At 47.0% G+C, this 144,179-nt stretch overlaps 2 protein-coding genes across 4 annotated transcripts in view; both read right to left on the minus strand.

The window, feature by feature from the left end:
- Positions 1–25,043: 25,043 nt before the first annotated feature.
- Positions 25,044–102,106, minus strand: SCRT1 (scratch family transcriptional repressor 1). Its single transcript, XM_075352792.1, has 2 exons — positions 100,587–102,106; positions 25,044–26,635 (listed from the first exon to the last, which is right to left on the minus strand). The coding sequence occupies exons 1-2, from the start codon at positions 100,696–100,698 to the stop codon at positions 25,911–25,913; spliced, it is 837 nt and encodes a 278-aa protein (XP_075208907.1). The 5' UTR covers positions 100,699–102,106; the 3' UTR covers positions 25,044–25,910.
- Positions 102,107–127,578: 25,472 nt separating this feature from the next.
- LOC142316963 (F-box/LRR-repeat protein 6-like) overlaps positions 127,579–144,179 on the minus strand; it is a 122,045-nt gene continuing 105,444 nt past the window's right edge. For all 3 annotated transcript variants that reach the window (XM_075352794.1, XM_075352795.1, XM_075352793.1), the window contains exons 9-10: positions 127,936–128,176; positions 127,579–127,865 (exon numbers count right to left, since the gene is read on the minus strand). In XM_075352794.1, the coding sequence (XP_075208909.1) occupies positions 127,709–127,865; positions 127,936–128,176 (398 nt within the window). In that variant the 3' untranslated portion in view covers positions 127,579–127,708. The remainder of the gene's footprint in view (positions 127,866–127,935; positions 128,177–144,179) is intronic.

Genomic DNA, 144,179 nt, shown 5'->3' on the forward strand with positions numbered 1-144,179 from the left:
AGATATCACTGTGTTATCTGTGGTGTTACATAGGACTGCAAGTGACATCTACTACATTATCTGTACTCAGAGATATCACTGTGTTATCTGTGGTGTTACATAGGACTGCAGGTGACATCTACTGCACTATCTGTACTCAGAGATATCACTGTGCTATCTGTGGTGTTACATAGGACTGCAGGTGACATCTACTACATTATCTGTAATCAGAGATATATCACTGTGTTATCTGTGGTGTTACATAGGACTGCAGGTGACATCTACTACATTATCTGTACTCAGAGAGATATCACTGTGTTATCTGTGGTGTTACATAGGACTGCAGGTAACATCTACTACATTATCTGTACTCAGAGAGATATAACTGTGTTATCTGTGGTGTTACATAGGACTGCAGGTGACATCTACTAGATTATCTGTATTTAGGGAGATATCACTGTGTTATCTGTGGTGTTACATAGGACTGCAGGTGACATCTACTACATTATCTGTACTCAGAGAGATATCACTGTGTTATCTGTGGTGTTACATAGGACTGCAGGTGACATCTACTACATTATCTGTACTCAGAGAGATATCACTGTGTTATCTGTGGTGTTACATAGGACTGCAGGTGACATCTACTACATTATCTGTATTTAGGGAGATATCACTGTGTTATCTGTGGTGTTACATGGGACTGCAGGTGACATCTACTACATTATCTGTACTCAGAGATATCACTGTGTTATCTGTGGTGTTACATAGGACTGCAGGTGACATCTACTACATTATCTGTACTCAGAGATATCACTGTGTTATCTGTGGTGTTACATAGGACTGCAGGTGACATCTACTACATTATCTGTACTCAAAGATATCACTGTTATCTGTGGTGTTACATAGGACTGCAGGTGACATCTACTACATTATCTGTACTCCGAGATATCACTGTGTTATCTGTGGTGTTACATAGGACTGCAGGTGACATCTACTACATTATCTGTACTCAGAGAGATATCACTGTGTTATCTGTGGTGTTACATAGGACTGCAGGTGACATCTACTACATTATCTGTACTCAGAGATATCACTGTGTTATCTGTGGTGTTACATAGGACTGCAGGTAACATCTACTACATTATCTGTACTCAGAGATATCACTGTGTTATCTGTGGTGTTACATAGGACTGCAGGTGACATCTACTCCATTATCTGTACTCAGAGAGATATCACTGTGTTATCTGTGGTGTTACATAGGACTGCAGGTGGCATCTACTACATTATCTGTACTCAGAGATATCACTGTTATCTGTGGTGTTACATAGGACTGCAGGTGGCATCTACTACATTATCTGTACTCAGAGATATCACTGTTATCTGTGGTGTTACATAGGACTGCAGGTGACCTCTACTACATTATCTGTACTCAGAGATATCACTGTGTTATCTGTGGTGTTACATAGGACTGCAGGTGACATCTACTACATTATCTGTACTCAGAGAGATATCACTGTGTTATCTGTGGTGTTACATAGGACTGCAGGTAACATCTACTACATTATCTGTACTCAGAGATATCACTGTGTTATCTGTGGTGTTACATAGGACTGCAGGTGACATCTACTACATTATCTGTACTCAGAGATATCACTGTGTTATCTGTGGTGTTACATAGGACTGCAGGTGACATCTACTACATTATCTGTACTCAAAGATATCACTGTTATCTGTGGTGTTACATAGGACTGCAGGTAACATCTACTACATTATCTGTACTCAGAGATATCACTGTGTTATCTGTGGTGTTACATAGGACTGCAGGTGACATCTACTACATTATCTGTACTCAGAGATATCACTGTGTTATCTGTGGTGTTACATAGGACTGCAGGTGGCATCTACTACATTATCTGTACTCAGAGATATCACTGTTATCTGTGGTGTTACATAGGACTGCAGGTGACATCTACTACATTATCTGTACTCAGAGATATCACTGTGTTATCTGCGGTGTTACATAGGACTGCAGGTGACATCTACTACATTATCTGTACTCAGCGAGATATCACTGTGTTATCTGTGGTGTTACATAGGACTGCAGGTGACATCTACTACATTATCTGTACTCAGAGATATCACTGTGCTATCTGTGGTGTTACATAGGACTGCAGGTGACCTCTACTACATTATCTGTACTCAGAGATATCACTGTGTTATCTGTGGTGTTACATAGGACTGCAGGTAACATCTACTACATTATCTGCACTCAGAGATATCACTGTGTTATCTGTGGTGTTACATAGGACTGCAGGTGACATCTACTACATTATCTGTACTCAGAGATATCACTGTGTTATCTGTGGTGTTACATAGGACTGCAGGTGACATCTACTACATTATCTGTACTCAGATATATCACTGTGTTATCTGTGGTGTTACATAGGACTGCAGGTGACATCTACTGCATTATCTGTACTCAGAGATATCACTGTGTTATCTGTGGTGTTACATAGGACTGCAGGTGACATCTACTACATTATCTGTACTCAGAGAGATATCACTGTGTTATCTGTGGTGTTACATAGGACTGCAGGTGACATCTACTACATTATCTGTACTCAGAGAGATATCACTGTGTTATCTGTGGTGTTACATAGGACTGCAGGTGACATCTACTACATTATCTGTACTCAGAGAGATATCACTGTGTTATCTGTGGTGTTACATAGGACTGCAGGTGACATCTACTACATTATCTGTACTCAGAGATATCACTGAGTTATCTGTGGTGTTACATAGGACTGCAGGTGGCATCTACTACATTATCTGTACTCAGAGATATCACTGTTATCTGTGGTGTTACATAGGACTGCAGGTGACCTCTACTACATTATCTGTACTCAGAGATATCACTGTGTTATCTGTGGTGTTACATAGGACTGCAGGTGGCATCTACTACATTATCTGTACTCAGAGATATCACTGTTATCTGTGGTGTTACATAGGACTGCAGGTGACATCTACTACATTATCTGTACTCAGAGAGATATCACTGTGTTATCTGTGGTGTTACATAGGACTGCAGGTGACATCTACTACATTATCTGTACTCAGAGAGATATCACTGTGTTATCTGTGGTGTTACATAGGACTGCAGGTGACATCTACCACATTATCTGTACTCAGAGATATCACTGTGTTATCTGTGGTGTTACATAGGACTGCAGGGGACATCTACTACATTATCTGTACTCAGAGATATCACTGTTATCTGTGGTGTTACATAGGACTGCAGGGGACATCTACTACATTATCTGTACTCAGCGAGATATCACTGTGTTATCTGTGGTGTTACATAGGACTGCAGGTGACATCTACTACATTATCTGTACTCAGAGATATCACTGTGTTATGTGTGGTGTTACATAGGACTGCAGGTGACATCTACTACATTATCTGTACTCAGAGAGATATCACTGTTATCTGTGGTGTTACATAGGACTGCAGGTAACATCTACTACATTATCTGTACTCCGAGATATCACTGTGTTATCTGTGGTGTTACATAGGACTGCAGGTGACATCTACTACATTATCTGTACTCAGAGAGATATCACTGTGTTATCTGTGGTGTTACATAGGACTGCAGGTAACATCTACTACATTATCTGTACTCAGAGGTATCACTGTGTTATGTGTGGTGTTACATGGGACTGCTGGTGACATATACTACATTATCTGTATTTAGGATAATCTATGGTGTTACATAGGACTGCAGGTGACCTCTACTACATTATCTGTACGCAGAGATCTTCATGTGTTATCTGTGTTGTTACATAGGACTGCAGGTAACATCTACTACATTATCTGTACTCAGAGATATCACTGTGTTATCGGTGGTGTTACATAGGACTGCAGGTGGCATCTACTACATTATCTGTACTCAGAGATATCACTGTGTTATCTGTGGTGTTACATAGGACTGCAGGTGACATCTACTACATTATCTGTACTCAGAGATATCACTGTGTTATCTGTGGTGTTACATAGGACTGCAGGTGGCATCTACTACATTATCTGTACTCAGAGATATCACTGTTATCTGTGGTGTTACATAGGACTGCAGGTGACCTCTACTACATTATCTGTACTCAGAGATATCACTGTGTTATCTGTGGTGTTACATAGGACTGCAGGTAACATCTACTACATTATCTGTACTCAGAGATATCACTGTGTTATCTGTGGTGTTACATAGGACTGCAGGTGACATCTACTACATTATCTGTACTCAGAGATATCACTGTGTTATCTGTGGTGTTACATAGGACTGCAGGTGACATCTACTACATTATCTGTACTCAAAGATATCACTGTTATCTGTGGTGTTACATAGGACTGCAGGTAACATCTACTACATTATCTGTACTCAGAGATATCACTGTGTTATCTGTGGTGTTACATAGGACTGCAGGTGACATCTACTACATTATCTGTACTCAGAGATATCACTGTGTTATCTGTGGTGTTACATAGGACTGCAGGTGGCATCTACTACATTATCTGTACTCAGAGATATCACTGTGTTATCTGCGGTGTTACATAGGACTGCAGGTGACATCTACTACATTATCTGTACTCAGCGAGATATCACTGTGTTATCTGTGGTGTTACATAGGACTGCAGGTGACCTCTACTACATTATCTGTACTCAGAGATATCACTGTGTTATCTGTGGTGTTACATAGGACTGCAGGTAACATCTACTACATTATCTGCACTCAGAGATATCACTGTGTTATCTGTGGTGTTACATAGGACTGCAGGTGACATCTACTACATTATCTGTACTCAGAGATATCACTGTGTTATCTGTGGTGTTACATAGGACTGCAGGTGACATCTACTACATTATCTGTACTCAGATATATCACTGTGTTATCTGTGGTGTTACATAGGACTGCAGGTGACATCTACTACATTATCTGTACTCAGAGATATCACTGTGTTATCTGTGGTGTTACATAGGACTGCAGGTCACATCTACTACATTATCTGTACTCAGAGATATCACTGTGTTATCTGTGGTGTTACATAGGACTGCAGGTAACATCTACTACATTATCTGTACTCAGAGATATCACTGTGTTATCTGTGGTGTTACATAGGACTGCAGGTGACATCTACTACATTATCTGTACTCAGAGATATCACTGTGTTATCTGTGGTGTTACATAGGACTGCAGGTGACATCTACTACATTATCTGTACTCAAAGATATCACTGTTATCTGTGGTGTTACATAGGACTGCAGGTAACATCTACTACATTATCTGTACTCAGAGATATCACTGTGTTATCTGTGGTGTTACATAGGACTGCAGGTGACATCTACTACATTATCTGTACTCAGAGATATCACTGTGTTATCTGTGGTGTTACATAGGACTGCAGGTGACATCTACTACATTATCTGTACTCAGAGATATCACTGTGTTATCTGCGGTGTTACATAGGACTGCAGGTGACATCTACTACATTATCTGTACTCAGAGATATCACTGTGTTATCTGTGGTGTTACATAGGACTGCAGGTGACATCTGCTACATTATCTGTACTCAGAGAGATATCACTGTGTTATCTGTGGTGTTACATAGAACTGCAGGTGACATCTACTACATTATCTGTACTCAGAGATATCACTGTGTTATCTGTGGTGTTACATAGGACTGCAGGTAACATCTACTACATTATCTGCACTCAGAGATATCACTGTGTTATCTGTGGTGTTACATAGGACTGCCGGTGACATCTACTACATTATCTGTACTCAGCGAGATATCACTGTGTTATCTGTGGTGTTACATAGGACTGCAGGTAACATCTACTACATTATCTGCACTCAGAGATATCACTGTGTTATCTGTGGTGTTACATAGGACTGCCGGTGACATCTACTACATTATCTGTACTCAGAGATATCACTGTGTTATCTGTGGTGTTACATAGGACTGCAGGTGACATCTACTACATTATCTGTACTCAGAGATATCACTGTTATCTGTGGTGTTACATAGGACTGCAGGTGACATCTACTACATTATCTGTACTCAGAGATATCACTGTGTTATCTGTGGTGTTACATAGGACTGCAGGTGACATCTACTACATTATCTGTACTCAGATATATCACTGTGTTATCTGTGGTGTTACATAGGACTGCAGGTGACATCTACTACATTATCTGTACTCAGAGATATCACTGTGTTATCTGTGGTGATACATAGGACTGCAGGTGACATCTACTACATTATCTGTACTCAGATATATCACTGTGTTATCTGTGGTGTTACATAGGACTGCAGGTGACATCTACTACATTATCTGTACTCAGAGATATCACTGTGTTATCTGTGGTGTTACATAGGACTGCAGGTCACATCTACTACATTATCTGTACTCAGAGATATCACTGTGTTATCTGTGGTGTTACATAGGACTGCAGGTGACATCTACTACATTATCTGTACTCAGAGAGATATCACTGTGTTATCTGTGGTGTTACATAGGACTGCAGGGGACATCTACTACATTATCTGTACTCAGAGAGATATCACTGTGTTATCTGTGGTGTTACATAGGACTGCAGGTGACATCTACTACATTATCTGTACTCAGAGATATCACTGTGTTATCTGTGGTGTTACATAGGACTGCAGGTGACATCTACTACATTATCTGTACTCAGAGAGATATCACTGTGTTATCTGTGGTGTTACATAGGACTGCAGGTGACATCTACTACATTATCTGCACTCCGAGATATCACTGTGCTATCTGTGGTGTTACATAGGACTGCAGGTGATATCTACTACATTATCTGTACTCAGAGAGATATCACTGTGTTATCTGTGGTGTTACATAGGACTGCAGGTGACATCTACTACATTATCTGTACTCAGAGATATCACTGAGTTATCTGTGGTGTTACATAGGACTGCAGGTGGCATCTACTACATTATCTGTACTCAGAGATATCACTGTTATCTGTGGTGTTACATAGGACTGCAGGTGACATCTACTACATTATCTGTACTCAGAGATATCACTGTGTTATCTGTGGTGTTACATAGGACTGCAGGTGACCTCTACTACATTATCTGTACTCAGAGATATCACTGTGTTATCTGTGGTGTTACATAGGACTGCAGGTGGCATCTACTACATTATCTGTACTCAGAGATATCACTGTGTTATCTGTGGTGTTACATAGGACTGCAGGTGGCATCTACTACATTATCTGTACTCAGAGATATCACTGTTATCTGTGGTGTTACATAGGACTGCAGGTGACATCTACTACATTATCTGTACTCAGAGAGATATCACTGTGTTATCTGTGGTGTTACATAGGACTGCAGGTGACATCTACTACATTATCTGTACTCAGAGAGATATCACTGTGTTATCTGTGGTGTTACATAGGACTGCAGGTGACATCTACTACATTATCTGTACTCAGAGAGATATCACTGTTATCTGTGGTGTTACATAGGACTGCAGGTGACATCTACTACATTATCTGTACTCAGAGATATCACTGTGTTATCTGTGGTGTTACATAGGACTGCAGGTGACATCTACTACATTATCTGTACTCAGAGAGATATCACTGTGTTATCTGTGGTGTTACATAGGACTGCAGGTAACATCTACTACATTATCTGTACTCAGAGGTATCACTGTGTTATGTGTGGTGTTACATGGGACTGCTGGTGACATCTACATTATCTGTACTCAGAGAGATATCACTGTTCTCTGTGGTGTTACATAGGACTGCAGGTGACATCTACTACATTATCTGTACTCAGAGAGATATCACTGTGTTATCTGTGGTGTTACATAGGACTGCAGGTGACATCTACTACATTATCTGTACTCAGAGAGATATCACTGTGTTATCTGTGGTGTTACATGGGACTGCAGGTGACATCTACTACATTATCTGTACTCAGAGAGATATCACTGTGTTATCTGTGGTGTTACATAGGACTGCAGGTGACATCTACTACATTATCTGCACTCCGAGATATCACTGTGTTATCTGTGGTGTTACATAGGACTGCAGGTGACATCTACTACATTATCTGTACTCAGAGATATCACTGTGTTCTCTGTGGTGTTACATAGGACTGCAGGTGACATCTACTACATTATCTGTACTCAGAGAGATATCACTGTTCTCTGTGGTGTTACATAGGACTGCAGGTGACATCTACTACATTATCTGTACTCAGAGAGATATCACTGTGTTATTTGTGGTGTTACATGGGACTGCAGGTGACATCTACCACATTATCTGTACTCAGCGAGATATCACTGTGTTATCTGTGGTGTTACATAGGACTGCAGGTGACATCTACTACATTATCTGTACTCAGAGAGATATCACTGTTATCTGTGGTGTTACATAGGACTGCAGGTGACATCTACTGCATTATCTGTACTCAGAGAGATATCACTGTGTTATCTGTGGTGTTACATAGGACTGCAGGTGACATCTACTACATTATCTGTACTCAGAGAGATATCACTGTGTTATCTGTGGTGTTACATAGGACTGCAGGTGACATCTACTACATTATCTGTATTTAGGGAGATATCACTGTTATCTGTGGTGTTACATAGGACTGCAGGTGACATCTACTGCATTATCTGTACTCAGAGAGATATCACTGTGTTATCTGTGGTGTTACATAGGACTGCAGGTGACATCTATATCATTATCTGTACTCAGAGAGATATCACTGTTATCTGTGGTGTTACATAGGACTGCAGGTGACATCTACTACATTATCTGTACTCAGAGATATCACTGTGTTATCTGTGGTGTTACATAGGACTGCAGGTGACATCTACTTCATTATCTGTAATCAGAGAGATATCACTGTGTTATCTGTGGTGTTACATAGGACTGCAGGTGACATCTACTACATTATCTGTATTCAGAGATATCACTGTGTTATCTGTGGTGTTACATAGGACTGCAGGTGACATCTACTACATTATCTGTATTCAGAGCGATATCACTGTTATCTCTGGTGTTACATAGGACTGCAGGTGACATCTATATCATTATCTGTACTCAGAGAGATATCACTGTTATCTGTGGTGTTACATAGGACTGCAGGTGATATCTACTGCATTATCTGTACTCAGAGAGATATCACTGTGTTATCTGTGGTGTTACATAGGACTGCAGGTGACATCTACTACATTATCTGTACTCAGAGAGATATCACTGTGTTATCTGTGGTGTTACATAGGACTGCAGGTGACATCTACTACATTATCTGTACTCAGAGATATCACTGTGTTATCTGTGGTGTTACATGGGACTGCAGGTGACATCTACTACATTATCTGTACTCAGAGAGATATCACTGTGTTATCTGTGGTGTTACATAGGACTGCAGGTGACATCTACTACATTATCTGCACTCAGAGATATCACTGTGTTATCTGTGGTGTTACATAGGACTGCAGGTGACATCTACCACATTATCTGTACTCAGAGATATCACTGTGTTATCTGTGGTGTTACATAGGACTGCAGGTGACATCTACTACATTATCTGTACTCAGAGAGATATCACTGTTATCTGTGGTGTTACATAGGACTGCAGGTGACATCTACTGCATTATCTGTACTCAGAGAGATATCACTGTGTTATCTGTGGTGTTACATAGGACTGCAGGTGACATCTACTACATTATCTGTACTCAGAGAGATATCACTGTGTTATCTGTGGTGTTACATAGGACTGCAGGTGACATCTACTACATTATCTGTATTTAGGGAGATATCACTGTTATCTGTGGTGTTACATAGGACTGCAGGTGACATCTACTGCATTATCTGTACTCAGAGAGATATCACTGTGTTATCTGTGGTGTTACATAGGACTGCAGGTGACATCTATATCATTATCTGTACTCAGAGAGATATCACTGTTATCTGTGGTGTTACATAGGACTGCAGGTGACATCTACTACATTATCTGTACTCAGAGATATCACTGTGTTATCTGTGGTGTTACATAGGACTGCAGGTGACATCTACTTCATTATCTGTAATCAGAGAGATATCACTGTGTTATCTGTGGTGTTACATAGGACTGCAGGTGACATCTACTACATTATCTGTATTCAGAGATATCACTGTGTTATCTGTGGTGTTACATAGGACTGCAGGTGACATCTACTACATTATCTGTATTCAGAGCGATATCACTGTTATCTCTGGTGTTACATAGGACTGCAGGTGACATCTATATCATTATCTGTACTCAGAGAGATATCACTGTTATCTGTGGTGTTACATAGGACTGCAGGTGATATCTACTGCATTATCTGTACTCAGAGAGATATCACTGTGTTATCTGTGGTGTTACATAGGACTGCAGGTGACATCTACTACATTATCTGTACTCAGAGAGATATCACTGTGTTATCTGTGGTGTTACATAGGACTGCAGGTGACATCTACTACATTATCTGTACTCAGAGATATCACTGTGTTATCTGTGGTGTTACATGGGACTGCAGGTGACATCTACTACATTATCTGTACTCAGAGAGATATCACTGTGTTATCTGTGGTGTTACATAGGACTGCAGGTGACATCTACTACATTATCTGCACTCAGAGATATCACTGTGTTATCTGTGGTGTTACATAGGACTGCAGGTGACATCTACCACATTATCTGTACTCAGAGATATCACTGTGTTATCTGTGGTGTTACATAGGACTGCAGGTGACATCTACTACATTATCTGTACTCAGAGAGATATCACTGTGTTATCTGTGGTGTTACATAGGACTGCAGGTGACATCTACTACATTATCTGTACTCAGAGATATCACTGTGTTATCTGCGGTGTTACATAGGACTGCAGGTGACATCTACTACATTATCTGTACTCAGAGAGATATCACTGTGCTATCTGTGGTGTTACATAGGACTGCAGGTGACATCTACTACATTATCTGTACTCCGAGATATCACTGTGTTATCTGTGGTGTTACATAGGACTGCAGGTGACATCTACTACATTATCTGTACTCAGAGAGATATCACTGTGTTATCTGTGGTGTTACATAGGACTGCAGGTGACATCTACTACATTATCTGTACTCAGAGATATCACTGTGTTATCTGTGGTGTTACATAGGACTGCAGGTGACATCTACTACATTATCTGTACTCAGAGAGATATCACTGTGTTATCTGTGGTGTTACATAGGACTGCAGGTGACATCTACTACATTATCTGTACTCAGAGATATCACTGTTATCTGTGGTGTTACATAGGACTGCAGGTGACATCTACTACATTATCTGTACTCAGAGAGATATCACTGTGTTACATTTGGTGTTACATAGGACTGCAGGGGACATCTACTACATTATCTGTACTCAGAGAGATCACTGTGTTATCTGTGGTGTTACATAGGACTGCAGGTGACATCTACTACATTATCTGTACTCCGAGATATCACTGTGCTATCTGTGGTGTTACATAGGACTGCAGGTGACATCTACTACATTATCTGTACTCAGAGATATCACTGTGTTATCTGTGGTGTTACATAGGACTGCAGGTGACATCTACTACATTATCTGTACTCAGAGATATCACTGTGTTATCTGTGGTGTTACATAGGACTGCAGGTGACAGCCACTACATTATCTGTACTCCGAGATATCACTGTGTTATCTGTGGTGTTACATAGGACTGCAGGTGACATCTACTACATTATCTGTACTCAGAGATATCACTGTGTTATCTGTGGTGTTACATAGGACTGCAGGTGACATCTACATTATCTGTACTCAGAGATATCACTGTGTTATCTGTGGTGTTACATAGGACTGCAGGTGACATCTACTACATGATCTGTACTCAGAGATATCACTGTGTTATCTGTGGTGTTACATAGGACTGCAGGTGACATCTACTACATTATCTGTACTCCGAGATATCACTGTGTTATCTGTGGTGTTACATAGGACTGCAGGTGACATCTACATTATCTGTACTCAGAGATATCACTGTGTTATCTGTGGTGTTACATAGGACTGCAGGTGACATCTACTACATTATCTGTACTCCGAGATATCACTGTGCTATCTGTGGTGTTACATAGGACTGCAGGTGACATCTACTACATTATCTGTATTTAGGATAATCTGTGGTGTTACATAGGACTGCAGGTGACATCTACTACATTATCTGTACTCAGAGAGATATCACTGTGTTATCTGTGGTGTTACATAGGACTGCAGGGGACATCTACTACATTATCTGTACTCAGCGAGATATCACTGTTATCTGTGGTGTTACATAGGACTGCACGGGACATCTACTACATTATCTGTATTCCGAGATATCACTGTTATCTGTGGTGTTACATAGGACTGCAGGTGACATCTACTACATTATCTGTATTCCGAGATATCACTGTTATCTGTGGTGTTACATAGGACTGCAGGTGACATCTACTACATTATCTGTACTCAGAGATATCACTGTGTTATCTGTGGTGTTACATAGGACTGCAGGTGACATCTACTACATTATATGTACTCAGAGAGATATCACTGTGTTATCTGTGGTGTTACATAGGACTGCAGGTGACATCTACTACATTATCTGTACTCAGAGATATCACTGTGTTATCTGTGGTGTTACATAGGACTGCAGGTGACATCTACTACATGATCTGTACTCAGAGATATCACTGTGTTATCTGTGGTGTTACATAGGACTGCAGGTGACATCTACTACATTATCTGTATTTAGGATAATCTGTGGTGTTACATAGGACTGCAGGTGACATCTACTACATTATCTGTACTCCGAGATATCACTGTGTTATCTGTGGTGTTACATAGGACTGCAGGTGACATCTACATTATCTGTACTCAGAGATATCACTGTGTTATCTGTGGTGTTACATAGGACTGCAGGTGACATCTACTACATTATCTGTACTCCGAGATATCACTGTGCTATCTGTGGTGTTACATAGGACTGCAGGTGACATCTACTACATTATCTGTATTTAGGATAATCTATGGCGTTACATAGGACTGCAGGTGACATCTACTACATTATCTGTATTTAGGATAATCTATGGCGTTACATAGGACTGCAGGTGATATCTATTACATTATCTGTACTCATAGAGATATCACTGTGTTAACTGTGGTGTTACATAGGACTGCAGGTGACATCTACTACATTATCTGTGCTCAGAGATATCACTGTGTTATCTGTGGTGTTACATAGGACTGCAGGTGACATCTACTACATTATCTGTACTGAGAGAGATATCACTGTGCTATCTGTGGTGTTACATAGGACTGCAGGTGACATCTACGACATTATCTGTACTCAGAGATATCACTGTGTTATCTGCGGTGTTACATAGGACTGCAGGTGACATCTACTACATTATCTGTACTCCGAGATATCACTGTGTTATCTGTGGTGTTACATAGGACTGCAGGTGACATCTACTACATTATCTGTACTCAGAGAGATATCACTGTTATCTGTGGTGTTACATAGGACTGCAGGTGACATCTACTACATTATCTGTACTCAGAGATATCACTGTGCTATCTGTGGTGTTACATAGGACTGCAGGTGACATCTACTACATTATCTGTACTCCGAGATATCACTGTGTTATCTGTGGTGTTACATGGGACTGCAGGTGACATCTACTACATTATCTGTACTCAGAGAGATATCACTGTGTTATCTGTGGTGTTACATAGGACTGCAGGTGACATCTACTACATTATCTGTACTCAGAGAGATATCACTGTGTTATCTGTGGTGTTACATAGGACTGCAGGTGACATCTACATTATCTGTATTCAGAGATATCACTGTGCTATCTGTGGTGTTACATAGGACTGCAGGTGACATCTACTACATTATCTGTATTTAGGATAATCTGTGGTGTTACATAGGACTGCAGGTGACATCTACTACATTATCTGTACTCAGAGAGATATCACTGTGTTATCTGTGGTGTTACATAGGACTGCAGGTGACATCTACTACATTATCTGTACTCCGAGAGATATCACTGTGTTATCTGTGGTGTTACATAGGACTGCAGGTGACATGTACTACATTATCTGTACTCAGAGATATCACTGTGTTATCTGTGGTGTTACATAGGACTGCAGGTGACATCAACTACATTATCTGTATTTAGGATAATCTATGGCGTTACATAGGACTGCAGGTGATATCTATTACATTATCTGTACTCATAGAGATATCACTGTGTTAACTGTGGTGTTACATAGGACTGCAGGTGACATCTACTACATTATCTGTGCTCAGAGAGATATCACTGTGTTATCTGTGGTGTTACATAGGACTGCAGGTGACATCTACTACATTATCTGTACTCAGAGATATCACTGTGTTATCTGTGGTGTTACATAGGACTGCAGGTGACATCTACTACATTATCTGTAGTCAGAGAGATATCACTGTGTTATCTGTGGTGTTACATAGGACTGCAGGTGACATCTACTACATTATCTGTACTCAGAGAGAGATCACTGTGTTATCTGTGGTGTTACATAGGACTGCAGGAGACATCTACTACATTATCTGTACTCAGAGAAAGATCACTGTGTTATCTGTGGTGTTACATAGGACTGCAGGTGACATCTACTACATTATCTGTACTCAGAGATATCACTGTGTTATCTGTGGTGTTACATAGGACTGCAGGTGACATCTACTACATTATCTGTACTCAGAGAGATATCACTGTGTTATCTGTGGTGTTACATAGGACTGCAGGAGACATCTACTACATTATCTGTACTCAGAGAGATATCACTGTTATCTGTGGTGTTACATAGGACTGCAGGTGAAATCTACTACATTATCTGTACTGAGAGAGATATCACTGTGTTATCTGTGGTGTTACATAGGACTGCAGGTGACATCTACTACATTATCTGTACTCAGAGAGATCACTGTTATCTGTGATGTTACATAGGACTGCAGGTGACATCTACTACATTATCTGTATACAGAGATATCACTGTGATATCTGTGGTGTTACATAGGACTGCAGGTGACATCTACTACATTATATGTACTCAGAGAGATATCACTGTGTTATCTGTGGTGTTACATAGGACTGCAGGTGACATCTACTACATTATATGTACTCAGAGAGATATCACTGTGTTATCTGTGGTGTTACATAGGACTGCAGGTGACATCTACTACATTATCTGTACTGAGAGAGATATCACTGTGCTATCTGTGGTGTTACATAGGACTGCAGGTGACATCTACTACATTATCTGTACTCAGAGATATCACTGTGTTATCTGTGGTATTACATAGGACTGCAGGTGACATCTGCTACATTATCTGTACTCAGAGAGATATCACTGTGTTATCTGTGGTGTTACATGGGACTGCAGGTGACATCTACTACATTATCTGCACTCCGAGATATCACTGTGTTATCTGTGGTGTTACATAGGACTGCAGGTGACATCTACTACATTATCTGTACTCAGAGATATCACTGTGATATCTGTGGTGTTACATAGGACTGCAGGTAACATCTACTACATTATCTGCACTCCGAGATATCACTGTGTTATCTGTGGTGTTACATAGGACTGCCGGTGACATCTACTACATTATCTGTGCTCAGAGAGATATCACTGTGTTATCTGTGGTGTTACATAGGACTGCAGGTGACATCTACTACATTATCTGTACTCAGAGAGATATCACTGTGTTATCTGTGGTGTTACATGGGACTGCAGGTGACATCTACTACATTATCTGTACTCCGAGATATCACTGTGTTATCTGTGGTGTTACATAGGACTGCAGGTGGCATCTACTACATTATCTGTACTCCGAGATATCACTGTGTTATCTGTGGTGTTACATAGGACTGCAGGTGATATCTACTACATTATCTGTACTCAGAGAGATCTCACTGTGTTATCTGTGGTGTTACATAGGACTGCAGGTGACATCTATTACATTATCTGTACTCAGAGATATCACTGTGCTATCTGTGGTGTTACATAGGACTGCAGGTGACATCTACTACATTATCTGTACTCAGAGAGATATCACTGTGTTATCTGTGGTGTTACATAGGACTGCAGGTGACATCTACTACATTATCTGTACTCATAGAGATATCACTGTGTTATCTGTGGTGTTACATAGGACTGCAGGTGACATCTACTACATTATCTGTACTCAGAGAGATATCACTGTGTTATCTGTGGTGTAACATAGGACTGCAGGTGACATCTACTACATTATCTGTATTTAGGATAATCTATGGCGTTACATAGGACTGCAGGTGATATCTATTACATTATCTGTACTCATAGAGATATCACTGTGTTAACTGTGGTGTTACATAGGACTGCAGGTGACATCTTATACATTATCTGTACTCAGCTATATCACTTTATCTGTGCTGTTACATGGGACTGCAGGTGACATCTACTACATTATCAGTACACAAAGACATATCACTGTGTTATCTGTGGTGTTACATAGGACTGCAGGTGACATCTACTACATTATCTGTATTTAGGATAATCTGTGGTGTTACATAGGACTGCAGGTGACATCTACTACATTATCTGTACTCAGAGAGACATCACTGTGTTATCTGTGGTGTTACATAGGACTGCAGGGGACATCTACTACATTTTCTGTACTCAGCGAGATATCACTGTTATCTGTGGTGTTACATAGGACTGCAGGTGACATCTACTACATTATATGTACTCAGAGAGATATCACTGTGTTATCTGTGGTGTTACATAGGACTGCAGGTGACCTCTACTACATTATCTGTGCTCAGAGATATCACTGTGTTATCTGTGGTGTTACATAGGACTGCAGGTGACATTACTACATTATCTGTACTCAGAGAGATCTCACTGTGTTATCTGTGGTGTTACATGGGACTGCAGGTGACATCTACTACATTATCTGTACTCCGAGATATCACTGTGTTATCTGTGGTGTTACATAGGACTGCAGGTGGCATCTACTACATTATCTGTACTCCGAGATATCACTGTGTTATCTGTGGTGTTACATAGGACTGCAGGTGATATCTACTACATTATCTGTACTCAGAGAGATCTCACTGTGTTATCTGTGGTGTTACATAGGACTGCAGGTGACATCTATTACATTATCTGTACTCAGAGATATCACTGTGTTATCTGTGGTGTTACATAGGACTGCAGGTGACATCTACTACATTATCTGTACTCCGAGATATCACTGTGTTATCTGTGGTGTTACATAGGACTGCAGGTGATATCTACTACATTATCTGTACTCAGAGAGATCTCACTGTGTTATCTGTGGTGTTACATAGGACTGCAGGTGACATCTATTACATTATCTGTACTCAGAGATATCACTGTGCTATCTGTGCTGTTACATAGGACTGCAGGTGACATCTACTACATTATCTGTACTCAGAGAGATCTCACTGTGTTATCTGTGGTGTTACATAGGACTGCAGGTGACATCTATTACATTATCTGTACTCAGAGATATCACTGTGCTATCTGTGGTGTTACATAGGACTGCAGGTGACATCTACTACATTACCTGTACTCAGAGAGATATCACTGTGTTATCTGTGGTGTTACATAGGACTGCAGGTGACATCTACTACATTATCTGTACTCATAGAGATATCACTGTGTTATCTGTGGTGTTACATAGGACTGCAGGTGACATCTACTACATTATCTGTACTCAGAGATATCACTGTGTTATCTGTGGTGTTACATAGGACTGCAGGTGACATCTACTACATTATCTGTACTCAGAGAGATATCACTGTGTTATCTGTGGTGTTACATAGGACTGCAGGTGACATCTACTACATTATCTGTATTTAGGATAATCTATGGCGTTACATAGGACTGCAGGTGATATCTATTACATTATCTGTACTCATAGAGATATCACTGTGTTAACTGTGGTGTTACATAGGACTGCAGGTGACATCTTATACATTATCTGTACTCAGCTATATCACTTTATCTGTGCTGTTACATGGGACTGCAGGTGACATCTACTACATTATCAGTACACAAAGACATATCACTGTGTTATCTGTGGTGTTACATAGGACTGCAGGTGACATTTACTATATTATTTGTACTCAGAGAGATATCACTATGTTATCTATGGGGTTACATAGGACTGCTGGCGAGATATACTACATTATCTGTATTTAGGGTAATCTGTGGTATAACATAGGACTGCAGGTGACATCTGCTACATTATCTGTATTTAGGGAGATATCACTGTGTTTTCTGTGATGTTACATAGGACTGCAGGTGACATCTACTACATTATCTGTATTCAGAGAGATATCACTGTGTTATCTGTGGTGTTACATAGGACTGCAGGTGACATCTACTACATTATCTGTACTCATAGATATCACTGTGTTATCTGTGGTGTTACATAGGACTGCAGGTGACATCTACATTATCTGTACTCAGAGATATCACTGTGTTATCTGTGGTGTTACATAGGACTGCAGGTGACATCTACTACATTATCTGTACTCAGAGATATCACTGTGTTATCTGTGGTGTTACATGGGACTGCAGGTTACATCTACTACATTATCTGTACTCAGAGATATCACTGTTATCTGTGGTGTTACATAGGACTGCAGGTGACATCTACTACATTATCTGTACTCAGAGATATCACTGTTATCTGTGGTGTTACATAGGACTGCAGGTGACATCTACTACATTATCTGTACTCAGAGATATCACTGTGTTATCTGTGGTGTTACATAGGACTGCAGGTGACATCTACTACATTATCTGTACTCAGAGATATCACTGTGTTATCTGTGGTGTTACATAGGACTGCAGGTGACATCTACATTATCTGTACTCAGAGATATCACTGTGTTATCTGTGGTGTTACATAGGACTGCAGGTGACATCTACTACATTATCTGTACTCAGAGAGATATCACTGTGTTATCTGTGGTGTTACATAGGACTGCAGGTGACATCTACTACATTATCTGTACTCAGAGATATCACTGTGTTATCTGTGGTGTTACATAGGACTGCAGGTGACATCTACATTATCTGTACTCAGAGATATCACTGTGTCATCTGTGGTGTTACATGGGACTGCAGGTGACATCTACTACATTATCTGTACTCAGAGAGATATCACTGTGTTATCTGTGGTGTTACATAGGACTGCAGGTGACATCTACTACATTATCTGTACTCAGATATCACTGTGTTATCTGTGGTGTTACATAGGACTGCAGGTGACATCTACTACATTATCTGTACTCAGAGATATCACTGTGTTATCTGTGGTGTTACATAGGACTGCAGGTGACATCTACTACATTATCTGTACTCAGAGATATCACTGTGTTATCTGTGGTGTTACATAGGACTGCAGGTGACATCTACATTATCTGTACTCAGAGATATCACTGTGTCATCTGTGGTGTTACATGGGACTGCAGGTGACATCTACTACATTATCTGTACTCAGAGAGATATCACTGTGTTATCTGTGGTGTTACATAGGACTGCAGGTGACATCTACTACATTATCTGTACTCAGATATCACTGTGTTATCTGTGGTGTTACATAGGACTGCAGGTGACATCTACTACATTATCTGTACTCAGAGATATCACTGTGTTATCTGTGGTGTTACATAGGACTGCAGGTGACATCTACTACATTATCTGTACTCAGAGATATCACTGTGTTATCTGTGGTGTTACATAGGACTGCAGGTGACATCTACATTATCTGTACTCAGAGATATCACTGTGTTATCTGTGGTGTTACATAGGACTGCAGGTGACATCTACTACATTATCTGTACTCAGAGAGATATCACTGTGTTATCTGTGGTGTTACATAGGACTGCAGGTGACATCACTACATTATCTGTACTCAGAGAGATATCACTGTTATCTGTGGTGTTACATAGGACTGCAGGTGACATCTACTACATTATCTGTACTCAGAGATATCACTGTGTTATCTGTGGTGTTACATAGGACTGCAGGTGACATCTACTACATTATCTGTACTCAGAGATATCACTGTGTTATCTGTGGTGTTACATAGGACTGCAGGTGACATCTACATTATCTGTACTCAGAGATATCACTGTGTTATCTGTGGTGTTACATGGGACTGCAGGTGACATCTACTACATTATCTGTACTCAGAGAGATATCACTGTGTTATCTGTGGTGTTACATAGGACTGCAGGTGACATCTACTACATTATCTGTACTCAGAGATATCACTGTGTTATCTGTGGTGTTACATAGGACTGCAGGAGACATCTACTACATTATCTGTACTCAGAGAGATATCACTGTTTTATCTGTGGTGTTACATAGGACTGCAGGTGACATCTACTACATTATCTGTACTCAGAGATATCACTGTGTTATCTGTGGTGTTACATAGGACTGCAGGTGACATCTACTACATTATCTGTACTCAGAGATATCACTGTGTTATCTGTGGTGTTACATAGGACTGCAGGTGACATCTACATTATCTGTACTCAGAGATATCACTGTGTTATCTGTGGTGTTACATAGGACTGCAGGTGACATCTACTACATTATCTGTACTCAGAGAGATATCACTGTGTTATCTGTGGTGTTACATAGGACTGCAGGTGACATCTACTACATTATCTGTACTCCGAGATATCACTGTGTTATCTGTGGTGTTACATAGGACTGCAGGTGATATCGACTACATTATCTGTACTCATTTATTTACATAGGACTGCAGGTGACATGCTCAGCTCTGCTATACCTGATATTAGGCTTTTATTTGTTTATTTGGTGTCTAGTCATGTCCAGCTGTGGCTGTGATGTGTAGGGGAGTTTCCCGGTGCCGGTGGTCCTCCGATGGTCCTCCCGTGTCCGGTGGTCCTCAGATGGTCCTCCCGTGGCCGGTGGTCCTCAGATGGTCCTCCCGTGTCCGGTGGTCCTCAGATGGTCCTCCGGTGGCCGGTGGTCCTCCAATGGTCCTCCTGTGGCCGGTGGTCCTCCGGTGGTCCTCCCGTGGCCGGTGGTCCTCCGATGGTCCTCGCGTGGCCGGTGGTCCTCTGGTGGTCCTCCGATGGTCCTCCCGTGGCCCCGTGCCTCCTGTGAGCCCTCTTCCCTGCAGCTTGAGTCTATATCTCTCGTGGCTGCGCTGCTCCTGTGTACAGTCACTGTAGTAAGCAGGTTATGCTGGGGGTTGTAGTTCTCCTGCACGTGCTCCATGCAGCGCTGATCTAATGCAGAATCCCCCAAACACAAGTGTATTTAATAAATCCCTGATAGTAGAGTAATTGAGGCAGATCCCGGCAGATCCCCGCATGCAGTAACTGTGATTATTGCTTCATCTTCACTGTAGATTCCTCATGGGAATATATTGCAACTAAGCGCTACCCCTCCCCCAACAACCCCTACAAAATTGGCATAGATTCCAAACTCGGGCATGCAAAACCCCAGAAAATAAGGTGACGTGGACCCGTCCGCAGCCCACGCCGGAAGAGCGCGCAACGGCCAGAACATCGCCAAATCCGACCACGTCAAAACCGAAAAGTGACGTATGCTTTGGCATAGCTCTATAAATGGTGATCAACTGCTCCTGATATGACTGACCGCAGCGCTGACCATCAATACCAACCCCCCTACAACTGACCGCAGCGCTGACCATCAATACCAACCCCCCTACAACTGACCGCAGCGCTGACCATCAATACCAACCCCCCTACAACTGACCGCAGCGCTGACTATCAATACCAACCCCCCTACAACTGACCGCAGCGCTGACCATCAATACCAACCCCCCTACAACTGACCGCAGCGCTGACCATCAATACCAACCCCCCTACAACTGACCGCAGAGCTGACCATCAATACCAACCCCCCTACAACTGACCGCAGCACTGACCATCAATACCAACCCCCCTACAACTGACCGCAACGCTGACCATCAACACCAACCCCCCTACAACTGACCGCAGCGCTGACCATCAACACCAACCCCCTACAACTGACCGCAGCGCTGACCATCAATACCAACCCCCCTACAACTGACCGCAACGCTGACTATCAACACCAACTGCCCTACAACTGACCGCAGCGCTGACCATCAATACCAACTCCCTACAACTGACCGCAGCGCTGACCATCAATACCAACTCCCTACAACTGACCGCAGCGCTGACCATCAATACCAACCCCCCTACAACTGACCGCAACGCTATCAACACCAACCCCCCTACAACTGACCGCAGCGCTGACCATCAATACCAACCCCCCTACAACTGACCGCAGCGCTGACCATCAATACCAACCCCCCTACAACTGACCGCAGCGCTGACCATCAATACCAACCCCCCTACAACTGACCGCAGCGCTGACCATCAATAGCAACCCCCCCCACAACTGACCGCAGCGCTGACCATCAATACCAACCCCCCTACAACTGACTGCAGCGCTGACCATCAATACCAACCCCCCCTACAACTGACCGCAGCACTGACTATCAATACCAACCTCCCCACAACTGACCGCAGCGCTGACCATCAATAATAACCCCCCTACAACTGACCGCAGCGCTGACCATCAATACCAACCCCCCTACAACTGACCGCAGCGCTGACCAGCAATACCAACCTCCCTACAACTGACCGCAGCGCTGACCATCAATACCAACCCCTCTACAACTGACCGCAGCACTGACTATCAATACCAACCCCCCCACAACTGACCGCAGCGCTGACCATCAATACCAACCCCTCTACAACTGACCGTAGCGCTGACCATCAATACCAACACCTGGTAAAGACTCATCAGCTTCTCAGGAAGCCACTAATCTATAATATTGGTCAACCTGCACCATAGCCAAAGCTGGTCAGACCTCCAGAGCAGGCGGCCCATGTAGATATAACGGGGGTCTGACCATCTCCAGCGCTTATTGCTATCTGCGTGACGTACAGCCACATGAGGCTCCATGCTGCCGTCTTCAATATGAGTGGCTGTATAATGGGCCATGAAGAAAGCAATGAACTGACCACAACGCACTGACCCACGACCCTTTCTCTGCTGCCATCCCATAATTGCAGGTTGTGTAAATCCCATGGACTCTTGAATGAAGATGGAACATTGTCAGATTAGAGAGTTGTCAGTGTTGTGGGCTCTCACCGAAATAAGTTCTCAGATTTGAGGATTGTTATCATGGCGGAGGATCGTCAGGGTGGAGGGTTGTTGGGTTGTTGCGGTGCAGTGTTGTCAGCGTGGAGGATTGTCATCATTGTCCATGTTGGCGGTATTTTTTAGAGGACTATTAGTGTGAGGAGTTGACAAGAATAATGTTTCTCAAGATCAGTTCTCAAGGAGCAGGGTTGTGTCATGGTGTGATGGTATGGTAAAGGGTTTATACTGTACTTTGTTGTCAGGGTAAGAGAAAGACCAAGAGGTCCCAAGACATGAAGAAGTGATTGAACCTCAAAGCTCCACACTTCTCACAAGCCAACATGGAGCCAGCCTCTACATCTGGGTCATGATGGGACAGGAAAGTCCTACAGAAAGTGGAGAAGAAATGAAAAGGAGCCAAGACGCCGGATGAGGAGATGATGACGCCATGACGATGAGCTATGGAAAGAACAACCTGTCCAGCTCACAACGGAGGACAACACAAATACATTATAACGAGGAGAAAGGTGATGGAGAGGTGAAAAGAACAGTTCACTTTGATAATGAAGGGTGAGCAGCGTAACTGGATGAGATTGAGCAAGATGTTACTGTGAGAAGACCAGAAGGCTGAAGTCTAAGATCTCTGACCTCCCATGATGAGAAGAGCAGATGTGACACAACATTGAGCACCAAGTGCCTGTTGTGTCTGAGTCTCCATCAGTCTAAGAACCAGCGAAGGTCCAAGATCGGAGACATCACCTCTGACAACTTCTTACATAAAGCATGGCGTAATCATGAGACTGGTGTCACTTGACATCCCATTGTCCTTAATATTCCCTCTAAACTCTCAGAAGATATGGACCTCTGTAACGAGATCGAGTGCTTACAACCTTCCCCGAGTGATGATACATTGTGTCCACCCATATCCTGTCCACCGCCGTTAACTTGAGAACGGCAGCAGCTATAGGCATAGAAGTGGTGTCTAGGTATAGTAAAGTAGCCATGCGCTACGCAATGAAACCACCTATAGCGCCACCTGGTGGAAAACAACGGAGTTAGCATTTTTGTCTCGAAAACGGAACAAGATAGAGAAAAAAAGTGAATGACAAAGTTGTAGGGCATCATGAATTCAATACGAATCAATACCTTGCATACAGAAATGCTATGATTAGAACGTGTAAAACTCACAAGGCTGCGGACGTGAAGCGACACCCCATGGAGACCTTCCTACAAGTCATTGGGTATGGTGGCTGCGTGGAGTGGCCACCACGCTCACCTGACTTGACCCCATTGGACTTCTTTCTGTGAGGTCACATCAAACAGCAGGTGTATGCGACCCCTCCACCAACAACAGGACCTATGACGATGTATCACAGATGCTGACGGGGGCCACTGTGAGCATCAAAGTTACATGAGCGCCATATGCGTTACCAGCATTCAGTGTTTTGGGGGGGTCATGGGTTTCATATCATAGCATTTCTGTATGCAAGGTATGGATTCGTATTGAATTGATGATTCCCTACAACTTTGTAATTCACTTCTTTTCTCTATCTCGTTCCGTTTTCGAGATAAAAATGCTAACTCCGTTGTTTTCCACCAGGTGGCGCTATAGGTGGTTTCATTGCGTAGCACATGGCTACTTTACTATACCTAGACACCACTTCTATGCTTATAGCTGCCGCCGTTCTCAAGTTAATGGCAGTGGACAGGATATGGGTGGACACACTGTATATAAAATCTCCAGTAAGTAATGACAATTGATGATGGAAACGGGAAGTGGCAGCAGTGAAAGGGTCCTTCTCTGTGCTCAATGTCCACTCATAACTGCAGATATCAGTGGAAAAATCTCTAATGAAATATTCTAAAAGGTTTTATAAAACCCTGGAGAATATTGTGGAGTCATAAATTCCAAGGAAAAGTGATGAAGGCAACCATACGATGGAAGCTTGTGGAGAGGACATCCCACTATGCCTCCTACATTGGTGGACACCTGGTGAGCTGCGGACATGTTACAGAACCGCGCAGGATGAGCCCTCTAGTCCCCCACCCCAGCTCTCCTTTTATTGCTTCTCTTAGTAAATTGCTTCTAGTCCAAACAAGTTTCCTTCTTTCAAACTACAGTAATGGAGGATAACTGATCGGAGACTGATCATGGCTGGACTTGACGGAAAACTCATCCTGCACTGCTCTTCTCAAAGTGGCGGATCCAAGAGCGATGGGATAAATATAAATTAGGAATGTAAAGTTCTTCAAAAGTAGAATCAAGTGTCCCTCAATCTTCACATTATGGCTTCGAGCTCAGACTTGCTCCCTTCCCAGGTCCCATGACTATGTCCATAACTAAAAGTCTAAAGTAAATGCTTTGAATGCAAATATCCGAGTTTATCTAACACTGTAATAAGAGGTCAACTCCTTCCAGGCGGCAAGACTTCCTTGGAAGAGCAAGGAAATACATTGAAAAGAAGAACTATCATATGCATCTGATACTCAGAAGAGCAGCACCGGACTGGCCGGAGAAGATCAAGCAGGTGGTAGAAGGGTGACATGAAGGTGGTGATGTGCTCTGCTCAGTCCTCGCTTGGGCTGAGTGGAGGTGCCACACCCTTGAAGCAGGCCGACTCATAGTGTTTGTTCAGATATGACTTGAGAGCGAAGGTCTTGCTGCAGCGTTTGCACTTGTAGTGTTTGAAGGTGGAATGTGTCTGCATGTGGGCACGGAGGTTGGAGCGGTCTGCAAAGGTTTTGCCACAGTGGGCACAGCCAAAGGGCTTTTCACCAGTATGAGACCTCATATGACCCTGGAGAAGCCATGGTCGGCTGAAGGCTTTCCCACAGGTGTCACACTTGTGCTTGAGGTCATGTGTGAGTAGATGCATGGCCATGGCCGGCATGGACACATATACCTTGCCACATGTTGGGCACTTCTTGGCTTGCTTGCTATCCAGGCTGCGATGAGTCTGCTTGTGGCGACTTAGGTTTGAAGATGTGGCGTAGCTTTTCCCACACTCGCTGCAGCTATGTCTTTGAATGGAACGCCCTCCGGAAAGCACCTTGCGACGAGATCGCCCATCTGTGATAAAGAAGGCATCCACTGAGTAACCCTCACTGACTGCTGTATCTCCATTGATGTAGCCATCCGTGATCTCTGATTGTGGACTGTCAGGTGGCTCAGAGTCGGGGGCACCGTACTCATTATGCACTGCTGTGTAGAGGGTGTCTGGAGATGGGACTTTGATGGCTCCATCGCTGTCTCCATCATAGACGGATGGAGTGATGTATTCATTGATGTAACCTGAAAATAGAGATACACGGGGTCAGATAATGCTGCACAATAACATCACCAATGCAATATACCTCACTGCTCAGCTTCAGGGTCACTGCTGTACTCAGCCTCAGAGTCACTACTGTGCTGAGCTTCAGGGTCACTACTGTGCTGAGCTTCAGGGTCACTACTGTGCTCAGCTTCAGGGTCACTACTGTGCTCAGCTTCAGGGTCACTACTGTGCTCAGCTTCAGGGTTTCTACTGTGCCCAGATATAGGATCCCTACTGTGCTCAGCTTCAGGGTTTCTACTGTGCCCAGCTATAGGATCCCTACTGTGCTCAGCTTCAGGGTCACTGCTGTGCCCAGCTATAGGATCCCTACTGTGCTCAGCTTCAGGGTTTCTACTGTGCTCAGCTTCAGGGTCACTGCTGTGCTCAGCTTCAGGGTTTCTACTGTGCCCAGCTATAGGATCCCTACTGTGCTCAGCTTCAGGGTCACTGCTGTGCTCAGCTTCAGGGTTTCTACTGTGCCCAGATATAGGATCCATACTGTGCTCAACTTCAGGGTTTCTATTGTGCCCAGCTATAGGATCCCTACTGTGCTCAACTTCAGGGTCACTGCTGTGCTCATCTTCAGGGTCACTGCTGTGCTGAGCTTCAGGGTCACTACTGTGCTCAGCTTCAGGGTCCCTGCTGTGCTCAGCTTCAGGGTTTCTACTGTACCCAGATATAGGATCCCTACTGTGCTCAGCTTCAGGGTTTCTACTGTGCCCAGCTATGAGATCCCTACTGTGCTCAGCTTCAGGGTCACTGCTGTGCTCAGCTTCAGGGTCACTGCTGTGCTCAGCTTCAGGGTCTCTTTTGTACTCAGCTTCAGGGTCTCTGCTGTGCTGAGCTTCAGGGTCTCTGCTGTGCTGAGCTTCAGGGTCTCAGCTGTGCTGAGCTTCAGAGTCTCTTTTGTACTCAGCTTCAGAGTTCCTAGTCAGCTCAGTTTCAGATGTGCCTCATAATTAAGCAATTGGAGGTGGGATTCAACAACACTTCAAAGACTGCAAGTTTTCATTTTTGCGCTTTAATTTTTTTACCTACCTTTTTCAAAGAGTCATAACGTATTTATTTTCCCTTTGCACAGAGTCTAATGACTAGAGTTGAGCGCGGTTCGCGGTTCGAGGTTCTCCAGTTCTAGGCTCGAGTGATTTTGGGGGCTGTTCGAGATCGAACTAGAACTCGAGCTTTTTGCAAAAGCTCGATAGTTCTAGATATGTTCGAGAACGGTTCTAGCAGCAAAAAGCAGGGCTTTTTACAGCTACAGTGTGCAGGAGCCCCTCGCTGGCAGCCTGCCAGAAGCTGGTAACCAAGATAAACATCGGGTATCCAAGCAAAGCGCTTTGGTTAGTAACCTGATTTTTATCCTAGTTACGTGCAGGAAGCCCACACTTCCCCGCTCAGCTCACTCCGCCCCCTCCTGCACGCGGCATGTACACATACATACACACACACACACACACACACACACACACACACACACACCTCCCCCCCCGCTCGGCTTACCTGCGGTGATGAAGTCCCGCCATCCCGACCTCAGCGCTGTCACTGTCCTCCATGGCCGCCGCTTGTCACATCACCTCTCGCTTCCGACCCGAGACTGACTAGCGGTGACGTCACGGGCCTCTCGCGATACTTGGTGTGAAGGCGCCGGTCATTGACCTCAGTGACAGGGGCTGTCAGTGTGCTGGAGATCAGCGCAGGTAATGTACCTCGCTGACAGCAGCACTTGTCATGCCCTGCAGTGACCTGGGCTGACCCATTGATGTTAGCTCAGGTCACTGCACTGCTCTCCCAACCAATGGGGAACATCCTGCTCTTCATTGACTGGGACAGTGTGGATCGTCATGGCAACCCCTTGGATTACAGCAGACCTGGATTTGTTTTTCATTCTAATAAATTGGTTAAAGAGGGAATGTTTTGGGGAGTGTTTTTTCAAATAAAAATGTGTTTGTCGTCTATTTTTTTTTTATTACTGACTGGGTTGGTGATGTCGGGTATCTGATAGACGCCTGACCTCACCAACCCCAGGGCTTGATGCCAGGTGACATTACTTATCTGGTATTAACCCCATATATTACCCCGTTTGCCACCGCACCAGGGCGCGGGATGAGCTGGGGTGAAGCACCAGGATTGGCGCATCTAATGGATGCGCCACTTCTGGGGCGGCTGCGTCCTGCTATTTTTAGGCTGGGGAGAGTCCAATAACCATGGACATCCCTAGTCTGAGAATATCAGGCCCCAGCTGTCTGCTTTACCTTGGCTGGTGATCCAATTTTGGGGGACCCCTACGTGTTTTTTTTTTTTTTAAATTATTTATTTAATTTAAAATAACAGCGTGGGGTGCCCTCAGTTTTGGATTACCAGCCAAGGTGAGGTTGCCAGCTGTGGTCTGCAGGCTGCAGCCGTCTGCTTTACCCTAGCTGGCTACAAAACTAGGGGGAACCCTACGTCATTTTTTTTTTTCATTTTTTTGGCTAAATACAAAGCTAAGCGCCCCTTAGTGCCACATGAAAGGCACCAAAGGGTGCTCCACTTTTTCTCCACTTTTTCTCCACTTTTTCTCCACTTTTTCTCCACTTATTTTCCACTTTTTCTCCACTTATTCTCCACTTTTTCTCTGTTCTTTTTCTATGGTCGGTCTACCCATTAGCTCTGCCATGCATACTGTAGCTCTATACCTACTGCACATGTTACTTTATGATTGACATCTCTTTCGTACCAGAGCTGTCTAAGCCTACTCTGACCCCATATTTGTCATTACTATATTGTCCTTGTACTGTATTATGACATTTGTATCATGTGTTTCATTTCTTGCTGTGTTGCAATTTTTTTGCTGCATCCCAATTGTACCTCTACATTGTTCGAGTTTATGTTATTGTTCTCTCACTCTTATGCGATACTGATTATTGTCATTTTTCATGATTACAAGCAGATAAGTCCAATCTGACGAAGGCTGAGGCCGAAACGTCATTTGTAACTTGTTTTGGACAAAAACATATATGCTTATGAAAAAAATTTTTTCTTAATACGGACCAATAAAGAGTGATTTTGCATTACTATCCGTTGTGACTTACTGACTTAGTCTGGGAGATTTAGAGTGCCGAGGTTACTCACTAATTTTATCTATTATTACCTCTGAGCACCTATATACCAGTGAGCAGAGCTTCCTCTACAGTAGTTCTCCTGATTAGGCATGCCCTTACCTCATGAGCAGGGCAGTGCAGGTTTGGTAGCAACCATTACGACATGGACTCTGCTGCTGTGGACCCGGGGAGAGTGAGTGCAGATTCATTGCAACCACACTCCTCACATGAAGGGTCCGCACTCCTAGAAAATGGGGGATACGTTCCCTGAGTGTCTCCCCCCCATATTCTAGACGGTCCAGAGTCGTCGTGGGACCCCTTTATTTTTTTTCTTACAATAAATTAGTGAAAGAGGAAATGTTTTGGGGACTGTTTTTTCAAATAAATTTCTTTTGTCGATTTTTTTTTTTGGTTAGTACTGACAGTTTATGATGTTGGGTATCTAATAGACGCCATGACATCACAAACTGCTGGGCTTGATCTCAGGTGACTTTACAGCTAGTATCAACCCGATTTATTACCCCGTTTGCCACTGCACCAGGGCACGGGATGAGCTGGGGTGAAGCGCCAGGATTGGCGCATCTAGTGGATGCGCCACGTCTGGGGTGCCTGCGGCCTGCTATTTTTAGGCTGTGAAGGCCCAATAACTATGGACCTTCCCACCCTGAGAATACCAGACCACAGCTGTCCGCTTTACCTCGGCTGGTGATCCAATTTGGGGGGGACCCTACTTTTATTGTGTAATTATTAAGATTTATAAAATAATTATAAAAAAGAGCCTGAGGGGACCTCCACATTGGATCCCCAACCACGGTAAAGCTGCCAGCTGTGGTTTTCAGGCTACAGCCGTCTGCTTTACCCTAGCTGGCTATCAAAAATTGGGGGACCCAACTTCAGTGCCGTCACCGGGAGGATTCAGCGATCATCGGATGGAATAGCGGCAGGAGACAGAGTGCAGAAGGGATCGCGAGGACCGGTAAGTGTTATGGCAATGTTTATTAACTGTTTGTGTACATTTATAATGCATTTTTATGTGTTTGTGATTGCCTCCCATTATAGCCTATTGGCTCGAGTTCGGTTCGTCGAATGTTCGACGAACCGAACTCGAACGGGACCCCCGTTCGGCGAACCGACCTCGAGCCGAACCGCGACCGGTTCGCTCATCTCTACTAATGAGGGTTTTTCTTGACAAATTGCACTTTTAAATTATATCACTCTTTTTAACATAAAATATACTGGAAAATAATAATAATAAAAAGGTCAGTGAAAAAAAATATGAAAAAAATAAAATAAAAGTAAAATAAATGATAACTCACTCTGAATCATGATTCTCCAGATGAGTATGATAATTCTGATACCAAACATGCAGACTTATATTTTTTTAATAAGTACAGAAAAAAAAATTGATTTTTTTTTTTTTAAAGTGTAGGTAGTTACCGAGAACTGGGGAGATACTGTACAGGAAGGGAAGATAGTGTAGATAGTGACCTGGGACTGGGGGAGGTAATTACTGTGTCTGAGGGTTCTTTGGATCAGTGAAATCAGTCTCAGATACCTGTGATAATTAGTTTTCCAGGTGAACCCAATAAAAGGAAAACTGGATGCTCCACAATATTAAGCAGCCACAATTTACAAGTAACATGGGTAATAAAAAGGATCTCTGCTGCCGAAAAGCATCAAATAGTGCAATGCCTTGGACAAGGGATGAAAACATTAGATATTTCATGAAAACTTAAGCGTGATCATCGTACTGTGAAGAGATTTGGGACGGATTCTGAGCACAGACGTGTCTGTGCAGATAAAGGCAGAATGAGGAAGGTTTCTGTCAGGCGAGTCAATCGGATTAAGAGAGCAGCTGCTAATAAGCCATTACAAACCAGCAAACAGAGATGTGAAGCTGCTGGTGCCTCTGGAGTCCCTCGAACCTCAAGATGTATGACCCTTCACAGGCTTGCTGTGGTGCATAAAAGTACTATTCAGCCACCCCTAACCAGTGCTCACAAGCAGAAACGGTTGCAGTGGGCCCAGACATAGTCTTGTTTACTGCTGAGTGTTGAGCAACCCTGGATGGTCCAGATGGATGGAGTAGTGGATGGTTGGTGGATGGCCACCATGTTTTGGAACCATGGGGAGACATCTGGTAGGCCCCTTTAGGGTTCCTGTAGGTGTAAAAATGACCTCTGCAAAGTATATAGAGTTTCTGACTAACAACTTTCTTCCATTGTACAAAAAGCAGAAACGTGCCTTCAGGAGCAAAATCATCTTCATGGATGACAATGCACCATCTCATGCTGCAAAGAATACCTTTGTGTCATTGGCTGCTATGGGCATAAAAGGAGATAAACTCATCTTCCCCTGACCTCAACCCTATAGAGAACCTTTGGAGTATCATCAAGCAAAAGATCTATGAGGGTGGGAGGCAGTTCACATCAAAACAGTAGCTCTGGGAGGCGATTCTGACATCATGCAAAGAAATTCAAGTAGAAACTCTCCAAAAACTCCCAAGTTCAATGGATGCAAGAATTGTGAAGGTGACATCAAAGAAGGGTTCCTGTGTTAACTTGTAACTTGGCCTGTTAGGAGGTTTTGGATTTAGATCGCTTTTTATTTCGGTGAGTGTGACCTCCTAATGCTGCGAATTCCACAAATCAGCATTTTCAGTTCTTTAAAACATATAAAATGTTTAGAAACTCTCCTGAGCCTAATAATGTGGAACAGGAAGATTACACTGTTATCATCGGGAGGTTTCTACAATAACATTCAATGTATACTCTAACGCAAGGGTGGGGAACCTTTTTTCTGCCGGGGGCCATTTGGAGATTTCTACCAACCTTCAGGGGCCGCAGAAAACTATCAACTTGAAAATTACCCTGTTTTATTTGGTCAAACAATTAACTCCCTGTGGCGGCTGGAGCTTCTACTCTTTGGTGCAGCTGTAATATTAGGCGATATTGATCTTGTTGCTTTTCACAACTGCTTTTCCAGGTTTGAGTTGGCTGGGACTGCTGTATATACATCACAGGGGAGGCTAGGGGGCATAGACATTAAAGGAGATGCTGAGGGCAAATACATCACTTGGGAGGAGTATATATCACTAAAAAAAGCTGTGGGACATAGACATGGCTGTGGGCTAAGACATCACTGGGGGGGGGGTACATACATCAGTGGGGGTATATACATCATTTATGGGGATCACAGACATAGCTGGGGGGCATAAACATTGCTGGGGAGGGCTGGGAGGAATATACATCACTGGGTGGCACAGATATCACTGGGGGTATATACATCACTAGGTTGCTCAGACATAGCTGGGGGGCAAAAACATTGCTGGGGGTATATACATAGCTGGGGGCAACAACAGCCCTGGGGGATGCCGGAGGGACACAGACAGCCCTTGGGGCACAGAGAACGATGGGAGAGGCTGGGGGCACAGGCAAACCTGGGGGAGGCTGGGGACACAGGCAGACCTGGGAGCACAGAGAGCACTGGGGGAGGCTCAGGACAGGGATCACTGGGGAGAAAGGGTGGCACAGAGCCATGGGGGCACAGACAGGGCTGGGGAGGCTGGGGGCACAGGCAGACCTGGGGGAGGCTGGGGACACAGGCAGACCTGGAGGAGGCTGGGGACACAGGCAGACCTGAGGGAGGCTGGAGGCAGTTAGAGAACTGGGGGAGGCTGGGATCACAGAGAGCGCTGGGGGAGGCCGCGGGGACAGAGAGAGCCGCTGCCGGGAACAGACAGAGCTGCCGCTGGGCACAGACGGAGCCGCTGCCGCCACTAGGCACAGACGGAGCCGCTGCCGCCGCTGGGCAGAAACAGAGCCGCCGCTGGGCAGAGAGAGAGCCGCCGCCGCTGGGCACAGACAGAGCCGCTGCCGCTGGGCAGAGACAGAGCCGCCGCTGCCGGGCACAGAGAGCATTGCCCGACACATTAGGACCTGGGAGATGATGGGGCAGTCGCTACTCTACTGTTGGAATGTAGCGCACCTCGCGCCTACCCTGCCTACAAAGTATGTCCTCACGTAGCCAGTGCTAGTGTGGGGACGTACTTCAGGTATAGGAATTGCAGCGTTCAGCATTGAACGCTCTGTGTGGTATTTTAAAGGGCCACCAGCCAGCAAGATGCAGCTGCCGCCCCAGCACTGTGGTCCCAGGGAAGCAGCCCAGGGGCCGCAGAAAAAGTAATTGCGGGCCGCATACGGCCCGCGGACCGGAGGTTCCCCACCCCTGCTCTAACAAGTGATGACATTTATTAGACTGACTGTCATTTGCACCGACTATTTAGGAAAATCAGAGAAAAATATTATTTGCATAATAATTTGGATTATGGTGTAGTGTAGCTAGTGACCTGGGACTGGGGGGAGGTAATTACTGTACAGGAGGAGAAGATAGTGTAGATAGTGACCCGGGACTGGGGGATGCTATGATCTGGAACCATGGAAGATCACAATGTATCATTGGCAAAAACGTGACAAGAGCATTGGCAACTAATCTGGCCGCCATTCCCTTACTAACCACCAACACTAGAAGTAGCTGAGAGGTGAACTATCATCCTATGCACCGCAAACCCAGCCGGAGAAACTAGCTATCCTCAAGGAAGGAAGGATGAATAACTCTCTGCCTCAGAGTAGACCCCCAAAGGTATAGCAAGCCCCCCACATTCAAAGACTACGGTGATATAGGAAAATACAAAACACAGATGGAGGATAGGATTAGCAAAGGTGAGGCCCCACTAACTAAATAGGAAAGGATAGGAAAGGGGCTAATGGTGGCCGGAGAAAAACCCTACAAAAACCCAAATACCTGATAGTACAAAAAGGTACTCAGATCGCACGATCTGAACTCCGTCCTATATCAGGCGCTCTTGTCAAATCAATGAACAGAAAAAAAGGAACAATTACAAATTCAAGAAGAAACAAACACGTGGACTTATAGGAGTAAAACTCCAAACATAGCTGCAGGGAGCTTCCCAACAAAGCAACAGAGAGGGAAGATTCCTGCATGTAAATAAACTGACAATAACCACAGTAAATGACAAACCCAGATAAGAACAAAAAGAACAAAACAACTAAGGGTACCGTCTCACTAAACGACGTACCAGTGATTCCGACCACGATACGACCTGGTCAGGATCGCTGGTGCTTCGCTACAGGGTCGCTGGTGAGCTGTCAATCAGGCAGATCTCACCAGCGACTAGTCACCAGCCACCAACGACTCTCCGCTTGGTAACCAGGGTAAATATCGGGTAACTAAGCAAAGCGCTTTACTTAGTTACACGATATTTACCCTGGCTACGTGTGCAGGGAGACAGCGCTAAGCGGTGTACGCTGGTAACCAGGGTAAATATCGGGTAACCAAGCAAAGTGCTTTGCTTAGTTACCCAATATTTACCCTGGCTACGTGTGCAGGGAGCCAGCGCTAAGCGATGTACACTGGTAACCAGGGTAAATATCGGGTAACCAAGCAAAGCGCTTTGCTTAGTTACCCGATATTTACCCTGGTTACCAGCGTACGCTGCTTACACAGAGTCGGTGCTGGTTGGTATCCCGTCGTCTAACACGCCGATGTGTGCAGCACAGCGGGAGACCAACGAGCAAAAAATGAACCAGAACAGTGTGTAATGATCAGCGATTTCACAGCAGGGGCCGAGATCGCTGATGAGGTCACTGGTACGTCACAAAACCTGTGACTCAGCAGCGATCTCACTATGTGAGAAGTACTCCTAAGAAAGAACCAAGCACTTATCTGGGGTAGATGTGGTCAGAAGCAAGATGAAAAGGCAGGTGAACTACAGGACAATGATAATCGGCTCAGACTGCCAGGAGGCCAAGGCTTAAATAGGCAGAGTTAGCAATGGAAACGCCCATTGCTCAAGAACACCTGGTGTCTGTGAAAACCATTCCTGGCCACAAGAGGGAGCCTCACAGCAGCAAAAGCATAACTGACATTCACAACAGGGGGAGGTAATTACTGTACAGGAGAAGATAGCGTAGATAGTGACCTGGGACTGGGGGAGGTAATTACTGTACAGTAGAAGATAGTGTAGATAGTGACCTGGGACTGGGGGAGCTAATTACTGTACAGGTAAAGATAGTGTAGATAGTGACCCCTGACTGGGGGAGGTAATTACTGTACAGGAGAAGATAGTGTAGATAGTGACCTGGGACTGGGGGAGCTAATTACTGTACAGTAGAAGATAGTGTAGATAGTGACCTGGGACTGGGGGAGGTAATTACTGTACAGGAGAAGATAGTGTAGATAGTGACCTGGGACTGGGGGAGGTAATTACTGTACAGTAGGGGAAGATAGTGTAGATAGTGACCTGGGACTGGAGGAGGTAATTACTGTACAGGAGAAGATAGTGTAGATAGTGACCTGGGACTGGAGGAGGTAATTACTGTACAGGAGAAGATAGTGTAGATAGGGACCTGGGACTGGGGGAGGTAATTACTGTACAGTAGGGGAAGATAGTGTAGATAGGGACCTGGGACTGGGGGAGGCAATTACTGTACAGTAGGGGAAGATAGTGTAGATAGTGACCTGGGACTGGAGGAGGTAATTACTGTACAGGAGAAGATAGTGTAGATAGTGACCTGGGACTGGAGGAGGTAATTACTGTACAGGAGAAGATAGTGTAGATAGGGACCTGGGACTGGGGGAGGTAATTACTGTACAGTAGGGGAAGATAGTGTAGATAGGGACCTGGGACTGGAGGAGGCAATTACTGTACAGGATAAGATAGTGTAGATAGTGACCTGAGACTGGGGGAGGTAATTACTGTACAGGATAAGATAGTGTAGATAGTGACCTGGGACTGGGGGAGGTAATTACTATACAGGAGCAGATAGTGTAGATAGTGACATGGGACTGGGGGAGGTAATTACTGTACAGGATAAGATAGTGTAGATAGTGACCTGGGACTGGGGGAGGTAAATACTGTACAGGAGAAGATAGTGTAGATTGTGACCTGGGACTGGGGGAGGTAATTACTGTACAGGAGGGGAAGATAGTGTAGATAGTGACCTGGGACTGGGGGAGGTAATTACTGTACAGGAGGGGAAGATAGTGTAGATAGTGACCTGGGACTAGAGGAGGTAAATACTGTACAGGAGAAGATAGTGTAGATAGTGACCTGGGACTGGGGGAGGTAATTACTGTACAGGAGGGGAAGATAGTGTAGATAGTGACCTGGGACAGGGGGAGGTACTTACTGTACATTAGGGGAAGATAGTGTAGATAGTGACCTGGGACTGGGGGAGGTAATTACTGTACAGGAGAAGATAGTGTAGATAGTGACCTGGGACTGGGGGAGGTAATTACTGTACATTAGGGGAAGATAGTGTAGATAGTGACCTGGGACTGGGGGAGGTAATTACTGTACAGGAGAAGATAGTGTAGATAGTCACCTGGGACTGGGGGAGGTAAATACTGTACATTAGGGGAAGATAGTGTAGATAGTGACCTGGGACTGGGGGAGGTAATTACTGCACAGTAGAAGATAGTGTAGATATTGACCTGGGACTGGAGGAGGTAATTACTGTAGAGGAGAAGATAGTGTAGATAGGAACCTGGGACTGGGGGAGGTAATTACTGTACAGTAGGGGAAGATAGTGTAGATAGGGACCTGGGACTGGGGGAGGCAATTACTGTACAGGATAAGATAGTGTAGATAGTGACCTTGGACTGGGGGAGGTAATTACTGTAGAGGATAAGATAGTGTAGATAGTGACCTGGGACTGGGGGAGGTAATTACTGTACAGTAGAAGATAGTGTAGATAGTGACCTGGGACTGGGGGAGCTAATTACTGTACAGTAGAAGATAGTGTAGATAGTGACCTGGGACTGGGGGAGGTAATTACTGTACAGAAGAAGATAGTGTAGATAGTGACCTGGGACTGGAGGAGGTAATTACTGTACAGGAGAAGATAGTGTAGATAGGAACCTGGGACTGGGGGAGGTAATTACTGTACAGTAGGGGAAGATAGTGTAGATATGGACCTGGGACTGGGGGAGGCAATTACTGTACAGGATAAGATAGTGTAGATAGTGACCTGGGACTGGGGTAGGTAATTACTATACAGGATAAGATAGTGTAGATAGTGACCTGGGACTGGGGTAGGTAATTACTATACAGGAGCAGATAGTGTAGATAGTGACCTGGGACTGGGGGAGGTAATGACTGTACAGGATAAGATAGTGTAGATAGTGACCTGGGACTGGGGGAGGTAAATACTGTACAGGAGAAGATAGTGTAGATAGTGACCTGGGACTGGGGGAGGTAATTACTATACAGGAGCAGATAGTGTAGATAGTGACCTGGGACTGGGGGAGGTAATTACTGTACAGGAGGGGAAGATAGTGTAGATAGTGACCTGGGACTGGGGGAGGTAATTACTGTACAGGAGAAGATAGTGTAGATAGTGACCTGGGACTGGGGGAGCTAATTACTGTACAGGAGGGGAAGATAGTGTAGATAGTGACCTGGGACTGGGGGAGGTAATTACTGTACAGGAGAAGATAGTGTAGATAGTGACCTGGGACTGGAGGAGGTAATTATTGTACAGTAGGGGAAGATAGTGTAGATAGTGACCTGGGACTGGGGGAGGTAATTACTGCACAGGAGGGGAAGATAGTGTAGATAGTGACCTGGGACTGGAGGAGGTAATTACTGTACAGTAGGGGAAGATAGTGTAGATAGTGACCTGGGACTGGAGGAGGTAATTACTGTACAGTAGGGGAAGATAGTGTAGATAGTGACCTGGGACTGGGGGAGGTAATTACTGCACAGGAGGGGAAGATAGTGTAGATAGTGACCTGGGACTGGAGGAGGTAATTACTGTACAGTAGGGGAAGATAGTGCAGATAGTGACCTGGGACTGGAGGAGGTAATTACTGTACAGTAGGGGAAGATAGTGCAGATAGTGACCTGGGACTGGAGGAGGTAATTACTGTACAGGAGAAGATAGGGTAGATAGTGACCTGGGACTGGAGGAGGTAATTACTGTACAGTAGGGGAAGATAGTGTAGATACTGACCTGGGACTGGAGGAGGTAATTACTGTACAGGAGAAGATAGTGTAGATACTAACCTGGGACTGGAGGAGGTAATTACTGTACAGGAGAACATAGTGTAGATAGTGACCTGGGACTGGAGGAGGTAATTATTGTACAGTAGGGGAAGATAGTGCAGATACTGACCTGGGACTGGAGGAGGTAATTACTGTACAGGAGAAGATAGTGTAGATAGTGACCTGGGACTGGGGGAGGTAATTACTGTAAGGAGAAGATAGTGTAGATAGTGACCTGGGACTGGGGGAGGTAATTACTGTACAGTAGGGGAAGATAGTGTAGATAGTGACCTGGGACTGGAGGAGGTAATTACTGTACAGGAGAAGATAGTGTAGATAGTGACCTGATACTGGGGGGAGGTAATTACTGTACAGTAGGGGAAGATAGTGTAGATAGTGACCTGGGACTGGGGGAGGTAATTACTGTACAGGAGGGGAAGATAGTGTAGATAGTGACCTGGGACTGGGGGAGGTAATTACTGTACAGTAGAAGATAGTGTAGATAGTGACCTGGGACTGGGGGAGGTAATTACTATACAGGAGAAGATAGTGTAGATAGTGACCTGGGACTGGGGGAGGTAATTACTGTACAGTAGGGGAAGATAGTGTAGAAAGTGACCTGGGACTGGAGGAGGTAATTACTGTATAAAAGAAGATAGTGTAGATAGTGACCTGGGACTGGAGGAGGTAATTACTGTACAGTAGGGGAAGATAGTGTAGATAGTGACCTGGGACTGGAGGAGGTAATTACTGTACAGGAGAAGATAGTGTAGATAGTGACCTGGGACTGGAGGAGGTAATTACTGTACAGGAGAAGATAGTGTAGATAGTGACCTGGGACTGGGGGAGGTAATTACTGTACAGGAGAAGATAGTGTAGATAGTGACCTGGGACTGGGGGAGGTAATTACTGTACAGGAGGGGAAGATAGTGTAGATAGTGACCCGGGACTGGGGGGAGGTAATTACTGTACAGTAGAAGATAGTGTAGATAGTCACCTGGGACTGGGGGAGGTAATTACTGTACAGTAGAAGATAGTGTAAATAGTGACCTGGGACTGGAGGAGGTAATTAATGTACAGTAGATGATAGTGTAAATAGTGACCTGGGACTGGGGGAGGTAATTACTGTACAGTAGGGGAAGATAGTGTAGATAGTGACCTGGGACTGGAGGAGGTAATTACTGTACAGTAGGGGAAGATAGTGTAGATAGTGACCTAGGACTGGGGGAGGTAATTACTGTACAGTAGGGGAAGATAGTGCAGATAGTGACCTGGGACTGGAGGAGGTAATTACTGTACAGGAGAAGATAGGGTAGATAGTGACCTGTAAAAACCTTAAAATTAATACATCTAGTTATCAAATATGTTATAGTAAGACATACAAGTCCACAGTTCTGTTTATGTTGGAGGGATATATTTAAATCCTTCCCGAAGCTTCTCGAAGCTTCTAGAAGCTTACGTAATATGGAACTATATTCAACTGTGTTACACTAGAATGCCCTATATGGTTTGAACAGCTGGTATATAATACACGATGGAGGGGGCTACGGGGCGCTCTCCACACTGCCTGCGGTGAGAAGACTCCAGTGCTGCAAGATATGACACGTTGTCCAGGCTAAGAGATGACATCCCCAGCATTGCCGTTCAGGAGCCAAAGAGAGATGGGTAAAGACTTCCCATTGTTCAATATGGACTAAATGAACTCTTTTTACATAAGCTATCAAAGTATATTATTTTTTTCCTTTCTGTAACTGAACCTTGGCAACCATTTTTAAATAGATAAAATACATTTATTTTTTTACATTTTTGAGGTCTTTTCTTTCATGCAGCTTTACGTATTTGAAGAAAAATATATTTAAGAGTATATTTTTTAACATTTGGCGAGTCAGCTATTCGTGATTTTTTTTTTTTATATTTTTTTTGTTGTTCCTTCACTTTGCATAAGGGGGGTCGAAGTTATCAAAGTCATAAGTATTTTAAGTATCTCCTGCAAAGGATCAGGAATCAACAATTTATAAAAATCACGTAGAACCTAGGAAATACGTATAAGTCAAGTTGCATGAATGTTTTTTTTTTTTTTAAATGAACTTTAAAGTCTTTACAAAGTTACAGGAGTTAACTTTCGACGTATTTTTGAGCAAGAAAGATAAAGTCAGTCCATAAGAAGTATTGGACGTGTTGAATAAGGTGGATCAAGTCTTACAGGATCATCCATCAGATCATCTGATCATTTCAGGTAAGAAAATGGATTTTATCTCTTCATATGTGAAGCAAAGTAAACTTCAGTTCACTTATCCAGATATTTCTAATGTGGAAGAGATTTGGTTACGCTTTTATGAGGAGTGTGAACTTGAGAATTCACGTATAGAATGTGCAAGGTCTTTTAATAGAGAGAAACAGAAAATCAGAAATGTCTGTCATTTAGTCTATGATTTCACAAGTTAATCGTAGAAAAGTGTAAAAATGGTGGAAATAGACGACCTGAATTGTCAGGAGAGTCAGTGACAGAGAGATCCAAAGACTGCTTAGAACCTGGAATGTCAGTCAGTGATATTGTGAATTCTGACTGTAATGTTGGCTGTAATTTTGTAAATCAGAATTTTGATAATGGCGGCAGACATGTGCTACGAAATCAAGGTGCCTTTCAAGATACTGAGAAAGAAGCAGGAAATGACGTAGTGAAGCCAGAAGGGGGAGGAGCCAGAATGGGACACGTGCAGAAAAGACACGTGGAGAGAGAAAATGGCGACGATCAGTTTCTAAAAATAGAACAGGCTAAGTTAGGGATTACACTTAGAAAAAATTTATTGGACATATGCAAATTAATTCCCGCATATAATCCTAAAATACATGTTTGCAGAAATTCAGAGGTTTTTGAAGGTTCCATCGAGAAGTTAAATTTAACCAATAGTGAGACGAATCAGTTATTCTGTATGTGGTTACCTCAGCATTTTTTTAGACAATTGGCATTAAAAAAGTCTTCTGACAATGAGACATTTGATTGTTCAAATGATAACGACATCATAAGGCTGAAAAATCTCATATTCTGTACAAGGAATGAATCTGATCCAAACTATGAGATGTTGAAGGAATTACAAATTGAACAGAATGAGAGTACGTTGTCATTTATGTCCGTTTTTGAACGTTTATATAGGGCGGTTATTCCAAATGTCAGATTGGATGGAATGATACGTTTATTCATCAAGAAATTTAATTTCCTTGACAATGCAGCCTGTGCGGTGGCATTAAATAAAAAGTCCCTATTCGAATGTACGACATTTATCGATTTTGTTAGAAATCGCCAAAGTCAATCAAAACAGAAATTAATTAATTCTGAAAAACCAACACAAAAAAGGGTGAGTTTTTGTGAAAAACCAACAGTGTCTCCCAGATCCAAATATTTTTGTGACAAAATTTATGAAATTCGCAGGAAATTTCATGTGAATTATAAGTCATACACCCCCCCTCTTTCCTTGTCACCTTCAATGAAAGAGAAAATTGTCACAAAATCTGATACCGATTATCTCAGACAAGCGATTTTTAAAAGCCCTGAAAGACAGAAACAGGTGTCTTGTGTAGATTCTCTCCCCTGGTCACTAGTGAAAGAAAAAAAGTCGTCCAGAGAATTTGATAGGCAGCGACAGCTGGGTGGTTTTCCAGAGAAAGATATTTTTCCTCATTTAAGGAAAAAAATTGAGTTACAAAATAACTTCAATTCCAATTTTCTGGAAATTACTGTAATAAATCGAATCTTGCAAAAATTGAGGTTTGGTTTTTAGCTGGATAAAAGGGGATTTCTGGATAAATTAATTTTGCTATTTGATAATCATAATTTTTCATATACAGTGAATATATTTATATATTAGAAGTAGTGATAGTAAATCAAGGTCATATTTTCATTTAGTCAAATGATAGTTTAATGTTATAAATTTAATAATTTGATCTCTGTATATGAATAATAATATTTAAAATAAAATAATAAGAGAAAGTAACGGATTTTAAGTGTTTCATTTTTATCATAAATATGATAATAATTTTATTCTTTTATTTCCCTCAGAATTTATCAGTAAAACAGATTGATGAAGTATTAACTTTTTATTTTTACATATGTTCTTGTCTTCAATCAGGTAACATATATTTTCTTGTGTAAGGTTAATTCGCGAAAGCATGATTGAATAATAATTATTATTTTCTCAGGTACCAATGGTCAGAGAAGTATACTTGAACGTTTTTTTTATGAATATATATATCTCCTTTAGAGTTATTAGAAATGTAATCTGAGCTTTGGAATGTAGTAAAACTGCTTGCTGTCTTGGAATGGTGTTCCTTGCACGTGACCAGAGCATGACTTGATACTAAAAGCTAAAAATAAATGTTTGTTCCATGGTCATATGTACAGTGTGTAATACATTGGAATTTGTTTTTTTCGAGAAGTACTTCAAATTAGTAACATAATCTTTGAAATGCGCATAGAATAATTGGGAATACAGGGATTTGAGTCCGTCAATGTTTTTATGTGAAAGTATGTTACAGTCTTGTGTGCATAGATGTGTCAATGAATGATTGATTGTTTGAGCAGCTGCTAAAGTCAAAGTATTTGGATCCAGAGAGAAAAAAAAAAAAGAGAATTTTTGTTTTAACTTCGAGGTTATATTATATTATATTATATGTATGTATACTTTTAGATAATAAGTTATAGTACATAAGTATAAATGAAGGAATTTATACCGAATATATATATATATATATTATTCTTAGACATATTTCTTTAGTATAGAGATATTAGGATTTTTTATTAAGGGTTTATTCTGAATAGTTACATTCTAGAATAAGGTTATAACGTTTTGATTTTTTTTTTTTATGTCTTTCGTGTTAGTCACTTTTTTTATTGGTACATAGATTGGAAATCATTTTTCTTTTCAAATATGGAAGTGATATTTATAAATGGTCTTGAAGATTTACAACACAGATTTGAATTAATTTAATCTAAACATATTAATTCTTATAATATCATATTTCATGATATTGAAAGGGAGAGGTTTGGTCTCAATCACACACATTTATATTTGATAAATATGTGTTTACAGGATACTTTAATAATTAATATTTTAAGTACAAAGGAAGAATTGGGAATAAAAAATATATTTAAAGTATATCATAATGCATTTATATACTAAGAGAAGTGTATTATTTGCAAGGTTACATGACTTAATTATTTTTATTGGTTATTGATAGGTTTGGTAATTTTATAAGATACTGGTAATATTAAGGTTATCTGGTAACATTAAGGTTATGTATTATTAAAGACATAGGTGTTATATACATAGAAGGCCTTATTTTTATTTCAAGTTTTATTTTTATTCCGATTTTCATTTTTCTTTTTATTCCTATTTTTTATATTAATTATTATTTAATATTCACATTTTTAATCAAAATCTAAATTCTACAATTTTTATTTTTTCTTCAGATTTTAAATATCTCAATTGAGAAAACACTTCAATATTTAGTTCAGTAATATCTAATATAAGAATATTACTTTATTAAATATGAATCATATTAAAAGGGAAAAGTTCCACTTTTTTGGAAGAAAAGATACTTCCTTCATATATATACAATTGTTTACTTTCTGGTAATACATTATTTTTATATTAGTATGTTAACACAATAAGGATGAAGCATTACTTATAGTTACACATTTCCTTATAGTAGGTTATTTAATAAATAATAGACAAATCAAATAAATTAAATTAGAGTAATAAAGATGGAAGATCGAGGTACATCTAGGTTTACCTTCCTATATTTACAAATAATATATATTATATTTTTAATCAATAATAATTTATAATGGGTATTATTGTGTTTGGATGGTATCATCCAGTCTTTTCTAAAAGGTTATTTGCTTTGGTTTATAATTTACAAATGATCTAACTAATAAGCCACATTGTTGCCTTTCATATTTATAATATGATACATGTTATAGGTACACATTATATTGTTTCATATTTTACATTATATTTTGGTCACATTCAACACATTGCCACCTATGGGTTTGGAAGGGTAATACACCAATGATAAAAAAAGGTCATTACAAGAAAATACTATTGTCTATACCATTATGCAGTATTTTATCATTCTGAGTATCAATTATATTAATACTTTTACGATAATAATAATGACATGGTATTATAGTATTAGAGTTATGATACGCTGTGACATTTATTAGTGATAGTTATTGCCATATTTGGTATCTAGATTAGGGAATGAATCAGTCTTCAATCAAGATTAGAGAAGATAAAAAGACTTTATATTTTTTCCTAAAGTTAAAAGGGATTTTGCAAAAAGGTCCAAAAGGTAACGTCTCAAATAAGACTGTGTAACATACAAAATACACTTACTGTGCTTGCATCTCAGAAACACAATAGTCCTATGATTTCAGGATGGACAATGACACATGGTCTGTGCATTAAGACCTCCCTAAAGTTACTAAGAAGAGCAATGACGTGTTAAAGTTAACCCCTGTCGTGCTGACCAAGAACGTCTTAACATCTGTTATTCGACAACAGGCAGCATGGAGGATAAAAGGTGACTAATGTAAATTGCACTGCACAGACATCAAAGACTTTTGCTATTCTTCTTCTACACTCATGAACTGTGGTTTATCAACATTGGCTATGGACTTTGTAATAAAGAATAAAGTTTATGGACTTTGATCTAACAATGATAAACGCAATACGGGACTGTACTAAATCGGTAACCATTCATTTTTATCAAAGGATTTATTTCTAAGAGACTGTGTTTATGCCGGATTACATCGGAGATAAGAAGACATCAACTCAGAGGACATCATATGGTGACCGGATTTGGTTTTTGCATTTCTTTTTAGGTCTAGCGAAGTATAGTTATATACATTTTTATATGATTGATCAGTCACAGCCTGTCATAACAGGAATCCACAATATTATATTATTGAACTTACAACATGAATAATGCAAATTAATTATTATTCATCATTATTATTGATACTAATCCATTATCGCCAAATAAGGAAAGAAGATTTGTTGTTTTAATGATGTATTAATTAATTTCGGGGTTATTCTACCCGCTTCAAGGGGGAATTGTAAAAACCTTAAAATTAATACATCTAGTTATCAAATATGTTATAGTAAGACATACAAGTCCACAGTTCTGTTTATGTTGGAGGGATATATTTAAATCCTTCCCGAAGCTTCTCGAAGCTTCTAGAAGCTTACGTAATATGGAACTATATTCAACTGTGTTACACTAGAATGCCCTATATGGTTTGAACAGCTGGTATATAATACACGATGGAGGGGGCTACGGGGCGCTCTCCACACTGCCTGCGGTGAGAAGACTCCAGTGCTGCAAGATATGACACGTTGTCCAGGCTAAGAGATGACATCCCCAGCATTGCCGTTCAGGAGCCAAAGAGAGATGGGTAAAGACTTCCCATTGTTCAATATGGACTAAATGAACTCTTTTTACATAAGCTATCAAAGTATATTATTTTTTTCCTTTCTGTAACTGAACCTTGGCAACCATTTTTAAATAGATAAAATACATTTATTTTTTTACATTTTTGAGGTCTTTTCTTTCATGCAGCTTTACGTATTTGAAGAAAAATATATTTAAGAGTATATTTTTTAACATGACCTGGGACTGGAGGAGGTAATTACTGTACAGTAGGGGAAGATAGTGTAGATACTGACCTGGGACTGGAGGAGGTAATTACTGTAGAGGAGAAGATAGTGTAGATACTAACCTGGGACTGGAGGAGGTAATTACTGTACAGGAGAACATAGTGTAGATAGTGACCTGGGACTGGAGGAGGTAATTATTGTACAGTAGGGGAAGATAGTGCAGATACTGACCTGGGACTGGAGGAGGTAATTACTGTACAGGAGAAGATAGTGTAGATAGTGACCTGGGACTGGGGGAGGTAATTACTGTAAGGAGAAGATAGTGTAGATAGTGACCTGGGTCTGGGGGAGGTAATTACTGTACAGTAGGGGAAGATAGTGTAGATAGTGACCTGGGACTGGAGGAGGTAATTACTGTACAGGAGAAGATAGTGTAGATAGTGACCTGATACTGGGGGGAGGTAATTACTGTACAGTAGGGGAAGATAGTGTAGATAGTGACCTGGGACTGGGGGAGGTAATTACTGTACAGGAGGGGAAGATAGTGTAGATAGTGACCTGGGACTGGGGGAGGTAATTACTGTACAGTAGAAGATAGTGTAGATAGTGACCTGGGACTGGGGGAGGTAATTACTATACAGGAGAAGATAGTGTAGATAGTGACCTGGGACTGGGGGAGGTAATTACTGTACAGTAGGGGAAGATAGTGTAGAAAGTGACCTGGGACTGGAGGAGGTAATTACTGTACAAAAGAAGATAGTGTAGATAGTGACCTGGGACTGGAGGAGGTAATTACTGTACAGTAGGGGAAGATAGTGTAGATAGTGACCTGGGACTGGAGGAGGTAATTACTGTACAGGAGAAGATAGTGTAGATAGTGACCTGGGACTGGAGGAGGTAATTACTGTACAGGAGAAGATAGTGTAGATAGTGACCTGGGACTGGGGGAGGTAATTACTGTACAGGAGAAGATAGTGTAGATAGTGACCTGGGACTGGGGGAGGTAATTACTGTACAGGAGGGGAAGATAGTGTAGATAGTGACCCGGGACTGGGGGGAGGTAATTACTGTACAGTAGAAGATAGTGTAGATAGTCACCTGGGACTGGGGGAGGTAATTACTGTACAGTAGAAGATAGTGTAAATAGTGACCTGGGACTGGAGGAGGTAATTAATGTACAGTAGATGATAGTGTAAATAGTGACCTGGGACTGGGGGAGGTCATTACTGTACAGTAGGGGAAGATAGTGTAGATAGTGACCTGGGACTGGAGGAGGTAATTACTGTACAGTAGGGGAAGATAGTGTAGATAGTGACCTAGGACTGGGGGAGGTAATTACTGTACAGTAGGGGAAGATAGTGCAGATAGTGACCTGGGACTGGAGGAGGTAATTACTGTACAGGAGAAGATAGGGTAGATAGTGACCTGGGACTGGAGGAGGTAATTACTGTACAGTAGGGGAAGATAGTGTAGATACTGACCTGGGACTGGAGGAGGTAATTACTGTACAGGAGAAGATAGTGTAGATACTAACCTGGGACTGGAGGAGGTAATTACTGTACAGGAGAACATAGTGTAGATAGTGACCTGGGACTGGAGGAGGTAATTATTGTACAGTAGGGGAAGATAGTGCAGATACTGACCTGGGACTGGAGGAGGTAATTACTGTACAGGAGAAGATAGTGTAGATAGTGACCTGGGACTGGGGGAGGTAATTACTGTAAGGAGAAGATAGTGTAGATAGTGACCTGGGACTGGGGGAGGTAATTACTGTACAGTAGGGGAAGATAGTGTAGATAGTGACCTGGGACTGGAGGAGGTAATTACTGTACAGGAGAAGATAGTGTAGATAGTGACCTGATACTGGGGGGAGGTAATTACTGTACAGTAGGGGAAGATAGTGTAGATAGTGACCTGGGACTGGGGGAGGTAATTACTGTACAGGAGGGGAAGATAGTGTAGATAGTGACCTGGGACTGGGGGAGGTAATTACTGTACAGTAGAAGATAGTGTAGATAGTGACCTGGGACTGGGGGAGGTAATTACTATACAGGAGAAGATAGTGTAGATAGTGACCTGGGACTGGGGGAGGTAATTACTGTACAGTAGGGGAAGATAGTGTAGAAAGTGACCTGGGACTGGAGGAGGTAATTACTGTACAAAAGAAGATAGTGTAGATAGTGACCTGGGACTGGAGGAGGTAATTACTGTACAGTAGGGGAAGATAGTGTAGATAGTGACCTGGGACTGGAGGAGGTAATTACTGTACAGGAGAAGATAGTGTAGATAGTGACCTGGGACTGGAGGAGGTAATTACTGTACAGGAGAAGATAGTGTAGATAGTGACCTGGGACTGGGGGAGGTAATTACTGTACAGGAGAAGATAGTGTAGATAGTGACCTGGGACTGGGGGAGGTAATTACTGTACAGGAGGGGAAGATAGTGTAGATAGTGACCCGGGACTGGGGGGAGGTAATTACTGTACAGTAGAAGATAGTGTAGATAGTCACCTGGGACTGGGGGAGGTAATTACTGTACAGTAGAAGATAGTGTAAATAGTGACCTGGGACTGGAGGAGGTAATTAATGTACAGTAGATGATAGTGTAAATAGTGACCTGGGACTGGGGGAGGTAATTACTGTACAGTAGGGGAAGATAGTGTAGATAGTGACCTGGGACTGGAGGAGGTAATTACTGTACAGTAGGGGAAGATAGTGTAGATAGTGACCTAGGACTGGGGGAGGTAATTACTGTACAGTAGGGGAAGATAGTGTAGATAGTGACCTGGGACTGGAGGAGGTAATAGTGTAGATAGTGACCTGGGACTGGGGGAGGTAATTACTGTACAGGAGAGGAAGATAGTGTAGATAGTGTAGATAGTGACCTGGGACTGGGGGAGGTAATTACTGTAAGGAGAAGATAGTGTAGATAGTGACCTGGGACTGGGGGAGGTAATTACTGTACAGGAGAAGATAGTGTAGATAGTGACCTGGGACTGGGGGAGGTAATTACTGTACAGGAGAGGAAGATAGTGTAGATAGTGTCGATAGTGATCTGGGACTGGGGGAGGTAATTACTGTACAGGATAAGATAGTGTAGATAGTGACCTGGGACTGGGGGAGGTAAATACTGTACAGGAGAAGATAGTGTAGATAGTGACCTGGGACTGGGGGAGGTAAATACTGTACAGGAGAAGATAGTGTAGATAGTGACCTGGGACTGGGGGAGGTAATTACTGTACAGGAGGGGAAGATAGTGTAGATAGTGACCTGGGACTGGGGGAGGTAATTACTGTACAGGAGGGGAAGATAGTGTAGATAGTGACCTGGGACTGGAAGAGGTAATTACTATACAGGAGCAGATAGTGTAGATAGTGACCTGGGACTGGGGGAGGTAATTACTGTACAGGAGGGGAAGATAGTGTAGATAGTGACCTGGGACTGGGGGAGGTAATTACTGTACAGGAGGGGAAGATAGTGTAGATAGTGACCTGGGACTGGAAGAGGTAATTACTATACAGGAGCAGATAGTGTAGATAGTGACCTGGGACTGGAGGAGGTAATTACTGTACAGTAGGGGAAGATAGTGTAGATAGTGACCTAGGACTGGGGGAGGTAATTACTGTACAGTAGGGGAAGATAGTGTAGATAGTGACCTGGGACTGGAGGAGGTAATAGTGTAGATAGTGACCTGGGACTGGGGGAGGTAATTACTGTACAGGAGAGGAAGATAGTGTAGATAGTGTAGATAGTGACCTGGGACTGGGGGAGGTAATTACTGTAAGGAGAAGATAGTGTAGATAGTGACCTGGGACTGGGGGAGGTAATTACTGTACAGGAGAAGATAGTGTAGATAGTGACCTGGGACTGGGGGAGGTAATTACTGTACAGGAGAGGAAGATAGTGTAGATAGTGTCGATAGTGATCTGGGACTGGGGGAGGTAATTACTGTACAGGATAAGATAGTGTAGATAGTGACCTGGGACTGGGGGAGGTAAATACTGTACAGGAGAAGATAGTGTAGATAGTGACCTGGGACTGGGGGAGGTAATTACTGTACAGGAGGGGAAGATAGTGTAGATAGTGACCTGGGACTGGGGGAGCTAATTACTGTACAGGAGGGGAAGATAGTGTAGATAGTGACCTGGGACTGGGGGAGGTAATTACTGTACAGGAGAAGATAGTGTAGATAGTGACCTGGGACTGGAGGAGGTAATTACTGTACAGTAGGGGAAGATAGTGTAGATAGTGACCTGGGACTGGGGGAGGTAATTACTGCACAGGAGGGGAAGATAGTGTAGATAGTGACCTGGGACTGGAGGAGGTAATTACTGTACAGTAGGGGAAGATAGTGTAGATAGTGACCCGGGACTGGGGGGAGGTAATTACTGTACAGTAGAAGATAGTGTAGATAGTCACCTGGGACTGGGGGAGGTAATTACTGTACAGTAGAAGATAGTGTAAATAGTGACCTGGGACTGGAGGAGGTTATTAATGTACAGTAGATGATAGTGTAAATAGTGACCTGGGACTGGGGGAGGTCATTACTGTACAGTAGGGGAAGATAGTGTAGATAGTGACCTGGGACTGGAGGAGGTAATTACTGTACAGTAGGGGAAGATAGTGTAGATAGTGACCTAGGACTGGGGGAGGTAATTACTGTACAGTAGGGGAAGATAGTGCAGATAGTGACCTGGGACTGGAGGAGGTAATTACTGTACAGGAGAAGATAGGGTAGATAGTGACCTGGGACTGGAGGAGGTAATTACTGTACAGTAGGGGAAGATAGTGTAGATACTGACCTGGGACTGGAGGAGGTAATTACTGTACAGGAGAAGATAGTGTAGATACTAACCTGGGACTGGAGGAGGTAATTACTGTACAGGAGAACATAGTGTAGATAGTGACCTGGGACTGGAGGAGGTAATTATTGTACAGTAGGGGAAGATAGTGCAGATACTGACCTGGGACTGGAGGAGGTAATTACTGTACAGGAGAAGATAGTGTAGATAGTGACCTGGGACTGGGGGAGGTAATTACTGTAAGGAGAAGATAGTGTAGATAGTGACCTGGGACTGGGGGAGGTAATTACTGTACAGTAGGGGAAGATAGTGTAGATAGTGACCTGGGACTGGAGGAGGTAATTACTGTACAGGAGAAGATAGTGTAGATAGTGACCTGATACTGGGGGGAGGTAATTACTGTACAGTAGGGGAAGATAGTGTAGATAGTGACCTGGGACTGGGGGAGGTAATTACTGTACAGGAGGGGAAGATAGTGTAGATAGTGACCTGGGACTGGGGGAGGTAATTACTGTACAGTAGAAGATAGTGTAGATAGTGACCTGGGACTGGGGGAGGTAATTACTATACAGGAGAAGATAGTGTAGATAGTGACCTGGGACTGGGGGAGGTAATTACTGTACAGTAGGGGAAGATAGTGTAGAAAGTGACCTGGGACTGGAGGAGGTAATTACTGTACAAAAGAAGATAGTGTAGATAGTGACCTGGGACTGGAGGAGGTAATTACTGTACAGTAGGGGAAGATAGTGTAGATAGTGACCTGGGACTGGAGGAGGTAATTACTGTACAGGAGAAGATAGTGTAGATAGTGACCTGGGACTGGAGGAGGTAATTACTGTACAGGAGAAGATAGTGTAGATAGTGACCTGGGACTGGGGGAGGTAATTACTGTACAGGAGAAGATAGTGTAGATAGTGACCTGGGACTGGGGGAGGTAATTACTGTACAGGAGGGGAAGATAGTGTAGATAGTGACCCGGGACTGGGGGGAGGTAATTACTGTACAGTAGAAGATAGTGTAGATAGTCACCTGGGACTGGGGGAGGTAATTACTGTACAGTAGAAGATAGTGTAAATAGTGACCTGGGACTGGAGGAGGTAATTAATGTACAGTAGATGATAGTGTAAATAGTGACCTGGGACTGGGGGAGGTAATTACTGTACAGTAGGGGAAGATAGTGTAGATAGTGACCTGGGACTGGAGGAGGTAATTACTGTACAGTAGGGGAAGATAGTGTAGATAGTGACCTAGGACTGGGGGAGGTAATTACTGTACAGTAGGGGAAGATAGTGTAGATAGTGACCTGGGACTGGAGGAGGTAATAGTGTAGATAGTGACCTGGGACTGGGGGAGGTAATTACTGTACAGGAGAGGAAGATAGTGTAGATAGTGTAGATAGTGACCTGGGACTGGGGGAGGTAATTACTGTAAGGAGAAGATAGTGTAGATAGTGACCTGGGACTGGGGGAGGTAATTACTGTACAGGAGAAGATAGTGTAGATAGTGACCTGGGACTGGGGGAGGTAATTACTGTACAGGAGAGGAAGATAGTGTAGATAGTGTCGATAGTGATCTGGGACTGGGGGAGGTAATTACTGTACAGGATAAGATAGTGTAGATAGTGACCTGGGACTGGGGGAGGTAAATACTGTACAGGAGAAGATAGTGTAGATAGTGACCTGGGACTGGGGGAGGTAAATACTGTACAGGAGAAGATAGTGTAGATAGTGACCTGGGACTGGGGGAGGTAATTACTGTACAGGAGGGGAAGATAGTGTAGATAGTGACCTGGGACTGGGGGAGGTAATTACTGTACAGGAGGGGAAGATAGTGTAGATAGTGACCTGGGACTGGAAGAGGTAATTACTATACAGGAGCAGATAGTGTAGATAGTGACCTGGGACTGGGGGAGGTAATTACTGTACAGGAGGGGAAGATAGTGTAGATAGTGACCTGGGACTGGGGGAGGTAATTACTGTACAGGAGGGGAAGATAGTGTAGATAGTGACCTGGGACTGGAAGAGGTAATTACTATACAGGAGCAGATAGTGTAGATAGTGACCTGGGACTGGAGGAGGTAATTACTGTACAGTAGGGGAAGATAGTGTAGATAGTGACCTAGGACTGGGGGAGGTAATTACTGTACAGTAGGGGAAGATAGTGTAGATAGTGACCTGGGACTGGAGGAGGTAATAGTGTAGATAGTGACCTGGGACTGGGGGAGGTAATTACTGTACAGGAGAGGAAGATAGTGTAGATAGTGTAGATAGTGACCTGGGACTGGGGGAGGTAATTACTGTAAGGAGAAGATAGTGTAGATAGTGACCTGGGACTGGGGGAGGTAATTACTGTACAGGAGAAGATAGTGTAGATAGTGACCTGGGACTGGGGGAGGTAATTACTGTACAGGATAAGATAGTGTAGATAGTGACCTGGGACTGGGGGAGGTAAATACTGTACAGGAGAAGATAGTGTAGATAGTGACCTGGGACTGGGGGAGGTAAATACTGTACAGGAGAAGATAGTGTAGATAGTGACCTGGGACTGGGGGAGGTAATTACTGTACAGGAGGGGAAGATAGTGTAGATAGTGACCTGGGACTGGGGGAGGTAATTACTGTACAGGAGGGGAAGATAGTGTAGATAGTGACCTGGGACTGGAAGAGGTAATTACTATACAGGAGCAGATAGTGTAGATAGTGACCTGGGACTGGGGGAGGTAATTACTGTACAGGAGGGGAAGATAGTGTAGATAGTGACCTGGGACTGGGGGAGCTAATTACTGTACAGGAGGGGAAGATAGTGTAGATAGTGACCTGGGACTGGGGGAGGTAATTACTGTACAGGAGAAGATAGTGTAGATAGTGACCTGGGACTGGAGGAGGTAATTACTGTACAGTAGGGGAAGATAGTGTAGATAGTGACCTGGGACTGGGGGAGGTAATTACTGCACAGGAGGGGAAGATAGTGTAGATAGTGACCTGGGACTGGAGGAGGTAATTACTGTACAGTAGGGGAAGATAGTGTAGAAAGTGACCTGGGACTGGAGGAGGTAATTACTGTACAGGAGAAGATAGTGTAGATACTGACCTGGGACTGGAGGAGGTAATTACTGTACAGGAGAAGATAGTGTAGATAGTGACCTGGGACTGGAGGAGGTAATTACTGTACAGTAGGGGAAGATAGTGCAGATACTGACCTGGGACTGGAGGAGGTAATTACTATACAGGAGCAGATAGTGTAGATAGTGACCTGGGACTGGGGGAGGTAATTACTGTAAGGAGAAGATAGTGTAGATAGTGACCTGGGACTGGGGGAGGTAATTACTGTACAGTAGGGGAAGATAGTGTAGATAGTGACCTGGGACTGGAGGAGGTAATTACTGTACAGGAGAAGATAGTGTAGATAGTGAACTGATACTGGGGGGAGGTAATTACTGTACAGTAGGGGAAGATAGTGTAGATAGTGACCTGGGACTGGGGGAGGTAATTACTGTACAGTAGGGGAAGATAGTGTAGATAGTGACCTGGGACTGGAGGAGGTAATTACTGTACAGGAGAAGATAGTGTAGATAGTGACCTGGGACTGGAGGAGGTAATTACTGTACAGGAGAAGATAGTGTAGATAGTGACCTGGGACTGGGGGAGGTAATTACTGTACAGGAGGGGAAGATAGTGTAGATAGTGACCTGGGACTGGGGGAGGTAATTACTGTACAGGAGGGGAAGATAGTGTAGATAGTGACCCGGGACTGGGGGGAGGTAATTACTGTACAGTAGAAGATAGTGTAGATAGTCACCTGGGACTGGGGGAGGTAATTACTGTAGAGTAGAAGATAGTGTAAATAGTGACCTGGGACTGGAGGAGGTAATTACTGTACAGTAGAAGATAGTGTAAATAGTGACCTGGGACTGGGGGAGGTAATTACTGTACAGTAGGGGAAGATAGTGTAGATAGTGACCTGGGACTGGAGGAGGTAATTACTGTACAGGAAAAGATAGTGTAGATAGTGACCTAGGACTGGGGGAGGTAATTACTGTACAGTAGGGGAAGATAGTGTAGATAGTGACCTGGGACTGGAGGAGGTAATTACTGTACAGGAGAGGAAGATAGTGTAGATAGTGACCTGGGACTGGGGGAGGTAATTACTGTACAGGAGAGGAAGATAGTGTAGATAGTGACCTGGGACTGGGGGAGGTAATTACTGTAAGGAGAAGATAGTGTAGATAGTGACCTGGGACTGGGGGAGGTAATTACTGTACAGGAGAAGATAGTGTAGATAGTGACCTTGGACTGGGGGAGGTAATTACTGTACAGGAGAGGAAGATAGTGTAGATAGTGTCGATAGTGATCTGGGTCTGGGGGAGGTAATTACTGTACAGGAGGGGAAGATAGTGTAGATAGTGACCTGGGACTGGAAGAGGTAATTACTATACAGGAGCAGATAGTGTAGATAGTGACCTGGGACTGGGGGAGGTAATTACTGTACAGGAGGGGAAGATAGTGTAGATAGTGACCGGGGACTGGGGGAGCTAATTACTGTACAGGAGAAGATAGTGTAGATAGTGACCTGGGACTGGAGGAGGTAATTACTGTACAGTAGGGGAAGATAGTGTAGATAGTGACCTGGGACTGGGGGAGGTAATTACTGCACAGGAGGGGAAGATAGTGTAGATAGTGACCTGGGACTGGAGGAGGTAATTACTGTACAGTAGGGGAAGATAGTGTAGATAGTGACCTGGGACTGGAGGAGGTAATTACTGTACAGGAGAAGATAGTGTAGATACTGACCTGGGACTGGAGGAGGTAATTACTGTACAGGAGAAGATAGTGTAGATAGTGACCTGGGACTGGAGGAGGTAATTACTGTACAGTAGGGGAAGATAGTGCAGATACTGACCTAGGACTGGAGGAGGTAATTACTATACAGGAGCAGATAGTGTAGATAGTGACCTGGGACTGGGGGAGGTAATTACTGTAAGGAGAAGATAGTGTAGATAGTGACCTGGGACTGGGGGAGGTAATTACTGTACAGTAGGGGAAGATAGTGTAGATAGTGACCTGGGACTGGAGGAGGTAATTACTGTACAGGAGAAGATAGTGTAGATAGTGACCTGATACTGGGGGGAGGTAATTACTGTACAGTAGGGGAAGATAGTGTAGATAGTGACCTGGGACTGGGGGAGGTAATTACTGTACAGGAGGGGAAGATAGTGTAGATAGTGACCTGGGACTGGGGGAGGTAATTACTGTACAGTAGAAGATAGTGTAGATAGTGACCTGGGACTGGGGGAGGTAATTACTATACAGGAGAAGATAGTGTAGATAGTGACCTGGGACTGGGGGAGGTAATTACTGTACAGGAGGGGAAGATAGTGTAGATAGTGACCTGGGACTGGGGGAGGTAATTACTGTACAGTAGGGGAAGATAGTGTAGAAAGTGACCTGGGACTGGAGGAGGTAATTACTGTACAAGAGAAGATAGTGTAGATAGTGACCTGGGACTGGAGGAGGTAATTACTGTACAGTAGGGGAAGATAGTGTAGATAGTGACCTGGGACTGGAGGAGGTAATTACTGTACAGGAGAAGATAGTGTAGATAGTGACCTGGGACTGGAGGAGGTAATTACTGTACAGGAGAAGATAGTGTAGATAGTGACCTGGGACTGGGGGAGGTAATTACTGTACAGGAGAAGATAGTGTAGATAGTGACCTGGGACTGGGGGAGGTAATTACTGTACAGGAGGGGAAGATAGTGTAGATAGTGACCCGGGACTGGGGGGAGGTAATTACTGTACAGTAGAAGATAGTGTAGATAGTCACCTGGGACTGGGGGAGGTAATTACTGTAGAGTAGAAGATAGTGTAAATAGTGACCTGGGACTGGAGGAGGTAATTACTGTACAGTAGAAGATAGTGTAAATAGTGACCTGGGACTGGGGGAGGTAATTACTGTACAGTAGGGGAAGATAGTGTAGATAGTGACCTGGGACTGGAGGAGGTAATTACTGTACAGGAAAAGATAGTGTAGATAGTGACCTAGGACTGGGGGAGGTAATTACTGTACAGTAGGGGAAGATAGTGTAGATAGTGACCTGGGACTGGAGGAGGTAATTACTGTACAGGAGAGGAAGATAGTGTAGATAGTGACCTGGGACTGGGGGAGGTAATTACTGTACAGGAGAGGAAGATAGTGTAGATAGTGACCTGGGACTGGGGGAGGTAATTACTGTAAGGAGAAGATAGTGTAGATAGTGACCTGGGACTGGGGGAGGTAATTACTGTACAGGAGAAGATAGTGTAGATAGTGACCTGGGACTGGGGGAGGTAATTACTGTACAGGAGAGGAAGATAGTGTAGATAGTGTCGATAGTGATCTGGGTCTGGGGGAGGTAATTACTGTACAGTAGAAGATAGTGTAAATAGTGACCTGGGACTGGAGGAGGTAATTACTGCACAGGAGGGAAAGATAGTGTAGTTAGTGACCTGGGACTGGGGGAGGTAATTACTGTACAGGAGGGAAGATAGTGTCGATAGTGACCTGGGACTGGGAGGTAATTACTGTACAGGAGGGGAAGATAGTGTAGATAGTGTAGATAGTGACCTGGGACTGGAGGAGGTAAATACTGTACAGGAGAAGATAGTGTAGATAGTGACCTGGGACTGGAGGAGGTAATTACTGTACAGTAGGGGAAGATAGTGTAGATAGGGACCTGGGACTGGGGGAGGTAATTAATGCACAGGAGGGGAAGATAGTGTAGATAGTGACCTGGGACTGGAGGAGGTAATTACTGTACAGTAGGGGAAGATAGTGTAGATACTGACCTGGGACTGGAGGAGGTAATTACTGTACAGGAGAAGATAGTGTAGATAGTGACCTGGGACTGGAGGAGGTAATTACTGTACAGTAGGGGAAGATAGTGCAGATACTGACCTGGGACTGGAGGAGGTAATTACTGTACAGGAGAAGATAGTGTAGATAGTGACCTGGGACTGGAGGAGGTAATTACTGTACAGTAGGGGAAGATAGTGCAGATACTGACCTGGGACTGGAGGAGGTAATTACTATACAGGAGCAGATAGTGTAGATAGTGACCTGGGACTGGGGGAGGTAATTACTGTAAGGAGAAGATGGTGTAGATAGTGACCTGGGACTGGGGGAGGTAATTACTGTACAGTAGGGGAAGATAGTGTAGATAGTGACCTGGGACTGGAGGAGGTAATTACTGTACAGGAGAAGATAGTGTAGATAGTGACCTGATACTGGGGGGAGGTAATTACTGTACAGTAGGGGAAGATAGTGTAGATAGTGACCTGGGACTGGGGGAGGTAATTACTGTACAGTAGAAGATAGTGTAGATAGTGACCTGGGACTGGGGGAGGTAATTACTATACTGGAGAAGATAGTGTAGATAGTGACCTGGGACTGGGGGAGGTAATTACTGTACAGGAGGGGAAGATAGTGTAGATAGTGACCTGGGACTGGGGGAGGTAATTACTGTACAGTAGGGGAAGATAGTGTAGAAAGTGACCTGGGACTGGAGGAGGTAATTACTGTACAAGAGAAGATAGTGTAGATAGTGACCTGGGACTGGAGGAGGTAATTACTGTACAGTAGTGGAAGATAGTGTAGATAGTGACCTGGGACTGGAGGAGGTAATTACTGTACAGGAGAAGATAGTGTAGATAGTGACCTGGGACTGGAGGAGGTAATTACTGTACAGGAGAAGATAGTGTAGATAGTGACCTGGGACTGGGGGAGGTAATTACTGTACAGGAGAAGATAGTGTAGATAGTGACCTGGGACTGGGGGAGGTAATTACTGTACAGGAGGGGAAGATAGTGTAGATAGTGACCCGGGACTGGGGGGAGGTAATTACTGTACAGTAGAAGATAGTGTAGATAGTCACCTGGGACTGGGGGAGGTAATTACTGTACAGTAGAAGATAGTGTAAATAGTGACCTGGGACTGGAGGAGGTAATTACTGTACAGTAGAAGATAGTGTAAATAGTGACCTGGGACTGGGGGAGGTAATTACTGTACAGGAGAGGAAGATAGTGTAGATAGTGTCGATAGTGATCTGGGTCTGGGGGAGGTAATTACTGTACAGTAGAAGATAGTGTAAATAGTGACCTGGGACTGGAGGAGGTAATTACTGCACAGGAGGGAAAGATAGTGTAGTTAGTGACCTGGGACTGGGGGAGGTAATTACTGTACAGGAGGGAAGATAGTGTCGATAGTGACCTGGGACTGGGAGGTAATTACTGTACAGGAGGGGAAGATAGTGTAGATAGTGTAGATAGTGACCTGGGACTGGAGGAGGTAAATACTGTACAGGAGAAGATAGTGTAGATAGTGACCTGGGACTGGAGGAGGTAATTACTGTACAGTAGGGGAAGATAGTGTAGATAGGGACCTGGGACTGGGGGAGGTAATTACTGCACAGGAGGGGAAGATAGTGTAGATAGTGACCTGGGACTGGAGGAGGTAATTACTGTACAGTAGGGGAAGATAGTGTAGATACTGACCTGGGACTGGAGGAGGTAATTACTGTACAGGAGAAGATAGTGTAGATAGTGACCTGGGACTGGAGGAGGTAATTACTGTACAGTAGGGGAAGATAGTGCAGATACTGACCTGGGACTGGAGGAGGTAATTACTGTACAGGAGAAGATAGTGTAGATAGTGACCTGGGACTGGAGGAGGTAATTACTATACAGGAGCAGATAGTGTAGATAGTGACCTGGGACTGGGGGAGGTAATTACTGTAAGGAGAAGATGGTGTAGATAGTGACCTGGGACTGGGGGAGGTAATTACTGTACAGTAGGGGAAGATAGTGTAGATAGTGACCTGGGACTGGAGGAGGTAATTACTGTACAGGAGAAGATAGTGTAGATAGTGACCTGATACTGGGGGGAGGTAATTACTGTACAGTAGGGGAAGATAGTGTAGATAGTGACCTGGGACTGGGGGAGGTAATTACTGTACAGTAGAAGATAGTGTAGATAGTGACCTGGGACTGGGGGAGGTAATTACTATACTGGAGAAGATAGTGTAGATAGTGACCTGGGACTGGGGGAGGTAATTACTGTACAGGAGGGGAAGATAGTGTAGATAGTGACCTGGGACTGGGGGAGGTAATTACTGTACAGTAGGGGAAGATAGTGTAGAAAGTGACCTGGGACTGGAGGAGGTAATTACTGTACAAGAGAAGATAGTGTAGATAGTGACCTGGGACTGGAGGAGGTAATTACTGTACAGGAGAAGATAGTGTAGATAGTGACCTGGGACTGGAGGAGGTAATTACTGTACAGGAGAAGATAGTGTAGATAGTGACCTGGGACTGGGGGAGGTAATTACTGTACAGGAGAAGATAGTGTAGATAGTGACCTGGGACTGGGGGAGGTAATTACTGTACAGGAGGGGAAGATAGTGTAGATAGTGACCCGGGACTGGGGGGAGGTAATTACTGTACAGTAGAAGATAGTGTAGATAGTCACCTGGGACTGGGGGAGGTAATTACTGTACAGTAGAAGATAGTGTAAATAGTGACCTGGGACTGGAGGAGGTAATTACTGTACAGTAGAAGATAGTGTAAATAGTGACCTTGGACTGGGGGAGGTAATTACTGTACAGTAGGGGAAGATAGTGTAGATAGTGACCTGGGACTGGAGGAGGTAATTACTGTACAGGAAAAGATAGTGTAGATAGTGACCTAGGACTGGGGGAGGTAATTACTGTACAGTAGGGGAAGATAGTGTAGATAGTGACCTGGGACTGGAGGAGGTAATTACTGTACAGGAGAGGAAGATAGTGTAGATAGTGACCTGGGACTGGGGGAGGTAATTACTGTACAGGAGAGGAAGATAGTGTAGATAGTGTAGATAGTGACCTGGGACTGGGGGAGGTAATTACTGTAAGGAGAAGATAGTGTAGATAGTGACCTGGGACTGGGGGAAGTAATTACTGTACAGGAGAAGATAGTGTAGATAGTGACCTGGGACTGGGGGAGGTAATTACTGTACAGGAGAGGAAGATAGTGTAGATAGTGTCGATAGTGATCTGGGTCTGGGGGAGGTAATTACTGTACAGTAGAAGATAGTGTAAATAGTGACCTGGGACTGGAGGAGGTAATTACTGCACAGGAGGGAAGATAGTGTCGATAGTGACCTGGGATTGGGAGGTAATTACTGTACAGGAGGGGAAGATAGTGTAGATAGTGTAGATAGTGACCTGGGACTGGAGGAGGTAATTACTGTACAGGAGGGAAGATAGTGTAGATAGTGACCTGGGACTGGGGGAGGTAATTACTGTACAGGAGCAGATAGTGTAGATAGTGACCTGGGACTGGGGGAGGTAATTACTGTACAGGAGGGGAAGATAGTGTAGATAGTGACCTGGGACTGGGGGAGGTAATTACTGTACAGGAGAAGATAGTGTAGATAGTGACCTGGGACTGGGGGAGGTAATTACTGTACAGTAGGGGAAGATAGTGTAGATAGTGACCTGGGACTGGGGGAGGTAATTACTGTACAAGAGAGGAAGATAGTGTAGATAGTGACCTGGGACTGGGGGAGGTAATTACTGTACAGGAGAGGAAGATAGTGTAGATAGTGTAGATAGTGACCTGGGACTGGGGGAGGTAATTAATGTAAGGAGAAGATAGTGTCGATAGTGATCTGGGACTGGGGGAGGTAATTACTGTACAGTAGAAGAAAGTGTAAATAGTGACCTGGGACTGGAGGAGGTAATTACTGCACAGGAGGGAAAGATAGTGTAGATAGTGACCTGGGACTGGGGGAGGTAATTACTGTACAGGAGGGAAGATAGTGTCGATAGTGACCTGGGACTGGGAGGTAATTACTGTACAGGAGGGGAAGATAGTGTAGATAGTGTAGATAGTGACCTGGGACTGGAGGAGGTAATTACTGTACAGGAGGGAAGATAGTGTAGATAGTGACCTGGGACTGGGGGAGGTAATTACTGTACAGGAGCAGATAGTGTAGATAGTGACCTGGGACTGGGGGAGGTAATTACTGTACAGGAGGGGAAGATAGTGTAGATAGTGACCTGGGACTGGGGGAGGTAATTACTGTACAGGAGAAGATAGTGTAGATAGTGACCTGGGACTGGGGGAGGTAATTACTGTACAGTAGGGGAAGATAGTGTGGATAGTGACCTGGGACTGGGGGAGGTAATTACTGTACAGGAGCAGATAGTGTAGATAGTGACCTGGGACTGGGGGAGGTAATTACTGTACAGGAGAAGATAGTGTAGATAGTGACCTGGGACTGGGGGAGGTAATTACTGTAAAGTAGGGGAAGATAGTGTAGATAGTGACCTGGAACTGGGGGAGGTAATTACTGTACAGGAGGGAAGATAGTGTAGATAGTGACCTGGGACTGGGGGAGGTAATTACTGTACAGGAGCAGATAGTGTAGATAGTGACCTGGGACTGGGGGAGGTAATTACTGTACAGGAGAAGATAGTGTAGATAGTGACCTGGGACTGGGGGAGGTAATTACTGTACAGGAGAAGATAGTGTAGATAGTGTAGATAGTGACCTGGGACTGGAGGAGGTAATTACTGTACAGGAGAAGATAGTGTAGATAGTGACCTGGGACTGGGAGAGGTAATTACTGTACAGGAGGGAAGATAGTGTAGATAGTGACCTGGGACTGGAGGAGGTAATTACTGTACAGGACGGAAGATAGTGTAGATAGTGACCTGGGACTGGGGGAGGTAATTACTGTACAGTAGAAGATAGTGTAGATAGTGACCTGGGACTGGGGGAGGTAATTACTATACAGGAGAAGATAGTGTAGATAGTGACCTGGGACTGGGGGAGGTAATTACTGTACAGGAGGGGAAGCTAGTGTAGATAGTGACCCAGGACTGGGGGAGGTAATTACTGTACAGGAGGGAAGATAGTGTAGATAGTGACCTGGGACTGGGGGAGGTAATTACTGTACAGGAGAAGATAGTGTAGATAGTGACCTGGGACTGGAGAAGGTAATTACTGTACAGGAGAAGATATTGTAGATAGTGACATGTGACTGGGGGAGGTAATTACTGCACAGGAGGGAAGATAGTGTAGATAGTGACCTGGGACTGGGGGAGGTAATTACTGTACAGGAGGGGAAGATAGTGTAGATAGTGACCTGGGACTGGAGGAGGTAATTACTGTACAGTAGAAGATAGTGTAGATAGTGACCTGGGACTGGGGGAGGTAATTACTGTACAGGAGGGAAGATAGTGTAGATAGTGACCTGGGACTGGAGGAGGTAATTACTGTACAGTAGAAGATAGTGTAGATAGTGACCTGGGACTGGGGGAGGTAATTACTGTACAGGAGGGAAGATAGTGTAGATAGTGACCTGGGACTGGAAGAGGTCATTACCATACAGGAGCAGATAGTGTAGATAGTGACCTGGGACTGGGGGAGGTAATTACTGTACAGGAGGGGAAGATAGTGTAGATAGTGACCTGGGACTGGGGGAGCTAATTACTGTACAGGAGGGGAAGATAGTGTAGATAGTGACCTGGGACTGGGGGAGGTAATTACTGTACAGTAGAAGATAGTGTAGATAGTGACCTGGGACTGGAGAAGGTAATTACTGTACAGTAGAAGATAGTGTAGATAGTGACCTGGGACTGGAGGAGGTAATTACTGTACAGGAGAAGATAGTGTAGATAGTCACCTGGGACTGGAGGAGGTAATTACTGTACAGGAGAAGATAATGTAGATAGTGATCTGGGACTGGGGGAGGTAATTACTGTACAGTAGGGGAAGATAGTGTAGATAGTGACCTGGGACTGGAGGAGGTAATTACTGTACAGGAGACGATAGTGTAGATAGTGATCTGGGACTGGGGGAGGTAATTACTGTACAGTAGGGGAAGATAGTGTAGATAGTGACCTGGGACTGGGGGAGGTAATTACTGTACAGTAGAAGATAGTGTAAATAGTGACCTGGGACTGGAGGAGGTAATTACTGCACAGGAGGGAAAGATAGTGTAGATAGTGACCTGGGACTGGGGGAGGTAATTACTGTACAGTAGGGGAAGATAGTGTAGATAGTGACCTGGGACTGGAGGAGGTAATTACTGTACAGGAGAGGAAGATAGTGTAGATAGTGACCTGGGACTGGGGGAGGTAATTACTGTAAGGAGAAGATAGTGTAGATAGTGACCTGGGACTGGGGGAGGTAATTACTGTACAGGAGGGGAAGATAGTGTAGATAGTGACCTGGGACTGGAGGAGGTAATTACTGTACAGGAGGGAAGATAGTGTAGATAGTGACCTGGGACTGGGGGAGGTAATTACTGTACAGGAGCAGATAGTGTAGATAGTGACCTGGGACTGGAGGAGGTAATTACTGTACAGGAGGGAAGATAGTGTAGATAGTGACCTGGGACTGGGGGAGGTAATTACTGTACAGGAGGGGAAGATAGTGTAGATAGTGACCTGGGACTGGGGGAGCTAATTACTGTACAGGAGGGGAAGATAGTGTAGATAGTGACCTGGGACTGGGGGAGGTAATTACTGTACAGTAGAAGATAGTGTAGATAGTGACCTGGGACTGGAGGAGGTAATTACTGTACAGTAGAAGATTAGAAGATAGTGACCTGGGACTGGAGGAGGTAATTACTGTACAGGAGAAGATAGTGTAGATAGTCACCTGGGACTGGAGGAGGTAATTACTGTACAGGAGAAGATAGTGTAGATAGTGATCTGGGACTGGGGGAGGTAATTACTGTACAGTAGGGGAAGATAGTGTAGATAGTGACCTGGGACTGGGGGAGGTAATTACTGTACAATAGAAGATAGTGTAAATAGTGACCTGGGACTGGAGGAGGTAATTACTGCACAGGAGGGAGAGATAGTGTAGATAGTGACCTGGGACTGGGGGAGGTAATTACAGTACAGGAGGGAAGATAGTGTAGATAGTGTAGATAGTGACCTGGGACTGGAGGAGGTAATTACTGTACAGGAGGGAAGATAGTGTAGATAGTGACCTGGGACTGGGGGAGGTAATTACTGTACAGGAGCAGATAGTGTAGATAGTGACCTGGGACTGGGGGAGGTAATTACTGTACAGGAGGGGAAGATAGAGTAGATAGTGACCTGGGACTGGGGGAGGTAATTACTGTACAGGAGCAGATAGTGTAGATAGTGACCTGGGACTGGGGGAGGTAATTACTGTACAGGAGAAGATAGTGTAGATAGTGACCTGGGACTGGGGGAGGTAATTACTGTACAGGAGAAGATAGTGTAGATAGTGTAGATAGTGACCTGGGACTGGAGGAGGTAATTACTGTACAGGAGAAGATAGTGTACATAGTGACCTGGGACTGGAGGAGGTAATTACTGTACAGGAGGGAAGATAGTGTAGATAGTGACCTGGGACTGGGGGAGGTAATTACTGTACAGGAGCAGATAGTGTAGATAGTGACCTGGGACTGGGGGAGGTAATTACTGTACAGGAGAAGATAGTGTAGATAGTGACCTGGGACTGGGGGAGGAAATTACTGTACAGGAGAAGATAGTGTAGATAGTGACCTGGGACTGGAAGAGGTAATTACTATACAGGAGCAGATAGTGTAGATAGTGACCTGGGACTGGGGGAGGTAATTACTGTACAGGAGGGGAAGATAGTGTAGATAGTGACCTGGGACTGGGGGAGCTAATTACTGTACAGGAGGGGAAGATAGTGTAGATAGTGACCTGGGACTGGGGGAGGTAATTACTGTACAGTAGAAGATAGTGTAGATAGTGACCTGGGACTGGAGGATGTAATTACTGTACAGTAGAAGATAGTGACCTGGGACTGGAGGAGGTAATTACTGTACAGGAGAAGATAGTGTAGATAGTCACCTGGGACTGGAGGAGGTAATTACTGTACAGGAGAAGATAGTGTAAATAGTGACCTGGGACTGGAGGAGGTAATTACTGCACAGGAGGGAAAGATAGTGTAGATAGTGACCTGGGACTGGGGGAGGTAATTACAGTACAGGAGGGAAGATAGTGTAGATAGTGTAGATAGTGACCTGGGACTGGAGGAGGTAATTACTGTACAGGAGGGAAGATAGTGTAGATAGTGACCTGGGACTGGGAGAGGTAATTACTGTACAGGAGCAGATAGTGTAGATAGTGACCTGGGACTGGGGGAGGTAATTACTGTACAGGAGGGGAAGATAGTGTAGATAGTGACCTGGGACTGGGAGAGGTAATTACTGTACAGGAGCAGATAGTGTAGATAGTGACCTGGGACTGGGGGAGGTAATTACTGTACAGGAGGGGAAGATAGTGTAGATAGTGACCTGGGACTGGGGGAGGTAATTACTGTACAGGAGCAGATAGTGTAGATAGTGACCTGGGACTGGGGGAGGTAATTACTGTACAGGAGAAGATAGTGTAGATAGTGACCTGGGACTGGGGGAGGTAATTACTGTACAGGAGAAGATAGTGTAGATAGTGTAGATAGTGACCTGGGACTGGAGGAGGTAATTACTGTACAGGAGAAGATAGTGTAGATAGTGACCTGGGACTGGGGGAGGTAATTACTGTACAGGCGTAGATAGTGTAGATAGTGACCTGGGACTGGGGGAGGTAATTACTGTACAGGAGGGGAAGCTAGTGTAGATAGTGACATGTGACTGGGGGAGGTAATTACTGTACAGGAGGGAAGATAGTGTAGATAGTGACCTGGGACTGGGGGAGGTAATTACTGTACAGGAGGGAAGATAGTGTAGATAGTGACCTGGGACTGGAGGAGGTAATTACTGTACAGTAGAAGATAGTGTAGATAGTGACCTGGGAGTGGGGGAGGTAATTACTGTACAGGAGGGAAGATAGGGTAGATAGTGACCTGGGACTGGGGGAGGTAATTACTGTACAGGAGAAGATAGTGTAGATAGTGACCTGGGACTGGAAGAGGTAATTACTATACAGGAGAAGATAGTGTAGATAGTGACCTGGGACTGGGGGAGCTAATTACTGTACAGGAGGGGAAGATAGTGTAGATAGTGACCTGGGACTGGGGGAGGTAATTACTGTACAGTAGAAGATAGTGTAGATAGTGACCTGGGACTGCAGGAGGTAATTACTGTACAGGAGGGGAAGATAGTGTAGATAGTGACCTGGGACTGGGGGAGGTAATTACTGTACAGGAGAAGATAGTGTAGATAGTGACCTGGGACTGGAGGAGGTAATTACTATACAGGAGCAGATAGTGTAGATAGTGATCTGGGACTGGGGGAGGTAATTACTGTACAGTAGGGGAAGATAGTGTAGATAGTGACCTGGGACTGGGGGAGGTAATTACTGTACAGTAGAAGATAGTGTAAATAGTGACCTGGGACTGGAGGAGGTATATACTGCACAGGAGGGAAAGATAGTGTAGATAGTGACCTGGGACTGGGGGAGGAAATTACTGTACAGTAGAAGATAGTGTAGATAGTGACCTGGGACTGGAGGAGGTAATTACTGTACAGGAGAAGATAGTGTAGATAGTCACCTGGGACTGGAGGAGGTAATTACTGTACAGGAGAAGATAGTGTAGATAGTGATCTGGGACTGGGGGAGGTAATTACTGTACAGTAGAAGATAGTGTAGATAGTGACCTGGGACTGGGGGAGGTAATTACTGTACAGGAGAAGATAGTGTAGATAGTGATCTGGGACTGGGGGAGGTAATTACTGTACAGTAGAAGATAGTGTAAATAGTGACCTGGGACTGGAGGAGGTAATTACTGCACAGGAGGGAAAGATAGTGTAGATAGTGACCTGGGACTGGGGGAGGTAATTACTGTACAGGAGAAGATAGTATAGATAGTGACCTGGGACTGGGGGAGGTAATTACTGTACAGGAGAAGATAGTGTAGATAGTGACCTGGGACTGGAAGAGGTAATTACTATACAGGAGCAGATAGTGTAGATAGTTACCTGGGACTGGGGGAGGTAATTACTGTACAGGAGGGGAAGATAGTGTAGATAGTGACCTGGGACTGGGGGAGCTAATTACTGTACAGGAGGGGAAGATAGTGTAGATAGTGACCTGGGACTGGGGGAGGTAATTACTGTACAGTAGGGGAAGATAGTGTAGATAGTGACCTGGGACTGGGGGAGGTAATTACTGTACAGTAGAAGATAGTGTAGACAGTGATCTGGGACTGGGGGAGGTAATTACTGTACAGTAGGGGAAGATAGTGTAGATAGTGACCTGGGACTGGGGGAGGTAATTACTGTACAGTAGAAGATAGTGTAAATAGTGACCTGGGACTGGAGGAGGTAATTACTGCACAGGAGGGAAAGATAGTGTAGATAGTGTCCTGGGACTGGGGGAGGTAATTACTGTACAGGAGGGAAGATAGTGTAGATAGTGTAGATAGTGACCTGGGACTGGAGGAGGTAATTACTGTACAGGAGGGAAGATAGTGTAGATAGTGACCTGGGACTGGGGGAGGTAATTACTGTACAGTAGAAGATAGTGTAGATAGTGACCTGGGACTGGGGGAGGTAATTACTGTACAGGAGGGGAAGATAGTGTAGATAGTGACCTGGGACTGGGGGAGGTAATTACTGTACAGTAGAAGATAGTGTAGATAGTGACCTGGGACTGGAGGAGGTAATTACTGTACAGTAGAAGATAGTGTAGATAGTGACCTGGGACTGGAGGAGGTAATTACTGTACAGGAGAAGATAGTGTAGATAGTTACCTGGGACTGGAGGAGGTAATTACTGTACAGGAGAAGATAGTGTAGATAGTGATCTGGGACTGGGGGAGGTAATTACTGTACAGTAGGGGAAGATAGTGTAGATAGTGACCTGGGACTGAGGGAGGTAATTACTGTACAGTAGAAGATAGTGTAAATAGTGACCTGGGACTGGAGGAGGTAATTACTGCACAGGAGGGAAAGATAGTGTAGATAGTGACCTGGGACTGGGGGAGGTAATTACTGTACAGGAGGGAAGATAGTGTAGATAGTGTAGATAGTGACCTGGGACTGGAGGAGGTAATTACTGTACAGGAGGGAAGATAGTGTAGATAGTGACCTGGGACTGGGGGAGGTAATTACTGTACAGGAGCAGATAGTGTAGATAGTGACCTGGCACTGGGGGAGGTAATTACTGTACAGGAGGGGAAGATAGTGTAGATAGTGACCTGGGACTGGGGGAGGTAATTACTGTACAGGAGAAGATAGTGTAGATAGTGACCTGGGACTGGGGGAGGTAATTACTGTACAGGAGAAGATAGTGTAGATAGTGGCCTGGGACTGGGGGAGGTAATTACTGTACAGGAGGGAAGATAGTGTAGATAGTGACCTGGGACTGGGGGAGGTAATTACTGTACAGGAGGGAAGATAGTGTAGATAGTGACCTGGGACTGGAGGAGGTAATTACTGTACAGTAGAAGATAGTGTAGATAGTGACCTGGGACTGGGGGAGGTAATTACTGTACAGGAGGGAAGATAGTGTAGATAGTGACCTGGGACTGGAGGAGGTAATTACTGTACAGGAGAAGATAGTGTAGATAGTGACCTGGGACTGGAGGAGGTAATTACTGTACAGGAGGGGAAGATAGTGTAGATAGTGACCTGGGACTGGGGGAGGTAATTACTGTACAGGAGAAGATAGTGTAGATAGTGACCTGGGACTGGAAGAGGTAATTGCTATACAGGAGAAGATAGTGTAGATAGTGACCTGGGACTGGGGGAGGTAATTACTGTACAGGAGGGGAAGATAGTGTAGATAGTGACCTGGGACTGGGGGAGCTAATTACTGTACAGGAGGGGAAGATAGTGTAGATAGTGACCTGGGACTGGGGGAGGTAATTACTGTACAGTAGAAGATAGTGTAGATAGTGACCTGGGACTGGAGGAGGTAATTACTGTACAGTAGAAGATAGTGTAGATAGTGACCTGGGACTGGAGGAGGTAATTACTGTACAGGAGAAGATAGTGTAGATAGTCACCTGGGACTGGAGGAGGTAATTACTGTACAGGAGAAGATAGTGTAGATAGTGATCTGGGACTGGGGGAGGTAATTACTGTACAGTAGAAGATAGTGTAGATAGTGACCTGGGACTGGGGGAGGTAATTACTGTACAGGAGAAGATAGTGTAGATAGTGATCTGGGACTGGGGGAGGTAATTACTGTACATTAGAAGATAGTGTAAATAGTGACCTGGGACTGGAGGAGGTAATTACTGCACAGGAGGGAAAGATAGTGTAGATAGTGACCTGGGACTGGGGGAGGTAATTACTGTACAGGAGGGAAGATAGTGTTGATAGTGACCTGGGACTGGGGGAGGTAATTACTGTACAGGAGGGGAAGATAATGTAGATAGTGTAGATAGTGACCTGGGACTGGAGGAGGTAATTACTGTACAGGAGGGAAGATAGTGTAGATAGTGACCTGGGACTGGGGGAGGTAATTACTGTACAGGAGCAGATAGTGTAGATAGTGACCTGGGACTGGGGGAGGTAATTACTGTATAGGAGGGGAAGATAGTGTAGATAGTGTAGATAGTGACCTGGGACTGGAGGAGGTAATTACTGTACAGGAGGGAAGATAGTGTAGATAGTGACCTCGGACTGGGGGAGGTAATTACTGTACAGGAGCAGATAGTGTAGATAGTGACCTGGGACTGGCGGAGGTAATTACTGTACAGTAGGGGAAGATAGTGTAGATAGTGACCTGGGTCTGGGGGAGGTAATTACTGTACAGGAGAAGATAGTGTACATAGTGACCTGGGACTGGGGGAGGTAATTACTGTACAGTAGGGGAAGATAGTGTAGATAGTGACCTGAGACTGGAGGAGGTAATTACTGTACAGGAGCAGATAGTGTAGATAGTGACCTGGGACTGGGGGAGGTAATTACTGTAAAGAGAAGATAGTGTAGATAGTGACCTGGGACTGGAGGAGGTAATTACTGTACAGGAGAAGATAGTGTACATAGTGACCTGGGACTGGGGGAGGTAATTACTGTACAGTAGGGGAAGATAGTGTAGATAGTGACCTGGGTCTGGGGGAGGTAATTACTGTACAGGAGGGGAAGATAGTGTAGATAGTGACCTGGGACTGGAGGAGGTAATTACTGTACAGGAGAAGATAGTGTAGATAGTGACCTGGGACTGGGGGAGGTAATTACTGTACAGGAGGGGAAGCTAGTGTAGATAGTGACCCAGGACTGGGGGAGGTAATTACTGTACAGGAGGGAAGCTAGTGTAGATAGTGACCCAGGACTGGGGGAGGTAATTACTGTACAGGAGGGAAGATAGTGTAGATAGTGACCTGGACTGGGGGAGGTAATTACTGTACAGGAGAAGATAGTGTAGATAGTGACCTGGGACTGGAGGAGGTAATTACTGTACAGGAGAAGACAGTGTAGATAGTGACATGTGACTGGGGGAGGTAATTACTGTACAGGAGGGAAGATAGTGTAGATAGTGACCTGGGACTGGGGGAGGTAATTACTGTAAGGAGAAGATAGTGTAGATAGTGACCTGGGACTGGAGGAGGTAATTACTGTACAGGAGAAGATAGTGTAGATAGTGACCTGGGACTGGGGGAGGTAATTACTGTACAGGAGAAGATAGTGTAGATAGTGACCTGGGACTGGAGGAGGTAATTACTGTACAGGAGGGGAAGATAGTGTAGATAGTGACCTGGGACTGGGGGAGGTAATTACTGTACAGTAGGGGAAGATAGTGTAGATAGTGACCTGGGACTGGGGGAGGTAATTACTGTACAGGAGGGGAAGATAGTGTAGATAGTGACCTGGGACTGGGGGGAGGTAATTACTGTACAGTAGAAGATAGTGTAGATAGTGACCTGGGACTGGGGGAGGTAATTACTGTACAGGAGGGAAGATAGTGTAGATAGTGACCTGGGACTGGAGGAGGTAATTACTGTACAGTAGAAGATAGTGTAGATAGTGACCTGGGACTGGAGGAGGTAATTACTGTACAGTAGAAGATAGTGTAGATAGTGACCTGGGACTGGAGGAGGTAATTACGGTACAGGAGAAGATAGTGTAGATAGTCACCTGGGACTGGAGGAGGTAATTACTGTACAGGAGAAGATAGTGTAGATAGTGACCTGGGACTGGAGGAGGTAATTACTGTACAGGAGAAGATAGTGTAGATAGTGATCTGGGACTGGGGGAGGTAATTACTGTACAGGAGAAGATAGTGTAGATAGTGATCTGGGACTGGGGGAGGTAATTACTGTACAGTAGAAGATAGTGTAGATAGTGATCTGGGACTGGAGGAGGTAATTACTGCACAGGAGGGAAAGATAGTGTAGATAGTGACCTGGGACTGGGGGAGGTAATTACTGTACAGGAGGGAAGATAGTGTCCATAGTGACCTGGGACTGGGGGAGGTAATTACTGTACAGGAGGGGAAGATAGTGTAGATAGTGACCTGGGACTGGAGGAGGTAATTACTGTAGAGGAGGGAAGATAGTGTAGATAGTGACCTGGGACTGGGGGAGGTAATTACTGTACAGGAGCAGATAGTGTAGATAGTGACCTGGGACTGGGGGAGGTAATTACTGTACAGTAGGGGAAGATAGTGTAGATAGTGACCTGGGACTGGGGGAGGTAATTACTGTACAGGAGGAGATAGTGTAGATAGTGACCTGGGACTGGGGGAGGTAATTACTGTACAGGAGAAGATAGTGTAGATAGTGACCTGGGACTGGGGGAGGTAATTACTGTACAGGAGGGGAAGCTAGTGTAGATAGTGACCCAGGACTGGGGGAGGTAATTACTGTACAGGAGGGAAGATAGTGTAGATAGTGACCCAGGACTGGGGGAGGTAATTACTGTACAGGAGGGAAGATAGTGTAGATAGTGACCTGGGACTGGGGGAGGTAATTACTGTACAGGAGGGGAAGCTAGTGTAGATAGTGACCCAGGACTGGGGGAGGTAATTACTGTACAGGAGGGAAGATAGTGTAGATAGTGACCTGGGACTGGGGGAGGTAATTACTGTACAGGAGAAGATAGTGTAGATAGTGACCTGGGACTGGAGGAGGTAATTACTGTACAGGAGAAGATAGTGTAGATAGTGACATGTGACTGGGGGAGGTAATTACTGTACAGGAGGGAAGATAGTGTAGATAGTGACCTGGGACTGGGGGAGGTAATTACTGTACAGGAGGGAAGATAGTGTAGATAGTGACCTGGGACTGGGGGAGGTAATTACTGTAAGGAGAAGATAGTGTAGATAGTGACCTGGGACTGGAGGAGGTAATTACTGTACAGGAGAAGATAGTGTAGATAGTGACCTGGGACTGGGGGAGGTAATTACTGTACAGGAGAAGATAGTGTAGATAGTGACCTGGGACTGGAGGCGGTAATTACTGTACAGGAGGGGAAGATAGTGTAGATAGTGACCTGGGACTGGGGGAGGTAATTACTGTACAGGAGAAGATAGTGTAGATAGTGACCTGGGACTGGAGGCGGTAATTACTGTACAGGAGGGAAGATAGTGTAGATAGTGACCTGGGACTGGGGGAGGTAATTACTGTACAGGAGGGGAAGCTAGTGTAGATAGTGACCCAGGACTGGGGGAGGTAATTACTGTACAGGAGGGAAGATAGTGTAGATAGTGACCTGGGACTGGGGGAGGTAATTACTGTACAGGAGAAGATAGTGTAGATAGTGACCTGGGACTGGAGGAGGTAATTACTGTACAGGAGAAGATAGTGTAGATAGTGACATGTGACTGGGGGAGGTAATTACTGTACAGGAGGGAAGATAGTGTAGATAGTGACCTGGGACTGGGGGAGGTAATTACTGTACAGGAGGGAAGATAGTGTAGATAGTGACCTGGGACTGGGGGAGGTAATTACTGTAAGGAGAAGATAGTGTAGATAGTGACCTGGGACTGGAGGAGGTAATTACTGTACAGGAGAAGATAGTGTAGATAGTGACCTGGGACTGGGGGAGGTAATTACTGTACAGGAGAAGATAGTGTAGATAGTGACCTGGGACTGGAGGCGGTAATTACTGTACAGGAGGGGAAGATAGTGTAGATAGTGACCTGGGACTGGGGGAGGTAATTACTGTACAGGAGAAGATAGTGTAGATAGTGACCTGGGACTGGAGGCGGTAATTACTGTACAGGAGGGGAAGATAGTGTAGATAGTGACCTGGGACTGGAGGAGGTAATTACTGTACAGGAGAAGATAGTGTAGATAGTGACCTGGTACTGGGGGAGGTAATTACTGTACAGTAGGGGAAGATAGTGTAGATAGTGACCTGGGACTGGGGGAGGTAATTACTGTACAGGAGGGGAAGATAGTGTAGATAGTGACCTGGGAATGGAGGAGGTAATTACTGTACAGGAGAAGATAGTGTAGATAGTGACCTGGGACTGGGAGAGGTAATTACTGTACAGTAGGGGAAGATAGTGTAGATAGTGACCTGGGACTGGGGGAGGTAATTACTGTACAGGAGGGGAAGATAGTGTAGATAGTGACCCGGGACTGGGGGAGGTAATTACTGTACAGGAGGGGAAGCTAGTGTAGATAGTGACCCAGGACTGGGGGAGGTAATTACTGTACAGGAGGGAAGATAGTGTAGATAGTGACCTGGGACTGGGGGAGGTAATTACTGTACAGGAGAAGATAGTGTAGATAGTGACCTGGGACTGGGAGAGGAAATTACTGTACAGGAGAAGATAGTGTAGATAGTGACATGTGACTGGGGAAGGTAATTACTGTACAGGAGGGAAGATAGTGTAGATAGTGACCTGGGACTGGAGGAGGTAATTACTGTACAGGAGCAGATAGTGTAGATAGTGACCTGGGACTGGGGAGGTAATTACTGTAAGGAGAAGATAGTGTAGATAGTGACCTGGGACTGGGGGAGGTAATTACTGTACAGGAGAAGATGGTGTAGATAGTGACCTGGGACTGGGGGAGGTAATTACTGTACAGGAGGGGAAGATAGTGTAGATAGTGACCTGGGACTGGAGGAGGTAATTACTGTACAGGAGAAGATAGTGTAGATAGTGACCTGGGACTGGGGGAGGTAATTACTGTACAGTAGGGGAAGATAGTGTAGATAGTGACCTGGGACTGGAGGAGGTAATTACTGTACAGGAGAAGATAGTGTAGATAGTGACCTGGGACTGGGGGAGGTAATTACTGTACAGGAGAAGATAGTGTAGATAGTGACCTGGGACTGGGGGAGGTAATTACTGTACATGAGAAGATAGTGTAGATAGTGACCTGGGACTGGAGGCAGTAATTACTGTACAGGAGGGGAAGATAGTGTAGATAGTGACCTGGGACTGGGGGAGGTAATTACTGTACAGGAGAAGATAGTGTAGATAGTGACCTGGGACTGGAGGCGGTAATTACTGTACAGGAGGGGAAGATAGTGTAGATAGTGACCTGGGACTGGAGGAGGTAATTACTGTACAGGAGCAGATAGTGTAGATAGTGACCTGGGACTGGGGGAGGTAATTACTGTACAGTAGGGGAAGATAGTGTAGATAGTGACCTGGGACTAGAGGAGGTAATTACTGTACAGGAGAAGATAGTGTAGATAGTGACCTGGGACTGGAGGAGGTAATTACTGTACAGTAGGGGAAGATAGTGTAGATAGTGACCTGGGACTGGAGGAGGTAATTACTGTACAGGAGAAGATAGTGTAGATAGTGACCTGGGACTGGGGGAGGTAATTACTGTACAGGAGAAGATAGTGTAGATAGTGACCTGGGATTGGAGGAGGTAATTACTGTACAGGAGGGGAAGATAGTGTAGATAGTGACCTGGGACTAGAGGAGGTAATTACTGTACAGGAGAAGATAGTGTAGATAGTGACCTGGGACTGGAGGAGGTAATTACTGTACAGTAGAAGATAGTGTAGATAGTGACCTGGGACTGGGGGAGGTAATTACTATACAGGAGGGAAGATAGTGTAGATAGTGACCTGGGACTGGAGGAGGTAATTACTATACAGGAGGGGAAGCTAGTGTAGATAGTGACCTGGGACTGGGGGAGGTAATTACTGTACAGTAGAAGATAGTGTAGATAGTGACCAAGGACTGGGGGAGGTAATTACTGTACAGGAGGGAAGATAGTGTAGATAGTGACCTGGGACTGGGGGAGGTAATTACTATACAGGAGGGGAAGCTAGTGTAGATAGTGACCTGGGACTGGGGGAGGTAATTACTATACAGGAGGGGAAGCTAGTGTAGATAGTGACCTGGGACTGGAGGAGGTAATTACTGTACAGGAGAAGATAGTGTAGATAGTCACCTGGGACTGGAGGAGGTAATTACTGTACAGGAGAAGATAGTGTAGATAGTGACCTGGGACTGGAGGAGGTAATTACTGTACAGTAGAAGATAGTGTAGATAGTGACCTGGGACTGGGGGAGGTAATTACTATACAGGAGGGAAGATAGTGTAGATAGTGACCTGGGACTGGAGGAGGTAATTACTGTACAGTAGAAGATAGTGTAGATAGTGACCAAGGACTGGGGGAGGTAATTACTGTACAGGAGGGAAGATAGTGTAGATAGTGACCTGGGACTGGGGGAGGTAATTACTATACAGGAGGGGAAGCTAGTGTAGATAGTGACCTGGGACTGGGGGAGGTAATTACTATACAGGAGGGGAAGCTAGTGTAGATAGTGACCTGGGACTGGAGGAGGTAATTACTGTACAGGAGCAGATAGTGTAGATAGTGACCTGGGACTGGAGGAGGTAATTACTGTACAGGAGAAGATAGTGTAGATAGTGACCTGGGACTGGGGGAGGTAATTACTGTACAGTAGGGGAAGATAGTGTAGATAGTGGGTGTGATGTGGGGTGCGCTGTTACTGCTTGGGGTGATCTGTGGCATGTTGTTCCGATTTGGGGTGACGTTGGGTGCGCTGCTCACGTTTGGGGTGACATTTGGCACACTGTTCCCATTTGTAGTGACCTGGGACACTCTACTCCTGTTTGGGATAACATAGGGTGCACTATAACCATTTTGGGTGACGTGTGGCACACTGTTACTGTATGTGGGGACATGGGTGACATGGGTTTCTCCATTTCCATCTGGGGTAACGTGTGGCGCATTGTTCCCGGTGGTCTGCTCTTAGCTGTTGGATACCCTGTTGCTCGCCCGTCATCCAGCCATGATCAGGGTCCTCCAGGGCACAGGATGTCCCTCCACTGTCGTTGGGCAAGAAAGGGTTACTTCTTTTCCGCAATATCCAGAGCTGCGCATTCAGCGGATTTCTCACAATAGAATCAGACTTCTTTATTATCCAAACAATGTGATTCCAGCGGTGATGGGGCCCTCGCCCCTCCTTATCCTCCTCCTGAGACCCCCATGTTACCTGACAGCAGCTTCTGGCGGATGGGAGCACTGGGATTACCTCATCATGGTCCAGGACTGGCTCTGCCCCCCCCTCCACTGGACCCTCTCAGGCTCTGTCCTCCTCTGCTGGACCCCTTCAGGCTCTGTCCCCTCTCCACTGGACCCTCTCAGGCTCTGTCCTCCTCTGCTGGAACCCCTCAGGCTTCGTCCCCCTTTCTATAGACCCCCTCAGGCTCTGCCCCCCTTCACTGGACCCCCTCAGACTCTGTCCCCCCTCTGCTGGAACCCCTCAGGCTCTGTCCCCTTTTCACTGGACCCTCTCAGGCTCTGTCCTCCTCTGCTGGACCCCTTCAGGCTCTGCCCCCCTTCACTGGACCCCCTCAGACTCTGCCCCCCCTCTGCTGGAACCCCTCAGGCTCTGTCCCCTTTTCACTGGACCCTCTCAGGCTCTGTCCCTCCTCCGCTGGCCCCCCTCAGACTCCATGCCCTTGAACGGATGCGGCAGCGGCTGCAGAGAACATGCTGCCTCCACCTCTTTCCCAACTCTAAATATAGTTCTGTGGCGTACGGAGGCCGCACAGCAAATGCAGAGCCAACTGTGGAGCCTTGTATGAGGGCGCAGAGCGCAGAGCACATTGTGTCAACACAGATAACCACTGTACATGAGTGAATAAACTGCAGAGCACTGTATAATGGTGTCAGCGCTGCAGAGCACTGTATAATGGTGTCAGCGCTGCAGAGCATTGTATAATGGTGTGAGTGTCGCGGGTGGAGGGGCCGCGCTCGCTACGCTCGGGTCCGCGGCTGCTGCTGCTGCTCGGTGGCTCGTGCGGTGGGTCGGACCCGGGGACTCGATCAGCGCTCCTCGCCCACGAGTGAAAAGGGGGTGGTTTGTTTTGGTAGATAGTTCGTGACTCCACCCATGGGTCGTGGTGATTATAGGCACCACCACTGCTGGTGACAGGGATCCCGGGAGCGATGGTAGGGAGCAGCTAGGATGTTGTCCCCTCCGTGGGTAGGGGTTGGTGATCCCGGGGCCCGGTGGTGTAACGGGGAGGCTGGATGGCTGGGATGCAGGGTTGCGGAGGCAGCGCAGCGCGGTGCCGGATGGCACTGTTGTACTCACTCAGACACAGATGCACAGAGTCTCTGGTAAACCAAACGGCTGGATGGACGGGTCCCGCAGACGGCTGCAGTGTTTGTGCTCTCCCCGGACGGCTGATGGTGGCTGTCTTTCCCTGCACCTTTTAGAATGTTCTGACTCCCGTGGTTGCCCACCAGTAGTCCGCTCCCTGGCGTATAGGTACCGAAGGAGCCCGTTTTGCCTGCAGGCGCTGGCCCTTGGATCTCTAGCCTATGGCGGTGGCTGTATATCCTCACGGTGTGGACTGTTACCTTCTGTCGGGTCTTGGTTGTTAGGAAACCCCTGGGGTTCCGGTCAGACTCGGATTTGACCGTTGTCGGCGGCTCCAAGCCTAGTCGGGGTCCGATGGCCCTGCTTTTGTGCTTAGACTTCACTCCACTCCCTGGTTCGGTACCGGCGGGCCACCGCCCAACCCCGGTCCTACGGTTCCACAGAGATCCACTAACTCCTGCAGACGGCCATCACCGTCTGCCAACCTTGCTGTCAGTGCCTGGGCTCCGACCCAGACACTAACAGGTTTTGTCCTCTCACTTTCATCTCCAAACTTCATCTGTCACTTTTCCCGCCTCCAGGCCTGTGAACTCCTCGGTGGGTGGGGCCAACCGCCTGGCTCCGCCCCACCTGCTGTGGACATCAGACCCTGGAGGGAGGCAACAAGGGTTTTTGTCTGACTGGTGTGACTATCCAGGGGAGGGGGTGTGTGTGTTATGTCTGTGACTACCTGGCTAGTCCAGGGCGTGACATCAGTGCTGCAGAGCACTTTATAATGGTGTCAGTGCTGCAGAGCACTGTATAATGGTGTCAGTGCTGCAGACCTCTGTATAATGGTGTCAGTGCTGCAGAGCACTGTATAATGGTGTCAGCGCTGCAGAGCACTGTATAATGGTGTCAGTGTTGCAGAGCTCTGTATAATTGTGTCAGTGCTGCAGAGCACTGTATAATGGTGTCAGCGCTGCAGAGCACTGTATAATGGTGTCAGTGCTGCAGAGCACTGTATAATGGTGTCAGTGCTGCAGAGCACTGTATAATGGTGTCAGCGCTGCAGAGCACTGTATAATGGTGTCAGTGCTGCAGAGCATTGTATAATGGTGTCAGTGCTGCAGAGCATTGTATAATGGTGTCAGCGCTGCAGAGCACTGTATAATGGTGTCAGCGCTGCAGAGCATTGTATAATGGTGTTATCGCTGCAGAGCTCTGTATAATGGTGTCAGTGCTGCAGAGCACTGTATAATGGTGTCAGTGCTGCAGAGCACTGTATAATGGTGTCAGTGCTGCAGAGCACTGTATAATGGTGTCAGCGCTGCAGAGCACTGTATAATGGTGTCAGTGCTGCAGAGCTCTGTATAATGGTGTCACTGCTGCAGAGCTCTGTATAATGGTGTCAGTGCTGCAGAGCTCTGTATAATGGTGTTAGCGCTGCAGAGCACTGTATAATGGTGTCAGCGCTGCAGAGCACTGTATAATGGTGTCAGTGCTGCAGAGCTCTGTATAATGGTGTCAGTGCTGCAGAGCTCTGTATAATGGTGTCAGTGCTGCAGAGCACTGTATAATGGTGTCAGTGCTGCAGAGCACTGTATAATGGTGTCAGTGCTGCAGAGCATTGTATAATGGTGTCAGTGCTGCAGAGCATTGTATAATGGTGTCAGCGCTGCAGAGCACTGTATAATGGTGTCAGTGCTGCAGAGCACTGTATAATGGTGTCAGCGCTGCAGAGCACTGTATAATGGTGTCAGTGCTGCAGAGCTCTGTATAATGGTGTCACTGCTGCAGAGCTCTGTATAATGGTGTCAGTGCTGCAGAGCACTGTATAATGGTGTCAGTGCTGCAGAGCTCTGTATAATGGTGTCAGTGCTGCAGAGCTCTGTATAATGGTGTCAGTGCTGCAGAGCACTGTATAATGGTGTCAGCGCTGCAGAGCACTGTATAATGGTGTCAGCGCTGCAGAGCACTGTATAATGGTGTCAGCGCTGCAGAGCACTGTATAGTGGTGTCAGCGCTGCAGAGCACTGTATAATAGTGTCAGCGCTGCAGAGCACTGTATAATGGTGTCAGTGCTGCAGAGCACTGTATAATGGTGTCAGCGCTGCAGAGCACTGTATAATGGTGTCAGTGCTGCAGAGCTCTGTATAATGGTGTCAGTGCTGCAGAGCACTGTATAATGGTGTCAGCGCTGCAGAGCACTGTATAATGGTGTCAGCGCTGCAGGGCTCTGTATATTGGTGTCAGTGCTGCAGAGCACTGTATAATGGTGTCAGCGCTGCAGAGCACTGTATAATGGTGTCAGTGCTGCAGAGCTCTGTATAATGGTGTCAGTGCTGCAGAGCACTGTATAATGGTGTCAGCGCTGCAGAGCACTGTATAATGGTGTCAGTGCTGCAGAGCTCTGTATAATGGTGTCAGTGCTGCAGAGCACTGTATAATGGTGTCAGCGCTGCAGAGCACTGTATAATGGTGTCAGCGCTGCAGGGCTCTGTATATTGGTGTCAGTGCTGCAGAGCACTGTATAATGGTGTCAGCGCTGCAGAGCACTGTATAATGGTGTCAGTGCTGCAGAGCTCTGTATAATGGTGTCAGTGCTGCAGAGCACTGTATAATGGTGTCAGCGCTGCAGAGCACTGTATAATGGTGTCAGTGCTGCAGAGCTCTGTATAATGGTGTCAGTGCTGTAGAGCTCTGTATAATGGTGTTATCGCTGCAGAGCTCTGTATAATGGTGTCAGTGCTGCAGAGCACTGTATAATGGTGTCAGCGCTGCAGAGCACTGTATAATGGTGTCAGTGCTGCAGAGCTCTGTATAATGGTGTCAGTGCTGTAGAGCTCTGTATAATGGTGTTAGCGCTGCAGAGCTCTGTATAATGGTGTCAGTGCTGCAGAGCACTGTATAATGGTGTCAGCGCTGCAGAGCACTGTATAATGGTGTCAGTGCTGCAGAGCTCTGTATAATGGTGTCAGCGCTGCAGAGCATTGTATAATGGTGTTAGCGCTGCAGAGCACTGTATAATGGTGTCAGTGCTGCAGAGCATTGTATAATGGTGTCAGCGCTGCAGAGCACTGTATAATGGTGTCAGTGCTGCAGAGCTCTGTATAATGGTGTCAGTGCTGCAGAGCACTGTATAATGGTGTCAGTGCTGCAGAGCTCTGTATAATGGTGTCAGCGCTGCAGAGCTCTGTATAATGGTGTCAGCGCTGCAGAGCACTGTATAATGGTGTCAGTGCTGCAGAGCTCTGTATAATGGTGTCAGTGCTGCAGAGCACTGTATAATGGTGTCAGTGCTGCAGAGCTCTGTATAATGGTGTCAGTGCTGCAGAGCTCTGTATAATGGTGTCAGTGCTGCAGAGCACTGTATAATGGTGTCAGCGCTGCAGAGCACTGTATAATGGTGTCAGCGCTGCAGAGCACTGTATAATGGTGTCAGCGCTGCAGAGCACTGTATAGTGGTGTCAGCGCTGCAGAGCACTGTATAATAGTGTCAGCGCTGCAGAGCACTGTATAATGGTGTCAGTGCTGCAGAGCACTGTATAATGGTGTCAGCGCTGCAGAGCACTGTATAATGGTGTCAGTGCTGCAGAGCTCTGTATAATGGTGTCAGTGCTGCAGAGCACTGTATAATGGTGTCAGCGCTGCAGAGCACTGTATAATGGTGTCAGCGCTGCAGGGCTCTGTATATTGGTGTCAGTGCTGCAGAGCACTGTATAATGGTGTCAGCGCTGCAGAGCACTGTATAATGGTGTCAGTGCTGCAGAGCTCTGTATAATGGTGTCAGTGCTGCAGAGCACTGTATAATGGTGTCAGCGCTGCAGAGCACTGTATAATGGTGTCAGTGCTGCAGAGCTCTGTATAATGGTGTCAGTGCTGCAGAGCACTGTATAATGGTGTCAGCGCTGCAGAGCACTGTATAATGGTGTCAGCGCTGCAGGGCTCTGTATATTGGTGTCAGTGCTGCAGAGCACTGTATAATGGTGTCAGCGCTGCAGAGCACTGTATAATGGTGTCAGTGCTGCAGAGCTCTGTATAATGGTGTCAGTGCTGCAGAGCACTGTATAATGGTGTCAGCGCTGCAGAGCACTGTATAATGGTGTCAGTGCTGCAGAGCTCTGTATAATGGTGTCAGTGCTGTAGAGCTCTGTATAATGGTGTTATCGCTGCAGAGCTCTGTATAATGGTGTCAGTGCTGCAGAGCACTGTATAATGGTGTCAGCGCTGCAGAGCACTGTATAATGGTGTCAGTGCTGCAGAGCTCTGTATAATGGTGTCAGTGCTGTAGAGCTCTGTATAATGGTGTTAGCGCTGCAGAGCTCTGTATAATGGTGTCAGTGCTGCAGAGCACTGTATAATGGTGTCAGCGCTGCAGAGCACTGTATAATGGTGTCAGTGCTGCAGAGCTCTGTATAATGGTGTCAGCGCTGCAGAGCATTGTATAATGGTGTTAGCGCTGCAGAGCACTGTATAATGGTGTCAGTGCTGCAGAGCATTGTATAATGGTGTCAGCGCTGCAGAGCACTGTATAATGGTGTCAGTGCTGCAGAGCTCTGTATAATGGTGTCAGTGCTGCAGAGCACTGTATAATGGTGTCAGTGCTGCAGAGCTCTGTATAATGGTGTCAGCGCTGCAGAGCTCTGTATAATGGTGTCAGCGCTGCAGAGCACTGTATAATGGTGTCAGTGCTGCAGAGCTCTGTATAATGGTGTCAGTGCTGCAGAGCACTGTATAATGGTGTTATCGCTGCAGAGCACTGTATAATGGTGTCAGTGCTGCAGAGCACTGTATAATGGTGTCAGCGCTGCAGAGCACTGTATAATGGTGTCAGCGCTGCAGAGCACTGTATAATGGTGTCAGCGCTGCAGAGCACTGTATAATGGTGTCAGTGCTGCAGAGCACTGTATAATGGTGTTAGCGCTGCAGAGCTCTGTATAATGGTGTCAGTGCTGCAGAGCACTGTATAATGGTGTCAGTGCTGCAGAGCTCTGTATAATGGTGTCAGCGCTGGAGAGCATTGTATAATGGTGTTATCGCTGCAGAGCACTGTATAATGGTGTCAGTGCTGCAGAGCACTGTATAATGGTGTCAGCGCTGCAGAGCACTGTATAATGGTGTCAGTGCTGCAGAGCATTGTATAATGGTGTCAGTGCTGCAGAGCACTGTATAATGGTGTTATTGCTGCAGAGCTCTGTATAATGGTGTTAGCGCTGCAGAGCTCTGTATAATGGTGTTAGCGCTGCAGAGCTCTGTATAATGGTGTCAGCGCTGCAGAGCATTGTATAATGGTGTCAGTGCTGCAGAGCATTGTATAATGGTGTTATCGCTGCAGAGCACTGTATAATGGTGTCAGTGCTGCAGAGCTCTGTATAATGGTGTTATTGCTGCAGAGCACTGTATAATGGTGTTAGCGCTGCAGAGCTCTGTATAATGGTGTTATTGCTGCAGAGCTCTGTATAATGGTGTTAGCGCTGCAGAGCTCTGTATAATGGTGTTAGCGCTGCAGAGCACTGTATAATGGTGTTAGCGCTGCAGAGCACTGTATAATGGTGTCAGTGCTGCAGAGCTCTGTATAATGGTGTTAGCGCTGCAGAGCACTGTATAATGGTGTCAGCGCTGCAGAGCACTGTATAATGGTGTCAGTGCTGCAGAGCTCTGTATAATGGTGTTATTGCTGCAGAGCACTGTATAATAGTGTTAGCGCTGCAGAGCTCTGTATAATGGTGTTATTGCTGCAGAGCTCTGTATAATGGTGTTAGCGCTGCAGAGCTCTGTATAATGGTGTTATTGCTGCAGAGCACTGTATAATGGTGTCAGCGCTGCAGAGCACTGTATAATGGTGTTATTGCTGCAGAGCACTGTATAATGGTGTCAGTGCTGCAGAGCACTGTATAATGGTGTCAGTGCTGCAGAGCTCTGTATAATGGTGTTAGCGCTGCAGAGCTCTGTATAATGGTGTTATTGCTGCAGAGCTCTGTATAATGGTGTCAGTGCTGCAGAGCTCTGTATAATGGTGTTATTGCTGCAGAGCACTGTATAATGGTGTCAGCGCTGCAGAGCACTGTATAATGGTGTTATTGCTGCAGAGCTCTGTATAATGGTGTTAGCGCTGCAGAGCTCTGTATAATGGTGTTATTGCTGCAGAGCACTGTATAATGGTGTCAGTGCTGCAGAGCACTGTATAATGGTGTCAGTGCTGCAGAGCTCTGTATAATGGTGTTAGCGCTGCAGAGCTCTGTATAATGGTGTTATTGCTGCAGAGCTCTGTATAATGGTGTCAGTGCTGCAGAGCTCTGTATAATGGTGTTATTGCTGCAGAGCACTGTATAATGGTGTCAGCGCTGCAGAGCACTGTATAATGGTGTTATTGCTGCAGAGCTCTGTATAATGGTGTTAGCGCTGCAGAGCTCTGTATAATGGTGTCAGTGCTGCAGAGCTCTGTATAATGGTGTCAGCGCTGCAGAGCTCTGTATAATGGTGTCAGTGCTGCAGAGCTCTGTATAATGGTGTTAGTGCTGCAGAGCTCTGTATAATGGTGTCAGCGCTGCAGAGCACTGTATAATGGTGTCAGCGCTGCAGAGCACTGTATAATGGTGTCAGCGCTGCAGAGCTCTGTATAATGATGTCAGCGCTGCAGAGCTCTGTATAATGGTGTTGTGATGCCCCTGGACTATTCAGGTCGCCATAGGGTACTGCACAAACTGCCCTCCCCGCGCAGTATTCAACCCCCCATGGTTCTGGGTCTCTATCCTGCAGTGTTGCCCCATCAGCATTCACAAATCCTAGATACACTTTGCACCACACCTGTCAGGCACACCTTAGGGCTGCTTAAGCAGGAATAGGGCCGCCCACCTAGGGGTCAGACAGGGAGGTGGGAGGTGTCACGGCAGAACAGTGAGAGAGGAGCTGGAAGTAGCAGCTCCCCAGAGAACAGAAGTAGCTCCCAGTGAGTGAGGAGCTCTGAGGAAGCTGGGAGTTGGAGCTCCCAGGGGAGAAGAAAACTAGGTCTCAGACAGTGGTCTGACCTAGAAGAGTCGGACCCCTAGTCGCAGGGGATTGAGACTAGGTGCCTGGTACCTGTCAAGGAGGACGGTCAGCAGCCTGGTCCTATCACCAATCTGGGACCAAAGGCTCGACGGGGTACACGGACCCTAGGTCAGGTAGAAGTTTCAGGCAACCCGGCAATTCACCTGAGGAGAACGGGGCCTTTATGGACTGTTCCCACTAGCTCCAGAATCGGGGCACTAGCGCGATGAGGGGGATAGGGCTTTCCTAGCAAGCAGCCCACTGAAATCCCAAGCGTGAGCCCTGAGAGCAGGCTCCTCCACTTAGCCACAGTGGGGAGCGGGGCTCAGAAAGCTCCAAGCTACCGGGCCACAACGTTCACTCTAAAATTTAGTGCCAGGAGGCAGGTTACAGACCACCAGCAGCACTGCAGGGGACGGGACCCGGACGAGCTCCCCTCGAGAGGCAATGGCGTTCAGAGACTTGGTTTACCCTGTTGTCAGCGTCTGCTTCATTGCTGAGTGAGTACCCGACTGACCCCTACACTGTGTCCCCGCATCACCATCCAGAGTCCCGGGGCCTACCCCTACCCATGGAGGGCAACGTCATCCAGCTGCCCCACTCCAGCTCCCCGGGTACTCCCAACGGCAGCGGCGGTACTCCCAATTACCGCACACCACGGGTGGCGTCACGAACTATATACCAAATCCCCTGTAAATGTGATGCCCCTGGACTATCAGGTCGTCATAGGGTACTGTACGCTCTTTTCCCTTAGTGCACTATTCAAATCCCTCATGGTTCTGGGTCCCCATCTTACAGTGCTGTCTCCAACAGCAAATCAAATCCTATGAACACCCTGCACCACACCCACCAGGCACACCAGTGGGCGGCTTGAGCGAAATAGGGTCACCCACATAGGGGTCAGGAAGGGAGGGTCAGGAGAGTGTCAGTGAAGTGAAGGGAAGTGAGGAGTGAAGTGGAGGAAGCAGGGAGCAGTGGCTCCCGAGAGTAGCTGCCTAGGTTGCAGGCGGTGACTGAGTCTAGAGGACCCCCGGTCGCAAGGGATTGAGGCTAGGTGCCTGTCAAGAGGACGGTCAGCAGCCTGGTCCTATCACCGGTCCAGGACCGAAAGCACGGGGAGAAGCTTCAGGCAACCCAGCAATTAACCTGTGGAGAGCGGAGCCTTTATGAACCATTCGCACTAGCTCCAGAATCGGAGCATTAGCGCAACGAGGGGGATAGGGCCTTCCAGATACGCAGCCCACAAGATCCCAAGCGTGAGCCCTGAGAGCAGTCTCCCACACTTAGCCACAGTGGGGAGCAGGGCCCGGCAAGTTCCAAACTATCGGGCCACTACAGTGAATCTAAACTTTGTGCCAGAAGGCAGGTCACAGATCACCAAGCAACACTGTAGGGGACGGGTCCCGGACGAGCTCTCCGAGAGAGGCAGCGGCACCCAGAGACTTGGTTTACCCGGTTGTCAGCGTCTGCTTATTGGCTGAGTGAGTACATGAGTGATCTCCCCGTCACGGCACCCAGTATACCCTTCCATCACCCCGGGGCCTACCCCTACCCGTGGAGGGTAATAACACCTTGCTGCCCCATTCCATCACCCCGGGTACTCCCAACAATGGAAGCGGCGGTACTCCCAATCACTGCACACCACGAGTGGCGTCACGAACTATAACTCTCCTGTAAATATACCTTTCACTTGAGAGTGTGGCCCTGAGCCCTCCGGGGTCCAGAGACCCTCGAACCACGAACGGACATTGCCCACGGATCAGAGCGGTTCGATCCGCTGCTGGGGCGGCCTATAAATACCCCCTTTACATTTTGAGTGTGGCCCCTAAGCCCCCGGGTCCGGAAACCCTCGAACCACAAATGGACACTACCCCTGGATCCGAGCAGTTCGATCCGCTGCTGGGGCGGCACAGTGTCAGCGCTGCAGAGCACTGTATAATGGTGTCAGCGCTGCAGAGCACTGTATAATGGTGTCAGCGCTGCAGAGCACTGTATAATGGTGTCAGCGCTGCAGAGCACTGTATAATGGTGTCAGCGCTGCAGAGCACTGTATAATGGTGTCAGCGCTGCAGAGCACTGTATAATGGTGTCAGCGCTGCAGAGCTCTGTATAATGGTGTCAGCGCTGCAGAGCACTGTATAATGGTGTCAGCGCTGCAGAGCACTGTATAATGGTGTCAGCGCTGCAGAGCACTGTATAATGGTGTCAGCGCTGCAGAGCACTGTATAATGGTGTCAGCGCTGCAGAGCACTGTATAATGGTGTCAGCGCTGCAGAGCACTGTATAATGGTGTCAGCGCTGCAGAGCACTGTATAATGGTGTCAGCGCTGCAGAGCACTGTATAATGGTGTCAGCGCTGCAGAGCACTGTATAATGGTGTCAGCGCTGCAGAGCACTGTATAATGGTGTCAGCGCTGCAGAGCACTGTATAATGGTGTCAGCGCTGCAGAGCACTGTATAATGGTGTCAGCGCTGCAGAGCACTGTATAATGGTGTCAGCGCTGCAGAGCACTGTATAATGGTGTCAGCGCTGCAGAGCTCTGTATAATGGTGTCAGCGCTGCAGAGCACTGTATAATGGTGTCAGCGCTGCAGAGCACTGTATAATGGTGTCAGTCCGCTGTGATCCCCACATATATCCGGTGATCTGATCTGCTGACATGTGTAGCTAACAGGAGTGTGTGCATTGGAGGTCGGAGATCCACCTGCACCTGTTAACCCCTTGTATTGCGCTATCAAACTCTGAGGATCTCCGGCGGGGATCGCTCTGTTCCTCGCCGCCATCGGTGGCCCCATGACGCAATCATGGGGTGCCACTGTGTTGGCATGGTAGCATGGGGTCAGATGATGACCTATGACGCTGCCATGACATATTTCCAGTGAATGTCGGCAGAGCGCAGCATCCACAGGAGAGCAGCATTTCACCTGATCAGAGCGATGCTGAAGCTGATGATGACGACGCTGAAGCTGCAGCATTGCTCTAATCAGGTGAACTGATCAGATAGTGTAATCATAAAATCCCTTAGGGAACCAGGAAAATCAGTAAAAAAAAGACTTTTAAAAAATAAAAAAATCTAAAAGTTCAAATCACCCCCATTAATAGTAAAACAATAATATAAAAATACACATAATTGATATCTCTGTGTTCAGAAATGTTTCGCCATAGCAATAAAAAAATTCCAAATGCAAAACTTATGTTCTTTTGGTTGCCGCAACATTGCATTAAAAAGCAATAACAGGCGCTCAAAACATCGCATCTACCCAAAAATGGTGTAATTAAAAACATCAGCTTAAGACGCAAAAAATAAGCTATCACTGAGCCCCAGATCCCGAAAAATGAGAACATTACGGGTCTCGAAAAGACTTGTGCAAGTCTTTTTTTTTTTTTTAACAAACTTCTGAACTTGTTATCACCACTTAGATAAAAGTATACATGTTTGGTGTCTGCAAACTCGTACTGACCTGGAGAATCATAACGACAGGTCAGTATCACCATATAGCGAACTTGGTAAATAAGAAACCCAAAAAACAATCACTCAATTGCACTTTTTCTGCAATTCCCCCGCACTTGGATTTTTTTTCTCGTTTTTCAGTACACTATATGGTAAAACTAATGGCTTCATTCAAAAGTACAACTTGTCCTGCAAAAAATGAGCCCTGATATGGCAAGATTGAAGGAAAAATAAAAAATCTATGGCTCTTGGAAGAAGGGGAGGAAACAAACGAAAAATGGAAAATCGCCGAGGGGTGAAGGGGTTAATGTTGATGATATGAGTATGAATCTCAATGTTGTGCATGATAATAAGGTGGATGATTGCGTTGAGCCCCCTACAATGTAAAGCGTAGGAATGTTATGTAGGTAGATTGTGTTAGTGACAGGTACAGGTCATTTCGGGGTCCGCTCACTGCGGGGTGGAACTAGTGTTCAGCAGAGTCACTGCCTGGTTACAGAAGGAGCGGAGAGCAAAGGTGTAAGGAGGGAGAGTGACAGACGGCCAGGGGGTGTTGGCTGGAGAGACAGGCCTGTAAGGCAGCAGTTCTGCAGATGAGTTTCTGGAGTGAGGATGTGACCTTGTAAATTGAGTCCATCGGTGAGCCCGGAGGTATCCTCTAAGGGTCTGGAGCCTACGGCTCATCTTGGGATAGGCTTAGAAGGGTCCAGAGAGTAGACAGCCATTGGGGCAGAGAACCTTGGATGGGTCAAAGGAAGTTGAGTGGCTAGAAGCCATGTGTAGTAGAGGAGAGGACCTCGGTTAGCCGAAGTGGGAAGAGGAGGCATAGACCAGGTCCCAGATAAGCTGAGACAGTACCTCAGGAGAAAGCGGCAGCAGGACCGTAGAAGTGTGGCCATGTCTGTCCTGATGGTGGAAAATAAAATAAACTGTTCAACGTTGTTTTGCCAAGAAAAGCCCAATGTCATATGTTTCTCTGCTGCGTGTAAGATGGTAACCAACTGCGGATTGGTGGATCCTGCCACGAAGAGAACCGAAAGTGTCGCACATCTCGCCTGAAGCGGTCTACAAACACTGATTTTCATTGTTGAAGGAGTATGAAACCCTCGTGGCCTGGCGTCCACACATTCCTTCATGTGCAGGGGAATTCAACGATGTCACACTGGGGGTGGGGTCGCTGAGGATCCCCTCAAAAAGTATAGATCAGCACTATGGGAGATTGAGTCAGGCACAGAGACCACGAGGAAGGTGGTCACCTGCAGAGGAAGGTGGTCACCTGCAGAGGAAGGTGGTCACATGCAGAGTAAAGTGGTCACCTGCAGAGGAAGGTGGTCACATGCAGAGGAAGGTGGTCACATGCAGAGGAAGGTGGTCACATGCAGAGGAAAGTGGTCACCTGCAGAGGAAGGTGGTCACATGCAGAGGAAGGTGGTCACATGCAGAGTAAAGTGGTCACCTGCAGAGGAAGGTGGTCACATGCAGAGGAAGGTGGTCACATGCAGAGGAAGGTGGTCACATGCAGAGGAAAGTGGTCACCTGCAGAGGAAGGTGGTCACATGCAGAGGAAGGTGGTCACATGCAGAGGAAAGTGGTCACCTGACGAGGAAGGTGGTCACATGCAGAGGAAGGTGGTCATATGCAGAGGAAGGTAGTCACATGCAGAGGAAGGTGGTCATATGCAGAGGAAGGTGGTCACCTGCAGAGGAAGGTGGTCACCTGCGGAGGAAGGTGGTCACCTGCGGAGGAAGGTGGTCACCTGCGGAGGAAGGTGGTCACCAGCGGAGTAAGGTGGTCACCTGCAGAGTAAGGTGGTCACATGCAGCTTGTTAGTGTCACAACGGACTGTGAGATGGCCGGTGGTAGCTCCATGATTAGCACTGATCCTGAGGTATTACAGGAGGAGGGGAAAGTGCTTCCCACAGCCGGTCAGAATGATGGGAAAGTTGTGCTCACAGCTGGTCAGGATGATTGGAAAGTTGTGCTCACAGCTGGTCAGGATGATGGAAAAGCAGTACTGACAATCTGTCCGGGTAGTGGGAAAAGTAGTTCCCACAGAATGTCAGGGTGATAGGTCAACTGTACTCACAGCCTGTCTGTGTCATGGGAAAGCAGTACCCATAAGCTATTCGGGAAGTGGCAAAGTAGTACCCAAAGCAGGTCAGGGTTATGGGTAAGTTGTACACATTGCTTATCCGGATGTTGGGAAAGTTGTGTCCCCAGCCTGTCAGGATGATGTCTTCCACAAGCTGTCAGAATAAGGGGAAAGTGTTGTCTCCCACAGCCTGTCAAAACGTGGGAAAGGTGTGTGACCGTTCACACACTGTATAATGACGTCACTCACTGGTCTTCTAGGTGGCGATAAAACACTTCTCCCATTTAAAAGTTCCTTGGGTTTATTTAGTGCTTTATAAAGCGCCCTCCAGAACACAACATAGGATGAGCCGAGCCTTCAGCTTCACAGCAAGTCAACCATAGCATCGTATTTCAGTCCATTCAGCTCACTCGGGTACGCACGCACAGGTTCGGATACCTCTCCGCTCCTAGTAGTATCTCAGCCTCCCGTCTCTGACCCCAGTTAGGACATACACAGTTTACCAACTGTCTCGCTTGTGGATATGCCGGCACCGGAGGTCTGGCAGCCTCCACACATGGACTCCTTACACACACACGACGTGTCTCATAGGCTCCTTCTCACGCACAGCACTCTCCATACTGGCTGCAGTCTCTCCTCATGTCAAACACAGACTCCATTAAACATGAGAGAGACACCCATGAGCGGGGAGCATGTAGATAGCTAGACCCACCCATCTCTCCAGCTATCTGTAAACCTGGCCCTGTGAATACTTTAACAAAACACGTGGCACTACAAGTTCCAGAACAGATTTCCGAGTATACACCACTTTCGTGGTAAAAAACGCTCATTTACAATGTAGCCGGGCACCATTTTACAGGTGCTACGCACAGCTTGTCAGGGTGATGGGAAAGTGTTATCCACAGCCGGTCAGGCTCACGGACAGGTGTCGTTATTCCCTAGGGAGACAGCCTACATAGTCGCTGTCACCCGCAGTCCGAGTTCCTAGCATGTATGCAACACGCTGCCTTCTGTGCCCTCATCCTCCAGAGGGATAACATAACCAGTTTCTGACCCACAGCAGGTCCCAGAGGGTTCCTGTAAAGTTGGGACGTTAACACCGCTTCTGGCTACTTTTAGTCAGGGCTTTTGGACTGCACTACCACTAGATGCCAGTCTTGAGGCGCTGAGTGACATCACAGAGACGCCAAATTCAGTGTCCAAAGTGGAGAGGCTACTGTGGGATCTAGGAAGATTGTGCCATGAGATAGGCTTTGTGAGACGATTGGCAAATCAACCTCCCATGCCCACTCTAAAAGGGGAAGGTATCATGAGACAGCTTATGAATTTTAATTTCTCTCTACAATTGAGCATGAGTTAACAATCCGCTCAACTTAAACATACAGCTGCCCTCTCCCTTTTGTAATAAGTGAAACTTCCAAGAACCTTTATGGCCAACATCTGTGAGAACAATCTTACCCTGAAGCACATGAATGTGAAAAGGGGCAAATTTACAACCAGGTACACATCAGGACCATGTACTAGAGGAATTAAAAACCCTTTGTTCATCCTATAGAAACTATGAATTGAGATTTTATAAACAGTATCAATAAAAAAGATATGAAAATTCTAGTTTTAAAATCATAACGAAGTGGCGAATGCAAAACACCGCTTTGCTTCTTCGGGCAATGGCCGGAATCCCAGCAAATGCATATCAGCCAGATAGATTATACCATACATGTCATGATTCTTCTCTATGAACAGGTAAAATCATGATAGGAAAGATGACAGTAATATCTCCCGCCTGGGACCTCCAGGAGCGGAGATATCTTAGAAGCTGGAAATTCATAACTTTCTAAAGGTCTGAGCACATCCTACAAACAGCCCCTACATTGACGTCATCAAGGGGTTGGTAACATGAGGTAATAAAAGACAGCTACCAAATTTAAGCCTTTGTCAGACCTTGGAGGTACAGTCAGCGTGCTGTCGTACTGTCCGTTTCTCTTCTAAGGAGCCCCTCCTTCCTCTAAGCTGGCAGCCAGTACTGTGACACGAATTTAGTAAGTTTCTTTCGTTATTACTTTTTATTTTACATAGTGGTCTATATTATATTGTTTTGCCCTTTTGTAAAATCTTTGGTAATTTTTGTAATCACTGTCTATCTTTTCAGATTAAATACTTAAAATTTCAAAGGTTTGTTCCTCTTGCTCTATAAATCACAACCCCGAAGCCAGACACTACCTTTAACGGGTGTCCAATCAGCCTGTATAAACGATTGATGGTAGCAGCAATTAATATTTCTTGTGTTACAGTGGAGCTTTGCAGTGACTGTACTGAGGTGTATATATATATATTACATACGTTGGAATCCATGTATGTGTATCATACATTCACTTTACTATAAGTCTCCCAATAATCTGCCTGGTAGTGGAAACAGCCGCGGCCTCCACCGTTGATTGTTGGTCAATTGCGCAATTGTCCTGATGATAGGGGGTAGCAGAGGGCTATTTGTGACAAATTGTTGACTGCGGTGGTATGTCTGTGTTGGAAATCCATAATAAATCGCTATTATTATAAGTGATACGCGTCTACAGCCCATAATTTTGATATGAAGACATCAGCAGCAGTCTCTGTAAAATAATAAGTATAGACAAAGTAGTCTGTACAAATCATGGACGTCTCAAATGTTTTTTACAGATTGGGCAAAAAAAAAAAGCCCTATTTTTATGGACTGTCCTGGAATCTCTGGACGGTTGGCAGCCCTGTTCCACTCACTTGCATTGTTTCAGGCTTATGGTAAGACCTGGGTCACACCACCAAATTTTCTCTCATCTCAGAAAATAATCGGTCCAATTATGCTCATCGCACTCGTCAGAGTTTGATCAGACTGTGATCCGATTTTCTCAGACGTGGAGAAGATGGAAACAAATTATTTCTCCATCTTCTCCATTCTGTCAGTCGTCACCCGAGTGTAGTCCGATGTTTTCCACGGACCTATAGACTTCCATGACCAAGTGAGAGCCGAATGACGTATGCAAGCCATAAATACTGCCATGATTCTTTAAAAAACATTTTTTTCCTTGACAGACTTAAGGCCCCGTCACACACAGAGATAAATCTTTGGCTGCAGTGAATCATGGACATATTGTTCTATTTGTACACAGCCACAAACCTGGCACTGATAGTCCACAATTTCACTGCAACCACAGATCTACTGCAGATTTATCTCTGTGTGTGACAGGGCCTTTAGTCCAAGGAATACATGAGACATGTACTCAGCCTCACAGAATAATATTGGTCTGAGTGAGGTCCGATGTTTTGTCAGATCACACTCGGACTGAAAATACGTTTGTGTGACCCTACCCCCGGGGTGGGGAACCTTTTTTCTGCCGGGGGCCATTTGAAAATTTATACCAAACTTCGGGGGCCGCAAAAATGTATTAGCTTGAAAATTACCATAACATATTTGGTCAAACAATTATTTAACTCACCCCTACACCCTTACTGTGGTAGTTGGAGCAGCTACTCTTTGTGGCATCTGTGATGTTTGGTGATATTGATCATGTTGCTTCTCACAACTGCTTTTCCAGGTTTGTCTTGGTCTGGAGCACAGTTAACAGATTGGTAAATCATATACATCACATAGGAGACACTGGAGGCACATACATCACAGGAGGGGGGCTGGGGGCCTATACATCACTAGAGAGGCTAAGGGCATAGACATCACCGGAGATGCTGGGGCATATATACATCACAGGAGATGCTGGGGGCATATACATCACTGGAGGGGCTGGGGTACATATATATATAGCAGGAGGGGTTGGGGCATATACATCAATGGAGAGGATGGGGTATATATACATCACGGGAGGGGTTGGGGCATATACAGTACACATCACAGCAGGGGCTAGAGTTATACATACATCGCTGGAAGGCACAAGTACATAGCAGGAGGGGCTGGGGGCATATACATCACTGGGGAGGCTGGGGGAATATACATCACTGGGGAGGCTGGGGCATATACATCACAGGAGGGGCTGGGGCACAGACAGCACTGGCAGAAGCATAAACAGCACTAGAGAGACAAGAACAGGACTGGGGGACGTGGACAGGACTGAGGGAGCACAGATATCACCAAGGGGGCATGGACAGCACTGGCGCTGGTGGCACAGAGCACTGGGGGGTGGCATACAGCACTGGGTGGAGGGCTCACAGCACTGGGGGGCACATGCCCCTGGGGTGGGCACACAGCACTGGGTTGGTGACACACAGCACTGGTGAGCATACACAGGACTAGAGGGTACACATCACTGGATGGTGTGCTCACAGCACTGGAGAGGCAGGAGTCACACACACTGTGATTTAACGGGCCGGCAGCCGACAAGATCGTGGCTGCCACCAGAGTACTGCGGTCCCCAGCAATGTGCCCGGGGGCCACATAAAAAGTCACTGCGGGACGCATATGGCCCGAAGGCCGAGGTTCTCCACTCCTGCCCTATCCTATGAAGAACAGGGAGATAGACGGCTCTTTGCTACATCACTCACCAAAAGTGAGATTTCTGTACCTGAGCAAGATTATCACCCATTACTGAGGCGGTGTAGATGGTCGATTCGCTCCCACTCCTACTAAGCAGTGTTTTCCTTATTGTACAGTGTTGTGATATAAATGTACTTAATGAGCCGGAGCAGCACAGGAGATGGCGCCATCTAGCGGACGATAGGTTATAGTGTTTTATTGACTGTCAAGTTTATTGCTAGTGTGCGTTATAAATGTGTAATGTATGATTTAATATGTATAATATGTGTTGGCCCATCGAGCTGTGTCAGCGGGGGGCACAGTTTGGGAAGTCATCTAAGAATATATAGGAGTAAGAGGTATTAACCTACAAGAATGTTAAGTAGGATATAATATAGAGTAATTATAGATAGGAGCCAGCCACAGTAATAGTAATACAACACAGAATATTTTAGGTTAAGATTTAGTGTAACATACAGTGCCTACAAGTAGTATTCAACCCCCTGCAGATTTAGCAGGTTTACACATTTGGAATTAACTTGGCATTGTGACATTTGGACTGTAGATCAGCCTGGAAGTGTGAAATGCAGCAAAAAAGAATGTTATTTCTTTTTTTTTTTTTTTTAAATTGTGAAAAGTTTATTCAGAGGGTCATTTATGATTCAACCCCTCAAACCACAAGAATTCTGTTTGGTTCCCCTAAAGTATTAAGAAGTATTTCAGGCACAAAGAACAATGAGCTTCACATGTTTGGGTTAATTATCTCTTTTTCCAGCCTTTTCTGACTAATTAAGACCCTCCCCAAACTTGTGAACAGCACTCATACTTGGTCAACATGGGAAAGACAAAGGAGCATTCCAAGGCCATCAGAGACCAGATCGTGGAGGGTCACAAGGCTGGCAAGGGGTACAAAACCCTTTCCAAGGAGTTGGGCCTACCTGTCTCCACTGTTGGGAGCATCATCCGGAAGTGGAAGGCTTATGAAACTACTGTTAGCCTTCCACGGCCTGGACAGCCTTTGAAAGTTTCCACCCGTGCCGAGGCCAGACTTGTCCGAATAGTCAAGGCTAACCCAAGGACAACAAGGAAGGAGCTCCGGGAAGATCTCATGGCAGTGGGGACATTGGTTTCAGTCAATACCATAAGTAACGTACTCCACCGCAATGGTCTCCGTTCCAGACGAGCGTCATGTCAAGGCTCATCTACAGTTTGCTCATGATCACTTGGAGGACTCTGAGACAGACTGGTTCAAGGTTCTCTGGTCTGATGAGACCAAGATCGAGATCTTTGGTGCCAACCACACACGTGACGTTTGGAGACTGGATGGCACTGCATACGACACCAAGAATACCATCCCTACAGTCAAGCATGGTGGTGGCAGCATCATGCTGGGGGGCTGTTTCTCAGCCAAGGGGCCTGGCCATCTGGTCCGCATCCATGGGAAGATGGATAGCACGGCCTACCTGGAGATTTTGGCCAAGAACCTCCGCTCCTCCATCAAGGATCTTAAGATGGGTCGTCATTTCATCTTCCAACAAGACAACGACCCAAAGCACACAGCCAAGAAAACCAAGGCCTGGTTCAAGAGGGAAAAAATCAAGGCGTTGCAGTGGCCTAGTCAGTCTCCTGACCTTAACCCAATTGAAAACTTGTGGAAGGAGCTCAAGATTAAAGTCCACATGAGACACCCAAAGAACCTAGATAACTTGGAGAAGATCTGCATGGAGGAGTGGGCCAAGATAACTCCAGAGACCTGTGCCGGCCTGATCAGGTCTTATAAAAGACGATTATTAGCTGTAATTGCAAACAAGGGTTATTCCACAAAATATTAAACCTAGGGGTTGAATAATAATTGACCCACACTTTTATGTTGAAAATGTATTAAAATTTAACTGAGCAACATAACTTGTTGGTTTGTAAGATTTATGCATCTGTTAATAAATCCTGCTCTTGTTTGAAGTTTGCAGGCTCCAACTTATTTGCATCTTATCAAACCTGCTAAATCTGCAGGGGGTTGAAGACTACTTGTAGGCACTGTAGTGCGGGGTGGGATTCATGGGCGAGGTATCGTCTGCTGCATCCCGCCACACTACATGAAGATGGAGGTCCTGGCTGGGTGTGTGGGGTTGCACTCTGGAGGCAATATGTCTTGGCACGCCACATGTTGCCGGTGGTTTTGGCCAGCCAGGACCAGATGGTGGTCCTCATTGACCACAGGGCTTGAGGGAGACCACGAGTTCATAAAACACGTAACAACAATGTACATCAGATAGTGGACACAAATCTTCTGCACGTTTCGGTGTCACAGAGGGTCGTTAAGCACATGGTTCACTTCGGTTGTTCCTACCTCCATTAGTCCTTTCCTTCCCACTCCCAAGCCTGGACCACATTACAGTACTTGGAAGTCATTCTCCTCCTCAAGCAGTTCCACATCTTTTTCCTTTCAGAAGGATGTGGCCAATATGGCTTGACTGAGCTATAAGCTTCTGAAGACACCTCAGGTACACCCGCTCAAGACACACACTTCGTTCCTTGTCCTGTTCTGTCTTATACCAGGACCCGTCTCTCTTGGTCACTAGTTACTTCTGTCGTTACGCTGACTCAGCTCCTCTACATCGCTCCGTGTCATGGTCACCTTCTTCTCAGTTGTCTCCTCTTTTCCTCGGTCACACTATCCTATGTAATAGTCGCACTCTCTTCAGGACACCCACATCATGCGGCTCTGTTGCTCCTGAGACCTGAGGTCTGTTCCTGTCACAGGCCGGGCCCTAACTGACATTACCACAGAAACCGTTTCTCTCCCTCAGTACTAGCTCCTCCCCTATAGGCTAATACCAGAATTCAGACTGCCACCTGTCTGTTGCCGGGCAGATTTTACCTTTCACCTGCAGACCTATTTTTTAACCTTATATCACTAGCAGCACTGCTACATCTATACATTACACTACATCTTATGCATTCCTATACTTTACATTACTTTCATACATAACTTTACTTTATATCTTATCACATATATATATTTAAGAACACATTTGATGTCTTCAGGAGTAGGAACTCAACCACCAACTTACATTTACATCCCAAAACTGAGTGTCAATGAGATGGTGACTTATTCTCTCATCCCAGCTACGTCTCTACACGTCCAGCCCTGCTACATCTGTACTCACCCAGTCCTGCTACATCTCACCACATCCAGCCTTGCTACATCTCATCGCGCCCAGCCACTCTATGTCCGTACTGTCCCAGCCCCACTACTTCCGTATGCGCCCAGCTCCACTATGTCTCTATGTGCACAGCCATGCTACATCTCTACGTGCACAGCCCTGCTATGTTCGTACGCGCCCAGCCCCGCTACGTCTCTACGCACCCAGCCCCGCTACGTCTCTACTCGCCAAGCCCCGCTACGTCTCTACTCGCCCAGCCCCGCTACGTCTCTACGCACCCAGCCCCGCTACGTCTCTACGCGCCCAGCCCCGCTATGTCTCTACGTGCCCAGACCCACTACGTCTCTACGCGCCCAGCCCCGCTATGTATCTATGTGCCCAGCCCCGCTACGTCTCTACTCGCCCAGCCCCGCTACATATCTATGTGCCAGCTCCGCTACGCCTCTACGCGCCCAGCCCCGCTACGTCTCTACGCGCCCAGTCCCGCTACGGCTCTACGCGCCCAGCCCCGCTACGTCTCTACGCGCCCAGCCCCGCTACGTCTCTACGCGCCCAGCCCAGCTACGTCTCTACGCGCCCAGTCCCGCTACGTCTCTACGCGCCCAGTCCCGCTATGTCTCTACGCACCCAGCCTCGCTATGTCTCTACGCGCCCAGCCCGGCTACGTCTCTACGCGCCCAGCCCCGCTACGTCTCTACGCGCCCAGCCCCGCTACGTCTATTCGCCCAGCCCCGCTACGTCTCCACTCGCCCAGCCTTGCTACGTATCTATGTGCCCAGCCCCGCTACGTCTCTACTCACCCAGCCCCGCTACGTATCTATGTGCCCATCCCCGCTACGTCTCTACTCACCCAGCCCCGCTACGTATCTATGTGCCCATCCCCGCTACGTCTCTACGCGCCCAGCCCCGCTACGTCTCTACTCGCCTAGCCCCGCTACATATCTATGTGCCCAGCCCCGCTACGTCTCTACTCGCCCAGCCCCGCTACGTATCTATGTGCCCAGCCCCGCTACGTCTCTACTCGCCCAGCCCCGCTACACATCTATGTGCCCAGCCCCGCTACGTCTCTACTCGCCCAGCCACGCTACATATCTATGTGCCATGCCCCGCTATGTATCTATGTGCCCTGCCCCGCTACATCTCTACGCGCTCAGCCCCGCTACGTATCTATGTGCCCAGCCCCACTACGTCTCTACTCACCCAGCACCGCTACATCTCTACATGCACAATCCTGCTATGTCTCTGCATGCACAGCCCTGCTATGTCCGTACTCGGCCAGCCCCACTACGTCTTTACACATCAGGAGCAACAAGAAACTCAGCCCTGCTATGAGTGTACACAGTGAGCCCTACTACAACTCGACATGCTCAGCTCTACTTCATCTGGACCTGCTCAGCTCTTCTACATCTGGACACGCTCAGCACTACTACAACTGTATCTGTATATACTCAGCTCTGCTAAGTCTGTGCATACTGAGCCCTGCTACATCTGTACACACCAAGTACTGCTATATGTGTACTCACTCGACTCTATGACATATCTGTACAAACTCAGCACTGCAATAACTCTGTACATGCAGTATAGAGGCTGCATTCTTCCACTGCATGGCTCCTATTCCCGGGCCCACCATTGCTCTTACCTTTATTGGCCAGGTGTGCTGGGAAGTTGGTGCGGTGTCGGATATACGCGCTCTCACCATCAGCAGAACAGAAGCCATCTTTCACTTTTTTGACCAGAAAGGACCTTGGCATTGTTCCTCCTGACCTCCAGAGGTCAGCGCAGGGTTCAGGAGGAGGAGATGGTTATGGATGTGAAGAGAACCAGAGTGAAGAGGGATGAAGGAGGGACATCAACCTGCAGTTGTCCACTACCCTTCTCCAAAATGGGGCACAATGTTTTTCTGTAGGTCAGAGTCCCTGAGAGGGAAAGTGGGTGAAGTCCCGACCCTCAACAGAAGCGAATCCTCTGCTGGGCACCATGAGGCCTGAGGAGTTCTGCACTGGACAGAGACAGCCTCAAAGGACAGGGCAGGCTCCAGATTTCTGCACTGGACAGAGACAGCCTCAATGGTCAGGGGGCAGGCTCCAAACTTCAGCACTGGACAGAGGGAAACTCAATGGACAGGGCAGGCTCCAGACTCCAGCGTTGGACAGAGACAGCCTCAATGGTCAGGGGGTAGGCTCCAGACTTTACCACTGGACAGAGGGAGCTTCAATGGACAGGACAGGCTCTACACTTCTGCACTGGACATAGACAGTCTCAATGGACAGGGCATAGTCCAGACGTCTGCGCTGGACAGAGGAAGCCTCAATGGTCAGGGCAGGCTCCAGACTTCTGCACTGGATAGAGACAGCCTCAATGGACAGGGCAGAGTCCAGACTTCAGCACTGGACAGGGCAGAGTCCAGACTTCAGCACTGGACAGAGGCAGCCTCAATGGACAGGGCAGGCTCTAGACTTCAGCACTGGACAGCTCCCAAAACCAGAGGGTGCTGCATCTCTCCAGCTGTGAGCAATTCTGCTGTCAAATGGGGGTCTCACACAGCCAACCCTGTGATGTTGGGTTCTCATACATCCAGGTTTGCCACGTGGGGGTGTCATTTACCCTGGTTGGTTTTTTGGAGGTCTCCTTCACTCCGGTCTTTGTAGTACGTCTCGCTTCCCTTGCTCAGTATTGTGGAGGTTCTCTTCTCTGTATTATGGAGGTCTGACCTCCTCTGTTGTGCATGGTGGAGGTCTCATTTACCCCGGTCTTTATGCTGCAGGTCTTTTTTCCCTTCTTCTGACTGCAGGCTGTCATAGGCCTTAGATTTTATCGGAGCAATGTCTCATTGCTCTGTCCTTGTCCAAGCTATCTGTCTGTGCTGGTTGTCTCTTTCCTCCTGCTCTGTATCACTGGCAGCTTATGAATATTTCTGCATCCTTCGCCCTCTGTCTCTCTTTTCTGGTTGTCTCTTTCCTCCTGCTCTGTATCATTGGCAGGCTATGACTATTTCTGCATCTTTCGCCCTCTGTTTCTGCTCCTCCTTCTTCCAGCAGTCTACCGGCCCCTCTCGTCCCTCCTTTGCAGACGTCTTGCTAGTCCAGGGCTGGAGAAGTGTGATCAGCTGCTGCAGACTGTCGGGTGTAATATCCCGGAATTCCCATGGGAGCCACCCCCCTTCCCAATCTGTACGACTGCTGCTCAGCTCTGCTGCCTAATCTCTGCAGTCAGAAGAGGAAGAGGGCTCTGCCTGCAGTGGAAGAGCCCCCACATCTGTACTAGCTTCTGCTCCATTGTCTCCTTCCTCCGATTACCACTCATGGAACACCGGATGGACCAGTGAGGTAAGAGGCGGACAGTCCATGGAGGTAAGAGGAGGACAGACCATGGAGGCAAGAGGACAGACCATGGAGGCAAGAGGAGGACAGACCATGGAGGCAAGAGGAGGACAGACCATGGAGGTAAAAGGAGGACAGATCATGGAGGTAAGAGGTGGCCAGACCGGGGAGGTAAGAGGCGGCCAATCTACGGAGGTAAGAGGAGGGTAGACTTGGGAGGTAAGAGGAGGGCAGACCAGGGAGGAAAGAGGAGAGCAGATTAGGGAAGTAAGAGGCAGACAAACCAGGGAAGTAAGAAGACAGACCAAAGAGGTAAGAGGTGGACGAACCAAGAAGGTAAAAGGAGGATGGATAAGAGAGGTAAGAAGAAGGTATACCAGGGAGGCGAAAGGTAACAGGCGGACAGACCAGATAGGTAAGAGGCGGACAGACTAGAGAGGTAAGAGACGAATGGACCAGATAGGTAAAAGAAGTACGGATCAGAGAGGTAAAAGGAGGATAGACCAAGGAGGTAAGAGGTGGAGGAGTCTAGTAAGAGGCGGCCAGACCAGGGAGGTAAGAGGCGGCCAGACCAGGGAGGTAAGAGGCGGCCAGACCAGGGAGGAAAAAGTGCACCTATAAAACTGATTAGTGCTACCAGTAGTAAGATGTGCCCCCATAGTGCTGATCAGTGCCCCCAGCAGTAAGATGAGGCAAATAAACCAGGGAGGTAAGAGGAGAACAGACCAGACAGGTAAGAGGCGGATAGACCAGGGAGGTAAGAGGTGGCCAGACCACGTAGGTAAGAAGTGGCCAGACCACATAGGTAAGAGTGCACCTATAGTACTGATTCAGTGCCCCCATCAGTAAGCTATGAGGCGAACAAGCCAGGGAAGTAAGAGGAGGAATGACCAGGGAGGTAAGAGGTGAACAGGCCAGGAAGGTAAGAGGTAAACAGACCAGGGAGGTAAGAGGTGAACAGACCAGAAACAGAAGGCGGACAGACCAGGGACGTAAGAGGAGAGCAGACCAGGGAGGTAAGAGGCGGATACACAAGGGATGTAAGAGGCGGCCAAACCAGGGAGGTAAGGGGCAGGCAGACCAGGGAGGTAAGGGGCAGGCAGACCAGGGAGGTAAGAGGCAGGTAGATCAGGGAGGTAAAAGGCAGGGAGGTAAGAGGCAGGCAGACCAGGGAGGTAAGAGGCAGGCAGACCAGGGAGGTAAGAGGCAGGCAGACCAGGGAGGTAAGAGGCAGGCAGACCAGGAAGGTAAGGGGCAGGCAGACCAGGGAGGTAAGAGACAGGCAGACCAGGGAGGTAAGAGGTGAACAGACCACAGAGGTAAGAAGTGGACAGACCAGAGACATAGAAGGCGGACAGACCAGGGACGTAAGAGGAGAGCAGACCAGGGAGGTAAGAGGCGGATACACAAGGGATGTAAAAGGCGGCCAAACCAGGGAGGTAAGGGGCGGGCAGACCAGGGAGGTAAGGGGCAGGCAGACCAGGGAGGTAAGGGGCAGGCAGACCAGGGAGGTAAGAGGCAGGCAGATCAGGGAGGTAAAAGGCAGGGAGGTAAGAGGCAGGCAGACCAGGGAGGTAAGAGGCAGGCAGACCAGGGAGGTAAGAGGCAGGCAGACCAGGGAGGTAAGAGGCAGGCAGACCAGGAAGGTAAGAAGTGGGCAGACCAGAGAGGTAAGAGGTGGGCAGACCACAGAGGTAAGAAGTGAACAGACCAGAGACATAGAAGGCGGACAGACCAGGGACGTAAGAGGAGAGCAGACCAGGGAGGTAAGAGGCGGATACACAAGGGATGTAAAAGGTGGCCAAACCAGGGAGGTAAGGAGCGGGCAGACCAGGGTGGTAAGAGGCAGGCAGGCCAGGGAGGTAAGAGGCAGGCAGGCCAGGGAGGTAAGAGGCAGGCAGACCAGGGAGGTAAGAGGCAGGCGACTAGGAAGGTAAGAAGTGGGCAGACCAGGGAGGTAAGAGGTGGGCAGACCAGAAAGGTAAGAGGCGGCCAGACCAGAAAGGTAAGAGGCAAACAAACCAGGAGGGTAAGAGGAGAACAAACCAGGAAGGTAAGAGACGAAGAAACCAGAAAGGTAAAAGGCGGCCAGACTAGGGAGGTAAGAGGCGGCCAGACTAGGGAGGTAAGAGGCAGCCAGACCAGGGAGGTAAGAGGCGAACAAACCAGGAAGGTAAGATCTGAACAAACCAGGGAGGTAAGTGGCGGGCAGAACAGGGAGCTAAGGGGCGGGCACACCAGGGAGGTAAGAGGCGGGCAGACCAGGGAGGTAAGTGGCAGGCAGACCAGGGAGGTAAGAGGCAGGCAGACCAGGGAGGTAAGAGGTGGGCACACCAGGGAGGTAGGAGGTGGGCAGACCAAGGAGGCAAGGGGCAGGCAGACCAGGGAGGTAAGGGTCGGGCAGACCAGGAAGGTAAGGGGTGGGCAGACCAGGGAGGTAAGGGGTGGGCAGACCATGGAGGTAAGAGGCAGGCACACCAGGCAGGTAAGAGGCGGGCAGACGAGGAAGGTAAGAGGATGGGCAGACCAGGGAGGCAAGAGGTGGGCAGACCAGGAGGTAAGAGGCGGGCAGACCAGGAAGGTAAGAGGCGATCAGACCAGGGAGGCAAGAGGCGGGCAGACCAGGCAGGTAAGAGGCGGGCAGACCAGGGAGGTAAGAGGCGGCCGGACCAGGGAGGTAAGAAGCGGATGGACCAGAGACGTAAGAGGCGGACGAACTAGGGAGGTAATAGGCGGCCAGACCAGCGAGGTAAGAGGTGAACAGACCAGGGAGCAGCCATTTCTGAGATTACCACTCAGGACGACCTTTGAGTTTGAGAATTATCGTGGTGGATTCTGTTACCCCAAGTATTAGAGGAGGGGATATTACTAAAGTCCTATTGTGTCGTGAATCCAATGGATTTATGACCTACAAAGTTTGACTCCTCATGGAATTAATGAGGAGCTATTGTTCACAGGATTTTACAAGGAAAAATAAGGTTGCAATATATGATTATTGTTGTTTTTTCTATCCCTTCCCCTAACATTCTCTCTGTAGGTCTTGGTTTTGGGGTGTGGACTGGTTGGACATCGGGGTTCTTTTTCGCAAGCTTCCATGAGAATATTGTTTTCTGCATGAAAAGTGATTCTTTTCCATCATCATCTCTTTTTTTTTTTGTTCTGGAAAAATTGGACCCTGAATTATGGATCTATATATGAAGTCATTTTTATGTCTCGGATTCTTTTTCATTTTCTGGATCCTTTTTTCTTGAACTGTGGGCCTCCTTAGAAGCCCTTTTGATAACATTTGTTGAAAATATCTGTTCAAATGTAAATATCTGATGTGTTCTCTGATTAATGAAATTTAATTTGAGGGTAATTGTTTCCCTGGATTGTTTGCCTGATCATGTGTCTTATTTAGTGCATTGTACACAACACCATAGTTTGTATTTGTGATATTATGTCAATTGCCCTTGTGGCCACTGTGTGTACAGGGTTTTGGTTTGCACAATGTTGGGTTAAGCATTTTATATGTCCCTGTTTACATTGGTCAGTTTTGAACATAAAAAAAAAGAAAAAGAATAAGAAAAGAACAGTTTCATTTTGCTATAATAATTATTTGTGCAATATTTGTAATTTTGGAGTGTAGGGGAGAGCTATGCATTCAATATATGGGTTTCGACGTACAAGCTATATAAAAGGAAAATGTTTTTATTTTTTGTGCTGCTAACCATGAATACATACTCTTATCAGTGTCTCTCATATGTACCGTATATTATTTTTTGTTTTCAGGTGGTCTCTTACATTATGGGGACAAACATGTGTTTAATTCATGATCAGCTTGGTTTGATAATAATGGTTTTGAACTCACCTGACCGTTTTTGCAAACATGCATAGGGCTCTGTAAGTGTATCGTCAGTGTGTGCGCACTTTGTGTGGCTGCAGTAGATATTGCGCATGGGTTAAACTAATGGAGTAAAATTTTCTACTGAGAACGCTGGTGTTGATGTATTTTTTTTGCCGCACACACGTAGTAGCTACTTTCTGGTGGTATGAGGCATGCAGCACATTGCACCTGTGCTGTGATCTAAGGGATGATTATTACTAATGCGCAAGCGCTGATGTCCGGAAATTCAATGCATACCATTTCTTTTTTTTTTGGGACATCAATAAAAGTACATCATCAAGTATTCAATAAAAGTTGAACATTTTTTACACTTTTTTTATGGTCTGGTGATCCCTTAATTCTTCTAGCACTTCTTTTTTCTCCCTCAGGTTTTACCAGGTGAACAGACCAGGGAGGAAAGAGGCGAACGGACCAAAGAGGTAAAAAGAGGATGGTTAAGAGAGGTAAGAGGAAAGTAGACCAGGGTAGTAAGAGGCGGCCAGACCAGGGAGGTAAGAGGCGGCCAGACCAGGGAGGTAAGAGGCGGCCGGACCAGGGAGGTAAGAGGCGGCTGGACCAGGGAGGTAAGAGGCGGCCAGACGAGGGAGGTAAGAGGCGGCCAGACGAGGGAGGTAAGAGGCGGCCAGACGAGGGAGGTAAGAGGCGGCCGGACCAGGGAGGTAAGAGGCGGCCGGACCAGGGAGGTAAGAGGCGGACGAACTAGGGAGGTAATAGGCGGCCAGACCAGGGAGGTAAGCGGCGGCCAGACCAGGGAGGTAAGAGGCGGACGAACTAGGGAGGTAATAGGCGGCCAGACCAGGGAGGTAAGCGGCGGCCAGACCAGGGAGGTAAGAGGTGAACAGACCAGGGAGGTAAGAGGTGAACAAACCAGAAAGGCAAGAGGTGGATGGACCAGAGATGTAAGAGACGGACGAACCAGGGAGGTAAGAGGCGGCCAGATCAGGGAGGTAAGAAGCAGCCAGATCAAGGAGGTAAGAGGCGGCCAGACCAGGGAGGTAAGAGGCGGCCAGATCAAGGAGGTAGGAGTGCAAAAATAGTGCTGATCAGTGCCCCCAGTAGTAAGATGTGCCCCCATAGTGCTGATCAGTGCCCCCAGCAGTAAGATATGAGGCGAACAAACCAGGGAGGTAGGAGGAGAACTGACCAGGGAGGTAAGAGGCGAAAAGACAAGGGAGGTAAGAGGAGGACCGACCAGGGATGTAAGAGGTGGACCGACCAGGGAGGTAAGAGGTGGTCTCTTACATTATGGGGACAAACATGTGTTTAATTCATGATCAGCTTGGTTTGATAATAATGGTTTTGAACTCACCTGACTGCTTTTGCAAACATGCATAGGGCTCTGTAAGTGTATCGTCAGTGTGTGCGCACTTTGTGTGGCTGCAGTAGATATTGCGCATGCGTTAAACTAATGGAGTAAAATTTTCTACTGAGAACGCTGGTGTTGATGTATTTTTTTTGCCGCACACACGCAGTAGATACTTTCTGGTGGTATGAGGCATGCAGCACATTGCACCTGTGCTGTGATCTAAGGGATGATTATTACTAATGCGCAAGCGCTGATGTCCGGAAATTCAATGCATACCATTTCTTTTTTTTTGGGACATCAATAAAAGTACATCATCAAGTATTCAATAAAAGTTGAACATTTTTTTACACTTTATTTATGGTCTGGTGATCCCTCAATTCTTCTAGCACTTCTTTTTTCTCCCTCAGGTTTTACCAGGTGAACAGACCAGGGAGGAAAGAGGCGAACAGACCAGGGAGGTAAGAGGCGGACGGACCAAAGAGGTAAGAGGCGGATCAACCAGAGAGGTAAAAAGAGGATGGTTAAGAGAGGTAAGAGGAAAGTACACCAGGGAAGTAAGAGGCGGCCAGACCAGGGAGGGAAAAGGCGGATGAACTAGAGAGGTAATCTGCGGCTAGACGAGGGAGGTAAGAGGCGGCCAGACCAGGGAGGTAAGAGGCGGCCAGACCAGGGAGGTAAGAGGCAGCCAGACCAGGGAGGTAAGAGGCAGCCAGACCAGGGAGGTAAGAGGAGGCCAGACCAGGGAGGTAAGAGGCGGCCAGACCAGGGAGGTAAGAGGCGGCCAGACCAGGGAGGTAAGAGGCAGCCAGACCAGGGAGATAAGAGGTGAACAGACCAGGGAGGTAAGAGGTGAACAAACCAGAAAGGCAAGAGGCGGATGAACCAGGGAGGTTAAAGAAGGATGGATAAGAGAGGTAAGAGGAAGGTAGACCAGGGAGGTAAGAGGCGGCCAGACCAGGGAGGTAAGAGGCGGCCAGCCCAGGGTGGTAAGAGGCGGCCGGACCAGGGAGGTAAGAGGCGGCCGGACCAGGGAGGTAAGAGGCGGACAGACCAGAGACGTAAGAGGCGGACGAAGTAGGGAGGTAATAGGAAGCCAGACCAGGGAGGTAAGAGGCGGCCAGACCAGGGAGGTAAGAGGCGGCCAGACCAGGGAGGTAAGAGGCGGCCAGACCAGGGAGGTAAGAGGTGAACAGACCAGAAAGGCAAGAGGTGGACGCACCAGAGATGTAAGAGACGGACGAACCAGGGAGGTAAGAGGCAGCTAGATCAAGGAGGTAAGAGGCAGCCAGACCAGGGAGGTAAGAGGTGAACAAACCAGAAAGGCAAGAGGCGGACGGACCAGAGACGTAAGAGGCGGATGAACCAGGGAGGTTAAAGAAGGATGGATAAGAGAGGTAAGAGGAAGATAGACCAGGGAGGTAAGAGGCGGCCAGACCAGGGAGGTAAGAGGCGGCCAGACCAGGGAGGTAAGAGGCGGCCGGACCAGAAACGTAAGAGGCGGACGAACTAGGGAGGTAATAGGCGGCCAGACAAGGGAGGTAAGCGGCGGGCAGACCACGGAGGTAAGAGGTGAACAGACCAGGGAGGTAAGAGGTGAACAAACCAGAAAGGCAAGAGGCGGACGGACCAGAGACGTAAGAGGCGGATGAACCAGGGAGGTTAAAGAAGGATGGATAAGAGAGGTAAGAGGAAGGTAGACCAGGGAGGTAAGAGGCGGCCAGACCAGGGAGGTAAGAGGCGGCCAGACCAGGGAGGTAAGAGGCGGACAGACCAGAGACGTAAGAGGCGGACGAACTAGGGAGGTAATAGGAGGCCAGACCAGGGAGGTAAGAGGCGGCCAGATCAAGAAGGTAGGAGTGCAAAAATAGTGCTGATCAGTGCCCCCAGTAGTAAGATGTGCCCCCATAGTGCTGATCAGTGCCCCCAGCAGTAAGATATGAGGCGAACAAACCAGGGAGGTAAGAGGAGAACTGACCAGGGAGGTAAGAGGCGAAAAGACCAGGGAGGTAAGAGGAGGACCGACCAGGGATGTAAGAGGTGGACCGACCAGGGAGGTAAGAGGTGGATGGACCAGAGACGTAAGAGGCAGACGGACCGAGAAGGTAAGAGGTGGACGTACCAGAGCTGTAAGAGGCGGACGGACCAGGGAGGTAAGAAGAGAGCAGAGCAGGGAGGTAAGAGGTGGCCAGACCAGGGAGGTAAGAGTGCACCTATAGTGCTGATCAGTGCCCTCAGTAATAAGATGTGCCCCCATAGTGCTGATCAGTGCCCACAGCAGTAAGATATGCCCCTATAGTGCTGATTAAATCCTCGAGAAGTAATATGTGCCCCTATAGTGCTGATCAAATCCTTGACTCATTGACTATATTTCAGATTAAATATATAAAATTTTAACCCCCTTACCCCCGGTCCGATTTCACCTTAATGATTCAGCTATTAATTACAATGTAGACAAGTGTCACTTTATGAGGTTATAACTCTCACCCTTCAGGTGCTTCACAGGAACTACTGTAAAGCAATGTGGAAAGAAAAAAATTAAAATTTTACTTTTTCCCACAAAAAAATTATTTTAGCCCCAAATTTAGATTTTTACAAGGGTAACAAGAGAAAATGCACCATAGAATTATTTTTGCAATTTCTCCTGAGTACGATGATACCTCATATGTCGTGGAAATCTACAGTTTGGACGCACCGCAGGGCTTGTGAAGGAAGAAGCCATTTGATTTTTGGCGCGCAGATTTTTTTAGAATAGTTTCCTGACTCCATTTGCAGAGCCTCTAAGTGCCAGAACAACAAAAAACCCCTAAAGTGACCAAATTTTGGAAATAACACCACACTGGGATTTAATCTATGGGTATAGTGACGATTTTGTCTCTGAAAAACACCCATGGAGTCAAACGCAGTGAATGTTGCAGAATTAAAAATTGTAAATAAGTCTTTGCTGTGTCCAGTACATTATAGTGCTGGTACACTGTGCCTAATTTTTGATTCTGGAGACCGGCACTCTGCAAATTAAGTTGGCTCTCCTCACTACTATAATGCCAAACACGTGAATGCCAACTGTGGTTTACACACATTGTGAGGTTCAGAAGGGAGGAGGGCATTTGAATTTCGGAGCACAGAGTTTGCTGGATTTAGTTTTTGAGGGGGGGGGGAAGCCGTAGCATTTTTCCAGAGCTTTTGTGCTACCAGTAATGTGGAAGCCCCCTATACCAATATATTTAACAGATGATGAACCTGAGTGTGGACTTGTGTTTTTGTGCATGGAGGTGAATGCTATTCCGTGGCGATTTGGGTACAGAACATTTTGGATCAGGTCACATTTATCCTGTGCTCTATGCTGAGCGCTTACATCGGGGTTTCCATCTAAAGCTCCAAAATACGGGATTCAGGTGAAACCCCTGACTGATCCATTCACTAATGAGGCAGCAGAGTTACTCCGGACTCTGTTTGGCCTCTGAACAGCGCTGTCCGTCTTTTCAAAAGTGAACAAAACAGTTGATGACTGCACTTTTATGCACATCGAAAAAGACACTTAAAAAGATGGACACCACCGGACCACAGGCCGGACGTGAGGTCAAAGTGACTTCCTCTGCCTCACTACAGTAAATTTTCTGTTGGGCATTTTCATGTGAATCACATTTTTCAGAGATTTACACGTAATCCCCGATGTAAGAACTCAGCATAGAGCGCCTGATATTTTCTCCATGAATTCTTAGAAGATATTTGGTTAACAGATTCTCAGTCTTTGAAACTTTAACTAATGTGGAGATGTGATCTTTTTGACATACAATGCAACTCCTCCTCCTCTTTTGTTAGATCTATTCTGTTTGGAGTTGAATCCTTCCATCTGTATGTTCCCATCATGCGTGTGACTCCACCTGGTTTCTGTGATGCCAATGACGCCATCATTCTCCTTCTGTATTACACACTTAGTTCTCTTAGTTTCCCATGCTTTGTGCTCTGTTGCTCCCCTTTTCTTAGCTTCCTTCAGAGTATCCTGTCCTCTATCCTCTGCACCACATCTAGTATCCTTGGTTAATTCGTCCTTTAGCTGCATGTTCTTGTCTGGTCTTTTTCTTCCCATTCCTTCTTCTCGATAAAGGTCTTCTAATACGTGAGGTAAGTCTTCTGGCAAATGTGTTTCCCAGGTTTTGTGAGGTGTAACCCGTCTCTAGCGAGGAGTCCATTGTAGAGGTAATTCACTTCATGGCCCAAAAGTCCGAATCCTTGCTGTCTGCACCACCATCGTAGCAAGCTGTTCACTTCTAGTATCCTATTCCTTCTCCTGATGCTATGAACATCAACTTGGAGGAATGATGAGAAAACTACCTCCACCTCCAGTTCCTTCACCTTCTTCCTCAGATTTTCAAATTCTTTGCATACAGTTGGTAGGTAATAATTTGCGGTGTTGTTTGTGCCTACATGTATCAGTAGGAATGGTTAGTTGTCCTTGGTAGAGCTGAGCGAACCCGAGGTTCGATGTTCGTACCAAACAGACTTTACAAAAAAAAAAAAACAGACTTTACCCATGCAAAACACTCATGTGAGCATTGCTGTGCTCAGGTACTTGATGTTCAGCCCAGTGCGAGCCGTGTGCAGTGTTTGAACGGCTCGCATTGGAAGTAAGAAAAGAGTGATCCAATGTAGCTTGCACCAAAAAAAATATAAAAGAAAAAACACTGCCTACTCACCTCGGAAGTGATCTGTTTATGGCTGGCTGCATGTGGGTGGAGGCCTGAACTGCCCAATTAGTGACTTCCATTGGGGTTCAGGTCAAGTCTGGGTCCCAAACCGAACTTTATCTAAAATCCGGCTGAACACATCGAACCAAATTTCCACTGGTTTGCTCAACTCTAGTCCGTGGAACTGAGAAGGTTTGGTATCCTGAGGGTCACATCACTGATTTTTGCTTCTGGGAGGCAGCATACGTCTCGTGCAGATATGTCCGACCTGCAGACAGCTGCCTCCATGCCTCCTAGTAGAGAGTCCCTTATAACTACCACTCTAATTTTTTTTTTTTTTAACTTCGTTTTATTAACAATTTCAAACATGGTACAACTGACATTTGCCATATAAAGATAGCTCAGTATATAGATAGTAATATTTAAATATAACAATAAACAGTCATATAAAGTCCATAATATCTTTAGCAGTTAAGATAGAACAATGTTATTATCCATACTACTTATCATTTGCATATATATCTAATTTTATATTGAGCATAAGAACAGCTCTAACTATCAGCATGACCATATTTTGAAAACAAGATAGAAAGAGGAATAGAAAAAGGAAGAAAGAAAGAACAACAACAGCCACATTGCATTATTATACCTCAATATACCATTGGACAGTGTTTCATATCCCAACATCTAACGGGAACCACCATTATCCGCATAATCTCCCTCAAACCTCCGCAAGTGTGTCTGGAGAAGAATTCCACAAACCCCAGATTTTGTTAAATTTTCCCGGGCACCCTCTATTATAATATACCACCCGCTCATAGACTATGGTTGCATTGACTAGTTTAACCCAGGACCGCACAGTTGGATTCGAATCTCCCATCCACCTCAGAGCTATTAATTTCCTAGCCAGAAACAATGCCTCTCTGAGGAATATTGTCATGTAATGATCCCAGGACTCTTCCTCCACCCCCCAAACAGGCATATCAAAGGGTCACACAAAACAGGAATCGACACAATCGATGTCAGCAGAGATGTCACTCCCCACCAGTACGAAGATATATTGGGACAGCTCCAGATCATATGTATGAAATTTGCCCCTGAGAGATGACACCTCGGGCACTCCGATGTGCGAGAACGGCCCATACTAAATAATCGAGTTGGAGTAAGGTATGCCTGGTGGACAATGTAGCATTGAATCAACTTATTATTAACCGAAGGGGATACCGCAGTCGGAGATTCCAATATCTCTTCCCATTCCTCTCTCTGTAGAGAGGGAATTAGAGATTTCCATCTATCCTGGGCTGGCAAGGGGTCCGACTCCACCCCCACCGACAACAGTATATATAGCTGAGATGAGGCCTCGAGGTCCTTGTGATTTTAGAATACCTATCAAAGGAAGTGATGATATCAATTTCCTCACTCCAACTTTCTGTATGTGGGATTGAATCGCTGTGCAAATCTGCAGGTATCTAAAAAACTGTGATCTTGGAACATTATATTCAATCTGGACTTGTTCAAAGGACTTGAAGGTTGTGGTTCCCGGGACAAAAAGATCACCTAATGCACTGACGCTGTGAGTGGCCCAGAATTGCGCCGAGGGGTGATCTCTCAGAGTATGGAAGTAGCTATTCCCCCATAATGGGAGTTCCGCCACCACCCCCTCGAAGTGTACCACCCTCTTGGCTTGTTGCCAGACTAATCTTGCCAACCTGAGGAGGGGTAATTGCCGTGGTGTTCTCAGTCCTTCTGATTCCAGAAAACCCACTAAACAATCAGTCCCAGCCGCGTGTGCCAAGTGACTCTCAGAGTTTGGCAGCTGACATCCAGGCATCCAAGTCTCTAGTGCCCTAAGCTGTCCCGCGAGGTAGTAGAGGAAGAACTCCGGTAAAGCCATCCCTCCCAGTCTTTTGGATCTCTGTAAAATGGATAACCGAAGTTTGGGTCTGGATTTCCCCCATATGAAAGAAGTAGTAAGAGAGTTCAACATTGAGAAGAAGGATTTGGGTACTGATACTGCACTATGTTGTAGTGTATAACTAAGCTTTGGAAGTAATATTTTGATTAAATTTATTCTGCCAACCACTGACAGGGGTAGCTTGCTCCACAAGTTATATTTAAGTTTAACGTGCTCCAGAAGTGGTGTTATACTCGTCTGCAGGTCTAGTGTATGGTCTTTCTGTATGTGTATTCCCAGGTATTTAAAGCTAGTTACCACTTGAAAAGGTGACCTACCCTCCATTGAAATTACAGACCCATGCATTAATGGCATCAAAACCGACTTATCCCAGTTGATGCGTAGTCCCGAAAACTCCCCAAATGTATCTATAGTATCTATAACCACCGGTAGAGTCTCTTGCACTCGATTTAAGAAGACAACCATGTCATCCGCATACAATCCTATTTGATCTGTTCGGTCGGCTATAGTGATTCCAGTGATCTCTGGATGAGAGCGGATTCTAATTGCTAAAGCTTCAATAACTAGTGCAAACAATGCTGGAGACAGAGGGCATCCCTGTCTTGTGCCCCGATTCAATGCGAAGGGTGTAGACATAGCACTATTGACTAGTATCCTGGCTGTCGGGGACCTATACAACATATGAATCCAGTTACTGAATTTAGGCCCAAAAGCGAAACTCTGGAGGCAGGCAAATAAAAATGGCCATTCTACCGAGTCAAATGCCTTGGCCGCGTCCAGCGAGGCCAAGGCCCACTCGTTCTCTTGGACCAGTGTGCTATATTGCACTATGGACTGGACCCGTCTTATATTTATAGAGGTGTTTTTCCCAGGCATAAATCCGGTTTGATCTGGGTGAACTATACTCAATATGACTGAATTAAGCCTGGACGCCAGTATTTTGGTAAAGATCTTGTAATCCACGTTAACTAGGGATATAGGACGGTATGAACCGCAGTCTAGTGGGTCTTTAACCTCCTTCCTCAGCACAACTATATGTGCTTCGTACAAGGAGGCAGGTAGAGAGTCGCCGGCTGAAAATTGTGAGAAAACCTCTAAAAGAATCGGGGCCAATACGTCACAATATTTACTATAGAATTCTATGAGAAGGCCATCTGGACCCGGAGATTTCCCCCTAGCCATATCCGAGATGGCAGTAATCACTTCATCCAGTGTGATGTCCGCCTCCAGAGACTCCCGTTGTGATTCACTCAAAGTGGAAAACTCCAAATACGACAAATATGTCACACAACTTTGAACTCCATGAGGATTTCTAGATGTGTATAGGGTTTTATAGTATTCACAAAAGCACTCTAAAATATCCTCAGGGGATGTAGCTATTGAGCCATCCATCCTCCGTATACCCAATATTGTATTTGAAGTGTTGTGTTGCCTAACCATATATGCCAATAATTTACTGGATTGATTTCCAAGCTCAAAATATGATTGTCGGGTAAAGAACAATTTGCGTTTGGACTTGGTCTCAGAGTGCTGCATATATAACCTATATGATTGCATCCAGGCCGCTCTATTTCCATCGGTTGGGGCCGATATATATATTGCCTCTAAGTCCCTAAGTCTCCCCTCTACTATATCATCCTCAGTTTTAGTCACTCTTTTAAGATATGTTATGGTTGAAGACAAACACCCTCTAAGGTAGGCTTTAAGAGTGTCCCACACCAAGTTAATATTCCAGGGTTTAGGGTGTGCTTCCCGGAAATCCTCTATTTGGGACAGAGTTCTATCACTTTGATCTATTAGTTTCAGCCAAAAGGGGTTTAACCTCCAAAAGGGTTTACCAACACCTTGGTTAGTCTTCATAGTAAGAATCACTGGGCTGTGATCTGATATGCCCCTGACCCCGTGTACCACGTCATCCACCCAGGTTGCGATATTGCTCGACCCAAAAATATAATCTAGTCGGGACAGCGTGCGTCTAGTAGAAGAATGACATGTATATTCTCGGGTGTTAGGATGCCGGAGTCGCCAAAGATCAATCCACCCACCTCCCTCCGCGCATTGCTGCAAATCAGTCAAGTGTGTGGCCGAATGTTGTCCCCCTCCATCCATCCGAAACCTGTCCTACTCCTCATTCATCACAAGATTAAAATCCCCCATACATAACACATACGCATCTGGATAATTGAGGGCAAAGCTCATTGCTTGTTTAAGAATGGAGATGTGAGCTGGCGGGGGGTTGTAAATACATAACAGCACATAATCTCTAGAGTTTATAGACGCATATATAAACACAAATCGCCCCTCCGGGTCACGCCTCACCACCTTCACTTCCCAACGGATATGTCTATGGACCAATAGAGCGACACCCCTGGAGTAGCTGGTGTGGAACGCATGTGCCGACCATTGTACCCACGGTTTGTTTACTAGTCTGGCTGTGTCCCGTGTGTGGTGAGTCTCTATCAGTACCACCAGTTGGGCCTTGACTTGCTTAATTTGGGAGAATACCTTAATACGTTTTTTGGGCGATTTAAGGCCTCTGACATTCCAGATCAAAAATATTAGCTCTGACCCCATATCACATAGATCTTTTTATAGAACCAGGATCCCAGGTATAAGATGCTTTCTGCCCTGCAATTAAGTGTGGTTAACCCTCCAACAGTAATAAGCCTGTCCCTGCAAAGAAATAAAGTTAATGCAATTGCAGCTGTAAACATATAGAACCAATATCGAACTCCAGGACCTTTCCGATAAGTCCTGTAAAACATTTCAAACATCAATGGGGATACCACCACTGAATACAGTGTCCTGGTATAGGTGGTATAAGGGTGCACAAGATAGGGCTCCCATTTCACAAGAACCAATTCCTGGCTAATTCCTCCATCACTCGAGGCACGGGGAAGTCCCATCTGTCTCCAAAGGGGGTTTCAAGCAACCATGGAAGAAGAGGGTCGCCAGGGGGCACAGAAAGAAGGGAATTTTGTTACTTACCGTAAATTCCTTTTCTTCTAGCTCCTATTGGGAGACCCAGACGATTGGGTGTATAGCTACTGCCTCCGGAGGCCACACAAAGCATTACACTAAAAAGTGTAAGGCCCCTCCCCTTCTGGCTATACACCCCCAGTGGGATCACTGGCTCACCAGTTTTAGTGCAAAAGCAAGAAGGAGGAAAGCCAATAACTGGTTTAAACAAATTCACTCCGAAGTAACATCGGAGAACTGAAAACCATTCAACATGAACAACATGTGTACCCGAAAACAACCAAAAATCCCGAAGGACAACAGGGCGGGTGCTGGGTCTCCCAATAGGAGCTAGAAGAAAAGGAATTTACGGTAAGTAACAAAATTCCCTTCTTCTTCGGCGCTCCATTGGGAGACCCAGACGATTGGGACGTCCAAAAGCTGTCCCTGGGTGGGTAAGAAATACCTCATGTTAGAGCTGCAAGACAGCCTTCCCCTACGGGGAGGCAACTGCCGCCTGCAGGACTCTTCTACCTAGGCTGGCGTCCGCCGAAGCATAGGTATGCACCTGATAATGTTAGGTGAAAGTGTGCAGACTCGACCAGGTAGCAGCCTGGCACACCTGTTGAGCCGTAGCCTGGTGCCGTAATGCCCAGGACGCACCCACGGCTCTGGTAGAATGGGCCTTCAGCCCTGATGGAACCGGAAGCCCAGTAGAACGGTAGGCTTCAAGGATTGGTTCCTTGATCCATCGAGCCAGGGTGGATGTTGCAGCCTGCGATCCCTTGCGCTGACCAGTGACAAGGACAAAGAGTGCATCCGAGCGGCGCAGGAGCGCCGTGCGGGAATGTAGATTCTGGGTGCTCTACACCAGATCCAACAATGCAAAGCCATTACATATCGATGAAATGGATAAAAGGAAGGTAAGGAGATATCCTGATTGTGATAAAAAGGGTATACCACCTTAGGGAGAAACTCTGGGATCGGACGCAGCACTACCTTATCTTGGTGAACACCAGGAAGGGAGCTCTGGATGACCGCACTGCTAGTTCGGACACTCTCCGAAGAGACGTGACCGCTACCAGAAAGGCCACTTTCTGTGAAAGTCGAGAAAGTGAAAACAACCCTCAGAGGCTCGAAGGACGGCTCCTAGAGAGCAATTAATCCCCTGTGCAGATCCCGTGGGTCTGACGGCCTCTTGTACGGAGGGCAATGTGATAACCCCCCTGCAGGAACATGCGTACCTGAGGAAGTCGTACTAGGCGCTTCTGAAAGAAAACCGACAGCGCTGCGACTTGCCCTTTAAGGGAGCCGAGCGACAAACCTTTTCCCAATCCAGATGCAGGAAGGGGGGAAAAAGGAGACAATGCAAATGGCCAGGGAGACACTCCCTAAGCAGAGCACCAAGATAAGAATAACTTCCACGTCTTGTGGGAGATTTTGGCAGACGTCGGCTTCCTAGCCCGTCTCATGGTGGCAATGACGTCTTGAGATAATCCTGAAGACGCTAGGATCTCGGACTCGATGGCCACACAGTCCGGATCAGGGCCGTAGAATTCAGTGGAAAGAACGGCCCTTGGGACAGTAAGTCTGGCCGGTCTGAGAGTGCCCACGGTTGGCCGACCGTGAGATGCCACAGATCCGGGACCACGACCTCCTCGGTCAGTCTGGGACGACGAGGATGGCGCGGCGGCAAGCGGAGCTGAGCTTGCGTAGCACTCTGGGCAACAGTGCCAGAGTAGGAAACACATAGGGTAGCTGGAACTGCGACCAATCCTGAACCAGGGCGCCTGCCGCCAGAGCTCTTTGCTCGTGAGACCGCGCCATGAAAATCGGGACCTTGTTGTTGTGCCGAGACGCCATTAAGTCGACGTCCGGCATCCTCCAGCGGCTACAGATTTCCTGACACCATACTGGGTGCAGAGGCCATTCCCCTGCGTCCATGCCCAGGCGACTGAGGAAGTCTGCTTCCCAATTTTTGACGCCCGGGATGTGAACTGCGGATATGGTGGATGCTCTGTCCCCCACCCACATCAGAATCCGCCGGATTGCCTGGTAGGCTTGGCGATGCGTGTTCCGCCTTGGTGGGCGATGTCTGCCACCGCTGTGGAATTGTCCGACTGAATTCGGATCTGTTTTCCTTCCAGCCACTGCTGGAAGGCTTGCAGGGCAAGATGCACTGCCCAGATTTCCAGAACATTGATCTGAAGGATGGACTCCTCTGGAGAGAGTCCTTGACCGTCTGAGAAGGGAAACGTTCCTTTCTAGGGACGTCGACTCCCCAACCCATTGGCAAAGCATGTCCCATTGAAGTGGACGCAGATGAAACTGCGCGAAAGTGACTGCCTCTGCATGAGGCGTCTTAAGGGGTGTGACTGGCCTTGAAGGAGAGACTGCACCCCCGTCTGTAGTGAACGCTGCTTGTCCAGCGGAAGCTTCACTATCGCTGAGGGAGTGTGAAACTCCATGCCCAGATATGTCAGCGATTGGGTCGGTGCCCGATGTAACCTTGAAAAGATGATGATCCACCCGAAACTCTGGAGAGTCTCCAGCGCCACGTTCAGGCTGTGTCGGCATGCCTCTTGAGAGGGTGCCTTGACAAGTGGATCGTCCAGTAAGGATCACAGAGTGACCCTGAGAGTGCAGGACTGCTCCCACTGCTGCCCTGAACTTGGTGAAAACCCGTAGGGCTGTCGCCAGACCGAAGGGCAGTGGTACGCACTGAAGATGCTCGACTTCAATAACGAAACGTAGCAAACGCTGGTGCTCTGGAGCAATCGGCACGAGGAGATAAGCATCCTGATGTCTATTGATGCTAGGAAATCTCCTTGAGACATTGAGGCAATGACGGAGCGGAGGATTACATCCGGAACCGCCTGGCCTTCACGTGCTTGGAGAGCAGTTTTAGGTCCAGGACGGAACGGAAAAAGCCACCCTTTTTTGGCACCCCAATAAGATTGGAGGAAAAAACCGTGTCTTGTTCCTGAAGAGGAACAGGGATTACCACTCCTTCTGCCTGCAGAAGAGCATCGGCTCGGTGGGGGGGATTCTGAAGAATCGAGCCGGAGGACGAGAACAGAGCTCTATCCTGTACACGTGAGACACAATGTCTCTCACCCACCGGTCTGTGACCTGTGGCAGCTAAATGTACCCAGAAGCGGGAGATTCTGCCACCAACCGCGGATGCGGGGAGAGAGAGCTGAAATACATGAGGAGATCGCCTTGGTAGCGGTTCCTCCTGCTGCCTTCCTTGGGCGTGAATGAGCCCGGCCGGAATCTGAGCCCCTCTGAGCCTTTTGAGCCCTTTTAGACGAGGACAATTGGGACTTGCCCGAGCCTGGGAAGGACCAACCTCGACTGTCCCCCCAGGACAGCATTACTAGGGTAAGTCGCAATGCAGACATTGCGAGGTTAAGGACACCACCTGCGGTACAGATGTACATGTGCTCAAGACCAGCTGCGCAAGACCAGCTGAAATAGGTTAGGGTGCCCATACGGCTGCGAATGCCGGAGCAACCGACACGCTGATAGCTTCACAGACAGATTTCAACCAGAGGTCTATCTGTCTGTCAATGGCATCTTTAAGTGAATTCCCATCTCCACTGCAACTATGGATCTAGCCGCAAGCCTGGAGATTGGGGGATCCACCTTTGGACCCTGGGTCCAGGGCTGTACCACATCAGGGTAAAGGGATAACGTGCATCCTTAATACGTTTGGAGAAAACGTTTATCTGGTAAGCGTGGTGTTTCTGAACTGCGTCTCTGAAGTCAGCGTGTTCAGAAAAAGTACTCAGTCTACGCATGAGTACTGAAAAAGGATTTCTCCTGCTGTGAAGCCGACTCCTCCACTGGGGGAGCTGAGGGAGAAATATGCAACATTCCATCGATGGACGCTATAAGATCATTCACTATGGCGTCACCATCCGGTGTATCCGGATTGAGAGCGGTGTCAGGACCAAAGCCCTGATCAGCTACGTCTGCCTCATCATACAGAGAGTCGTCCTGCTGGGACCTTGACCAGTGATGAAGCGGAGTGTCGTACCCAGCGAGCTAGCTTAGGCTGTCTGGGACTGCCGTCCGTGTCAGAGCCTTCACCCTGGAATGCCTGGGACCCCCCCGGAGCACTGAGTACGTTCCAAATGAGGGTGGCCAGGGAGCATTAATCAAGATTGCCCATGGCCTGTCTGGACTGCAAAGTCTCCATCCCATGACAATCTCCGTCCCTGTCCCTGGACAGGGTTCACAGGTGGTTCCTTTGGCCACCTCTAGTAGAGACCCCGGCTGACCAAGTGCTACAGGGGTCAGTGGAACCTGCCGGTGGAACAGCATCACATGCAGGAAAAGCAGCATAGAAAGCCTGTGTTGCTTTTTTGCTGCTGTATTCTAGTCATCTATGCAATGTACAACATACAAGCATAAACACTTCAGCACATGCAATACAAGCAGCATAGAAAGCCTGTGCCTTGGCACCCTTGCTTTTTTGCTGCTGTTGTCCAGCCATCTAGGAGAATATAGCCCAGAGTAGCGACCATACAGTGCAATGTATAGCATACAAGCATATATACAAATGAACACTTCAGCACATGCAGTACAAGCAGCCTATAAAGCCTGTGCCTTGGCACCCATGCTTTTTTGCTGCTGTTGTCCAGCCCTCTAGGAGAATATAGCCAAGAGTAGCGACCGTACAGTGCAATGTATAGCATACAAGCATAAGTACAAATGAACACTTCAGCCATGCAATACAAGCAGCCTAGAAAACCTGTGCCTTAGCACCCTTGCGTTTTTGCTGCTGTTATCTCGCCATCTAGAAGGGCATATAGCCAAAGATAGCGACCTACATGCAGTGTATAGCATACAAGCATAAAATACAAATGGACACTTCGGTATTTAGTGGGGTCAGCACTTCAGGTGCTGCTTACCGCCCGCCTATAACGCGGGTGTGTGGTCGCCAGAGCCCTGTGTTGGTTGCCCAGAGCATGTCTCCGTTCCCCAGCTTGGACTGCGTGCAGGAATGGCTGCCGGCGTCCTTCTCCAGCTCGTGTGACGAGGGGCGGGCCGTGGGCGTGCCCCAGACAAGAGCGGGAAACTGGCGTCCCACTGTGTCCAGTGAAGGGGGCTGGAGAATGCAAAGCAGACTCCAGCCCTCGGCGCTGACTGTCTGTACAGCGTCCCGCCTCACCCCTGACTGGCAGGGCTGGAGGCGGGAACGAAACGAAAACTAGGCCGCAAAGCCGGGGACTCGAGTAATAAGCGCGGCCGTCCATGTGCACGGCCAGCGCGGAAGTCCCCGGCGCACCACAAGTCCCAGCCGCGCCACAGTGTAAAAAACACCGAGCAACGGCCGGCGCGGCAGTTCCCAATACATAAAGTCACTCAGCAAAGCTGTAGTGACTAATAGCACGAGCGCTCTGCGCTATTGCCCCCGGCGCACTAACACTCCCAGCAATGCTGGTGTGTGTGTGCGCGCTTGCCCGGGGACACAGAGTACCTTAATGTAGCAGGGCCTGTCCCTGACGATACTCAGCTCCATATCCAGCAGGTTCTCTGGGTCTGTGGATGGAGCCCGGTCTCAGTGCCTGGAGACCTGTAAGATCCCACTTCACCCAGAGCCCTGAGGGGGGATGGGGAAGGAAAACAGCATGTGGGCTCCAGCCTCCGTACCCGCAATGGGTACCTCAACCTTACAAACCGCAAGTGGGGTGAGAAGGGAGCATGCTGGGGACCCCATATGGGCCCACTTTTCTTCCATCCGACATAGTCAGCAGCTGCTGCTGACTAAACAGTGGAGCTATGCGTGGATGTCTGACCTCCTTCGCACAAAGCAGAAAACTGGTGAGCCAGTGATCCCACTGGGGGTGTATAGCCAGAAGGGGAGGGGCCTTACACTTTTTAGTGTAATGCTTTGTGTGGCCTCCGGAGGCAGTAGCTATACACCCAATCGTCTGGGTCTCCCAATGGAGCGCCGAAGAAATGTCACTTAGGAAAGTAATCTCATGGCTTCTGCCCCTTAGGTTTCGGGTGTACCTGTAGCCAGTCCTCAGCCTCAGCAGGTGTAGTAAAAAACAGAGGCGACCCTTCATGCACTATGCGGAGCCGGGCAGGGTACAGCATAGAGTAGATGATGTTCCGCTCCCTTAATTTCTTCTTCACCTCCATGAAGTGGGCCCTCTGTTTCTGGAGGTCCACCGAAAAGTCCGGAAAGATCGAGAGCGCAGCATTATTGAACTTGAGTGGACTCTTCTGTCGGGCCAGACGGAGTGCTGTGTCTCTATCTCTGTAGTTGAGCATCTTTGCTAAAAAGGGACGTGGTGGCGCGCCTGGAATAGGAGGCCTTGTTGGAACTCTGTGCGCCCTCTCCACCGCAAATGTCGAGGAGAACTCATCTCCGAGATTACATTTTAGCCACTCCTCCAGGAATTGTTCCGGATGCTGACCTTCCGAGCGCTCTGGCAGTCCTATGATTCGTATATTGTTTCGACGCATGCGGTTCTCCAGATCGTCTGCTTTCTGGCGCCATGCATTTGCCGATCCGGCCATTGTGGTCATTTTTGTTTTGAGTGTTACAGTTTGATCCTCAAATTCAGACACTCGAGTCTCGACTTCCGCTGTTCGGGCCCTCAAGGATTGCATGTCCTGACGCAGGAGGCCCACCTCTGAATGTACCTGCTCAATTTTCCCTGTGAGGGAGCTGTTTCTTGTAGAAATTGCTTGTAGAAGCTGTTCATACACCTGCCTCAGGGTTAAATCATCTTTATCCTCTGACCCGTCATCCAATAGTGCTTGACATTTTGGGGTGGCATTTCTCTTGGCTTTAGGGGCATCTGCCTGACCACCCCTTGCGAACTCCTTAAGTTTGTCAATAGCTCCACTTTGTTTAGGGGGACTCATATTGATACACTGGGGATTTGCTGATTCTGCACCACTCTCTTATTGTGCCCCCGTGCGTCTGAATCTGTGCCTTTATAATGTATATTTAGTAATATGTCTGTCTCCACTTCCTCACCACGTCCAGAGAGCCGGAAAACAGCCACTTATATGGTGGATAATAAGAATGAAGGGAGTCCCAGGGCAGCACAGCACTCAGGGTGTATTTATCAGGATGATGCAGGCCTGTGCAGCGTGGGGACTTCAATATGTGTCACTTATTTGTTTTCATGTGTCAGGAAAAATCTGCAGGGCCCGTTTTTCAAGGCACACACTCCAGACCCTCCAGCACTCTATGGGTTAAAGTCTTCCACACTGCAGCCGCCCCCCCCTAATGTGCTGCACACTGACTGCCAGTTACACAGCTAAGGGAGAATTAACTTCCCTGTGCTCACCACTCCTGGGTCTTCACCTCTGGCCATAAATCTGTCACTCCTCACTGCTCTCCGGAGTCATGCTCTGCTGCTCACTGTGGAAATGCATGCTGTAGGGAAGATGGCTGCTGCTCCACACTCTCCAGCCTCAGGAGATCCAGCAACGCGTGCAGGAGTCAGAGAATAGCTCCAGTGGGAATCTGCAGCCTCCAGATGGTGTCTCCTGTCACAGCAGCAGGTCAGTGAGTAAATGGATCAGGTAACCAGGTGTAAATGGCCAGGATAAGATCAGGATTATAGGAGCTCTCTTCCCATGCGTCCTCTCTGGTCGGCTACATCGCCCCGCCCCCCTACCACTCTTATTTTATTCCTAGAAACACAATTTTGTGTTTCTATCATGCTAGGTATGGGAAATACTAAGCGATTGGTGAAAAGGGAAGGAAGGGAAGCCCTATGTTTATGGAAGGGGGAGATGGTGGCCCCTGATCCAATCCTGGTTTCCCTGACGTCCCTAGATAGGTTTCACACCTATGTGCCAAGCAGAATACCTAGCTTCAGCTGACCCTTAACTGGGTCCTGGGTAAGAAATGCTGGGATGAGGACTTGGTCAACCCCACTGAGCTCCAAAGAAGACAGCGGGAGCACAAACAGGAGGAGGTGAACAAACAACTTATCTCCAAGAAGACTCAGGGAGAGAAACAGAAAAAACACGTTTCACCAGATGATTACAAGCTGACTGCTTGCACTCAAGCCATATTGGAATTTACCTCTAATCACCAGCAAACACCAAGGGGAAGTGATGATGATTAAAGGGAACCTGTCAGCAGAAATGTCCCCTAAAACCTAACAGATTCCCCCTCTGCAGCTCCTGGGCTGCATTCTATAAAGGTCCCTGTTATGATTGTGCCCACTTTCTGACCGAAAAAAAGTGTTTATAAAGTTGTACCTTTTTGGCTTCTGATTCTGTAAATCCGTCACGGGGGCGGGCTGCCTGATGGCCGTTATTCTGCCCCCTGGTCCTGTATGCCGCCCCCATCGCTGATTTCAATACTTCTGGACGCCGCCCACTGCTCCAGCCATCCCCGCGCATGCCCAGTGCCCATCTCTCGGGGATGAGCACTGTGCCCAGCGTCACCGCTGGTGACGTGCACGCAGGGTTAAGATTATGGGCGGTGCTGTGATGTTTATTCCTAAGCAACCGCCCATAATCGCGGGACCGCGCTTTCCCCCTCGGCCTGCTTCTTTCTGCGCAAGCGCGCTGCTGCTGACCTCACTTCGCCTCCTTCCCATCTTGCCCCGAGGCAGGAAATAGATGGGAAGAGCGCGGAGCAGTGACTACACCGAAAGCGCGGTCCCGCGATTATGGGCGGTTGCTTAGGAATAAACATCACAGCACCGCCCATAATCTTAACCCTGCGTGCACGTGACGCTGGGCACAGTGCTCATCCCCGAGAGATGGGCACTGGGCATGCGCGGGGATGGCTGGAGCAGTGGGCGGCGTCCAGAAGTATTGAAATCAGCGATGGGGGCGGCATACAGGACCAGGGGGCAGAATAACGGCCATCAGGCAGCCCGCCCCCGTGACGGATTTACAGAATCAGAAGCCAAAAAGGTACAACTTTATAAACACTTTTTTTCGGTCAGAAAGTGGGCACAATCATAACAGGGACCTTTATAGAATGCAGCCCAGGAGCTGCAGAGGGGGAATCTGTTAGGTTTTAGGGGACATTTCTGCTGACAGGTTCCCTTTAACAACTGAAAGGTGAGGAAAGGAAAGGGATTAACCCCCAGCAGAGACGATACATAGGATACCATTTACACCACAAAAGGAAGAATAGAATGTCAAGGAGCAGTTTCTGCAGCCAAACGCTGCAAACTTCTAGAGCAGGACACCACGGGACAGCCTGTCAATCGTGTCACACCCGAGAGTTCCTGGGTGACATTTGATTCTTCTTTTGTCGGAATGGTCTCGTCTTCAGTTGTACCATTTTTGTCTTTCTGTATGAGGGTTTTATATTGGTTCTTTAGCTGAGTGGGTGATGACGTCCTTATGATCCGCTGGCTCCCTTTGGTCATGTGTATCCACTTTTCTGCCTCTATAGTGGCTCTGAAGCTTTTATCCTTTCCATGTCTTGAAGGTTTGCTTCTGCTTCACCCAAGAAATCCTCATCTGTAATGAGCTTCAGCATCGCTATTCTTTCTTCCAGCCCCTGCACCATTTTTCCTAAAAGGGTCACTAGTCTGCACTTGTGACAGGCAAACTAGGCTTTTTTGTCCTGTAGATCCGTGAACATATAGCATGTGTTGCAACTCACCATGGGGGTTTTCATCTCTTCCATATTGCTCTTACATTTGTAAGTATGTTCCTGTGTTTCTTACTTTACCTGTATATCCTCTGTCCCAGTGTATGAAGTGGAAAAATTGGTTTTGAGATGTCTTCAGAGCTGCGAGAACCGGCTAATCCAAGCAATCGTTCAGGTTAAGGCGACTTCCTTCTTCCCAGAATGCACTGGAAATATGTGGTTGCGCTTCCTGTGGCTTGGTTTTGCAAAGTTCTCAAAACATCGAGACCCGGCTAATCCCAGCAATTGTTCAGCTTAAGGCGAGTCTCTTCCAAGATGAGCACCCTGTGGCTTCATTCCCTGGTTTAGGTGTTGTAGCTGCTGCACCTTCGTAATTCACGGCCTGAGCATCCTGGTGAAGTGGGTTCATGAAACTGCAGGTTCAGGTGGACACGCAGACCCACGTCACTGCCACATCAGGATGGGAGGCACCTGGTACAATGAGGACTAACAGGCTATGCTGGGCTGCAAACAGGCAACGCAGCACATACTGTAGTCCACAGGAACAGATGGAGGGAGCCACAGTAATGTGTACAGTCTCCAATAACATCTGACGAGGCTTATTGAGGAGTTACTGGCAGGTATTGTGCAGAGGTGATGGGGTCCCAGTTACAGGGGTTTGTCCTAACAGGTCTTAAAAGGACAGGGGACATGAAGTCTTGGACACACTTGTAAAATCTGACAGTAGAGGGCAGGCGGAGCTGAGACAAGTGCGTAGCAGGTCCGATAGTCGTGATCGAAGATTTGCCGACCAAGAAATAGAACTTGTCCTTTACTCTTCCTGCAAGTTGCAAGTGAGCAGGAACACGACTGATTCCTTCAGGAGGCAGAAAGTCCCTCATGACCCCTGGCCCGCACAACGCAGACCTCGTTACAATGCATTTGTGCTGGTAATGAAACACAATGAAAACTGAGACAAAGTAACCAAAACTGTTTGAAATGTATTATAGAAATGTAACTCACTCCCAAACGGAGAAACAAAACGATTTACATCTGTAGAAAGTAAGAAATCCAATGTGTAATACAAGATGGTGGTGCCCCGTGTAGCCGATTACTCCAAATCTTCCTCTTGAACCTTGCTGGTTAACGTGTTCAGACACTGCAGGATGCTCTCCCGGCCACGGTAGACGCACTTCGATCCCCGAGGTACGTTACGGCATGAGGAGAGGTCCAGGTGTGTGAGCGCCTGGCAGCCGGACAGCACGTCTCTGCAGAGGGAAAAAGAGTATGAGCACAGGGTAGGATGGCACAGGGCACAACATAAGTAAGGGTGATCACCTGACGGTGGCCCCAGAGACCTTAGTCCCCGAGAGGACAAGGGACTTTAGAGTGTCGTTGGTTCCGTCTTCAGTGAGGATGCCCAGGGCTTCTGTTAGTTCACTCTTACTGAAGGTCAGCCCTGTCAGGTCAAGCTCCTGCAGACTGTGCCGCCATCGTCTGGTGATTGAGCAGCAATTAGCACAGTACTGAACGGAGCTTGATGTATAGCAGTACATGCCCAGGTACAGTCTCTCCAGATCTGAAAGGACAGAACAGGTGAGCGGCAGAGGCACAATGGCAGATAAATGAGGGGGCGCTGTGCCCATCCTCCACCAGCAGGTACAATATGAATTAGAGGCCACAGAGCGGGTGCATTGTCAGGTTTTCACCACATGACACAGCCCCATGGGGGTGTGAGACTGCAGATGAGGTGTATGTGGAGCATCCATGGGGGTGTGAGACTGTACATGAGGTGCATGTGGAGCGCTCATGGGGGTGTGATACTGCACAGAAAGTGTATGTAGAGCACTCATGGGGGTATGAGTCTTCACACGAGGTGTATGTGGAGCACCCATGGGGGTGTGAGACTGCACACGAGGTGTATGTAGAGAACCCATGGGGGTGTGAGACTGCACACGAGGTGTATGTGGAGTGCCCATGGGGGTGTGAGACTGCACATGAGGTGTATCTGGAGCGCCCATGGGGGTGTGAGACTGCACAAGAGGTGTATCTGGAGCGCCCATGGGGGTGTGAGACTGCAAACGAGGTGTATATGGAGCGCTTATTGGGGGTGTGAGACAAGGTTTATGTAGAGTGCATACGAGGTACAGTGGATACGGAAAGTTATCAGGCCCCTTTCAATTTTTCCCTCTGTTTCATTGCAGCCATTTGGTACATTTTTTGCTCAATAATGTACACTCTGCTCCCCATCCCCCATCTTAGCAGAAAAAAAAAAAATGTAGAAATTTTTGCTAATTTATTAAACAAGAAAAACTGAAATATCACATGGTCATATGCATTCAGCCCCGTTGCTCAGTATTGAGTAGACGCACCCTCCTTTTGAGCTAGTACAGCCATGAGTCTTCTTGGGCTCCTGGATTTGGGGATCCTCGGCCATTCTTCCTTGCAGATCCTCTCCAGTCCCGTCAGGTTGGATGGTGAACGTTGGTGGACGCCATTTTCAGGTCTCTCCAGAGATGCTCAATTGGCTCAACTGGTGGAGGGCTGCAGTGATAGTTGATAGTGATGGGCGATCCCCCCAATGGTCAGAATCGACGATCGTTTTGTAAAGATCGAGATTGGGATCGAGATAACACGAACTTGCGTCCGATCACCAATCTTGGACTTTACAGTTATGTGATTAGGCGGGGGGGGCAGCACAATAAAGAATATAGTTAATAATAAACATTGTCATACTTACAGGTCCCAGGACGCGGCCTACAGCTCTGTCTCCCGGACGCTTCTGCTTCCGATCATTGCTGTGTCCCCGGGTTACAGGACCTTACGTGATGTCATGGCCATGTGACCAGTCTGGTGAGAATGTTGTACAGACATTGGCTTACAGACTGGTCACATGGCTAAGACGTCATCGAAGGTCCTGTTAACTGAACTTTGACTGTCACTATGCGAGTGTCACATCAGCATCACCTGGTACGGCTGCACACTCTCCTGACAGGATCGGTCCATGCAGCTGAGGCGCTCGTGTCCGGAGAGTGTCAGTCCGTGCGGGATGATGCGGATGCGAGACTGCACGAGTCATACGCAAGTGTCAGCCTGCTTCTCACTCTGAATAGACGCTGTCGGTGCGCAGTGATGAAGTAGAGCTGACATTGCTCTCCCTGTGGATTGCGTCAGACTAAGGATTGTTTTTATAATAAAGATGAAGTTTCCAAATTTTTTTTGTTTTATTTCTAATAAAAGAAGGATTTTTGTGTACTCACCGTAAAATCTCTTTCTCTGAGTCTTCATTGGGGGACACAGGGCCATGGGTGTATGCTGCTGTGACTAGGAGGCTGGCACTAAGTAGACATAAAAAAAGTTAGCTACTCCCTAGCAGTGTACACCCTGAGCCGGAAGCGGATCTATGCCAGTTTAGTGTACAAGCAATAGTAGGAGAAACTTGAACAACCATAACTAATCAAGGTAATAACAAGAAACACAGTATCTTATGTAAACCTATACTGTACAGTTAGGTCCAGAAATATTTGGGCAGTGACACAAGTTTTGTTATTTTAGCTGTTTACAAAAACATGTTCAGAAATACAATTATATATATAATATGGGCTGAAAGTGCACACTCCCAGCTGCAATATGAGAGTTTTCACATCCAAATCGGAGAAAGGGTTTAGGAATCATAGCTCTGTAATGCATAACCTCCTCTTTTTCAAGGGACCAAAAGTAATTGGACAAGGGACTCTAAGGGCTGCAATTAACTCTGAAGGCGTCTCCCTCGTTAACCTGTAATCAATGAAGTAGTTAAAAGGTCTGGGGTTGATTACAGGTGTGTGGTTTTGCATTTGGAAGCTGTTGCTGTGACCAGACAACATGCAGTCTAAGGAACTCTCAATTGAGGTGAAGCAGAACATCCTGAGGCTGAAAAAAAAGAAAAAATCCATCAGAGAGATAGAAGACATGCTTGGAGTAGCAAAATCAACAGTCGGGTACATTCTGAGAAAAAAGGAATTGACTGGTGAGCTTGGGAACTCAAAAAGGCCTGGGCGTCCACGGATGACAACAGTGGTGGATGATCGCCGCATACTTTCTTTGGTGAAGAAGAACCCGTTCACAACATCAACTGAAGTCCAGAACACTCTCAGTGAAGTAGGTGTATCTGTCTCTAAGTCAACAGTAAAGAGAAGACTCCATGAAAGTAAATACAAAGGGTTCACATCTAGATGCAAACCATTCATCAATTCCAAAAATAGACAGGCCAGAGTTAAATTTGCTGAAAAACACCTCATGAAGCCAGCTCAGTTCTGGAAAAGTATTCTATGGACAGATGAGACCAAGATCAACCTGTACCAGAATGATGGGAAGAAAAAAGTTTGGAGAAGAAAGGGAACGGCACATGATCCAAGGCACACCACATCCTCTGTAAAACATGGTGGAGGCAACGTGATGGCATGGGCATGCATGGCTTTCAATGGCACTGGGTCATTTGTGTTTATTGATGACATAACAGCAGACAAGAGTAGCCGGATGAATTCTGAAGTGTACCGGGATATACTTTCAGCCCAGATTCAGCCAAATGCCACAAAGTTGATCGGACGGCGCTTCATAGTACAGATGGACAATGACCCCAAGCATACAGCCAAAGCTACCCAGGAGTTCATGAGTGCAAAAAAGTGGAACATTCTGCAATGGCCAAGTCAATCACCAGATCTTAACCCAATTGAGCATGCATTTCACTTGCTCAAATCCAGACTTAAGACGGAAAGACCCACAAACAAGCAAGACCTGAAGGCTGCGGCTGTAAAGGCCTGGCAAAGCATTAAGAAGGAGGAAACCCAGCGTTTGGTGATGTCCATGGGTTCCAGACTTAAGGCAGTGATTGCCTCCAAAGGATTCGCAACAAAATATTGAAAATAAAAATTTTTTTTTGGGTTTGGTTTATTTGTCCAATTACTTTTGACCTCCTAAAATGTGGAGTGTTTGTAAAGAAATGTGTACAATTCCTACAATTTCTATCAGATTATTATTATTATTATTATTATTTATTTATAGAGCACCATTAATTCCATGGTGCTGTACATGAGAAGGGGGTTACATACAAAATACGTATACAAGTTACAGTAGACAGACTAGTACAGAGGTAAGAGGGCCCTACCCTTGCGGGCTTACATTCTATAGGATTATGGGGAGGAGACAATAGGTGGGGTGTAGGTCAGGCGGCAGCTCCGCACGGTGGTCGGGCGGCAGCTCCGCACGGTGGTCGGGCGGCAGCTCCGCACGGTGGTCGGGCGGCAGCTCCGCACGGTGGTCGGGCGGCAGCTCCGCACGGTGGTCGGGCGGCAGCTCCGCACGGTGGTCGGGCGGCAGCTCCGCACGGTGGTCGGGCGGCAGCGAGTTCATATATATCAGATATTTTTGTTCAAACCTTCAAATTAAACGTTACAATCTGCACTTGAATTCTGTTGTAGAGGTTTCATTTCAAATCCAATGTGGTGGCATGCAGAGCCCAACTCGCGAAAATTGTGTCACTGTCCAAATATTTCTGGACCTAACTGTATATCAATATAAATATATATATAAAAACATAAATAAGCCAGGTACAGAGGAACGTGTTCCCATAAAGAACCAGTAACATCCGGCAAACTAAGAGCAACCCAATATCCAAACAGGGTGGGTGCTGTGTCGTGAGTACACAAAAATCCTTCTTTCTCTATCGTTTCATTGGGGGACACAGGACCATGGGACGTCCAAAAGCAGTCCCTGGGTGGGTACAGGAGCAATCATACAGATTCATAACATATCCAAAACTCTGTAAGAATGCTCGGTGCAAAAGTATACCGCCTTATCATAAGTGTGCGACAGCCGACCAGCTGTATCCTGTAAACCCTGGAAAAGGAGTGAAGGCTTGACCACGTGGCGGCTATGCAGACTTGCTCGGCTGACGCTTGGCGTCTGATTGTCCAAGACGCCCCAATTGCACAGGTGGAATGGCTTTTACACCCCTCGGAGGAAACCTGTCTCTAATCCTGTAGGCCTCTGATATGATCGGCCTGATCCAACTTGCATTGGTAGCCTTGGACACCGGCATGCCCCTCCTGGGCCCAGTAGACAGTACGAATAGGCCGTCTGAGTTGCATAAGGGCGCGGTTCTCGAAAAGTAACTCCTAAGAGCTCGCACTAGATCCAGTGTAAGCCGTGACCTTTCCAAGGATCGAATGGAGGCTGGACCGAAGGATGGAAGCACAAACTCCTCATTCAGATACTACTTTCAGTAGGAAAACAGGAGATGGGTGCAGAACAACCTTGTCTTGGTGGAAAACAAGAAAAGTGACCGGCATGAGAGGGCTGCCAGTTCAGCCCTTCTTCTGATTGAAGTGACTGTCACCAACAAATCCACCTTCCCGGATAGGCGTGACATTGAGGATACCTTTAGAGGTTCGAACGGGGCTAATGGAAAAGACCCTAGAACCAGATTGAGGTCCCATGGTTCTAGCCGGGAACGATCTGGAGGTGCCAGATGGGCGACTCCCTGGATGAACGTCCTGACTTGTGGCCGAGATGCTAGATATCTCTGGAAAAGACAGATAGAGCCGACACCTGCCCTGTGAGGGTTGCTAGCGAGAGACCCGCCTGTAAGCCTGACTGTAGGAAGACTAGTAACACTGGGAGTGACAGATCCAGTGGAGATAAGTTCCTGTTGACCTCGCACCATTGAAAGAAAGTCTTTCAAGTGCGGTAGTAGATGTTTGAAGACGGAGGCTTCTGAGCTCTGACCATAGTCTGTATCACCTGTGGGGTAAAGCCTGCCTGGGCTAGTAGTCAGGATTCAATAGCCCTGCCGTCAAATTGAGAACCCCTGAATTTTGATGGGATAGAGGACTTTGCGATAGGAGGTTCAGACGATCTGGAAGCCACCATGGGGTGTCTGATGAGCTGCGTGAGCTCTGCGAAGAACGCTTGCCTGTGCCAATTCGTGGCCATGAGAGTCACTGGGATGCCCCCTGCTCTGATTTTCTTGAGGACTCTTGGGATCAGTGGAAGCGGTGGAAAGATGACGGGAAACCTGAACCGATTCCACGGATGTATGCAAGCGTCGACTCCTGGGTGCTCGTCGGTCGTGGTAAAGGGAGATGAACTGTGTGAGTTGATTGTTGAACCAAGAGGCCATCAGGTCCACATCCGAAATCCCTCATCTGAGGCATATCCATTCGAAAGCCTCTCTGTTGAGGGATCATTCGCCTGCCGCCAGACCTTGCCTGCTGATGAAGTCTGCTGTCCCATTCTCCACGGCGGGGAAATGCATAACGGAAAACCTGGAGTGGTGAGGCTATGCCCACTGTAAGATCTTATTCACCTATGACATCGCCATGACGTTCCTTGTTCCGCCCAGGTGGTTAATGCATGCTACTGCTGTGGTGATGTCCGACTGGATCCTGGATGGCGATTCCTGTATGAAGGGCTGAAAATTCTGTAGGGCTCGGGAGAAAAACTCTGATCCCTAAAAAAAAATTGATAATCAGACGGCTCTCCTGGGAGGACCACCGACCGTGAGCCGAGTGTTTCGGAACACCGCTCCCCAGTCAGAAGACTGGTATCGGTGGAGACTGCCTGCCAGTGTACAGGTATGAAAGACCTTCCTCTGGACCGATGAGGGCCGCTGGTCCACCCTAGAAGCGAGCGGCTGGTTCCCGGAGTCAATTGGATCCTGCGATTCAAGGTGGATAGAGAATTGTCCCAACTGCTCTGTCCCTCAATGTGTTCGGCCGAGTCAGCTGAAGGAGACGAAGGTGGAAGCGGGCGAACGGAACCGCCTCTATTGCCGCCACCATCCGACTGAGGACTCTCCGCCGTGGAGTGACGAAGGATCTGGAGATCTCTTCGGAGGGAGACGATCATTTCTAGCGGAAGGGACACGCGTCCTTGGATGGTATCGAACTCCATGCCTAGACAGGAAATCCTGTTGACCGGGGTCAGAGAGGGCTTCTTCCGATTGATGAGCCAGCCGAGTCGGGACAGGATATCGATGGTGACCTGAACACTTAGGAGACAGTCGTCAAAAGAAGACCCCCTGATCAACAAGACGTCCAGGTACGGAAGCACCAAAAATGATCTTCTGTTATTGCGAAACGCAGGAACATTGTGCTGTTGGGAAATTTGGGATGTGTGTCCTGTATGTCCGACGATAGAATTGATGAAAAATCTATTATGTACCCTGAGTCCAGCATCTCTCCGACCCAGGCGTCCCTGATCAAATTCCGCCGGACGTGATTGAAATGAGACAGGCGCCCCCCCTCCACCTGATCTGCGCCGGCGTGCGACGACCACGAGCCATCTAGCGGTGTAGCGCTGTGATCCGGATGTCGTCTTTGATGGCTGGCATGGCTTAGAACGCCAGGAAGGGCATGTATTGAGGGACAGAATCTTCCTGTTCCTCTGCGGGGGCCTGTTTTTCTTGTGTGCTGGGGAACTGAAGCTCCTGTGATCTCGGCGATAATCTGATCCAGCCAGTCCTCAAACAGGCGACCTTCTGCAAAGGGGAGGGCTGTAAGTGATTACCTAGAAGCCGCGTCCGCATTCCAGGCTCTGAGCCAGATCGTCCGACAGATGGCCCCCGTGTTGCTAGCCGCTTGCGCTGCGCAAGTAGGCTGCTAACAGAGATGCGTTGAGTATGTACTCACCCGCTAGAGCAATCTGTGTAGCAATGTTGTGAGCTCCGGATTGCTCGATCCTGCGCAAAGACCGCTGTGGAGGTTATCGGCCCAGGACATCCTGGATCTTGCCAGTCAGAAGGCGGCGAAAGCAGGAGGAGTACCGTGCCCGCCGTCTCAAAAAGCTGAACGGGCAAATCTCTCGGTGTATCGATCCGTGGCGTCTCGGAGCGATGACTCGTGCGGGAGAGATAGTACTGGGAGATGACAGGCGGGAAACAGGAGGGTCGACCCCAGGCGAGCCTGCCCATTCCTTCCTGAGAGCCCCAGGGCAGGGGTAATGTAAATCAAACGACTTACCATTGTTGAATATCTTGACCGGTTGTCGCCTGTGCTTGCATAGAATTACAGCAAATTCCGGATGGTCACCGAATTGCCTGTGTGCCCGCTTAACCTGTTTGAAGGAGACATGCAAGCACTGGGTAGCCACAGAGACCGTCTGGAGCTTTAGTGTATGACTTACCGCTTTGACCAGACTATCCACCATAACTTTGACAGCGGCCGTTTGATCTGGATCCAGCAGCGAGGCTGCATCCGACTCTTCTCCTGAAAAAGGGTCGGCCGGTCCCTGGAACGAGTGGCACTCGGGCCCTGAAGGTGATAGAGACCTCTGGGAGGAACTTGAGAGGAGGCCCAGCATGTCCGCCTCTGCGTTCCAGTAGAAGGGTCTGGATCAGACCGACTGTTGTCCAGAGCCAGCTGGACCGGGGGAGCATGGTCGGGCGTAGGGAGCGACTGCAACGCCTGCGCGATGGTCAGAGACGCCCTTGGAAGAGAGTCCACAGACTGGGACAGAGGGATCTACCACTCCGGGGAAGGGAGCACATACTGCTGCAGTAGCGACAGCGACGGGGATGCTGGTGGTGACTGGGGCAATCTGCATGGGTAGTTGGTCAGGGGCGCTATAAAGGGGCCCCGGTTTGGATGGGGAGATTAGGGTTAGCCATGGTGCTTAGGAAAAAAACTAGTGACGCTAGGGAGGAGACAGGAGATAGGGGAAAAAATAAGAAAAAATAATAAAAAAAAAGAAAGAAGATATACAGATCCTGTGTCCTTCCCAGGTCAGCAGAGGTCTCAAAAACTGCGGGGACAGCATTGCTGAAGAAAAGCGCGGCCCTTCATTTTTTTTTATTCTCTTGCTGTTGGAGGGCGTGCAGGGGGGCTGGGCGGCTTGGATCCGAGCAGTAACTGCAGGGTGCGTGCCTGGGAAAGCGCGCGCGCAAAGGGAGGGGGGGGGGGGGGCGGAGGATGAGGCCTGGGGTAGGCCGAAGCCGGGGACTAGATTAGTGGGCGGCCCGCCGGGAGCGCAGCGCTGAGCGCAGAGAAGTCTTACCTGCGTCATGCCGGCATCGCTGCGATCCTCGGCCCCATCCTGCCTGCCGGTGAGTTGCTGCACGCTGGGGGAGCTGGGGAAGACTGCTGAGCTCTCCTGCGCTGCAGTGACCACGATCCCCTGCCTGGGCCCAGGGTAGAAATGAACGCTGGGGAGGGCTGGTGTTGCTGAGCGCTCCTGCGCTGCAGCTGCGATCCGCTCCCTGGGTCCTGTATGTAGGGGACGCTGAGGAGAATGGGGGCGTGCTGAAGGACTGAGCTGGCTGTCTCCGGGCAGAAGCGGGAGTCGTGGCCGGAAAAAGAGCGCGCGCGCAAACAGGGGGGCGGAGCGCTCCGGCCTGAGGTAAGCTTCGGGGGCTAAATTTTAGTGAGCGGCCGCCGGGAGCGCAGCGCTGCGCGCGGAGAAGATCCTGCGTCTTGGCGGTGTCGCTCTGATCCACGGTCCCATCCTTGCCTGCTGCGGCCCCCGGTGAGTCTAGTTTGCCCCTGGGAGACACCAGGGGGGAATGCTGGGGAGCTGTGGGGGGACACTGCAGAGCGCTCCTGCGCTGCAGTGACCGGATCCTCTGACTGGGCCCAGGGTAGAAGGGAAAAACGCTGGGGGAGGCCTGGTGCTGCTAAGCGCTCCTGCGCTGCAGAGCCTGCGATCCTGTCACCGGGTCCTGGATGGGGAAGGCCACGTTGCAGAGATTCATCGCCGCCTCCACCAGAAACACCCCTTGGGACGGTACCAGATAGGAGGACGGGGAGTGTGCCCCTAAAAAACAAATGTTCGACCCCAAGCAGCCCCTGGGACGGTACCATGGGGCAGGAGCGGGAGAGGGCCTGTCATCTCAAGCCTCAAACAACCCTTGGGACGGTACCCGGAGGGAAGGAGCAGGCGAGGGTTCTCTCTGATGCGGGGACTTTAACCCTGCGGAAGAGACAAAAGACTAGAAGATGAGAAGGCTGAGCGGCGCCGTAATAGCAAAAAAACGGAAAAAAGGAATAGCCTAGGCTGAGGTTGGCCCACAGAGATATGGGCCCACTTCAGCCTCCTACGACACTAAGCAAAAAACTGGCATAGATCCGCCTCCGGCTCAGGGTGTACACTGCCAGGGAGGAGCTAACTTTTTTTATGTCTACTTAGTGTCAGCCTCCTAGTCACAGCAGCATACACCCATGGTCCTGTGTCCCCCAATGAAACGATAGTGAAAAAAAAGTGTTGTTTTTTTTTTTTTTACTGTTTACTAGAAAGTCATGGTAGCCATGTCGAATTTGGCGTGACACCATTAATTTCAGGCTTAGTACCATCTGAGAATAAAAGCTAGTATTAACCCCTTTATTACCCAGTGAGCCACTTGGGCACCAGGGCCGCTGGACAAGACGGGTAAAGCGCCTGGAAATGGCACTAAGAAACAATGCGCCTTTTCCAGGGGCGGCTGCGGGCTGCCAAGAATTCCAGCCCCCAGCTGCTTGGTGTTACCTGACTGGCGATCAAAATACTGCGGGAGCCCACGCATGTTTTTTTTCTTTTAAATAACTAAAAAAAAATTAATGGGCTTCCCTGTTTTTTTATTGCCAGCCAAGGTAAAGCCAGGTAGATGGGGGTGGCAGCCCTTAGCCGTCTGCTTTATCTGAGCTGAGAATCAAAATGATCGCGGAGCGCTATGTCATTTTTTTAATTATTTTTATGCAACTATATATTGTGTACAGGTCCTCAACTGGTAACTTCATTAAATAGTAATGAAGTAATGCCTGTTCCATAGGCATTATTACTTAAGCACCACCTGCCTGGGGCTGTTCCGCCCTTCATCCATGTCTGCTGGTCTGACACTGTGGGGGCTAGTTCTGACATTGTGCTGGTGTGTGTGGTTCTGCCGCACGCATCGGCACCTGGACTGCCCTTCTACTCGCAGTTGTCAGCCCTTGCAGCATGGGAGCGGTTCTGACACTTCTCAGGTAGGTGATGTTCTCATATGGTGCTGCGCATTACACGAGACCTTATGGTACGTATGTATATTATAACTGTAGTGTAGGGACGCCCCTTATAGAGATTTGCCGTGACGGGGCAGGGGAGCTCAAATCATTGATCAATTATTTGACAAAAATCTCATTGAATTGTTACAGTAGGAATGAATTTGTGAGTATTACACTTTTTACTTTTTCATTGTTGCATGCCACTCATAAGCAGTGCTGGCTCCCCTCCATTTTTCATTAAATAGTACCCGCAAAACGCCAGTGTCAACGTCTACAGTGAAGAGGCGACTCCGGGATGTTGGCCTTCAGGGCAGAGAGGCAAAGAAAAAGCCATATCTGAGACTGGCTAATAAAAGGAAAAGATTAATATGGACAAAAGAACACAGACATTGGACAGGGGAAGATTGGAAAAAAGTGTTATAGACAGACGAATCGAAGTTTGAGGTGTTTGGATCACACAACATTTGTGAGATGCAGAACTACTGAAAAGATGCTGGAAGATTGCCTGACGCCATCTGTCAAGCATGGTGGAGGTAATGTGATGGTCTGGGGTTGTTTTTGTGCTGGTAAAGTGGAAGATTTGCACAAGGTAAAAGGGATTGGGAATAAGGAAGGCTATTACTCCATTTTACAGTGCCATGCCATACCCTGTGGACAGCGCTTGATTGGAGCCAATTTCATCCAACAACAGGACAATTACCCAAAGCACACCCCCAAATTATGCATGAACGGGAAGAAGCCGGCAGCCGGTATTCTATCTGTAATGGAGTGGCAGCCCAGTCACCAGATCTTAACCCTACTGACCTGTTGTGGGAGCAGCTTGACTGTATGGTACCAAAAAGTGCCCATCAATCCAACTTGTGGAGGCCTTCTGGAAGCATGGGGCGAAATATCTCCAGATTACCTCTGCAAATTAACAGCTAGAATGCCAAAGGTCTGCAAAGCTGGAATTGCTGCAAAGGAGGATTCTGTGCCGAAAACCAAGTGTGAAGAGAAAATTATTATTTCATGTAAAAATCATTTCTAACCTCGTCACTGTCTGGATGATATTTTCTATTCATTACGCAACTCATTTGTTAAATAAAAGTAGGATTTTTCATGGAAAAGACAAAAAAGAGAATTTTGTTTACTTACCGTAAATTCTTTTTCTTATAGTTCCGACATGGGAGACCCAGACCATGGGTGTATAGCTAGCGACCTCCGGAGGACACACAAAGCACTACACTCAAACGTGTAGCTCCTCCCTCCGGGCTATATACACCCCCTGGATGACAATCTACCCAGTTCAGTGCAAAAGCTGAAGGAGGACATCCACCCATAAGTAGAGATAGAGTAAAACTCGGCAAAACCAGAACTCTGTCTACTAACAACAGCCGTGAAGCACACGGAACAAAAAAACTGCCAACAGGCAACAGGGAGGGAGCTGGGTCTCCCATGTCTGAACTATAAGAAAAAGAATTTACGGTAAGTAAACAAAATTCTCTTTTTCTTTATCGTTCCTTTATGGGAGACCCAGACCATGGGACGTTCCAAAGCAGTCCATGGGTGGGAAATAAACTAAACGGAGAAGTAGGCAAAACCTAACTTCACAAATGGGCGACAGCCGCCTGAAGGATGCGTCTGCCCAAGCTCGCATCTGCCGAAGCATGAGCATGCACTTGGTAGTGCTTAGAAAAAGTGTGCAGACTGGACCAAGTGGCAGCCTGACACACCTGCTGAGCCGTAGCCTGGTGCCTGAAAGCCCAGGAGGCACCGACAGCTCTGGTCGAGTGCGCTTTAATCCCCGACGGGGGAGGCACCTGAGAAGATTGGTACGCATCGGCGATAGCCGACCTAACCCAACGAGCCAAGGTCGGTTTAGACGCCGAGAGGCCCTTGCGCTGACCCGTGGTTAGCACAAAAAGTGAGGTGCACCGCCGAAAAACGGCGGTGCGAGACACATAGATTCGGAGCGCCCGCACCAAATCCAAGGTGTGCAACGCCTTCTCAAAGCGATGCACAGGGGCCGGACAAAAAGAGGGCAATGAAATGTCCTGGTTAAGGTGGAAGGAAGACACCACCTTAGGGAGAAAATCCGGAGTCGGACGAAGAACCACCTTGTCTTGGTGAAACACCAAAAAGGGGGATTCCGAAGAAAGCGCAGCCAAATCAGAAACTCTCCTGAGAGAAGTTATGGCTACTAGAAAGACAACTTTCTGTGAAAGCCTAGACAAAGGAACCTCCCTGAGAGGCTCAAAAGGGGGTTTCTGTAAGGCCGTGAGGACCAAATTAAGGTCCCAGGGATCCAAGGGTCGTAGGTAAGGAGGAATGATGTGAGATGCGCCCTGCATGAAGGTGCGCACCTGAGCCAGTCGGGCGATACGCCGCTGGAACAATACCGACAAAGCCGACACCTGTCCCTTAAGTGAATTGAGGGACAGACCCAACTGTAGACCCGACTGTAGAAAAGACAGGATGGTCGGCAAGGCGAACGGCCAAGGAGCATGGCCGGAAGAGCGACACCAGGACAGGAAAATTCTCCAAGTCCTGTGGTAAATCTTAGCCGAGGAAGACTTCCGAGCCTGAGTCATGGTGGAGATGACCTCAGAGGGAATGCCTGAAGCCGTCAGGATCCAGGACTCAAGAGCCACGCCGTCAATCTGAGAGCCGCAGAATTCTGGCGGAAGAACGGACCTTGAGAGAGAAGGTCTGGGCGGTCCGGGAGATGCCACGGCATCCCTACGGACAGGCGGAGCAGGTCTGGGTACCAGGCTCGCCTGGGCCAGTCCGGAGCAATGAGTATGACTCGACGGCCCTCCATTCGGATCTTGCGCAGAACCCTGGGCAAGAGCGCTAGAGGGGGAAACACATAGGCCAGACTGAACTGAGACCAATCCTGAACCAGTGCGTCTGCTGCGAAGGCTTGAGGATCGTGGGAGCGAGCCACGTAAACCGGAACCTTGTTGTTGTGCCGGGAAGCCATTAGATCTACTTCCGGAGTGCCCCACTTGCGGCAGATTGATCTGAACACTGACGGATGCAGGGCCCACTCGCCGCCGTCCACGGTTTGACGGCTGAGATAATCGGCGTCCCAGTTTTCCACGCCTGGGATGTGGACTGCGGATATGGTGGACTTTGAGTCCTCCGTCCACTGGAGGATTCGTTGAACCTCCAACATCGCCAGACGGCTGTGAGTTCCGCCCTGGTGATTGATGTAGGCAACCGCTGTCGCGTTGTCCGACTGAACCCGAATGTGCTTGCCCGCCAATAGGTGGTGAAAGTCTAGGAGAGCTAGAAACACAGCTCTGATCTCCAGCACATTGATCGGGAGGGCTGATTCGGACGGAGTCCAAGTGCCCTGTGCTCGGTGATGGAGAAACACCGCTCCCCAGCCGGAGAGACTGGCATCCGTGGTGAGGATCACCCAGGACGGAGTCAGGAAGGACCGTCCCAGTGAAAGGGAGAGGGGCTGAAGCCACCACTGAAGGGAGTTCCTGGCCTGTGATGACAGAGCCACCAGCCTGTCCAAAGAAGAGATCCGCTTGTCCCAACAGCGGAGAATGTCCAGCTGCAAGGGACGTAGATGGAACTGGGCAAAGGGAACCGCTTCCATGGACGCCACCATCTGACCCAGCACCTGCATGAGGTGTCTGATGGAATGACGGCGGTGCCTCAGCAGAGAGCGCACCGCCAGACGAAGGGACTGCTGTTTGACTAAGGGCAACTTGACAAGTGCCGGCAGAGTCTCGAATTGCATCCCGAGGTACAAAAGTACCTGGGTCGGGGTCAGAGTCGACTTGGGGAGGTTGACAAGCCACCCGAATTGGACTAGAGTGACGAGAGTGAGCGAGACACTCCGCTGACAGTCTACACTGGATGAGGCCTTGACTAGAAGGTCGTCCAGGCAAGGAATCACTGCCAACCCCTGGAGGTGTAGGACCGCAACCACTGCTGCCATGACCTTGGTGAACACTCGGGGGGCCGTGGCTAAGCCAAAGGGAAGAGCCACGAACTGGAAATGTTCCTCTCCGATCGCAAAGCGTAGCCAGCGCTGGTGTGAAACCGCAATAGGCACATGCAGATAGGCATCTCTGATGTCGATGGATGCCAGAAAATCTCCCTGGGTCATTGAGGCAATGACCGATCTTAGAGATTCCATGCGAAAGTGCCGCACCTGAACATGCTTGTTGAGAAGCTTGAGATCCAGGATGGGCCGGGAGGAACCGTCCTTTTTGGGAACTAGAAAGAGGTTTGAGTTGAAACCTCTGAACCGTTCCCGGGCGGGGACCGGAACAATTACACCGTTGGTCTGCAGGGATGCCACGGCCTGAGAGAAGGCGGCGGCTTTGGAGCAGGGGGGGTGGACAGAAAAAATCTGTTTGGCGGGCTGGAGGAAAAAGGTATCCTGTAGCCGTGGGTGATGATATCCCGCACCCACTGATCGGAGACGTGTTGCAACCACACGTCGCCAAAGTGGGAGAGCCTGCCCCCGACCAAGGACGTTGCTGGCGCGGCCAGATAGTCACGAGGAGGCTGCCTTGGTGGCAGCGGCTCCTCCGGTCTTCTGAGGACGCGGCTTTGCGCGCCAGTTGGATTTACGATCCTTGGCGGTAGTCGACGAGACTGTGGGCTTAGAGGATGACCAGTTAGAGGAACGAAAGGAACGAAACCTCGATTGGTTCCTGCCCTGGGTAGGTTTCTTGGCTTTAGCTTGTGGCAAGGAAGTACTCTTCCCGCCAGTAGCTTCCTTAATTATGTCATCCAGCTGTTCCCCAAACAGCCGTGACCCAGTAAAAGGGAGACTCGCAAGGTACTTCTTAGAGGAAGCGTCCGCTTTCCACTCTCGAAGCCACAAGATCCTGCGGATCGCGAGGGAGTTAGCGGAGGCCACTGCCGTGCGGTGAGAAGCCTCCAGGACGGCAGCCATGGCGTAGGATGCAAAAGCCGAAGCTCGGGAAGTTAAGGCATCCATCTCAGGAATAGAGTCCCTGGAGAGGGAATGAATCTCCGCCAGAGAGGCAGAGACAGCCTTAAGAGCCCACACCGCCGCAAAAGACGGAGAGAAGGAGGCTCCTGCCGCCTCAAATACAGACTTGGCCAGAAGGTCAACCTGGCGGTCAGTGGGATCCTTAAGAGAAGTGCCGTCGGCCACCGCAACTACTGTGCGGGCCGAGATTCTGGACACTGGAGGGTCTACCTTTGGGGACTGGGCCCAGTCCTTAACCACCTCCGGTGGAAACGGGAAACGGTCATCTGAACTACGTTTCGGAAAACGTTTGTCAGGACAGGCCCTAGGCTTGTTAACAGTGGTCTGAAAGCTGGAGTGGTTAAAAAACATACTCCTAGGTTTCTTAGGAGAGGTAAACTGGTGTACCTCTACCAGAGAGGGTTGATCCTCTGACTCCTGTGGGTTGAGGTTCAGTACGGAGTTAATGGACGCATTCAAGTCACTAACGTCCGCATCGCCCTCAGACAAGTCAATGGGGTACATAGAGGCAGAGTCTGAGCCCACAGTAAGTGAATCATCCTCGCCCCGCACCTCGGCTTGTGAATCAGAGCCGTGGGACGAGGAAGGAGAAGGGTCCGTGCGTCTCCGTTTAGGGGGACGGGGTC

The sequence above is a fragment of the Anomaloglossus baeobatrachus genome, chromosome 6 (assembly GCF_048569485.1).
Source record: "Anomaloglossus baeobatrachus isolate aAnoBae1 chromosome 6, aAnoBae1.hap1, whole genome shotgun sequence".
Taxonomy (NCBI): Eukaryota; Metazoa; Chordata; class Amphibia; order Anura; family Aromobatidae; genus Anomaloglossus; species Anomaloglossus baeobatrachus.

What these genes read in the sequence shown, in the direction of transcription:
- SCRT1 (XM_075352792.1), bottom strand. Translation starts at nt 100,698, where the DNA reads ATGCCAAGGTCCTTTCTGGTCAAAAAAGTGAAAGATGGCTTCTGTTCT. An exon ending in AGCACACCTGGCCAATAAAG is followed by an intron (nt 26,636 to 100,586) that starts GTAAGAGCAATG and finishes CTCTATTTTCAG; the next exon opens with GTTACATCAATGAATACATC.